This window comes from Apodemus sylvaticus, chromosome X (assembly GCF_947179515.1).
Source record: "Apodemus sylvaticus chromosome X, mApoSyl1.1, whole genome shotgun sequence".
Classification (NCBI taxonomy): Eukaryota; Metazoa; Chordata; class Mammalia; order Rodentia; family Muridae; genus Apodemus; species Apodemus sylvaticus.
Genome location: NC_067495.1, coordinates 117412594 through 117534033, shown reverse-complemented (window position 1 = coordinate 117534033; position 121440 = coordinate 117412594). Strand labels below are relative to the sequence as shown.

The window sequence follows — 121440 nt, the reverse complement described above, 5'->3', positions numbered from 1 at the left end:
GGATTTGCTTATCATTAAGAAGTTTGTGGTTCATACTAGGCTGTGAGACTACCGGTGATAAAAAAAAAAAAGTAAATACCCCATAGGTAACTAGCACATACTAATCTGCTCATGGGGCTGGAGAGATGACTCAGTGGTTAACAGTATATGCTGTTCTTCAAGGGGACCTGCATTCAAGTCCCAGTATTAAAACAAATTGACTCACAACCACCTGTAACTCCACCTCCTTGGGAATCCAATATCTCTGTCACCTTTGGGCACCTGCACTTCTGTGCACACCCACACAGATGCATAATTAAATACGATATTTTTTTTAAAAAAATTAAGTACACTACTCAATAAGTACTAAACTAAATTTAAATTTACCTCCCATCCAAAAATAGAATCAAAGGGAGGAAAAACACAACCAAGTATTGAGTCAATAAATACTCCAGTGGTAAGAACAAAATCTGTGGTCTTTAGCACCTATACCACCAAAATGAATGGATGATATCAGGAGGCAGTACATGAAACTTGAAAATGCTAGAACCTTATGAACACCAGCAAAAGACTGCTCCAAAATTGTGTGTGTGTGCGTGTGTGATTCAGAATACTGTGCATTGCTGCATAGCAACGGCCACGATTTCCCTTTACTCTATTTACCAAAGTTAGCAAGCTAGGCCATATGATTGTTTTTGTTGAGTTGTGGTATTACATGGGTATTAAAAAAAAAAAAACGGAGGCATTCTCTCAATGTAAGAACAATTACCAAATTCAGAAATGAATACTGATACAATAATATTATTAGATGTGTCAAATTCTTATTTAAAATTTGGTTTCATCAGTGTTGAGCTAGTGGCATTTGTAACAAAAGAAAAAAATCTAGTCTAGGATCCAATCCAGGACTATACACAGTATTTAATTACTATAACCTTTTAGATTCCTTTAAATCTTTCACAGTTCCTCACTCTCTGTCTGGATGTGACTTTTTCAACAATTAAAGGTCTCCTATTTTTAGAATGCCTCTTAATTTGGGTTTCTGCTGATTCCTCATTATTAGGTTTAGTTGTTGCACTTGGGGCAGGAGTGTCACAGAGCTGCTGTTCTTTCTGTTTTTAAATACTGATTTATTTATTTTTTTTCTGTGCACAGATGTCTTTTCAGCATGTATGTCTTTGCACTGCTTGCATACCTAGTGCCCGTGGAGGCCAGAGGAGGGGTTGGAACTCCTGACACCGGAGTTACAGATAGCTGTGAATCTTCTTGCAGCTGCCGGGAACTGAACCCGGATCCTTTATAAGAATAGCAAGTGCTTATTACTGCTGAGCCACCTTGCCAACACTGACGTTTCTGTACAGTGTGCATCATACTGAAGACACATAATACTGTGTTGTCCTTTGGTTCATAATTTTAACTTTATTTCCTTCAGATGGTCCCCAACAGGATACTCCTTTCCTTCACTGTAACATTATAAACACATTGCAATCAGTGCATATAATTAAATAAAATAACTATTACATTGAAATAAATACATATTTATGGATTCTTTTAGACTTCTAATGGTACCTATTTCCGCCCCCCCTGTAATTTCACCTGCGGGTTCCAGCAACTATTCATGATTCTTGCCCAAGACAAATATTAATATGGTGGTCACCAAATGGTAATTTTTAAATTTCATCATTTACCTCTTAAATTTATCAACTGATATTTTACAGTATGCAAGTGTTTGTTTATTTCAGTCTGCATTTGTAAACATTTGTTGCATTTGTATTATAGTTTATTACTATTTTCTGTGCTGTTCATGAGTTTGTTACATATTTGGCCCATTGCTATCATTTCAGGTCAGTTTGTGTCCCTTTGACATTTATCTATCATGTTTTCCATATTTCATTATTTTCCAGTAGTACAAGGCATATGCTTTTGTTCTATCCTGGATCCAGCCATTTCTCTAAGTATTCTGTTCCTTTATTTAAGGATGATTATCTTGATATCAAAATGCAGGCATTAGATGTGCTCATTGCTAGAAGGACATTTTCAACCTTTCTTTCTTTGTTTCTTCCTTCCGTCCGTCCTTCCTTCCTTCCTTCCTTCCTTCCTTCCTTCCTTCCTTTCTTTTGTGCTACTGGGCCTTATTAGTTGCACCAGTTGCAAATATCAATAATCATGAATTCACATTAACTATAGTGCTTCAGATCCTAAACAAAGGCTACCTCCTAAGCATCCTTCTATTTTGTGATTCCCCCCTCTGACACCAAGAAACCTGATGTTTATAATTTTCAAGTGCATTTACAGTAACTTCCAGAGCCGCTGAACTGTACCAATGCATAACAATATACTTAGTAAGTACTATTTCTTACAATTCCTTTGTTTTTTAACTGGATGACATTCCATTAAATAGTGTGTTAAAACATTTCTCTGTGTATTTTCTATGTAGAATCCCCCAAATCATTATGTTATATGAAGTATTTCTAGGTCTGTTTGTTTCTGCTTATATCCCATTCTAGGTTCCCATTTCAACCTCTTAACTTTGGAATATATTTAGTGAAACAACATTTTATATTCAGCAAATTTTTGTGCAAATATTGCCTTGTATTTTCATTGTATTGTTTCTGTACAGCACCAAACACACAGTGTTTCTTTAGTTTGCTTTTTCAGGCTCCCTAACACATTCAACAACACTTGTTCACCATTTCTCTTTTACTTTTCAAAGTTTATTTTTATGAATATAATTTTAGGCTTATGTGTTGTGAAAATAATGCAAAGATATATCTCATCTAGAATTGACAACTTTTGAATTGCTGAGGGGACACATTAAAAACATAGCATTCTAACTATATTAATCCTGCCAATCCACGAGCATGGAAGATTTTTTCATTTTCTGAGGTCTTCTTCAATTTTCTTCTTCAGAGACCTGAAGTTCTTGTCCTATAGATCTTTCACTTGTTTGGATAGAGTCACACCAAGATACTTTATATTGTTTGTGGCTATTGTGAAGGGTGTCATTTCCCTAACTTCTTTCTCAGCCTGCTTATCCTTTGAGTATAGGAAGTCTTGAGTTGAACCTGCCACTTTGCTGAAGTTGTTTATCAGCTATAGGAGTTCTCTGGTGGAGTTTTTTGGGTCACTTAAGTATATGATCATGTCACCTGCAAATAGTGATAATTTTACTTCTTCCTTTCCAATTTGTATCCCTTTGACCTCCTTATGTTGTCTAATTGCTCTGGCTAGAAATTCAAGTACTATATTGAAAGGATATGGAGAGAGAGGGCAGCCTTGTCTAGTCCCTGATTTTAGTGGGATTGCTTCAAGTTTCTCTCCATTTAGTTTGATGTTGGCTACCGGTTTGCTGTACATTGCTTTAACTATGTTTAGGTATGGGCCTTGAATTCCTGTTCTTTGCAAGATTTTTAGCATGAAAGGATGCTGAATTTTGTCAAATGCTTTTTCAGCATCTAATGAAATGATCATATGGTTTTTTCTTTGAGTTTGTTTATGTAGTGGATTGCATTGATGGCCAAAAGCAATATACAGATTCAATGCATTCCCCATCAAAATCCCAACTCAGTTCTTCACAGAGTTAGAAAAAGCAATTCTCAAATTCATCTGGAATAACAAAAAACCCAGGATAGCTAAAACTCTTCTCCATATTAAAAGAACTTCTGGGGGAATTAGTATCCCAGACCTCAAGCAATACTACAGAGCAATAGTGTTAAAAACTGCATGGTATTGGCACAGGGACAGGCAAGTGGACCAATGGAATAGAATTGAAAACCCAGAAATGAATCCACACACCTATGGTCACTTGATCTTTGACAAAGGAGCTGAAAACATCCAGTGGAAAAAAGATAGCCTTTTCAACAAATGGTGCTGGCTCAACTGGAGGTCAGCATGCAGGAGAATTCGAATTGATCCATTCTTATCTCCTTGTACTAAGTTCAACTCCAAGTGGATCAAGGACCTCCACATAAAACCAGTCACATTGAAACTAATAGAAAAGAAACTGGGGAAAACCCTTGAGGACATGGGCACAGGGGAAAAGTTCCTGAACAGAACACCAATAGCTTATGCTCTAAGATCAAGAATTGACAAATGGGATCTCATAAAATTACAAAGTTTCTGTAAGGCAAAGGACACCGTCAAAAGGACAAAAAGGCAACCAACAAATTGGGAAAAGATCTTCACCAATCCTACATCTGATAGAGGGCTAATAACTAATATATACAAAGAACTCAAGAAGTTAGACCCCAGGGAACCAAATAACCCTATTAAAAATGGGGTACAGACCTAAACAAAGAATTTTCACCTGAAGAAATTCAGATGGCCGAGAAGCACCTTAAGAAATGCTCAACATCATTAGTCATTAGGGAAATGCAAATTAAAACAACCCTGAGATTTCACCTCACACCAGTCAGAATGGCTAAGGTTAAAAACTCAGGAGACAGCAGGTGTTGGGGAGGATGTGGAGAAAGAGGAACACTCCTTCACTGCTGGTGGGATTGTAAAATGGTACAACCACTCTGGAAATCAGTCTGGTGGTTCCTAAGAAAACTGGACATGACACTTCCGGAGGACCCTGCTATACCTCTCCTGGGCATATACCCAGAGGATTCCCTAGCATGTAATAAGGATATATGCTCCACTATGTTCATAGCAGCCTTATTTATAATAGCCAGAAGCTGGAAAGAAACCAGATATCCCTCAATGGAGGGATGGATGCAGAAAATGTGGTATATATACACAATCGAGTACTATTCAGCAATTAAAAACAATGAATTCATGATTTTTTTAGGCAAATGGATGGAGCTGGAAAATATCATCCTAAGCGAGGTAATGCAATCACAAAAGAAGACACATGGAATGCAATCATTGATAAGTGGATATTAATTAGCCCTGAAGCTCTGAATACTGAAGATACAATTAGCATATCAAATGATTCCCATGAAGAAGGAAGAAGAGGACCCTAATCCTGGAAAGGCTTGATCCAGCATTGTAGGGGAGTACCAGGACAGAGAAAAGGGTGTGGGGGGGGAGATAGGAGAATGGATGGAGAGAAGAGGACTTATGGGACATTTGGGGGGGGGACTGGGAAAGGGGAAAGCTTTTGGATTGTAAACAAAGAATATAGAAAATAAATATTTATATATAAAATAAATAAATATAAATAAATAAAAACATAGCATTCAGGAACAAAGCAAAATATTTTCAATAGATACATATAAATAAAGATATACTGGCAGAAAGATTAAAAAGAGATCCAGGAATCCAGAATTAAGGCTACAGACTGATTCTGTTTTAATTCATGTCAGAAGGCTTCTAAGAGAAGCCTGGATTTGAGCAAGAGTTAAAAAGATATTACTGAAATAGACAAACATTTTTTCTGGTAGATGTAACAGATGCCACGGAGTCTCTATCACTGTATGAAGACTAGAGCAGCCACTAGTCTAGATAAACACATTTGTGATTCCATATCAGCAAGATATTGGTTTGCAAACTATGGATGGCTGTCAACAGCCTAGGTTTTCTTGTTTGTCTTGCCTTTTTGGTCATGCCTTCTTTATCTCCAGTTTCTCTCTAACTTCTAAGTATTTCTGTTCCTTAGAATGCTGTCTTAAGGCCTCCAAATCCTTCTAATTCTACCCGAGTGACCAGTTCACTCAAATGGCATCTTCTACATTTTTTCTTTATACTAAGCTACAAATATTAATGCACAGCTTCATGGAGGTTATACCTGCATATCTGTATGCCTACAGATCCCTGAAATATAAGTTCAAAAATGGTATCAGAGTGATGTCAGACATAATGGTGTGGTAAGGAAGAAAACCGGTTTTATGGAAGGAATAGAGCTGTGGTCATAATAGTAAGAATCAGGATTTCCTGCCTCCCCCCACATCTAGATTGTGATGAGAATAAGAATGGGAAATGAGGAGATGTTCCTGAGGATAAAGAACACTTGTTCCCCTTGTAAGGGACCCAAGTTCAGTCACTAACATGGTGACTCACAACTCTCTATAACTCTAGTTCCAGGAAATCCAACATCCTCTTCTGACTTCTGTAGGCACCAGGCACATCTGTGGTGTAAATACATATATGTAGGCAAAACACTCAGAAAACATACAAGAAAAAAAACGAAAAGAATAGGCTCTTTGTTTTAATGTGTGACATGACCACTTCTATCTCTCCAGTTCTGGAGTTGTTTGAAAATTGACATTCTAGAACCATGCGGAAATACAGGAACTGACAGCCATCAGAGGAGGCAGAATGGAGCTGCAGCCCATCTAAGGCCCTATGCTCTTTTTTTTGCCATTAATTGGCTTGTCTTATCATTTCTTGGAAGATCCAATTCAAAAATCTGTCTTTATTTGTCCTAATTCAGTTTTTCTTTTCACTGAGTTGAAAATAACAAGTGGGAATTGTTTGAAAGCAAGGCCATTTTATAAAGATTGGAACAAACAATGTAGGATGACCACAAAAAAAAATCTCAAAATGAAAAATTTGAAAATAAAGGTCCATAGGGTGCTGGCAAATTCTGACAGAAGCTAGAAAGCCACACACATGAATAGGGCTGTATGTTGGCAAGAGCCACTGCAGAGTCAAAATCTTCTCCTCAAGCTGCTACAGAGGCTCTACAGAAACAGATGTGAAGAATAACACAAAGTCAGAAATTGTGAAGCTGAGTGTTGCACACCTCGGAGTGAATGCAGGGCCCCCAAAGACCACACACAGTCTTAGGATTTCCATTCCTGCACAAAACATCATGACCAAGAAGCAAGTTGGGGAGGAAAGGGTTTATTGAGCTTACACTTCCACGTTGCAGTTCATCACTAAAGGAAGTCAGGACTGGAACTCAAGCAGGTCAGGAAGCAGGAGCTGATGCAGAGGCCATGGAGGGATGTTTCTTACTGGCTTGCTTCCCCTGGCTTGCTCAGCCTGCTCTCTTATAGAACACAAGAGAACCAGCCCAAAGGTGGAACCACCCACAAGGGGCCCTCCCCACTTGATCACTAATTCAGAAAATGCCCCACAGCTGGATCTCATGGAGGCACTTCCCCAACTGAAACTCCTTTCTCTGTGATAATTCCAGCCTGTGTCATATTGACACAAAAAACTGGCAAGTACACATGCAAACTCACTGGTGCCAGCAATTTTTAAAAGAACTATTAAAATCCTTACAGGGCCACCAAAGTAAGCAGAGACTTCAGCGATCACATGTGGAAAGGAGTATAAACATCACAGAATCACTTCAGTAAGCAATACAACAAGCCAGCAGAAATAAAAACAGTGATGAAAGTACAACCTAGGATTAAAAAAGAAACTAATTTCAATTGTTGCCATATTACATAACTTAAAATATCACTAAAAAGGTTAAGGACTAAAAAAGCAAAGAATGAGTGATATATTGATAGAGAAAAATAGTAATAAAGAACTGTCCCTGAGAAATCCCAGGCATAGCACTTATTATGTTAAGTTTAGAAGTGAACGTGCCTGAGTTCCTCCTAATAATAGAACTCAAACCTACAGATGTCTTATATGATTTCGCCAAGCAATCAGTAATGATACAACAATTATAGCAGAGAAAGTATAAAGTTGAGTCAGGTGTGGTAGTATACACCTTAAATCCCAGCATGCAGAAGGCAAAAGCAGATGGATTTCTGTTTGAGGCCAGCCTGGTCTAGAGCAGGGGGTTCCAGGACAGCAAGAGCTGCTTAAAAGAGAGGTTCTGTTTTTTTTTTTTTTTTTAAAAAAGATAAAATGAAGAGAAGAATAAGGAAAAGAAAGTGTTGTAAGAAAAATAAGTAACTGATGCAAGCGAGTCACCATGTTCACATAATGTCATAACGAGCAGAGACTCATAGAGAGCAGAGACTCCAACATGAGCACAATGGGAGGCCAAAAAGGAGAAGGGAAAATGTGGGGAGAAATTTATTTGAGAGAATGTAAACTCACATCCTGAATTTCATTACAACATGAATCTACACATCCAAGAAATGAAATGAACTCCAAATAGTAATAAATTCAGAGTTCCATGCCTTATTCTATAGTAACTAATCCATTGAAAGACAGCAAAGTTTGCAAGCAGAAAGGGAAAAGTAACTCATCGCACATAAGAGATATTCACCAAAATTACAAGTTACAATTCTTATGAAAACTGTAGAGGTTAGAAGGTAGCAAGATGGCATTAAATATATTCAAATAAAAAGATTGTCACCTAAGAGTTCTATATCTATCTTTAAAGAGGTTGTACATCGCTAAAATCCCAGCTACTTGGAGTCTAAAGCAGGAAAGGCACCAGTTCAAGGCCAGTCTTGGCAAAAGATTGAAAATCTGTCTTACAAAATGATTTATACACATATGGTAAGATGATTCATTGAAATGTAAAGGAAGCACCTGAGTGTGGTGGCACTTGAGCTGAGGGTAGAAGAATCACAAAGCTAAGGCCATCCTGAGCTAAAGGATGATATTATCTCAAAGAAAAAAAGGTAAAAGAAATTAAGACATTTCCAGATTGTGTTGGTTTGAATATGCTTGGCCCAGGGAGTGGCACTATTAGGTGTGGACATGCTGAAGGAACTGTGTCACTGTGGAGGTGGGCAATGTTACCCTCCTCCCAACTACATGGGAGCCAGTTTTTTTTAGCAGCCATCAGATGAAGATGTAGAACTCTCAGCTCCTCCAGCTCCATGACTGCCTACAAGCTGCCATATTCCTGCCTTGATGATAATGGACTGAACCTCTGAACCTGTAAACCAGCCCCAATTAAATGTTGTCCTTCTAAGAGTTGCTTTGTTCATGGTGTTTTTTCACAGCGATAAAACCCTAACTAAGACACAGATTAACAAATAGTTGTATTGTTGGTAGATTTGCCTTATAAGAAATGAAAAATGGAAATATTCACGTGAAAATGAAAGGACACTAGTAACTTAGATCCCCATGAAAGGAACCAAAAGCCAATAACTATGTAAGTTGACAGCGCCCGCACTGCCACGGTACTGAGTATCAGGCGTAGGCCTGGGGGATTAACAAAAAACACAGACACCGGTCATTCTGCAAGGAGAATGAGAAAGCTTTACTGAGAGACCAGCAATATATATACTAGAGGCCAGGGAAGGGAACAGGAAAAATCAATTATAGTCATAGGTCAGGCACCTGGGAAGTCCGTACCACACTGGGCAGGAAGGCATGAATCAAGTTAAGCCACGGGATGTTTTGCTCTCAAGAAACCTGTACAAACAGCTCAGCTGGGGGCGTTGAGCCAAGCTCTCTGATTCCCAACAGTAAGTAAATGTAAAGGACCCTGCTTTCCCATTTGAATTTCCTGTTTTGGGTCATATCTTCAGTTCATTGGTGAAGCAAGGTTCCTAATAGGTTTATGGAAATAGTTGAACAGGTAACTCTTGATATTGCTCAGATGAGACTGACAGTCAAAAATACAGTCTTAAAGAGGAGGGCACTTTGTACCATGCAAGATCACAGGAAGTTACACTTGACAATGGAGTGAACAGCAGGGTTTAGTTGTTGTAGGTTTTTATGTGCCCCTTGGTTTCCACGGAAGGTTGTGATTAGCTTCTTTGAATAATTCCATGGGCTCTTCAATAACTGATGCCTCCCACATAGGGATAAGTAAGAAGTATGCTAAGTTTGTATATATATATATTAGAGATTGGGGGTTGGCTAGGGATTTTATCTACAGGAGCTTAGTGGAGAAGTGAATTTATGGTTAAGCTATTTTATGTCCTTCCGATTTTTTTCCAGATGTCAAAGAAGTACTTAATTTTAGGGCTTATGCCATGGTTCACCACAGCAATTTAAACTAGTGACAGTTGAGACTTGTGGAGGAGTAGAAGTGTCTTCCAGTGAGGTGAAGCAGTCACTTAATTAGGAGTATGAGGGTCACATGGTCATAAAAAACCATGATCATTCAGTTGTCCCCATATAATAATAATGGCATTTGAAGGACCTATATGGCCATGATATAGAAGATGCTGGTCCCTATGCATGAATTTAGATTAATCAGTGTCTTTAGCAAAAGTGACATTCAGTGGGGTCCATTTGTCACTTTTCAACTTAAGAGTTCTCTGAAGAGCCCATTAGGCTTACAATTAAAACATCTGTCAATGGGGTGGGAGTTATATTGGATGCCTTCTTTAAGAGCATGGTATTTTGTTTTTGGAAAAGCAAATCGGTACTTTTTCAGGCACTGCTAACAGGGCCCGAAATTGCAAAAGAAGCAAGGCAATTTACTGTTCACTTAGTATATGCAGAGGTATGTTACATTGATTTATAGTTTGAATATCTACAAAAAAGAAATTTCAAGAGTCCTTTATTCTAAAAGAGACAATTTTAAGGCAACAGTTCAAGGATCATTCATTGGCCAGGGCATTCAGTTGACTGTCTAAAATGACCAATTGTGCTAACTCTTGGTCACATTATTTTCAGGGACATTCTGGTAAAGGGAAGCTAAACAATAACATTCTATTGAACTTTGTATTATGGTGAGATACCATCCATAAAGTGGATTAATTCATCCCTACCCAAGGGCCTATGAAAAGTTTAACTTCTCTCAGTATTATGGCATCTAGCAAATGATGGAGGATAGGGAAGTTCAATATCTTTGGTAGATAGGACTCACTAGAAGGCCCAGGCTTTGTTTTGTTGTGAAGACAGGAGGCCTCAGTGGCTTTGCCTGCATAAAGACAAGACCTTGTAAAGGTGTATTATGTTCTTTAGGAGGTGATGGTAAACTACATTGAGAGGTTGTTTAAATAGACATTGAATATAACATCCAAACCTATATTAACATAGTGTTTACTGCTTGCTAATTGGATAGAGCCATCAATTCCAGTAATGTTGGCTATTGGGCATAAGACCCTGAATGGAGGTGATTTATATTGAAGTGCAGTTATCTACTGAGGCATTATTTTTTCAGGTTTAAAACCAAGCACATTTGGAACATTAAGTAGAAAAGCAGTTGGGATAGTTGCCCCCTTTGCTTTTTCATTATCGAAGACCCTGTTATAAGTCACACACTGTGCCATTATTCATTATTTTAATGAAACTATTGCATCTCATTTAACTGAGCCAAGTTTAAAGTGCCAAGCATTTAATTATTTATTACTCAGAGTATCCATGCACATTTAGAGGATTTTTTTCCAGCATAATTTTTTTCAGTACAATAACCATAGGGACTTTAGGGCAAATAATGATTCTGATAGTTGAGTTGAGGTACACATGTGTCCTCCATACCATACCATATTCCTTACCATCATTGGGAGTACTTTGTTTAAAGTTTGTGGGCCTCTCTATATAGCTATAATTTGATCCTCTATACTGATTCAGTCTCTAAAACTTTACTAATTGGTACATTTCAGCAAAGAAATTCAGAATCTATGTTGCAATAGAGAGGCACAAAAGGTACTTTGCCCCATTTTGTGCTTCACTGTATACATTATCTTAATTAGTTGTGGGTTTTCAGTTTTGTCATATTCTGCATCCATGTTTCAATCTCTTTTCTATGCCCCAGAGTCCTTTGTCACAATTACAGCACATGGAACAGAGTGGAGGGCAGGAGAGCGTTAGGCCTACCATTATGCTACAGAACATCTATAGACTCCCTGTTTGCTCCATAAAACTTTTCTCACAATAACTTAGTGATGGTCAATTTTTACACAAATCATACCATATTCTCTTTTTTATGATTTAAGAGACAGGTACAGAAAGCTATCTTAACAAATCTGCATCACTACACATCTAGGGATTTGTAATTTCTATGACAAGCATGAAGAAAGGGAAAATGAATGGAGCTAGACTGACATAAAGTTCTTTTTTCCCATTGTCCTTATGTTTTAGTGTTTAAGTTAGCATACTTTTACTATGAAAGAAAAATGTGTGTTAAAAAATGATCCAAATGATCTTATTCAAGAATGAATGGCTGTGAAGCACCTAAAGAAATGTTCAGCATCTTTAGTTATCAGGGAAATACAAATCAAAACAACCCTGAGATTCCACTCACACTAGTCAGAATGGCTAAGATCAAAGACTCAGGTAACAGCAGATGCTGGAGAGGATGTAGAGAAAGAGAGGAACATTCCTCCATTGTTGGTGGGATTACAATCTGGTCCAGTCACTCCGGAAATCTATGTGGCAGTTCCTTAGAAAATTGGATATAGTACTACCTGAGGACCCAACCACTCGTGAGCATATATACCCAGAAGATGCTCCAACATTTAATAAGGACACATGCTCCATTATGTTCATAGCAGTCTTATTTATAATAGTCAGAAGCTGGAAAGAACCCAGATGCCCCTCAAAGGAGGAATGTATACAGAAAATGGGATACATTTACACAGTGGAGTACTACTCAGCTATTAAAAATAATGAATTCATGAAATTCTTAGGCAAATGGGTGGAACTAGAAAATATCATCCTGAGTGAGGTAACCCAATCACAAAAGAACACACATGCTATGCACTCACTGATAAGTGGATATTAACCCAGAAGCTCAGAATACCCAAGATACAATTCAGAGATCATATGAAGCTCAAGAAGAGTATGGAAACTTTGGTCCTTCTTAAAAGGGGGAGCAAAATACCCATGGGAGGAGATACAGAGATAAGTGTGGAGCAGAGTCTGAAGGAGAGACCATCCAGAGACTGCCCCACCTGTGGCTCCATCCCATATATAGTTACCAAACCCAGACACTATTGTAGATGCCAACAAGTGCTTGCTGAGGAGCCTGATATAGCTGTCTCCTGAGAGGCTCTGCCAGAGCCTGACAAATACAGAGGTGGATGCTCACAGCCAACCATTGAACTGAGCACAGTGTACCCAATGGAGGAGCTAGAGAAAGAACAAAAGGACTGAAGGAGCTTGCAGCCCCATAGGAGGAACAAAAATACGAACCAACCAGTGCCCCCAGAGCTCCCAGGGACTAAACTACCAACCAAAGAGTACACACGAAGGACCCATGCTCCAGCTGCATATGTAGCAGAGCATGGCCTTGTTGGACATCAGTGGGAGGAGAGGCCTTTGGGCCTGAGGGTGTTTGATACCCCTGTGTAGGGGAATGCCAGGGAGGGAAGATGGGAATGGGTGGGTAGGTATGGGAGCACCCTCATAGAGGCAGGGGAGGGGGAGATGGGATAGGGGGTTTTCAAAGGGGAGACCTGGAAAGGGGGAAACATTTGAAATGTAAATAAAGAAAATATCCAATAAAAATAGAATGTATATTTCAGAAGATATGTTTTTGAAGGGATGTGAAAAGGCATCTTCTGGGCAATCATGAGCTCACAGTAGCTTCAGTTACCTGTACTTTACACACTGCTGACTCTGTCAATTAAAAAAATGTGGTCAGTGGAGTTGTAGAGAAAAAGGAGGAATTGACAGGCATGGGAAACAGATAAGAGAGGATGTGGTGAGAGTAATTAGAATGTATTATATACATGTGTGATATTATCAAAGAACAAATTTAATTAACACATTTAAAAAATGATCCAGCTATGTGTTATGTGCAAGAGACAAGGATTTAGATTAAAAGAACACAATTAGGTTACAATAAAAAGAGATCAAAGTCGACTATGCAATCTAACCAAAGGAGAGTTGAAGCAGATACACTGCAGAAAAAAATGAACTTTGAGATAAAAAACTGTTAATAGACACAAGGTGGTACATTTCATTGTTTAAGATGGTCACTAATTCATAATCTATAAGAGTAATCAATGCACTCCTAAAACTACATCAGATTTCCACACTACTGGAATCTCCTGGTTGTTATGTTTCATAGCTACTGTCTCAGCTAGAACCATGAAGGGAAAGGAATGATTCAATAACTGTTCAAGATCTCAATAGCCTGCTTTAATACAATTACATAGAAGTAGATCTTTTTTTAATATTTTTATATTCTATATTCTTTGTTTACATTCCAAATGATTTCCCCTTTCCCGGATCCCCCCTTCCCATATGTCCCATAAACCTTCTTATCTCCATCCATTCTCCAATCACCTCCCTCCTTTTTTTCTCTGTCCTTATATTCCCCTCCAATGCTAAATCAAAAGAAAGAAAGAATCTGAATTATCTAAACCTGTTCATCTTTTTAAAAATTGATTGATTTGTGTGTGTGTGTGTGTGTGTGTGTGTGTAGGCCTGGAGGCTAGAAAAAGAGAATTGGATTGTGTTTCTTGAAGTCAGAGTTACAGGTGTTTGTAGGATGTCCAGCTTTTTATGTGGGTATTGGGATCTGAGTTGGGATGCTCTTGATGGTGTAGCAAGTATTATTATCCACTGAGACATCTCTCTAACCTCTAAACCATATAGTCTTGATGGGAAACTATGTACTCTTCCTCATGGATCTCAAGTGCTTAGCACGTATATGCACGTATATGCACATATATGCACGTATTCATTTGTTCACTGAGCATTTATTGAGCTTCTAGAATATTCCTAGTACTATCCTCAGCTTTAGGCACACAATAAAGAGCAAAGCTAGTCCCTGACTACATTCATCAAGAATAAGGAAATATTTTAATAATTAAGTCACGTGACACTTCCTCTGCACCTGCAGCCTATGGACCTCTCCTTAGTCCTCTCTCAGTAGTCAGAACACATATTTATAACATTAAGTGTGTATCAAAAAAATTGAAATAGAGTCCTGCTATGCATCTCACACTAGCCTCCAACCTGTGGTCCTCCTGCTTTCTGTAGTCCAGGTGCTAGAATTGCAGATATGTGCTGTTAACCCTAGCTGAAATCATGTTTCAAAAATTTGTCTTGCATGCATCTGTCTGTCTACTCCTGGGTAACAGGACATTCATTTTCCTTATTTCTAGTCCCTGGAAAATATCAAGTGCTCACTTGAGGGTCTGTTCCATATTATTTGCAATGTCTTTTACCTAGGATCTTGTTCCATACTATTTACAGTATCTTTTAACTATGACTAACATTTCCTCACATTTCAGTCCTTCCTGTTTCATCTCTATAGCCCTCTTCCATCACAAACACAAGTTAATATGGCTAGGAACACTAATCCAGCTTCTGTTTTTCCTGGATTCCACATTTATTTCAGACACTGGGCCCTCAGGAGATGTGTATGAATCTTGAAGTATTCTTAGTGGCCCACAGGACAATAGACTGTTCATCCTTTGATGTTGGATAAAGCCATGGTTCTATTCACTTTGACCCTTCAAAGCTCTCATCCTACTGTGGACTGTGGGCTTCATGGTTTCAAGTTCTGCACTTATTCTGAATCCCACACTTATGATTCTGGAGGACACTGTGAGATTCAATGAAAAAAAAAAAGCCCAACTAGGGCAACAAGGTCCAGCAAAGAAACTGTGACTAGCACAACTGTCTTATCTCTTTTATTAGGAAAAATATCTCATGGCACAGATCCACACATCTTGGCAAGGAATGTCCCATGTAATTAGCTTGTATGCAGAGTACACCATTTGAGTGATAGGAGATGTCAGGCACGTAAGCCTATGCTGAATTTCCTACATTTTTATAGAGTATAATACTGAGCACAGAATTTCTGCAAGTCAGTGTAATCACCTCTGTGCTTCTGATGGGGAAACAGGGCAAGAAGGGTTAATTAGACCTGAACAGTCCCATCATTTTCTGTGAGTCAAGGCCATTTTTCATTTCATTTAAACCTTGAGAATATCTGGGAGGGGGAGGGGAGGGGGATGCGTTTGTGTGTATGTACACGTGTGTTGTGAGGGAGCTGTCAGTGAAAGCCTTGGAACCACGGTGTGAGGGAGGTGCTGAGAAGGAAGGGTCTGAGGACACACTGGGAATGGATAATGATAGGAGGTGGGTAAAAGAGCTGACAAGGAGGAGCCCAGGGGTGGCAAGGATGCTGACAGCAAAGGTCCTTGGAGTGAGGAGGAACTGACAGTCTGACAGGGATGACCCTATGCAGAGCCATGGAAGGACCAATGGTAGTTGCTGGATTTCCCTACTAGTTGATCTAGTGTCCTAGTTGGGGCCCCTTGGGTTGAACTAATAATGTACGTGCCCTACTACAATGCCAACACATCAAACAAGCCACCATTAGAACAGGATCATTTTCCTCCAGGCAGCTGCTTGCTGCAATCATTCTGCTGATTAAATTTCATTCTGGAAAGTACTGCACAGACATTAATCAGGTGTCACAGCCACTCCATCCTATAGAGCCAAAGCCTCTCTGACCTTTAAAAATACACCAAACAGTTGCTAGAACACATCTCCCCAGGGAAGACAGAGCCTTGGGTCAAGCCATGGAAATCTATGCTATTCTAGCCCCTTCCTACTTTTCTGTCATTTGGTGAGACTAAAGACTAACAGAGATCTTTCTAACAATTCTACTTAGGGATCTCTGGTCAGTTCTTTCCTGATGATAACATCATCTTGCACATACATGTGTTTGAAGGTCTTCAGAAGGAATATTTACATCATATAATCAAAGAGCTCTTGCTTACACCCAATGTAGTTTCATCTTTATATTAACCTCATAAGAAAACATTATGAAATACTGAAAACAGAGAACCACATGGTTCCCATTTCACAGGCATTTAAACAGATTCAGAGAGATTTGCTAATTTGGCCAAATACCCACAGGTGGAAAATGGCCTTCTGACCCCAAGATTTAAGCCATGCCAATACAAATGAATATTAGTAGATGGGCGTTCTAAAAAGAGTAAGTTTTAATGGAGGTGTCACACAATAGCTAAAGACTTCTCCTCCAAGTAGGATGCCAAGATAAAGGCTCGTAGACAGTCAGGGAGCATGTTTGAAATGAGGATTGTTTCAATTTGGGTAAGAGGAGGCAGATAGGGTGGGAGATAGCAGAAAGCAGCAGGCTTCCTTTATTGGTTTAGATGTTCATATAGGCGCTTCTCCCCTTATTTCCTGTCAAACAATAGCTGGCAGATAAATGCCTTATCTGAAATTGGGCCTTGTGCTAGATGCTGGAGAGATGCTGGGTGCCGTTGGAGGAGCAACAATTATGCATCTGTATTTGTGTTACCCTGGGTTGGGCTGCCCTTCGTCATAGGTACCAGCAGCCTCTGGCTGGCCAGACTCTTTAGACAGTGCTCATTCAAGTTCAGGATATTAATATCAAGATAGGACATTATAACAGTATCAATAATGTAAGACAGCTCCATGTCCTTAAAGCACAATGTAATTTAAAATGCAGTGTGTAGTAGACTGCAACTTAATTGGAAAGGATGCCTTGGACTATTCGGGATGCTACAGAACATTTGGCATACCCATTAAAAACTGTTCTCCAGAGCCCAGGAAACTAATTGCAAATGGTTAGGTAATGCATATCTGATGGAAGGAAGAGTTTCTCTTAAATTGATTCTGTGGTGTGCACACAGGCATGTTCACCACATTGCTTACAGGTATAAAAAAAAAAAAACTGCAACTAAATTAAATGTACAATCATGGGGAGTTTTTTTTTTAAGTAAACCCTATGGAGTAATATGCAACAGCTTTAAAAATAATTTATATATAGTGACATAGAAAATATATTCATAAAATGTGTTGGGTTTCTTTGAGTATGTTCACAGTATGGTTCAAATTTTGTTCACTATTACAAATATGTATATACTGATGTGCTTATTGTATATGTAGAGGAAAAGTAGAAATGTCTGGAAATATATACATTGGACTTTCAATAGAGGCTAGCTTTGGAGAGTAAAACTGGGAAAAGGGAAGGCTCATGTTTTAATGCAATTTTTGTTTGATTTGAGATTTCTCTGTATATTTTTACTTCTCTTGTTTAGGAGTTTTTCTTAAAGGAAGATAGCCTTTACTGAACAGTCCCCTCCTGGGTATAAAAAGATTCTGAGTTCCTGACAGAGATGGGAGACTGGTGTGAGTTTAGGTGCATTTCACATCCAATAGGATTCTTTATAAGTTCAGTTCTATTCCCTTAAAACAGTAATACACTAAAACATAGTCTTAGGGACATCCTCCCTAGCAAACATAGTTGCTGCCTGTATTACTCTCTATATTATGTCTTTCCCCCAAATTTCTGTCCCCCTTCCCCAAGTGTCTGCACAAAGTTCCTTTTACCTTCCCAGATAGGCCAGTTTTCTACTAAACTGTTCCCTCCAGGCAATCCACAGAGTAGACAGCCCTCTACTGGTGTATGTTCAGGGTCATAAACAGCTCTACCAGGATAAGTACTTGCCCACTTGCCAGAGCCAACAAGCATTAATCACACCAGTGAGAACTACAAATTCCCTTGAAAGAGGTGTCACATTTTCTGAAATTTGTACAAAGGCGAATAAGACTGAAATAGGTGTGTGTGTGTGTGAGCGGGGGGGGGGGGGGGGGGAGGGGGGGCAGGGGAAATCAAAATCAAATAGTACATGTATATATATCCTGAGTGACTTCAGGCATACACTCACTGCGGGGCTGAGAATATAATTAACACCCACCCATTTATTTAATTGTTTATTGAACAGAATTGGTTGGCTGACACTAATTCTAGTAGGGCAATTTTTAAAATATATTTGAAAAATTCAGGAACATATAGAATGACTTGCCATTTTCCTACTCACATAACTACTGTTTCAATTGTCCTTTGACTCATTTTATCTGCATATGTACAAAATTTTAAACAAAACTGGGATCAACGCATTCATGTAGATATCACCCCTACCCCTTTACTTATTGTTATGTATATTTCTAGGTTCTTAAGTATTTAAAGATACATTTTAATAGGTATATTCCAAATTCTTTATGTGGTTATGGCATCATCTCCGTAATCATTCTCCTAATTTTGAGCATTTTCCCCTACAATTTTTAGGCTGTAAATACCATTGCTATTGCTGTCCTTCCACATAAATCTAAGTCCAGACTTCTCTTTCCCTAGTACAAATTCCCAGAAGTGGAATTATTGGGTCACAGAGTGTAAACATTTTTAAAGGTTCTGCAGAGCAGTTTTAACTGGTAGCAGATCTATTGATTCCCAGAAACTACTGAACACAGAAATCCTCTCCAGGCTAAACCTGAAAGAAGCCAGTTGGACAAACACACACACAGACACACACACACACACACACACACACACACACACGCCTGTGACAACGTACGTGTAATGAGGTGTTTAATGATTTTTTTTTTTATGAAAAAAGGAAAAGGATGTACTGAGCTCAGTAATTAGAGGAAGGAAATAGGGCAGATATGCCTTAACTGAATTCTATTGTATGTACTAATCTCACCAACTACCACCCGCCATCAGGCAAACCAGAGCATTTAAATGACGATATACCCTTGAGAGTTCCCCCCCGAAATAGTTAAAGCCCTCCCTCCATCACCTTCCCCCATTTCCTGATGAAAGAGAAATAAGCACAGCAAAGTTTTCAGTATGGTTATTTTCTTTAATAAGAATTTACTCTACAAAATATTTTCCTCCTTGACTGATCTCATTCTGATTTTGGTCTTTAAAAAAATTATTAGAATCTGTTGCGTTTATTCTCAAACTAAAGCATAAGTTCTGAAATGCAAGCATTGCCTAGCTGTTTTAGTGTCATGCCATATTCAGTGTGTCCATTGTCTTTCACATTATTGTTCTCTACTGCAGACGTGAAATTCTGTGGGAAAACAAATGCTTTGACCTTAAAAAGAAACCATCTCCTTCCTGTAGTAGGAAACAGATTGCTTATTCTTCAGAACATTCCTACCCAGAATTCAGGAGAAGTATGTATCCTTGTATCATTGTGATGTTCTGTTAATGTTTCCAAACAAAGTCATTTGAAATAAAAATGTTTTTCTTCTATTCATTTTCACAGAACTCTCTTGATGCTCATTACCACACATTAGTGATGAGAATGGAGACAGAATTTCTGCTCCCTTCCTGTACCAACTCAATATGTATCATAAAGTTGGAGATCTAATGACCTAAGAATGAACTCCTGTTGGATTTGGTTTGTTGAAGATAGACTGAGATGTAAGACAGTTGTGAACCATTAAATATATCATAATGGTTAGTAAAGGATTTACTATTTTGTTATTTCAAAAGTTTACTTTTAAAAGGGGGAATTTAATTCTCAAAATTAATGAGCAAAAGTAAAAAAATTCACAGAGAAAAATTCTGGAAAAATAAAAACCAATCTATAGATGTGTATTTTTATTGCACAGAATTGTGCAGAGCTTGTAATCTGCTACTGTATAACTCAGCAGCTAAAGAAAGTTTTACAACATCACCATGTATTTTAATTAGGCAGAAAAAATATAACTACAAAGCATTATACATTCAACAAGTATTTAAATGCCAGCTCCATACCAGATATAGCTAAGTGATTAGTGTAGAAAATGGAAAGCCATGTGTAAAGACTTGGTCTGTGCAAAGGAGGACAAAAGAGACTACAACAAGAGGACCTGGGTTCAAGTCCCACCACCCACATGGGGCTCATAACTAACTATAACTCCAGACCCAGGGAATCTGACATCTTGTTCTGACTTCTTTGGGAACCAAACACATAGAGACATACACTTGACAAAACACCAAGCATGTAAAAGATTTTTTTTATTCAATATATTTTTTATTTACATTTCAAATGATTTCCCCTTTTCAGGCTCCCCACTTCTGAAAGTCCCATAAGCCCCCTTTCCTCCCCCTGTTCTCCCACCTACCCCTTCCCACTTCCCTGTTCTGGTATTGCCTTATACTGCTGCACTGAGTCTTTCCAGAACCAGGGGCCAGTCCTCCATTCTTCTTTTACCTCATTTGGTGTGTGGATTATGTTTTGGGTATTCCAGCTTTCTAGGCTAATATCCACTTATTAGTGAGTGCATACCATGATTGATCTTTTGAGACTGGGTTACCTCACTTAGTATGATGTTCTCCAGCTCCATCCATTTGCCTAAGAATTTCATGAATTCATTGTTACTAATGGCTGAATAGTACTCCATTGTGTAGATATGCCACACTTTTTCATCCATTCTTCTGTTGAGGGATACCTGGGTTCTTTCCAGCATCTGGCAATTATAAATAGGGCTGCTATGAACATAGTAGAGCATGTATCCTTATTACATGGTGGGGAATCCTCTGGATATATGCCCACGAGTGGTATAGCAGGATCTTCTGGAAGTGACATGCCCTGTTTTCTGAGGAACCACCAGACTGATTTCCAGAGTGGTTGTACCAATTTGCAACCCCACCAGCAGTGGAGGAGTGTTCCTCTTTCTCCACATCCTCGCCAACACCTGCTGTCTCATGAATTTTTAATCTTAGCCATTCTGACTGGTGTAAGGTGAAATCTCAGGGTTGTTTTGATCTGCATTTCCCTGATGACTAATGAAGTTGAGCATTTTTTAAGATGCTTCTCCGCCATCCGAAGTTCTTCATGTGAAAATTCTTTGTTTAACTCTGTACGCCATTTTTGAATAGGGTTAATAACAAGAATGCAATGATGAAAACATGTGAGTAGTTGGAGGATTCTAAGGTATGTATGCACTGTGACTGTGTTTTCTGTCTGCCGGGGCTGATTTCAGCCTCTGTTTTCTGTATCTGTGGTGTCTGCTGGATTGGATGCCTTTCACTCAGTGGGACCTCAAGTCAGCTTCCTGACACTCTCTGCATATTGATGACTTTATCGTGGTGCATCTTCAGCTAAGTATCTTTTCTATGGCAAGCCCAAAGGGTATTGAAACTAAGACACTTTCCTTGTCTTTTCTACCAGTGTTTTGGAAGGCAATCTGATGATACACACTAAAAACAAAACAAAACAAAACAAAAACAACAACAAAAAAAAAACTTAAAGGAATTTGAGCATCAGGAGTCTTCAACCCTACACAAAGAACTACAGGCAAAGTTGGGGACAGAAGAGGTGATCCTCCCTAGGAACAACCAATTAACTATCCTGTGCCAAATGGTCAGAAAATGTACATACAAGTAACATTATATGAACTTCATAGGTCATACTTAGACATATATGTATAAACAAATGCATATATGCATGCAATGACAATAGAAAGAGAAGCCATGAATTTGAAGAAGATAGAGGAGGGCTATATAGGAGGCTTTAGAGGGAGGAAAGGGAAGGGAAATGTAATTAAAATATACTTGCCAAAATAAACAAAAAAGTATATGGGTTTGATGATACACATCAGAGTACTGGTAACTCTTGGAGGGTAACTGAGAAAGGGAATCCATGTTGGAAAGCTTCATCTGGTCATCTCTTTGGTGTGTGTGTGTGAGAGAGAGAGAGAGAGAGAGAGAGAGAGAGAGAGAGAGAGAGAGAATGTACCAGCATTTGCATTTTATGTATGGGGATAAAAACTCATTTAACAATATACAGTTTGGAACTCTTGAATTGATAATTCCACTGTACAGCTGTAGCCTCTGCTAAAAAAAGAAGATGCAAGATTCAGTTCAAGTTTGAAACGTGGAAACTTCTAAAATGTCTAACAATAGTAGAGTGGTAGATAAATGATGGTCCATCCACTTAAATGCCACATTATGATAAATTTCTTACTGCTGTTGGAAAATGGCCTTTGATAATCAAAGAACATTGTCTTAGTCAGGGTTTCTATTCCTGCACAAACATCATGACCAAGAAGCAAGTTGGGGAGGAAAGGGTTTATTGAGCTTACACTTCCATGTTGCATTTCATCACTAAAGGAAGTCAGAACTGGAACTCAAGCAGGTCAGGAAGCAGGAGCTGATGCAGAGGCCATGGAGGGATGTTTCTTACTGGCTTGCTTCCCCTGGCTTGCTCAGCCTGCTCTCTTATAGAACCCAAGAATACCAGCCCAAAGGTGGAACCACCCACAAGGGGCCCTCCCCACTTGATCAGTAATTGAGAAAATGCCCCACAGCTGGATCTCATGGAGGCACTTCCACAACTGAAGCTCCTTTCTCTGTGATAACTCCAGCCTGTGTCAAGTTGACACACAAAACTAGACAGTACAACCATCATAAAATAGAAAACAACAACAAAGACAAAGGCAACTGCCACTGTTGTTCCCTGGTGCTATAGTTATTTTCCTGGTACCCCACCCCCTAAAAAATGGCCAACTGACATTAGGAACCATTCAAGTTTCATGGATGAAATAAAACCTTGAATTATGGGTCTCTTGAGTGAAGACTCATTTTGTGGTGTAGACACTGACCTATAGTAGTCAGGTAGATACAATGCCTAACCTTAATTAGGAGTGTGTGAACTCTGAGGTGCTCCATTTTTCTGAAGCTCTCTGTGTCTTGGGTCAACAGAAATCCGGAAGCTGAGAAGTAGGTGGTAATGATCAGTGTGTAGTGATAATGATTTAGATGTTCATACACATATGCATATATTTATAAATGTGTGCATATTATGTTTTTGATATGAATATGTATATGACCACCACTTTAAATATACATACTTTGTGTGTGTGTGTGTGTGTGTGTGTGTGTGTGTGTGTGTGTAGACATCATCCTTCTGTTCTACAGTCCCAAATTTGGAATTTGGAAGGTACTACAGTAATTTAACTAAGTCAAATTGATCATCAAAATAAGGTGATTGTTCTGAGTATTCCCAGGGTGAATGTGTTAGAGACAGAGCGCCATCTGGCATTTTTCTAGTCTGAAGGCTTCTGGGAAGAGTCTTCATTATTGGCTTCAAGAAGATAGAGAGAATTAGGCTGCAGATCCATTGGCAAAGTTTCCTGATGCTGTAAAATAGTTTGCAATCCAGGGCAGCACTGTATGCTTGATTAAGCATGCAATGAAAAGGATTCATTTTAAGCTACCTTAATAATTTTTTTTTTAATCAGAAGCTAACCAAGCAATTTTACAGTAGCCTCCATTTGTATGAAATACCTGATCCTTCATCTAGATAGTTTGGCTATTGGTAAAAGTTATTAAGAGTCCATTTATGCATAAAATCTGTACATGTTTTGACAGAAAGAAAATTGGGATGAACTCCATGAAAAATTCCCCTTTGCTTTTTAGTTGTCTAGCTCATTCTGAATTCAGATAAACTTTGGATGAAAAGAAGTTTGGGGGTGGGGCTGGAGAGATGGGTCAGTGGTTAAGAGCACTGACTGCTCTTCCAGAGGTCCTGAGTTCAAATCCCGGCAACCACATGGTGGCTCACAACCATCTGTAATGAGATCTGATGCCCTCTTCTGGTGTGTCTGAAGACACATATAATAAATAAGTAAATATTTTTTAAAAAGTAAAGAAAAGAAGTTGAGGGACCTGAAGTAAGTTCCTCACCATGTCCCCGGACCCCACCAGGTCTATTATAGCCCCTCCCCCAGAGCCAAACAAGAGCACAGTTTTGGGGCAGAAGGCTGCTACTACTCCGTGCCTCACCACAGCCAATGGGGCTGTCTATGCTGCTCATCTTAAAGTCATTTTTAACTTGACTGAGTGTTTGCTGTGTTCCAAGTCCCCAAAGTCTCTGCCTCCCTGCAAGAGACAGTCTGGAAGACCCATCCAGTATGTAAGTCTTTTTAAACAGCTTTAGCTCCTCTAGCTCTGTTAGAAATGATCAATTTTCACAGATACTGCAGAAGGCAAGGCTTTTTCCTCCCTTCACTAAGGAGCCCTCATTGGTTTGTGGCTCTTTTTATAAAGGTCCAGTGCCATATGCTCTCTGCTTCACTGGATGGGTAGTGCATTTCTTCCTAAAATGAAAAGGCTTAGTTGAGTCCACTTAAAGCAGCATGCTACAGCAACAAGTTTGGCTTTGGCACTTTCTGGCTCTCTAGCTGTATGGCTGCTACAGGAGAGCCAGACATCGCTAACAAGGATGATGGCAAAGAGTTTTCTCTAGCCTGTATAAAAACTTCTTTTCCTCGAGGCAACTTTCACAGAAGCGAAATAAGCTAATTATGAAGCACGCCCGAGAAACCAGCTCTGTTCACAGGAGGTCTTCACATTAAATATGTGATATTCAGAGTAGTAGAAGGAAGGGCTAAACAAACAGGACTGAAAAACTATCCTTTCCACAGCAGAAAGACAAGTTTTCCTTTGGCCTTTGTGCAGCTCCTGGAGAATGACCAACACCCCAAGCTTGATTAAGACACACATCTTTACAAGAGTGGCCATCTTGTCTCTATCTAGGACATATGCCACAGATCTTTAGAGCACATCTGTAGTGTAGGACTGCTAATAATACGTGACCAAAACATTCAACCTAGCCCCTGGGGTATCCGAGTTCTTTACAAAAGCCTTCCTTTTAGCCTTCAGGAAGACTCTTTTCTTCCTTTGGAAGGTGAAAAAGGACAAGGGCCTTTGGTTACATTTCCTGGGTAAGGAAACAATGTTTCACAGCAGATTAGCAAGGCAGATCTGGGAGGAACAGAGTACTTTCCTTCACTTGGTTCATGGTCAAGTCAAGAGAGAGAGAGAGAGAGAGGGAGAGAGTCAGTTCGTGCGTGTGTTTGTGCAAGCGTGTGTATGAACATATGTGTGTTTATGGAGACGAGGTAGAGGCCATAGATGATTCTTAACCACTCTCTCCAACTTATTTTGTGAGACAGCAGCTCACACTGTACCTGGAACTGACCAGCAAACCCGGGGATCCTTCTGCCTTTGCCTCCCCAAACCTGGGATTACAGACAAGAACTGTTGCACCTGATTTTTCGCTTGAGTTCTGGGGAATGGAACGCAGACCTCAGGCTTGCCCAGCAGATGCTTTGTATATTGAACCATCTCCCCAGCCTGTCTAGAGAATTTTACACTTAGCTTGGAGTTGTGGAAGCAGGGCTGGAGAGATGGCTCAGCCCTTCAAGGCTACACCTTCACAATCTAAACTATGAGTTGTGGAGCAGGGGCACAGAGGTGGCTTCCTTAGTCAGAGCACTTGAGATCCAGGTTTGCATCTCACCTCTGTAATTTAGTAGCTGTAAAGGCATGGAGATTTTCAACGGGTATTCTCCTTGAACACAAATACAAACTGGAGTACTGATATAATGTTATGTTTTCTTTAGCCGAACCTCCTCATAGCTCTTAGGGGCTGCTGGTCCTCGGATTATCAGTTGTAATGAATGAGGCTGTGTTCTCTGTCTCTAACTGCATAATTTTATACACTCTGGTCACATCCCTTCTCAACCTTCATCGTTCTGGACTAAAGAGTGCACATTTGTTTAATCTATCTTCATAAGGCATTCTGCCCCCCCACCTCCAACCACCACCATCCTTTTGATTATAGAGTGGCCCTTTTCTGGATCATTTCCAGCTCCATTATGTTATTCTGGAAGCCATAAGATCAGACCTGCACAAGTGTATATGTGTGTGTGTGTGTGTGTGTGTGTCCGCGCCCACATGTGCGCGCGCGCTCTCCTGCCTGCCTGTCTGTCTGTCTGCCCGTCTGCCTGTGTCACTGTGTGCATTCTCCAGCTCTGAATCTCTTAACTCTGTCCCCCTCCCCAATTATGAATCTTGTAAAAGAAGATTGCCCAAGACCTTCTGTTCAAACTGCAGAGAAGGCCCCTTGGCCCCAGGCTGAAGCCTTTTTCTCTCTGCGCAGCTTTGGCCCCAAGGGGCGAAACCTTCTCCCTGTCTAGCTTGGGAGGCTGGGAGGTGGATAACTAGGATGGGGAGGCCGAGGGGGAGGAAGAAAGGGGGGTCTTGCGCAAGCGCACGCTGCTACACGGACGCCAATGCTGCTGCCTCCCAGAGCAGAGGGAGGCAGAAGAGGAGGGAGGGAGAAGAGGAGGAGGGAGGGGGAGGCGGCACTTGGGCTGCAGCTCTCAACCAGAGGCAGTCAGTCCCTCTCAGCGCTCGAGAAGATCAAGAGAGACAGCGGCGGAGTAGGATGCTCTGCGGGGCTCCCTGAGCCAGGGGCTCTTGAAGCAGCTTCGGGGACAGGGGCAACTGGACGGCTTTCACCATGCATCAGTCCCTGACTCAGCAGCGGTCCAGCGACATGTCCCTTCCCGATTCCATGGGTAAGTCCCGTCCTCCGGGAGGCAGCAGTAAGGGGGTAAGTGCGTTATCCTCAGGACAGCCAGCTCCTGGCTGCCCCAGTGCCAGAGAGAGGACAACCAGGATGGGGGGTCCACAAACTCGAGTATCTGGGAGGTGGACCAGAGTCCCAAGGGAGCGGCCCAGCTGTGATGTGACAAGTGTGACGCGCTTAAGATTGGAGCGCCAAGCTAGGGTTGGAGTATCCTTACCTAGCCTGGAGTATGTGCGTGTGTGTATGTGCGTGTGTGTATGTGTGTGTGTGTGCGTGCGCGCGCGTAGACTTGCAGCCTGTGGTAAATCTCAGCTGTCTGGGCATCAAAACATTTCCTTCAACCTGTCCCTTTGCTTTCGATTCGACGCTCCTTCTTTGCAAAGTCCACAATCACTTCTAAGATCACGACTAATGATAATTAGAAGAAGCAGGGTCTTACCTCTCCCCCGCCCACCACCACCACCACCACGCACTCTAGGTGATATCTTGAAATTCAGACCTGCAGTGGTCGGGAAGCTGATTTACAGTTTGCAGACCCAGAGTGTGGGGGTGTGCTACCCAAGGGAATGGGGGGTGGGGTAAGAAGAAAGGGTGTGCTGGTGGGACAGGAATTCCTGGGGAATCACTCAAGACATCTCAGCCTGGACATACGCAGTAGCATGATCAGTCCTTGAATTTGATTCCCATTCTACTCCAAATGCATAGAATGGGGGGGGGCGGGGAAGGGGGGAGAGCAGCAGGAAAATAAGATCCAGCGCAAGCCCGCGCATCTTCTGAAGTCGCGCTTTCCTCTTGCGCGGAGTGAAGGGGGAGGGGCAACTTTCACCACCTTCCTAAAAACTAGGGGGCTGCTACCATCTTGCAACAACTTGGAGGCTCCTCGAGAGTGCTTGTCGCTAGCTACAAACGAATTTTAAGAAATAAAAAACACAACCAAAACCAGTTGCCTTTCGCTGTCAGGCACCTTCCGAAGTCTTTCATTGGGAGAAGAAATTAACTTGGAGTCTGGGGTAAAAGGGAGGGGATTGCCGAGCCAAAATTCCACCTAAACTTAAAATTTGCTTTGGATTCACTTTAATCGAGTCCAATTCGTCTTTTCTATCATACTTCAAACTCCTCTGTCCCGAATATCTGCCATTCAGTCTTCTCAGCTTTTCTCCGACGAATTTGCTGGAACATCCACAGGGGAGGGGCGAGGAGAAGAGCCCAGTGTGAGCTCTCCCTCCGCTTCCTGCAAAAGACTCAGTCGCAACAAATTTCGTTCAAGGGCCCCTGGAAAGGGTTATCACCTGGACAGCGGAGGGCTTAGCAGTAGAAGCTCTGCGCTTTTCATTTTTAATCGGAACCGGATGCAAAATGAGGCTAAGGTCTGGGGGGTCCAAATTCAGAACCCAGCAGTACCAGACTTTCCAGTACCTTCCCTGCCTCCCCTTCCCCCCCCCCCCCGCCCCCACGCATACACAGGCACACAGAACTCCAAACGCATTCCTTGCCTTGGCCAGCTGTGGCGCTACCGCCGCTCAGGCTCCCAGACATCTAGCTACAGTGTGAAAGAGCTGGGCGCGAGAGGGCGAAGGTTCTGCAGTGCCCATCCCAACTGCGTGCAACAACCACCTGCGAACCAACCCTCCCCACCCAGAACCTTGTCCGCTACCGGGACTGAGCAGATTGGAGGCCCAGGACTGAAAGGCTTGTGCTACTTGACACTGTTCTATGGGTTTCAGAACGAGATGGAGAGAGTTCTCTCTTGTATTTCCAGCACCCCCTCCCCCTCTTGTCTTGCATTTTTCTAAAGGTCTGCGCAACAAGAAGCCGAGTGCTGCGTTGCAGGGAAGGAAATCATAGATGTCATATAGACAAGGAACAGTCATCACAAATAGCGTTTGGTAAAGAATCCACAGGCAGAAGTCAGTAGATAATTCTTGAGTAGAGTGATAATTTTAGGTTCCCACAGTGGACAAGGGAGCCTCCCGGAGTTCCCTGGCGCAGGTCCCACGGCCTAGGCCTGAATCAGCATCTACCATCCAGGACACTTCCAGTTAACTAAGCTCGGGGTTAGTGTTTCTGTCTCGAAGGGCAGCATTTCTGAGGGGTCCTTTTTATAAGCAAGACACAGCCTTAGTCCCCAAAATAAAATGTAACACACACACACACACACACACACACACACACACACACACACACACAGAGAGAGAGAGAGAGAGAGAGAGAGAGAGAGAGAGAGAGAGAGAGAGAGAGAGAGAGAGACACTACTGCACCAAGGTGACTACTTTTGCGGGCTGCTCTGAAGGAAGCAGATGTTAGGGAATTGTGAAGATAGCAAATTGCGTCCTGCGCACCTCCATCAGATCCAAGCAACCCCCTCCTCCACTTTGGCAACAGCGCCCCCAAGCGCTGATGCACCTCTACTACATCAGGGCATCCTCTTCGCTTCCAACAACATATTCGTAATTTACTGAGCTTTTTTTTTTTTTTTTTTGATATCTTCATGTCCCGAATAATTTACTAAAAAGGTGAAGATAGTAGATTTCTGCACCTTTAGGTAGATGTTTGGGAGACTGGGAGAACATTAAGGTCCTTGGGTGGGCAGCCACCTGTTTCCAGAGATTCTCAAGACTGGGACTTCCTGAGACCCACTCTGCAGCAAAGCTGACTCAGGTAAGTAAATCCAATCCATTCACACATTCAAACCCGAGAGTTAACACGTCACCAACACCGCAGCGTACCGGGCCTCTTTGCTACATCCCAATACACATTCTGCAGCTCTCTTTTAGGAGGGGCTGTCAAGAAATAAGTACAAGGTTACAAGTGTGCAAAGGCAGCATCCTATCTTATAGCCACTCCCAGCTTGGCTCCTGTCAGATATGCAATCCTGGAACTGGTGGACATCATATGGGTTGTTGAAGAAACCTGCTGTCACAGTTTCTATACTTCTTGAGTAAAGCATCTAGGCCATTAGAAACCAAGCTAATGGCTGGTTAGAGTCCCAGGTCTTGAGGGTATTTTTAAGTAGCTCATAATCTATTAAATAAAACCTGAATACGATGGTCCTGTGCTCAGAGAATTGCACCTTGGTAAGAACAGGGTTTTCCTGCCTTCTAAAGTAAAGCAACAAACAGTAGGGCATAAACATGAATCCATACAGTTATCTGAATTTTAGGATACCTGGCCACACCTTCAGAGTACTTTAAGGTATGCCTTATTCCAAGTAGAAATGGATTTTATTAAATCAAACTGAAACTATAGGCAAGTGTGTGTGTGTGTGGGGGTGCCTCTTTCTTTAAAAAAAGAATTTACCCAAGAGTTCTTTAAAATAGTCGACTCTCCAAGTGCAATTAAAAGCATTTGAATTGCAATTAAAGTCTTTGTAATATAGAATAAAGGGTGACTGGCAGAAGAGAGAGTAGATAGTTTATCTAGTGCCCTAAGAGTTTTCTTAGCAATTTGATCCAAAATAAATCTTATCTGGAGACAAGCCTCCTTCCTGTAGGGTGGTAGGATCTTTCAGTTTTTCAACAGACTGAATTTCCATCCAGGTTCTAAAGCAAATGGGGGAAAAAGATTTTCAAATGACACCATGTGGTTTGCTGAGTCACTTTTCTGACCTGGCTCCTGTGCTTTTAAGAGTTAGAGTGATATTTGCAAAGCAGACTCAAGGGCTGTGGAGAAGATTAAAGGTCAGTGGGTAGGAATCAGCAGGTCAGTGAGGCAATAAATTAGAAAGATCATGCCGACATGACATGCCCGCTCCTCCAATTGAGTCTCTAAGGTTACACAGTCTCTATGTGAGCAGGTCCTGGTGTATTCGGGGGCGAGAGAAAGGCTAGAGCTCCTCTGTGCATGACAAACAGGAAGGCAAGAAATGAATGGGAGGCTGTGTTGGTAAATTGATTTTAGAACCCATGGTTAAACCAACTGGGAGACTCACCAAGTATCTATCACGAGATGGAATTAGGAACCCTGGTTTACAGACTCCTTTGGGTGCTCTGAAGGCAACGAGACCCATAAAGGAACCTGCAAGAAGATGAAAGAAATGAATCCTGTCAGTCCTAACTCTACCCTTCTTGTCTCCCCTTCCCAGAACCAGGCAGTCCAAATTGCCAGCCTTTGCCCATTAGTTTACCAACAACCATGCTGTCATTTGCAACCCTCATAGCAACCACAAAGGACCCTGATGTCATAGGTGTCTATGGGCCTTCCTGTCTGTCTGCATGGGAGATGGCTTCCCAGCTCACTGGCCAGCAGACTCATTTGCAGACTCCCCTCACCTCCCCTCCCACGGTGAGACAGGAACTTTAATGCTTGATAGAGGCCTATACCTGCTCGAACCGCTTCTACATTTTGGTGTAAAACAGTCTTAGAATAGCATTGTATTAGACCTGAACCTGATGAGTCATGTCTCTTAGTTTCAAGGATGACGTCAGGGGAGGCCACCAGCCCCTTCCACCCCACCCCCACAGAGCCTTCAGCAAAGATTACAACTGGGAAAGCCAGGGTGGCATTTTTTTGGACAGTGTTCTTCTATATGGAAAGGTTTCTGCAGGAGGCCGTGAGAACAGCCATAGCCCCTGCTCCCCATAAGCTCTCCCTACCAACAAGCCTCGTGGGTCTCTCCACTGGGTCTCACCCCCCTTTCACCTTCCGTTTTCCGTTCCCTCCCTGTCATCCCACAGTAGTGCAGTCTGCTTTTGCTTCTCGGCTCCACAGCTTGCAGAGGGTGCAGTGAGGCCTCCCAGTGTTGCTAAGTCTCATGAACAGTGAGAACCAAAGGTTCTCTTTAGTCCCAGTCATGATATTTAAAGCACGTATCATACCGCTACCTACTGCTTCTTTGTCCCTACCCTCCTTATGGTTTCAAGGGAACTGGATCCTAATAGCCTTGGCCACTTGTTTTGTTTTGTTTTTTTTTTTCCTGAGAACTCCTAGGTGGTTAATTCTTCCATTGTATTTCCTGTGGAGGACCCCTTCCTAGTGTTAGAAATAAAATGCCTACATAGAGTAAGATAGTGCTTAGTTCCTAGTATAGAGCAGTGCTTGCTTCTTTAAAAATTGTAAATTGAAGTGAGCCTAGATACCTTTTTTGTTTTTTGTTTTTTTTGTTTTGTTTTTTGGATTTGGTTTTTCGAGACAGGGTTTCTCTGTGTAGCCCTGGCTGTCCTGGAACTCACTCTGTAGACCAGGCTGGCCTCGAACTCAGAAACCCACCTTCCTCTGCCTCCCAGTGTGCTGGGATTACAGGCGTGCGCCACCACCACCTGGCTCAATACCATTTTTTCTATCTGACTTAATAAGCTTGGTTTTGAAAAAAAATTACTTGGTGCTATCATGTCTGATAAGCCCCGAGCAGGAGCAGGGCTTTCTTACTATTTATTTTAATGTCATCCTCACATAAGCATAAATGTATATAAGTTATATCTTTCTCGTCTACTTCCCCTGATACAAATCTTTGCGGACTAATAGGTTTCAACCATTTACTTTATTACGTACATTTGTTATGTGACACATCTGGCCAATGCACCATTTTTAAGTTTATGCATGAGGCAGCAAATGTCAGAAATAAATGAAAAAATAAGATGCTGGTACCTGGCTCAGTTCTGATATTTACACTAAAAAAAAAATGAAATCTCATATCTATAGCTTCTAAGTAGAAAGGTTCTTACTTACCTTCTGGCTTTACAATATTTTCACTTAATACCCTCGTACAAACACTTCCCATTTGTCAGATGCTTTTATAAGCTGCCCTCAAAAACACTCCACCGAGTGGGTATGACACATCTTTTCTAGAATGTCAAAAACACAAAATCGTCTTGCTGTTATATACTGGTTATTTATTTTCAAAGAAGCAATATTTTTTTTTATTAGGAAAGTGTCACCTAATGACTGCAGAACAGAAGCTCCGTTCTTTCACCATAATTCCACTCCCTAGAGATATCCCGGTTACCAATAGGGGGAAAAAAGAAAAATCTTATGTGTACATTTTCTCTTCTTTTCCCAGATGAAAACGAGCAATTTCAATGTCTCTCTATTCTTGCAGGAGCCTTCAATAGGAGGAAGCGGAACTCAATCTATGTCACCGTTACTTTGCTTATTGTGTCTGTGTTAATTCTCACGGTGGGCCTTGCCGCAACTACCAGGACTCAGAATGTGACTGTCGGAGGTTATTACCCAGGAGTTATTGTAAGTACAGAGAGAGTGGAGGTCAGCCTCTGGGGCTTGTTTGCTACAGCGTCCGTGACTCTTCTGGGATGGTTTTCAATTCTGTTAGAATTTATAGTGTTTGCTCTGATTCCCTCTCTCTGTTTCTTTGTAAGTACACAGAAAGGCAACTCTCCTTGGGAAAAACAGGACTTGCCTGAGACTTAGAAGCATCCCAGTGTCCCCCTCAACTAAGACTGGGATGCTAAGCAAGTCATCTTGTTGTCTAGGGCTTTGGTTTTCTGGTTTTACGAGATGCTTCTTTCTAGTAGCATTAACTTTAGCTCAAGGTTTGTTTTCCTATATGAAGTCACCTGATCTTTCCTGGAATCTGACATCTCTACTTTCTGTGGCCAAGCATTTATACAGGGGTCCTGCCAAGAAAAAGTGTGGAAGACATACTCTTAATACATGCATATTTGTACATTTGTAAATGATATATACACTCACAAAATGTATGTAAAATGGAAATTCACACACTAGATGAAAACGAAATTCCAATTTTAATATCTTTTTATATAAACAGTAAAATGTTGTAGGTTGTTACATACTTAGTGGGAAGTTTGTCATTAAAGATAATGCATAGACACCCTTATTTCAAATGACCAATGAACTATTTGTGAATATGTTTGACTGGCTTCTTATCAGACATGTTTAAGTTGTCATCAGAGCCACTGGTCCTTTTAATATCCTTTAAAATGTGGCTCTCACAGCTTGTCTGACTGAAACTTATGGGAGGCAGAAGGATCAACTCTGTCACTTTTCACTGGCCATTTGTTATCAGGGTCAACTTCAATCTACAATTTCTCAATAGGATTTCCAAATCTCTTGTCTATTTTGCTAATGTTAATTTGATTAAAACTAGACAGTCTATCTGCACATACAGAAAACCCCCTATCGTTAACCCTTCACTGCTTGGCACTTGCCCTCTTCGCAGAAGATAGCCCCTGTGATGGTCTGGCCTTCGTAGCCATAGAGAAATACCAATGACAGTCTATTTATGGAACATCAGTAATAGCTTCTGTTTCTCATTTCAGACAATAACTAAGAATCAAGGCTCTAATGACTTCTTTTCATAGTCCAGTGGATAGTTTACCCTCCCCTGCAGTGCATGCAATCCATTTTTTCAACATGGAATTTGCTACAAAAAAAAAACCCTCATTTACTACCTTGGTAACATAGTGAGAGTCTGCCAAAGCAAACAAACACCCCTCGCTTGGGTCTATGAATAGTGCTGTTTAACCTCAAGTCTAGCGATTGAATCTTATTTTAATAATAATTAAATGATTCCTGAATTGTAATTGCTAGAGAGTAGAAAGATGTTAAGAATGGCTCTTTTTTTTAAAAAAAACAATTAACACAGCAAAGATATCAGACATCGTTTAAGGCTTCTGTCCATTTTTTTCACTCTCACTCAAAAGATGATGCCTTTAACAATCTGTTGCTATGAGTGACCAGCTTGGAGCCTGTTGCCTAGGTCACCGATTCCATTCCACAGTCTTACTACTCAAGAGCTCTTTCAAAGACTGGACCAGATGTGGGGTCTGATGTAAACTGAATCTCCTTCGAGCCTAAGTTCTGCAGTTAGGAGGAAGGTAGAGATCCCAGCCCAGCCCACCGCCAGCATAGGGCAGGTGTCTGTTTCACAGATACCAGTCTGTGCCCAGGGCCCTCTGTTAAACATGTGATAGGAGAACTCACCCTGTCCACTTCCTGTGGTGAGGCAAGAAAATCAAGTGTCAGCAGAATTGGGTTTTATTTTTAAAAGCAAGCAAAGGGGAGGGGAAGAAAGGAGAGGGGGTGAGAGCATTTTTGGTGGCTTGGAAAGGAATTTACAGGGTCTGTGTGACTTTGCGTGCTTCAGGTAGCTGCATTAGTGAACTATTGCCAACTGAAGAGCAAATGCTCAGCCAAGATCCAGAGTGGCTGTGGGTGAAGAGAGGGCATTTTTCACGCTAGTACAAACCTTCTCTGTAGACTATCTGACTGTGGGAGGCTGGGTTGGAATATATTAACAAAGGAATAAGGACTCATGGTGGCTGTTATTCGAGTACTTGATGTTCGGCTAGCACTGGAAATGGAAGCACTGGGGGCATATCTCTCTTTCTTCCCCCCTATCTCCCTCCCCCCCCCCCAGTGTGTGTGTGTGTGTGTGTATTTCACTAAAACTAAGAGAACTACCCTGAGAGAATGATGTATTTCTCCTTCAAACCAACCCCCCAAAACACACACACACACACACACACACACACACACACACACACACACACAGTGGTTTAACTTTTACAAATTTGCTCTCTGAATGTCTGTAGATAATTTCTTTAAAATGGGTTTTAATTATACAGAGCGAAGCAGAGAGGATAGCAGATTGAACAGTTGAAAAATCCATTTACGTTTATAGGTCAGATCGTGTTATAGCAAATACAATTAGGACTCCTACCTCTGCAGGAGTAAATGCCTGAGAATCCAGATTTGGCTGGGAACAGAGTCCTTTTGCTAATTGAACAGTTTGGTTATTAGGGAGTAACTATGTAAACGGACCATTTTTCCACCCAGGAATGAGTAACAATGATGTGAAAAATGCAGATCTCCGCTCAATAGCCCCAGAGATTCTGACTCTGATAGACCCTATGAACATGAATTCTTCTCATAAGCTAATCTTTGATTGAAACAGTAATGCAAGCTAAATATACATTTTACCAGTCACTCCAGGGAAATATAATTTAGGTGGACCAGCAGCCACGTGGAGAACTAAAACACAATATAACATACTTAGGAGTAAAACCAGAAAGTATTCTAAGATTCTGCACTGTCAAACTGGTCACTTTGAATATAAATTATGGTTGTATGAATCTGTGAAAACATTTCAAGTTATCCTGAATTCAGCTAATTTTTCTTGACTCTAATGAAATGTATTAACAATACATGAGAATTTGAATATTTAAAACAGAAAAATTATGGAGAAAGTATTAGGAAAATTGACACACATTTCACTTAAATACTAAGACGTTTGCCATTTCAAATACAGTGAGGTGTTTAATACGCAGGGAGGTATATTATAATAGCACGTTAGATAGTCTACCCGAGCTACAACGTAGTATTATGATTCTAAAATATGTGCATACACATGCCTCTTTAAGGACGAGCTAACCTGTCAGTGCAGGCTGAAAGGTAACGATTTTAAACATTAAGACAGATAAAGACAAACTGGCTTATGGGTTTTTACTGTCTTTGGATGTTTAAAGGCATATTCCATTTCAGAAGTGTTCTAAGGAGCCTTCTACTTGGAAAGCCTAAAATTAATTAATTAATTAATTAATTAATTAAAAATAAATCCACTACTTGTTTTGGTTGTTGAAGAACGCTGAAAAGGGGCCTGCGGTGGTGGGAGGTTGCTCCTTTCCTCTAAATCTTTGCTTACTGAGAGGAGGAGAAGGAAGACTCTAAATGTGTTTCCCAAGCAACCCACAAGATGGAGTTGGTCCTTCAGTGAGGAAAACCTTTCTGGAGCTCTTTGGCCTCGGTGTTATTATATTGTAGGGTTCTGTGTGTTTTCTTTCAGCAGAGAAAGGGAGTACTGTTCCATTTCATGGAGATGGTCAGTGGACGGAAACCATATAGAGTCGCAATGGGATATTAGGAGACAGGGACAATAGGAACATCCACCAGTCTAGAAACCTTCTCCAGGCCCGTATGGCTTTCTTTACCTGCCCATGGAATGACTATGTAAAGAGATGTAAGGGCATGTGAAATCTGACAACATGTTGAATGCCTAGGACACAATCAGGAGCCGTGCAGAGCTGGAGTTTGTGATAATAGTAAATTAAACAGACACCCAGAATGTTCAAGCTTGTTCTGAAACATCAGTTTGAATCCTGATGTACTGAACAAAACTTGTGTAACACCACAAGTGTCTAGCCTCCACTGTCACCTTGTTAACCCCTTAGCACGCCATTCGCAGCTCCCTGAAGCCCCTAGCCTGGCCGCCCCCTGTTTCTGTTTCCCAACACCAACTGTTTATAATTTGGGGTTTTTCTGCCTTGATAGTGCCACTTATGCAATCTTCCAATTTATTTTTCAATTTAAAATTTTTTAATTATCACCACTAAATTCTATCTACTTAATGGGAGCATTTCTCTTTTGTATTTATTTATTTATCTTAAAATGGGTTTTAATTATACAGAGCAAAGCAGAGAAGATAGCAGAATGAACAGTCGAAAAATCCATTTATGTTTATAGGTCAGATCGTGTTATAGCAAATACAATTAGGACTCCTACCTCTGCAGGAGTAAATGCCTGAGAATCCAGATTTGGCTGGGAACAGAGTCCTTTTGCTAATTGAACAGTTTGGTTATTAGGGAGTAACTATGTAAACTCTTAAAATGGCCATTTTTCCCACCCAGGTAAGAGAAACATCCCAAATGCGACTTCCTCTCCCTCCTCTCCTCACAGTCCCTCCCTCTAGCAACCCTTCCTCTTGCCCCCTCTCTTTCTCTTCGGTGTGAGCATTTCTAAGCTGTAGGGGTCCCGAATGTAGACTACCATCTTTGACCTCTCTACTACCTTTGTTTATACGGCTCTGCAATCACTTAGGCAAGATGTACTTTAGGATTTAGACTTTTACTTTGCAGAAACTTAGAGTGATATGCCTTCTAGAATTTCAGTAGGGCTTTGAGAAGCACATACAGTCAAGTTCCTTTATAGCTGTATCATAAAATATGAATTTTAACAGAAAGTAGGGTAAAGATTGTAAAACAATCCTCACATAAGTTCAAGATTAAGCTTTACCACCAAATTGTATATCAGAAAAGTCTTTTAGTTTTCAAAGATTTTCAAATTTCAAGGTTAAAGAATTGGTTTGTGGACTGTTTCAAGCAACTGTAGCACAAATTCCCTGACCCCAAACTCACTGTCCTTGCCACCACATCCCACTGCCAATACCCGACTCCAAATCAAAGATCAAATGCAAGCTATGCCACAAGGTACATACCCAATTGATGTTTATCGAGCCTCTGTCTTGCGTGTCTGGGCAGTAGGTGGGAATACGAATAGGTAATAGGATCCATTCTCTAGAGTTCTTCAGCTGAAGGGTGATGGCCTCATTCCTGTAATCCCAACACACCGGAACATGAGTCAGGATGGATGATACAAGCTTGAGGCCACCTGAGTTATTCAAGGAGACTTTGTCTAAAAAAAAAAAAAAAAACGAACAACAAACCCTTCAAACCATAAAACCAATCTTTAATCTGACTTTGACTTTTAGTGATATGTCTTTTTTCTTGACAAGCGAAGTGCAGCCAAAACAAAGAAAACTAGTTATTCATTCAGGTAGTTGGAGACAGCAGTGGAAGTACAAAGGTCTAGATGTTTGGTTGTGGGAGGTACTGTTAACTTATTTAAAAAAAAAACTTGCCTTTATTTTATGTGTATGGGAGTTTCTTGTGTGTGTGCCTGCGTACCATGCCAGAAGGAGGCCTCAGGTCTTCTGGAATTGGAGGTAGAGGTGGCTATTAGCCACCACACAGGTGCTGGCAACCGAACTCAGATCCTCTGGAAGAGCGGCCAGTGTGCATAACCACTGAGAGGTCTCTCTGGTTCCCTAGGAGCTAGCATTTGATTAGAAGCAGCCACCCATTTTCAGGAAGCTGCTGGTGCCTTTCTTTTTTTTCATTCCAAGCTCTTGGTCAAACAGGACTTCTCCCTCCCCGAAGAGAACATTTTCTATAAACAGTGTCCTGGATGTGGTAGGCCATACTTTTAATTCTAGTACCCTGAAGGCAAAGGCAGGGAGGACCTCTGTGAGTTCAAGGTTAGCTTGGTCTACAGAGTGAGGTCCAGGACAGCCAGGGTCACACAGTGAGATCCTGTGGTAAGAGACAAAACTAACAAAAACCCACAAAAAGCTACTGACTTCTTAGGCCTCACGATGTGGGCGTTGTTCATTAGAGACTGTGAGGGCTAGTCCTGGCTTTGAGAGTAAGGTGCTGTAAGAGGAAATGGGTTCTTACAGTTTTCTAGGCTTCTGCTTTCCATTCTGTCAAACGGGAATGATAGCAACACTACCACATGCTGCATCATTCCCACAAAGCCGGGAGGGGTGGGACATGAGAACACTGGTGAACGGAAGGCTCTTTAAATGTAAGGTCTTTCAACAGTATTGGAGAGTTTATCTCCCTACCATCTGGGTAAGTGATTGCTTTTACTCACCACTCCTTAGACGTAAGTTCCTTTCCCATTGAGCCCTGCCCACCCTATGAGCCCAAATAAAATGCCTCCTCTTCTATGGAAATTTAGAGCTTCCTTTCATTTAGCAGCTTGCTTTGTGCAAATACCACATACTTTATCTCTATCCTTGATCCTTACGATAACACTGTCTCATAAATACTTGTATGATTCTCACTTTTAAAATGCTTTCAGGTTATATTATTTGTTTGTTAATATTTTGTTGGAGAGAGGGTGGGGAACATGAACAGAGCATGTCATAGTGTGTGTGTGTGGGGGGAGTCTGAGGACAACTTGTAGAAATTGGCTCTCTTTTACGGAATATGGACCCCAGAGATGAAACTCAGGTTATCAGTCTTGGCATCAAGGGCCCTTCCCTGCTAAGTTATCTCAATGACCCCACATTATCCCATTTTATAGATGAGAAAGCTGAGACACAGAGTCTTTAACAGACTGGCATGATTAATGAGTAGCAGCGACAGGGATATGGCCCAGAATGAATTCCTCTTAGCTCACATAGTGCTTTGTTTGTATAGCCTGTGCTCCTTAACTGTGTCTTTCACTAGACCGAGAGTTCTTGGGGGTCAGATGTGATGCCTCCTTTTAGATTGGACTAAATGACACGGAGATGAGATGGGATGAGAAGCAATAGGATGGGAGGCATAGGATGGGAAGCATAAATAATGTAATAGATAGGCCCAAGATGTCCGCTTCTGTAGTGTCAGGTCTTTCTAGCCCGTTCAACAACTGTTCAGTCTCTCTCCTCCAGTAATCACTATCAAAGACTTGTTTGAGAATGTCAGGAATAGCCAGTGTCTTTGCTTCTGGTTTCTGCTAATGACTTGTCCTATTGCTACGACAAAATACATGACAACACTAATTTAAGAGAGGTAGGATTTATTACAGCTTACAGTTGCAGGGGACACACATTGTACAGGGAAAGGTATGGCAACAGGTGCAAGAGGCAGCTGCTCACATTGGATTCGGAGGCAGGAAGCAGAGAGTGGTTGATGCTCATGCTCTGCTAGCTCCTCCTTTATACGCAGTCTGTAACCCAGCCCATGAAATGGTCCTGCCCATACTCAATGTGGGTCATCCTCTTCTTAGTCAAACGTCTCTGTAAACATCCACCCAGACATATCCAAAGGTGTATTACCATGATGATTATAAGGTGTTTTGTTGTAGTTGCTTGCTCACTTTATCTATCTGTCTGTCTGTCTGTCTGTCTGCCTGCCTGCCTGCCTGTCTGTCTGTGTATCAGTTCACAACCATCTGTAACTCCAGTTTCAGGGGATCTTGCACCCTCTTCTGGCCACTAAGGGCATTGCACATACATGATGCACAGTGACATAATTTTCCTCTTTAAATTACATTAGAGTGGTTCAAAGGTTAAATGCCCTTTGAGTCAGTGAGATGGCTCAGCAGGTAAAGGCACCTGACACAAAACTGAGCAACCTGAGTTCCACTCCTAGGAGCCAGGTGGCAAAAGGAAAGAACTGATTCTTTCAAGTTGTCTTCTGATTTCCACTCATCCACCATAGCACTTTTATGTGTGAGAGTGTGAATTAATGAATACATAAATAGACATAATAGTCTTAAAAACACAAATGTCTTTTAAAAATGGAATACTGGGGGCAGAATGGCTTAGTGCTTAAGAGCAGTGGCTGCTCTTCTAGGGTTTGATATTCCCAGTACCTATTTGGCAGCTCACAACCATCTGTTAATCCAGTTTTAGGGGATCTCCTGCCCTCTTCTGGCCTCTGATGGCTTTGCACATACATGGTGCATAGACATACATGCAGGGAAAAATTTATATACATAAAATAATACATATTTTTAAATTTAAAAATTATGATTAAAATCTCTAGAACAAAACAGTATTTTCTCAGTATGCACTGAATAGCAGGTGATATGTCAAGCTATTTGAATGTATTATTTCCATTAAAGGTCATTTGAATGTATTGCTTCTGTTAATCTTTACAAAGCTCAGAAAGATAACATGTCTGTGGTCCCTTCTGTTTTATACACAAGGAAAGAGGCTAAGTGGTTAGTCAGTTCAAGATTACACAGACATTAGTAGAAGATCTGTGTTTGCAAGACACGCTAGTGTGATGACTATGTTTACATTGGTATATTTTGCAGCAATACATCTTACTTATACTTTAAAGAAGATTGGGTGGGAGAAAAGTATATGTCATCTCTTCCATGAGGATAATCAATCTCAGTATCCTGGGATGGAGTAGTCTATCCATTCAGACACATAAGCGTTGCTTTCCCAAGAATGGTTGCTGGTCTTGCAGAAGGAATCTTTGCTTCCTTTCAGTCTCTTCCCTTCTTGGGGTCTTGAGGCAAGCAGTTAGTTCCTGGACAGGGGCCCATCAGACCCAGTCCTTGGGTTCATTAGGTTTCCCAGCCTAGATGGAAAACTTGGGAGTCTTGGGTTAAAACAGATGCCTCTGAGAGTCCAGGTGAGGCTGCGGGTGCGAAGCAAGACCATTAGTGAAGCTGAACATGTGTTAAGATTTATTGCTCCATTCTCGCCGCTTTTTACTTCTTCCCTTTCCATCTCTATCAATAGCTATTGGTTGGTGATCATTCTCAGCTGAGACCGGCAGCCTTCAGTCCACTAATGGCAGAACTGAGAGGGCAGTGGGATCTTCTACACTGAGCCATAATCCCGGCCACTTAGACAAGAGAAATTGGTTTTCAGGGTTTTACACTGCCATTTCTGTTCACCCTTTAATGAATGCTTTCTGTCCATAAATGAAGCAGAGATGGAAAAAGAGGCGAGTAAGTGCTAACATAAATTGCAGTAGGTCAACCACAAATACAGGCTTTCAAAAAAAGTTCTTTTCAATTTCTATTTTTTTTTTAGTGTGGGTTAAGGTACTTGCTGATTTCTAAAGTACTTCCTGAGTTTGATTAGTATGCCCAATGCATCAAAAATTGCCTTTGCAAACCTTTATTCTGTAATCTGTGCTTTAGAATAGAAGGTCCTTTTCAATACTAGATAGAGATCTAATGATAATGTGTGCTTTCCGCCATTATATGTCTCCTACTGAATCACCAGTCATATGCTAAGTAATGGATATTAAAATTGAAACAGGCAGGCTCTAAGAAGGTGTAGTTGACCTTTACTTTTAGTTTGGGGGCACATGTGCTTCTTTTTCAGTGTGAGTCATTGCTACAGGAGAAAACTGCAAATAATGGGAGAATACTTTCATTGTGCATAGTGTGTTTGTGTAAGAAACTACAAGTGGCTTTGACATTTACACTCCAGTTTTTTTCCACTGTCCTGACTCACGGCCAAGGACTAGAATGACTGTGTGGGAAGGTTGATTGTCTTCCTAAATGCTATGTTGTCTTACAGCTTGGCTTTGGATCATTCCTTGGAATCATCGGATCAAACCTGATTGAGAACAAGCGGCAGATGGTAAGTTTTCATCCTCTATGTGGATAAGGAACACATCTCTCTCTCTTTTTTTTCTTTCTTATTTATTTATTTCTGAGACAGGGTTTCTCTGTGTAGCCCTAGTTGTCCTGGAACTCACTCTGTCGACCAGGCTGGCCTTGAACTCAGAAATCCACCTGCCTCTGCCTCCCAAGTTCTGGGATTACAGGCATGCGCCACCACTGCCCGGCAGAACACATCTCTTAAGGTTGTGTAAATTTGGCCCCAAGGGAAATTGTTATTTTACCTTTTCCTCTAAGCCTCCAGGAAACTTATCTCACACTGTTTTCAGGCTGGTTTGCATCTCTTTAAGCTTTCTCCCTCATCCTCAAAAGAGTATGTTCTCCCTCATTCTCAAAAGAGGCTGTTAAATCAGGCTGCTGACTTGGCTTACAGTGCTGTGTTTCTCTTAAATACATTAATGTAGCTCTGAATATTACTTACTTTTGTAGCTTCCTTTGGTTACATAATCTTTTGGAAAAGTTTTCACATTTTTAAAAAATATTTGAGGAGATTATAATCTAGGGAACTTCAATTAAGAAAACAAGTGTAAACTGGGCCTGGTGATTCGTGTCTCTAGTCCTGATACTCTGGAGGTTGAAAAGGGGGGACCTGGAGCTCAGCTCATAGTCACCTTTGAGTGATCTTGAGTTCAAGGCCTTCCTGAACTACTTGAGACCTTGTCTTAAAACTAAAACTAAAACTAAAAAGAGGAAGAAAGTAAATGTACTTGAAACATAGATTAAACTAAAATTATGAAGTCAACTTCAAAACAACATCTTTGTGTCTTTGCCATCCATAGTTCAAAGCCAAGTATATAGTAAAGGAGGATCAACATTTGACAGAAGGTGATTCTTAGAAAGTTCACTGTCCTAATATGATCTCCTGGAGGCGAGTTACCGTGTTTACATGGTTTAATTTTGAGAAGGCTTCTTTGAGGGCAAGGCATTGAATGGATAGGCTGAATTGCAGTTGCAATACAGAATTATAGTTCAGGAAGTCTGGTGAATGGTCATACACTGGACTAAAGTTAGACTCCCCTTGGCCAACTCTTAGTGGCATCCAAACTTTGGCAATGGGGTCTGTTTAACATCAAGCTTAATCAAATAATGTAATAGCTCTAGGGACACAGAACTCTAACCATATGCTTCCCCCAGCAATATGGGAATCACTGTCAGGGGACTGCTAATAGTTTCTTCTTCCATTTCACCTGGACTCCATCCCTTGCCAGTTTCGTTTTCACTTCGGGCTTAAATTATTCAAAATAATGGGGGAGTTTTTAATTGTAGAGCTGATCATAGCCTAGCTAATAATGCCAATTTCATGACATCGTTCATCCATTATTTACCGATTATCTGCAGTGCTGTGAAGTAAGATTTATGGAGAGAGGTTTCTGAACAACTCCCAAAGGAGATAAGTATTTCCTCCCAGCCTGCCGAAGTGGGCGAACCCTAGGGTAGCCTTGGCTTTGATTTTTTTCCTCCTCCCTGGGGAATAGCTTGATGCCGAGTTACTTCCTCCTCTTTCTCCCCAAAAGCCTCAAGAAAGAAAAATGCTGATTGCATGTAGCTCAGAAGGTCAACCATAGCAGATTGTGGGCTCATGTATCATATCTCCTTGTCTTTGAAGACATTCTGAAATTGTGATGCTCCCGTACCTTGATATGTAACATCATCTTGGTACTAGAATATGAACTTTAGGAAAATTTATTTTGTCTAGCATGATCAGTCAATTTGGCAATCTGATTTTATTATTTTAAAATGTCTAACTAGGCATAGTGGTAGATGCCTGTATTCCTAATCCTTGGGTGGTTGGATTAGAAGGTTAAGCTGAGACTTAGCCACAAAATAAATTTGACACCAGCCTGGACTACCTGGGGCCATGCCCCTAAAACAAAAGAGTGAGAAAGAAAAAATTTATATAGACCACACAAAATTTACCCATTTCAGAAACATCAATTCTTGCAAAATCTCTCTGGCACTTAACTGGTAGTAAATTGAATATCCAGTTTCTTCAATGATGCATAACATGATGTAGAATTATGTAGGACCCAAGAAGCACTCTTGTTATCATCAGTGTGCACTGTGTCATCAAGCAGCAGAGTTAGGTGTATAGAAATCAAAGGCCAGGAACTGGTGGGCATCAGTTCTTTCATAGACTCACAGTAGAGACACTGGAAACACTGTTCCCCTTACTATGTCTCCATTTCCACATAAATAAAATACAGAGTTGGGTTACATGGTGTCCAAGGTCCAACATTTTTCTGAATCTGAGGATAGAAGGGATATGCAGTCGAATCCCTCCACGGACAGCAGACTGGATACCAGCAAGCTTCTTCATTCGGTGCTCACAGAATGAATTTCTGAGCTTACTCTGAAATACTTTTTAAAAAAATGCTTCAGTTTCCTCCTGTCTTCCTCCCTGCCTAACCCTATACCCACTCACCCTGCATGACTGAAAAACAAAATAAAATAAAACAAAAAAGAAAAGCGTCCTCGTCAGTGACACAGTAGAGTTCTGCTTTGGCTGGCAGTCTCTTGGGGATTACCTAGTCTCCAAAAGCAGCAACAGTGGAAGACTAACAGACATGTTCCTTTTGTTCCCTCCTGCAGCTGGTGGCTTCTATCGTGTTTATCAGCTTTGGTGTGATTGCAGCTTTTTGTTGTGCTATAGTTGATGGGGTCTTTGCTGCCAGACACATTGTGAGTATTATTAACCTTGAGTTGAATCATGCAATGCTATATTATCCTGCCTTGAATGTGCACTGAGTGCTTTGAGGGGCACACGTATACAAGGGAGAAGGAAACTCTTCTTGTGTCTTCAATAGCTGGTAGTCAAGGTGAGACCATCAGTGAGGAATGTAAGCATCTAGAAAAATGGGCCTAAACCAGCAGTACAGACTGCGGGTGCCAAGGTGGTTCATCTTGGGCTCCAGAGAGCAGGGGAGGCTTCCCTTCCCAGTGGCAATAAGGATGGTGTAGCCCTTTGGCCTGTAAAATTTGGAAAGACAAAGGTATCAGGGTAAAAGGATGTCTTGAAGGTAGGGAAAGAGGAGTAGGGTAGTATCATGGCCTTAGACAGCCATGATGGGGTCCTGTGGAGACACAGACCATTTGATTCTGTAGCAGGAAGCCACATGGCCCACCCCTCCCCTCACAGCTACAAGAACAGATCATGAGGATAAAGGTAACTTTCTCATGTACCCAAATACTGCTGTTCTTATGACAGTGGTTGGGATGTAATGATGATGTTGGATGTCTGGAGAAAGTTTAGAGCTAAACCTCCCACCCTGAGTTCGGTCCTTCAGGCCAGGTGTCAAATGTTTCCCACTCTGCAGGAGCTATGCATTGGATAAGGGCTACTTTCACTCGTGAATTCTAGATCTCTGACTAAGAGCACGTCCATTGAGCGCTCTATAAAGGACCTTGCTCCCCACTTTTAAGTTTAGTTCTTTGACAATCCCATGCATGCATATAAATGCATGTTGATTGCTGCCTCCATCCCTCTTCTTTTGTCTCCATCCTACACCTATCAACAGCTCCTCCTCCCTCCTTGTCCCTTTCCCAGAGAAGTAGTTTTTTGCTTTTGTGTATGACTCCTCTAATTTGTTCAAAGACATCTGTGGGACCATTTGATTGGGAATAGCCATTGCAACCTGGTGGCATCACCAGTGGGTCCATAACTGAAGGCAGTGACATCCTCCTCTTACTGAATTTACCAGTAGGAGATCATTCAGCAATATGGGTTAGGGTTTCCTGGGCTCTTCTTGCATTCATGCCTGGCTGCTAATGGGCCCTTTGTTTTACATACCCAAAAAGTGCATTTATAATTGTCAAAAAATGTGTATTTCCCTCTGAAGGTGGCATGTTTTTAGAACCTCTCCATAGTGTCTTGCCCTTGCATTCGTTCTGCCCCATCTTCTACAGTACTTCCTGAGCCTTGAGGGCATGGTATAAATGTTATATTTAGGGCTGAGAACTCAACTGTCAGTGATCCTCCACACTTTTTGCAACTGTAAGTCTCTGCATTTATCACAGTTCACTAGAAAGAAAGGCTCCTGTGATTAAGGCTGAGAGTGATAATTGTCTATTTGTATAAACATATATATTTAGAAGGTGGCTTGATACTGTGTCAATTCAGCTAAACAATGGAATTAAGGTCTCCCTTAGGGCCTGGGACTTCCCTCACCATGCTCTTTGCAGATTTCCAGTACAGATTCCCTCCTATGGGGTGGGATTCAAATCCAATTACAGAGTATTTGATTACCACCCATAATAGTTGTCACAAGTGGGTGCGTTTTGCCTGGAAGGTTGGTATTATAACTCACGGTGTTCAGAGCTGGTGGTAAGACTATATTGATGCCTTCTCCCCACTAGCAGCCTAGGTAGCACCTCATGCCCCTGCCCTTCTTTTACCATGTTCTGTTTCACACTGTTCCAGATTTCTGGCCCAGGAACAACTTTTCCATTAATCACAGTAAGCATAGTGCCTAGAACTCATACTAATTTTAGAGTGCCAAGAAAATGGTCTTATTTCTTCTCAAATAAGAAAAATGGTGAACTTTTAGGTTGAGACAAAAATTTGGCACATAACATAGATGTATTTGTTTTTATACCAATGGTCATACAGCTTATTTAAAAAAAAAATAACCTTTTCAGTGGGAGAAAGGAACAAGAAAAAACGACAACAGAAAGAGCCTTGGACATAGGAAATCACTAAGTAGCCCTGATGTTCTCTTGCATATTACTCTCTGAATATACACATGGTTTTGTATGGTTGGTTACAGTCAATCATAGTGTGCATGCTATTTTTGTATTCAGTAGGAAACATCCTAGTAACACTAATTCTTTGTTTTTATGTATTACATTTAACGTTTCAATGTGCCCCCACATCTATTACCTCATCTGAGATCTACAACAATCCTGTGAGATAAGTAGGGCAGGCATTATTATTCCCATTTGACAAGCAGCACTCACTCCGAGACAGTTTCCATGGCAACAAAGGCCTAGTGGCTCAGAAGCCTGCCATAGATTTTGATGGCATCATGAGCTAAAATGGCTTCCTTTTCTTCTTTTTGCTTCCATTCATGTTTAAATTTTTTTTTTTTTAGTATATTCACAGTTGCATGGAGACAACAGGTTTAGAATTTTTTTATATCAAAAAGAATACTTATATCCTTTGTTATAACCTGTCTCTACATCCTCCCCAACTCTAAGCAACAACTAATATACATTCCTATATTAGACATTTCATACTAAAGGAACTCTATATGTGGACTTTATGATTGGCTCTGTTTACTTAGTATATGGTATCACAAGTCAGTGCTTCATTCCTTTTTATGGTCTACACTATATGGATACACCACATTTTGTTTGTCCATTCACCAGTTAATGGACATTTGGGTTGTTTCTTCCATTTTACAATTAAATACGATGCTGCAGTTCACACTTCTCAGTGGGCATATTTGCATTCTCATTTCCCCTCTGCTTGCGGGCAGAACTGCTGGGACATATGATAACTGTGTTTAATTGTTTGACGAACTGCCCTACTGTTTTCCAAAATGGCTGTGCTGTGTTACATTCACCATCGATGTAATAGGATTCTGATTTTTTCACAGCCTCCCAATTTCCATTATTATCTGAATGTGCTCGTGAGTGTGAGGCAGTACCTCATTATGGTTTTGATTTGTATTTCCCTTATGGGCCCAATATTTTACATCATTGGCTTCAGTGGAAGGCAATGATAAATAAATTTCCAGCCTCTATTTATTGGGAATTTCTCTGTGATGATCACACTTTTAGCTACTTTTCCTGTTGCTGTAGTGATGCTGTGATAATTGCGACTTATGGATGGGTTTAGTTTTGCTCACAGTTGGAGAGCACAAGCAGGGTACATGAAGCAGGGTACATGAAGGAACACCATTGTGGCAGGAACCTGAAGCCATGGTGTCATTGCATCTGCAGTCAGAAAACAGGAAGGAGAAATGCTGTTCTCTGCTCCTTTCCTACTTTTCACTGCAGGACCCCAGCACAGGAAATGTTGCTACTGTCCTTTAGAGCGGGTGTTCTTGCTTCATTTAACCTCATCAAGATCATCACTCACAAGCACGATCATATGCTACCCTAAATGATTTCTCACAAATATGTCTGGAGGCTTGTCTCAGGGATGACCCCAGATCTTGTCAAGTTAGTAATCAGTATTAACTACCTCAACAACCTAGTCACCCCTAAGGCCCTTTGGTTAATTTTATAGTTGGTGAGTTGTACTGTATTATACTTTTTAGATTTTCATGGTATCATGACACCGTTAAATCACAGATCCAATAGCTGTCTTTCTGTCTCAGAGGTCAGGTCACACTTCCCTGCACCTCAGTTTCTCTCTGTCTCTCTGTCTCTGTCTGCTACCCCCGCCCCATCCCCCCACCCCCCACCCCAACAGAGAGTTGATAAGAAGGCATGCTGTGACTTTCCTAAGTTGACACCTCACTTCCTTTCAACTCCTGACAAGTCCTGTTCACCCTAATTTCCACATCTAAGACAACTTGGATTTTAACTTTATAAATTCTAGCCTTATAAATTCTAGCCTATTTCATGTAATGTGGAACTTATGCCCCAACCACCAGCAAACCTGTTAGAGTCATTCTATCCACCGTCCTAAGAACAGCAGTATTTGTGTACCTGAGAAAGGTACCTTTGTCCTCATGATCTGTTCTTGTAGATGTTAAAGGGGAGGTTGGTTTGGATCATGTGGCTTCCTGCTACAGAATCAAATTATCTGTGTCCCCACAGGACCCCATCATGGCTGCCCAAGGCCATGATACTACTAATCAACATTTCTTTAGAAGGATAGTCTTGGCTTCCTTTTTACAAACCTGCCTTCTTTTAGTGACAATGTATGCTATGAGATAAGGCTGGATGCATCTTTAAGAAAATGTTTCTTCTAATATGAAACCTGCCCAAAGATATCTGGATTAGCTAAATGAAAGTCATATTTAGATGCTAGCCCAACTTGGGTGGGTTAAAGCCAGATTGCCCTATTGGTGAGACCCTTTACAATCACCTTGCCATGTTTCTTTGGCTTGAGTGAATCTGAACTTTGCCAAGACCTAATTATTTTTCTATTCCTCTTCTTTCTCCATCTCCCCACCCATGGCCATTCATTAGCTGAAAAGTTCACTTTACTCTGTTGTGTTGTAATTTCTCTCTCTCCCAAGTGTCTACAATAGAAATTACCTTTCAGGGTTAGAAAAAGAGCGACATTAATAGGCAAGAGTATGTCCTAAAAGGGCCCGGCACATAGCACTCATCTAATATATAGCAGTACCCGTTTCCATCCCTTCTTGCCAAGGTTGGCAGTCCTTCAGGCTAAAGAGGTTGCAAACTCAGGTTCAGTGACCTCTTCTCACCCCTGAGTTGCCTGTTCTTGCCCTTCTTCTGGGGATTAAGTGTAGACTAGCAGGCAGACATAGCAAGTGGGTAATCATCCTGCATCCCTGTCTTCATTTAAGGGCGGTAGCCGAATGGCAAAATCAGGTCATATAAAGCTACGGCCAACACTATAGTCAAACCTTTTCTTGAGCACAATAATAACGAATGTACTGTTACTCCAACATAGAAAATAAGTCCTGCCAGTTGTGAGCATGAGAGTCCAATTTCCTTTCTAGTCTGACTCCATATCGAATTAACAGCAATGCACCTTTGTAACACTGAACAGCAAAGAGAATTATGGAGCATGAGCTAATGGAAAGTCCAAGGTCATTGATGGGGTCACAGACTAGAAGGCAAGAGACACTCAATGCCAACTATAGGGGCTCCTAAGTCACAGGAAAATAACCATCAGGATTGGAAATGAGGCAAAAGGGGAAAGGCAAAAGATAAATCCTTTCTGCCTGGGCACTTGGAACTACGCCCCTAAGGCCATTTTGTATAAACCAGTGTCTTAGGCTAATGTGACTTTGTCCAAAGACCCCCTACTACACCGGGATACTTAGAGTCAGTTGTGCAAATGACAGCATTTTCTGGTTACAAGTTACAAGAGTCCAGGCCTTATCTGACTTGTCTCTTCTTTCCAACACTCGTGCCTGAGAGAAGAGAACGTTTCATCAGAAAGCGAGTAGAGTAAATCAACTATCCTTGATCTCCACATGAATTTTCCCTCTTTTTTGCTTTAGAAGTACCTTTTTGAGCTTGTGGGCTTTACCTATCTGTGTAGGAGAGTGAAAATGGCTTGTAGTAGAGTTAAAGTCTACAGCCAACTCAGTAGCTACCCATCCTCCAGCCACTGATTTCTTTGCCTCTTCCTTTTGAAAAGGTGTGGAAATAACAGCAGGGAGCACAAATCAGTCAGCCCTTATCTAGTCCCCAGGTGATAATGAGACTTCATAGTTAAAGCCAAGCTCTCTCTATTTAGAAGTGCAATATTGCAATAACCTGGAGTTTTGAATCTTGCTCCCTAGGGGACTGTTTGCAAGGAGACAAAGCCTAGAAGGAAAAAGAAACCAAGGAGGAAATTTCAAGAGACTCATTTTTCAATCAATCTCCCTGGTTTCTCATTAGCTGAAGTAGTTCAACAGAAAGCAGTTATTAGAATAATCTTGCCTGATCCATACATTCTCAGGCACCCAATAGATTCTTAGAATTTAACCTAACCAACTGCCTCTGTGTGTGTGTGTGTGTGTGTGTTTGTGTGTGTGTGTGTTTTCAAATCATATATTAGCAAGCAGGGCTCTTAACGTTTTACTTTACAAGGCCAAAACCCTTTTGGTTTGGTGTTTCCCTTTATAGGATTTGAAACCACTCTATGCTAACCGGTGCCACTATGTTCCCAAGACATCCCAGAGGGAAGCTGAGGAGGTGAGCGAGCCACAACCATGCTGCATGTCTTTACCTCATGGGAAAGTCCCTTGTTTCATCTGAAACAACATTTCTTTACCGAGAAAAAGTAGATTTATTTATTATTTTAAGCATATGAGTGTCTTACCTGCATGTACGTATGTGCACCACATGTGTACTGGAGTTGCACATAGTTATGAGACACCATGTGGATGCTGGGAATCGAACCCTGCCCTCTGCGAAAGCAACAAGTGCTCTTAACTGCTAAGACTATTCTTAAGCCACGAAACACTCTTTCTATATTATTCCTTCCCACAGACACAAGGTTTACTACTAAATGCTTTGAGCTATTTGTTCAGTGGGTCAAAACACAGTATTAATGGGGACATGTCATAGATTGGAGGAGCCTCATGAGGCCTAATCAGATTCATTTCGTTCTCTGGCCATAGGCTGGCCCTCTGACCCTAGCCAGTAGTCTCTCATTGTGTGTCCCTCCCCCATCTCTACCAATAATGATTCAGTTGCCTGGACTTGGTGTTCCGCTGGAAGAAGATATGAATCCCACCAAGACACTGTGCTAAGAAGCCAGAGCCTGAATGCCACACATGGAATGCTATGGAGTTCAAATCAGGATAACTGAGCAATCTGGTCTATCTCAAGGTTCTAAGGAGGCCCAGCTTGTCAGTCTAAGAGGCCATCCTAGCAATCCTGAGTAGGCTCAGGAGAGTATTTCTTTCTTGCCCCATACATGCCCTGTGTTCCCTGTTGCTTCAGCTAGAGGCAATAACAGTGGCAACATTGGGGGGAGGGGCATGCACTTTCATTTCAGCAAATCAGGAAACCCCTTCCAACCAGTGGATTCCAGCATATGGAATTCTCTGTGGGTTTCTGGGAATGTTGACAATTTGGTACTCTGTTAACTTCAAAATGAAAGCCATTCACCATGAGAATACAACCAAGAGTACATTCGCAGCACAAATCTCGGACTCTACAGAAAGGGAAGGAGACAAACTTGGGTGGGTAGGGAATTGGGGAATGGGCATAGGGTGAATTAGGAAAGGGGACAAATAGAATGCACGTGCATTGTGCGAACTTCCCAAAGAACAAAGAAAAATTACAAAAATAACATTGAAAGATAGCACACCTGTGACTGGAAAGGAAAAAGGAAAGGCAGAGGCAAAATGGCCACTACATCACACAACCTCCTGGGGAGCCACTTTACATAAAATATAACAGGAATGGTATCCTGGAGTTAGACAGAGTCATAGTCTTGCTCCCAAGGCATAATGTTAAATGCTTTTATTATGATAGTACTATCCGGTTCTCACCATTTTCGGTTAGCAACCAAAAAGTTACCATTTTTCTAATTGTTCCTGGGTTAGAAGGAGGAATAAAATGTGTGTGTGTGCTAACAGCATTTCAACAAGCAACAAACTTGTTGGTCGCTTGGATGAAGGACCCAATATGAAGAAAAGTGCCTATTTACCGCAACAAAGCCAAACAAATGTGAAAGTACTTTACTGCACCCTTATTGGGAAGGGAATTTGAAAAACATTCTTGCAAGTAAGAGACGGTAAATGCAGACTGGGCCTCATATTTTTAGTTTTGAAAAATGTTTTTGCCAACTCAAGCCATGGAACCCTATTGCAGCGATTCTCTTGATTTTATTGTGATAGCTTTCCTGTATTAATTTGTCAACTGCACAAATATTAATAACAGTTTCCATATATTTGCTTATGATCCTGTTTCTCTTAACTCGATTTTTCCTGTATAAGGTCATAACTTCTTCATCCAAAATTACTCCTTCTACGAGGGCTTTGAGGAACCTTACACAGGCAGTTAAAGAGGTATTATTGTACTTCAGTGTGCATGTGATGGCTCCTCTATATTTCTTTGTACCAGATCCTCTTTCTTCCTGTGTCCTGATTTTTTTCATTCCTCATATCCTCATTCCCTAATAGCCATTTAATATAACAGATATTGTTCCTTTTGTCTTTCCTCTTCTCTTCCTCTACCATTTATGAGTGGGGGTACTAAGGACTGCGGTTGGAGCTAAACAGAATCCCAATACACAGGTGCTTGCTTTCTGCACAAGCACAGCTGCCTTCCTGCTTAGCCCCATCTTTCCTTTGCATGGGTATGTGCATATCACAGCCATCATTTCTGTCTCCATCAGTCACTAACTCACATTTCAATCCCAGAGGAACAATCCTGTCCAGTGCTAGCTTCTGCCACTGCTGTTTTGTGTCCTCAGGTGAACTGCCCTCAACTTAGCCGTGGACTCTGTACACCTCGCATCCGGGGCAACACCTGCTTCTGCTGTGACCTCTACAACTGTGGCAAGTGAGTCTGGTGTCATGGGCACAGAAGTAATTGTTTGACCATATTGGCTAAGAAAGCCAAGACTGGTGGTGGTGGTGGTGGGGGGGGGGGGTGGGGGTATGACAGGGATTAGAGAAGTACTGACCATTGGTCTGTCATAGATTCCACCTCACAGGCACAACCTGCTTTTTCTGTGCAAGGCATCACACTGGCTACTTCCACAAACATTATCTCATTTAATTTTCCTTGTAGTTCATTCTTATTTATAGAGTCTGGAGTGTTGTCATTATGTGAAAGAAAAGTGAATCTCAGAGGGAAGATACAATTGGCTAAAGGTCATAAAGAACTTGAACATACAAGTAGTAATCGAATCCAGATCTATGTGTACGTTCAACATCATCCAACAAATATTCACGGGCACCTTCTCAGTGCCTGGCCCTGTTCTCTACAACTAAGGATTCAGCAGTGATGAAAGCAAAGGTCTGTGTCCCGTGGAGCTTATATCCTAGCAGAGGAGAGCATATAGGCACATATAATACATAATATGAATAATGTTAGGTGTGAATACAATTTCAAAGAAAAATGAAGCAGGAAGATATCAATGAGGGAGAAACTGTGTACCCAAAGTAGAAAGCTGGAAAGCAAATCAAGAAGTTAAACCAAGAAAAGAGTTTGAAAGCCAAGGGGACAGCAAAATATAAAGGCTCTGAAGCAGGGTGGGTGCCGGTTATACTAAACCATCCAAACTCCTTGCCTTCCAATTAGGATTGCTGCAGTTATTCTTTCAAAATATTAGGTGCTGAGAATACTGATGTCAGGCTAGTAGGAAAGGCAAATAGATAAACAATTGAGATGTGAACATAATAGTGCAGTGAGCATCAGTGGATACAGCAAGGACTCTGGTGGCATAATGAAGGACAAAGGGTAAGGAAGAGTTTAGGATATGAACTAAAAGCACGTGGAGGTGGGAAAGATATGTTCGCAAGTTGTCAGGACTTACAAAGTGGAGGGAACTATAGAAAATATAGTAAGTGGTGAACACAAAGCTGGAGCCAGGGTCAGATGTCAAAGAACCTAAGGTCCACAGGAAAGACTTTGGCCTTGACCATGTAGGTGATTGGGAGCTATGGAGATATATAGCATGGAAAATGACTAGGTAGACACTGCAGATGCCTGGGATGCAATAAAAATAGGAGGTATTTTTTTAAAGGATAAGTTAGGCGAATTATAAGAGAGGTGTGACAATGTGATGCCAATTATGAGAGAATTGCCTTTCATATATTGTTAGCTAATGCTTTCCTATGTGTGACTGTTTTCAAGGGAGGGAGGGAAGAACTAGCCCAGGAGGGCTGGATGGATGTAGACAGAGAGGCCTGGAAGGGAAGCCACACTCTCTTTCTGTTGGTCCCGGACCGGTTTTTCTGGTTTGAGGATTAAAAAGTTGACTAGCCTGTCCTGTTTTTTAACTGGGAAGCAAGGGGGAGAGTTCACCTGGGCCCTTCACGTTCTTTGCTAATACTAATCTCGTTTCCTTGGACTGTCTGACAGTAGAGGAAGAGAAATTCAAAGACTCAAAGGAGGTGTAAGATTATCTAGGTGGAAGGGCGATGCATAATTATTCATGTTGGCCTCCTCCTCGGCTGACTTCCTCCATTCTTCATCCTGTCTCTCTCTTCTCTCTCTCTCTCTCTCTCTCTCTCTCTCTCTCTCTCTCTCTCTCTCTCTCTCTCTCTCTTCCTTTTCCTGTTTACTCCCTTGTCCCTCTTCCCCCCTTTCTTTGCTGCTCTCTTTCCTTCTCTCTCCCTTCCTGCCTGGTTCAAGACCTCAAGGAGTAGGGGCTGGGAGCTGCCATGATTTGAGTAGGATCTGAGATCTGGAAGCTCAGGGAGAGATCTAAGAAGTGATCTATCACACACACACACACACACAGAGAGAGAGAGAGAGAGAGAGAGAGAGACAGAGACAGAGACAGAGACAGAGACAGACAGACAGACAGGCACACAGGCACACAGACACACAGAGAGACACACATACACACATATACACACACACAGAGAGAGAAAGAGAGAGACAGAGACACACACACACACACACAGAGACAGATAGACACACACATATATATACACACAGAGAGACACACACACACACAGAGTCACGCACAGACATACTTTTGCTTCTACAATAGTCATGTTTCAGAAAAAAAGGATTAGAAAAAAAATAAAAGGTGACTTAAATCCCATTTATCTGAGCCACAGGTGAATATTTTCTGCTTTTGCCCTCCATGGAGACTCAAACCCAACTTATCTTTTTTGTTAATCTAAATTTCACAATAACTGACTTTCATAAAGCAACTCTTACCAGTATTATTTTTAAGGAAGGAATTTTTCTACTTTATGAAATACTCATTTTTCTTTCTTTCTTTCTTTCTTTCTTTCTTTCTTTCTTTCTTTCTTTCTTTCTTTCTTTCTTTCTTTCTTTCTTTCTTTCTTTCTTTCTTTCTTTCTTTCTTTCTTTCTTTCTTTCTTTCTTTTTACTCTTACAGGCCCTCCAGTCATTCCCTCTTCCCCTGGGAGGCTCCCAATAGGTACCCACCCACCCCGGTACAGTCAGGTCATAACAGGACTAAGCACAGTCTCTTTTACTGAGGCCAGGCAATGTAGCCAAGCGACACGTGCTGTGTTTAATAAAAGGAAAGAAAGAATGAGAAATGTGTTTGGTGGTGGTATGGTGAGGTGCAAGGGAGTGCCTCTGCAGGCCTATGCTGAAGCATTCCTTCCCCCTGAGGTACCAGCCTTATGATGGATATAGCATAGGGAGAGGCCAGCCATGGATGTGTGGAGAGGGAGGGGGAGAGGAATGGGGAGAGAAGGGACAGAGGAGGAAAAGGGGAAGAGGGTAAAGAGTAAGAGAGAGTGAGGAGGGGGCAAGCAGCTCCTTTTACATTGAGTCAGGCATACCTGGCTGTTGCCAGGCAACTGTGGGGTGGAGCCTAGAAGAAATGCTAACAAGAGAAGTGGTTCTTAAGGCAGGCAACAGTCAGAGTCAGAGAAAGCACTTGCTTCAATTGTTGGGGGACTCACATGAAGACCAAGCTGCACACCTACTACAGATGTGTAAGAGGCATAGGTCCAGCCCCTGCATGCTCTTTGGTTGGTGGTTTAGTCTCTGTGAGATCCCAAGGGCCCAAGTTAGTTGACGGTGAGTTTTCTTGAGATGTCCTTGTCCATGCCAATTTTCCCAGTGCTATCCCCCACTCTCACATAAGACCCTCCAAGCTCCACCTATTGTTTGACTGTGGGTCTCTGCATCTGTTTCTAACACCTCCTGGATGAAGCCTCTTAGCTATGCGAGGCTTCTTCTGTCTGCAAGCATAGCAGAGTATCATTAATAGTGTCAGGGGCTGGCTCTCTCCTATGAGATTGGTCTAGTCGTTGTTTGGACATCTGTCATTTTCTGCTCCATCTTTATCCATGAACAACTTGTAGGCAGGACAAATTTTGGGTGGAAGGTTTAGAGGATAGGTTGGTGACCCCTCCCTCCACTGGTAGTCCTGCCTGGCTTTAGGAGGTGGACACTTTAGTCTCCATATCCACAACTGCTAGGAGTCTCAGTTAGGGTCATCCCCCACAGACTCCCATCAGTCTTCCCTGTCCCAGAGCTGCCCCCTCTCCACTGATTTCTGTTCTCTCACCCAGCACTCCCCCTTTCCCCACACCTGATCCCCCACCCCATTCCCTTCCCCACCCCCTCTCCCATCAACTTCTCCCCCTCCATCCACCTCCAATATCTATTTTATTCTCCCTTCTGAGTGACATTCAAGCATCCTCCCTTGACCCTTCCTCCCTTAGGCCTTCCTTATTATTTGGCTTCCTTGGGTCTGTGGATTATATCCTCGGTATTCTGTACTTTTTTGGCTAATATCCACTTATTAGTGAATACGTACCATGCAAGTCCTTTTGTGTCTGGGTTACCTCGCTAAGGATGATATTTTCTAGTTCCACCCATTTGCCTGCAAAATTCAAGATGTCCTCGTTTTTAATATCTGTGTAGTATTCCACTATGTAAATGAACCACGTAAGAAAAGAATTTGTTAAGAAGTTGTACTAACGTGGGCTTCCACAGGGCAGGGGGCATGATTCCATTTCATCAGCACAGGGCTAGGCGTGACTAAAGGGCTGATGAAAATGGAGGGACTTTTGTCGAAAAGCAAAAACAAAATCTTCCTTTTCACCGGGAAAAGAAAATATTAGACAAGGCAACAGATATGGGCCATGCTGTTTCTAAAGAAGCTCCGGAGTAGCTTTAACCTGCCCTGGACCTAGAAGCCCCAGCATCTGTCAACATTCTTCCCCAAGTCTGGGTGGCCAAGATCCCAAGGGCAAAACCAATAGAAAAGGACTTGCTTACGTTTCTTTCAGGCCAGAAAACAGCCATAAGACTAAGTAGGAGACATACTTGCAGTGAAGGGAAAGCTTTTTCCTTGACCCAGAGGTTTTTGCAGCCAGAGCCAATGGGACTTAAATTGAAGACCTAAATATAGCTAGCAACCAGCATTCTGAGGCTTGGAGACTTTAATTTTGCCGAATGTGTATTTGTTTTCCTCACACGAAGCCTATTTTTAATCAATTGCCAGCTCCTCCAGTCCATTTCCTGGAAAGGAGGCCAAGAAAAAAAAGTAGGAACAAAACCCATCAGACAGTCATTTGTACAGCAGTACAGAAACAGAGTGTCTACTGTCCCCTCGAACCCGCAGACCTTCACTGACGTCATGAGTGGTGAGGATTAATACCAAACATAGATTATTCCATTTAGCCTTGTGCAGGAAGGTGGCTTTCTCTAGGACACAGCTTCTCTCTGTGGCTGCCTTTCAAAGCGTCTCTGCCTTCCATCTAACTCAGTCATCTTTGGAGAGGTCAAGTCAATATCATTGGTTTTTACCGTGTAACCTAAAGGAAATGGTGTGGTTTGTGTATGGCCTCGGCTGGGAACACAATGATACAGGACAGCTTACTTCCATTCCTCACCTTTTCTAACATTATGTTATGACATTCCTTACTATGTGCCAGCGGTTATTGTGTTCTTTAGAAACTCAGTGAACCAGAAAGGGAATTTAAAAAATATGGAAAAATGTGGGTTAAGGGAAAGGAAGGAGGGAGAGAGGGACGGAGGGAAGGAGGAGAGGGAGACACAGAGACAGAGAGACAGACAGTTAGAAGAGGGGGAGGGGGAAGAGAGAAGACAAGAGGAGAATTACTACTCCAAGCTAAGAGGTTGTCTTATCGAAGAGTAGAAAGATGCCTTCCTACTTTCCCCAAATTAATGGACATTTCCTGCGTTAAGTAGTATTTCGAACCCAGATTTTCTGCTTCTTTAGGCCTACCCAGGAAGTGGAGTGCAAGAAGAAACACGCCCACATTTGATGACCTATCTCATGGTCAATGCAATGATGAGGCTTTGTGCTCATTCACTGAGTATTAATCTGTGCTCTTTCATCTTTAGTGCTGTTCTAGGCAGTGAGAGAGACACAAAGAGATGTCCTGTGAGAGATGGCTCTTGCTTTTGCGAGGTTACAAGTTTGACAGAGACATTGTGGTGGCCTTGGGCTTGGCTGTAGCGCAGCACTCAGCATTTAGTAGCCTCTCAGTATATATTAGCTTAAATGAAAAAACTAATAACAACACACTGAAAAGGAAAGTGGAGTCAGAATTGTCCAGAAGCTTGTGGACCAGCTAGCAGAGGCAGAAACAAGAGAGGCCCTGTCTTTAGAAGGTGCATATGTATGGACGATAGAGGACAACTTTCAGGAGCCAATTTTCACCTTCTAAAGACAGGGCCTCTCTTGTTTCTGCCTCTGCTAGCTTCTGGACAATTCTGACTCCACCTTCCATCTTGCTGTAGGAGAGCTGGGATTGTAGCTGCTACCACATCTGGCTTTTTTTTTTCAATTTATTTATTATATGTGAATACACTGTAGCTGTCTTCGGACACCTCAGAAGAGGGCATCAGATCTCATTACAGATGGTTGTGAGCCACCATGTGGTTGCTGGGATTTGAACTCAGGACCTTCAGAAGAGCAGTCAGTGCTCTTAACTGATGAGCCATCTCTCCAGCCCCCACATCTGGCTTTTTAAATGTGCATTCTGAGGATATAATTCAGGTCATCAAGCCGACAAGGGAAGCCTTTTGTACACATTCGTATTAAATCTCCTAGGCTCAGAGAAGTTAAGAATATTTCTGTTAGGCAGCAAATAAGTTATAGTTAGGGTTCTAATGCAGCTTGACTCCGGAGTTTGCTAAGGCATAATGCCTTTCTACGAGTACTATCCACTTACTCGCAGTAGACTAGGAGGTAGGCAAAGATAATTGGAAGGATGTGTCAGAAGGTGACCGCAAGCCACTAATATGTCCCTACAATCCCATACTCACCCTTAGGCACATACCTCATACCTGCCCTTTTCAACCTGTACAGTTGCATCTTTGGGGGTAATAAACATATGTACACTTTCCTTCCCCATCATCAGTGCCAACTCATAGGAGAAACTCAAGGTATGCTTATGAATGGGATCTTCTGATAGATTCAAAAAAAAGTACCAAAGTTCAATTCAATTTCAGAGGACTTGAAATACCCTTAAAATTCTACCATGAGGTCCTGGAGACACTGTTTAATGGTTAACTGGAGTTACAGGCAGTTGTGAGCTGCTTGATATGGTCGCTGGGGGAACCAAGGTCAGTTTTTTTTGTTTGTTTGTTTTTCTCTGTAACTCCAGTTTTCTGGTGTTCTCTGGTGCTTCTATAAGCATGTGTGTGTGTGTGTGTGTGTGTGTGTGTGTGTGTTTGTGTGTGTGTTTGTGTGCACAATCATAACAAAGAATACAATGGACACATATAGACAGATACAGACATTGGTGATTCTGATGTAGTCAGCCCTGTACACTGATTTCAATACCTCAGAGAAATCAGTTTTAAAGAATCCTGTCAAATTTATTGGTAAACTTGAAAAGTCTTTCTTGCATGAATAATCCATCTGTGGTTCATTTTGGAGATTAACCTTTGATTTTTGTTTGTTTGTTTTTCATTCTTAGTATTCCTGTAACAGGGAACTCTCATGTAACAGCCTTTGGATGCTAGGGCATTGCATTGTGTGCTTAATTTTAAGCACCATGTTTCAGGTTCCCTGCTTTGCAGTATCTTAGAGGATAGGGGTTTCCATTGAATTCATTTATTGAATATTTATGCAGCACCAAATGTGTGTCATGCATGGTAGTTGCATGAGCTTTCTTTTCTTTTTATTTTTTATGAGATATGAACAAATGCCTGTTCAGCCCAGAAAGAGCAGAGGTAGACCAAAGAAATTATTGCACCCAAGTTCAGCTTACAAAACTAGTGAATTTATTATCTTGTCATCCATCTCTTGGCCTGAGGGAATGGATTCATTCTAGGTCCTTCTCCTTTACTGATACAAAGGCCTGTAGATGTTGAAGTCCTTTGTATGAAATGGATACTGTTTGCACATAGCTTACACACGCCATCTGTACATTATAAATTGCTTGCAAATTACTTATAATTTCTAGTTGTAAATGTCATGACATGAGGCATTATGCTGTAATATTTATGGAATAGCAACAGAAAATGTTCAGTGTATGCTCAGTACACATCCATGTTTTAAATATCCAATCCACAGCAGATTGAATTGGCCCATGTAGAACCTGCAGGGATTACATTTTAGGTGTTTGTGGAGGGAGGGTACAAATCAGTCAGGATCGAATGATGTGAGTAATTAGGCTGAGTGTAGACATCTTTAGACAGAGTAGCCAGGGAGAACCTCTTCAAGGACATGATGAGTTTTGTGTTACATCTCAGTTTTAGTAGTATATTAGCACACTGGGTTTTTTGGGGTGTGTGTAGAATTATTTGTTTGATTTTAATTGGGGAGATACTGAAGTATTTAAAGCCTGAAACAGATTTCAGCTTTATCATTTATGATTTAGCCAAGGTCCTTACCCTCCCTGTGCTTGAGTTTCATCATTGAAATATAGGAGTCTAACATCATCTGCCTCAGTGTTCTCAACCTTCCTGATGCTGCAACCCTTTAACACAGTTCCTCATGTGATGGTGACCCCCAAACACAACATTATTTTCATGGCTACTTCATAACTAATTTTGCTACCTGACGAATCGTAATGTAAATCTCTGTGATTTCCAATGGTCTTAGGTAACCCTGTGAACGGGTCATTCAACCCCCAAGAGGGAAGTGACCCCCAGGTTGAGAACTGCTGATCTATCTTGTAGAGGACTCTGAAGGTTTGCCGTGTTGACAGGCACTGCTGTTATAATAGAAATGTTTTATAATATGTTTTGTCTCGTCCAATAGCCACTATCTACATACGGCTCTGAAGCACTTGAGACATAAGAAGACTAAATGCTTGAATTTTAAAATATATTTAATTAAAAAAAAGCCACATGTAACTATAGTAGATACCATATTGGACAGGTGAGATTTCCTGAACCGACATATGTGTAACGTTAAGCACTGTGCCTAATAGATGATACGCACCAACAAATGCTATCTAGGATTACTGTTAGCAATGTTTACAAGAGTCTCTCTGACAAGCAACATTTTGTTTTGTTTTGTTTTGTGTTTTACATAAACACCAGCCACACTTCAATTTATTGTTGTGTTTTACTCCAAGCAAACTACAGTGATGCCCTTTACAGCAGCTACCCATCAGCCTAGGGAGTTTTTTTTTTTTTCCCTGAGCTACACAGTAGTCAAATCCCAGTGGTGGGGGCGAGGCAAGAAGGTCTTCTGTTTCTAGGAGACTGACTGCACTACGCTTCTTCCCATGCAGCAGGGTGGAAATCACCGGCGGGTACTATGAATACATCGATGTCAGCAGCTGCCAGGATATCATCCACCTGTACCACCTACTCTGGTCTGCCACCATCCTCAACATTGTTGGCCTGTTCCTGGGTATCATCACTGCTGCCGTCCTTGGTGGATTTAAGGATATGGTAAGAAAGAAAGTAACTTCCAATGGTGAACAAAGGCTAGGATGTTTGGGACAGTGGAGATACATAATTTGAAGGGAGGAATCAGAATGTAGCATTTGCAGTTGCCTTCAAATAGCTTAAGTTGAAGTGAGAAGCGCCATCAATCTGTATATATTCTTTGCAAATGTGAACTTCCTGGTGTCTTGAAGCATAGTTTAGGAGTGAAATAGTGGGAGGGGGTTTTCAGTCTTTCTGTTCACTCTGCCTGTGTAAACAGTTCATCATACTTTCCCTCAACACTTTTAGTAGACACTTTCCTACTTAGTGTTCTCCTTAATGATCTTTGGGAGACAATGAAGGAAAGAGATTTATGTTTAGCTGTAGGTAAGATTAATGCTGGTCTCCCACAGGGATTCCATCACAGAGTTTCTAACTAAATGCATCTAGGCTTTTTTTCCTCTTGTACCTTGAAGACTCAGCCCCAGGCTAAGCTGCTGGGGGTGGGGTCTTGCCTTCAACTTCAGCCTACCCACATTCCTGTTCCTGTCTTTGGAATCTTTTCCATATTTGTGTGCCTAACTGCAAATACACAGCAGCGTCCAGAACACTCAGTAATACATGTTCCCTTGATAACAGTAGGTACCTTCTTTCTTTGCTTTCAAAACATTTCTCGTAATTTATTTGCTATGTTGGTAAAATTTAATCTCCAATTATGGAGCTGTTAGTTTTGAGTCATGGTTAGTAACCCAGCTTTATATTCCCTGGAGTATTAAAATTACCTGGAGTATTAAAAACGAAGCAAAACTAAAATAAATCCAGACACTTGTATCCCTTCCCCAGACATTCTGACTCAGCTGGTCATAATGGAATCCTGTCTAGCAATGGATTCTTGAGATCACTTCAGCTGATTCTGGCCTGTAGGCAGGCTTGAGGACCACTGCTTCACATAGACTTAGAAAATGATTTCGTGCCTAGAAGGGATTTTCTAGAAGTGAGATAAGCAACTCCTAGACCCTTGGTTGTTTATGTCTCCTTTAAGGTCCCCAAGGAACAAGATCCTGGGTAGCAGTCTCTAACACTAGATAGATAGTCAGAAAGGTGGTGATGGTAAAATGAAAGGCCCAAAAGGCAAAGAAAACAATGGAGTTTTGGTTACAAAGTCCCCTGAAGGATTGAGCTGCTTAGGAATATTGGGTGTTCCTGCTGGTGACTCTGTCATGAAAACCCATCGATGTCCACCCCTAGTCTACCAGTTTCTCTTCTCTCCCTTTCCCTTGTCATTTCCCTTCTCATTTCCTCTGTTCTTACTTCAGAAAAGCCAAGCACTAAGGAGTCTGTATGGTAAGCATTGACTTGGTGGTCACCCTAGGAACAAGAAGGATTTCCTGTCATGGTGGGGGGTGGGGGCTGAGGAAGGTTTTAGGAGACATAGGTGTTTCTGGGTTTAGGCTTTTTTGAAGAAAAATACATTGCCATTGTTCTTGGAGGCTTCTCCCAGAAGAGCCCTAGCAGGTGGGGATTTCCTGAATAGGAAGAGCTTTCCGGACCCAGGGGAGGGGCCGCCTTGATGAACCAATGCTGCTTTATAGGATTTACCCTCTAATCTTACCCCATGAAGTCACAGTGCTAAAAATTCCACTGTGCTTCTTCTACTTCTTCCTCTTCCTCTTCCTCCCCCTCTTCTTTTTCTTCCATATTTTAGACTTTGCCTCCTTTTGTCTATTTTCAAAATTAAGATAATTTTTAAAAAGGTAATTTCAAAAGTAGGATGTTATTTATTTTATATTATTATTATTATTCATGTGTACATTTATGTGTGTATGTATGGATGTATGTAGGCATGTGTGTATGTATGACTATGTGCCTGAGATTAGGGTATCTCCTGGAGCTGGAGTTAGAAGTAGTTTACTGTAAGCTTTCTGTTGTGGGTGCTGGGAATTGAACTAGGGTCCTCTGCAAGAACAATACATATTTTTAACCACTGAGCCAACTTCTCTAGCCCCAGATAGTAAACATTTTAAATATGCTGCCTAATATGCCACATAGGTGTTAAACCCTTGTATTATGTAACCTCTCTGAGTTGATTTGATAAGTTTCCATGGTGACAGAAGGAATTGGGATGTGAAGTCAAACTGTGCCTGAGAAAGATGACTTTCTTCAAAGAAAGTTCTGAAAAGTTGGGAAGAAGGAAGGAATGAGATGTTGATGTTCTAAGAAAATACAGACCTTCCAAGGTTTTGGCCTTCTCTTCAAACCAAAGATTTCCCACACCTTAAAAAAAAAAAAAAACCAGGAGGACATCTCAATGGTAACACACACCTATTTGAAATGTCCAAATTCAGTGCCATTCGGGCCATTCAAAATGCCACATGGCTAGCATCTCTACTTACTTCTATGGCCTTCTCATCAAATGAAACCTGTAACCATGAGACAGCTACTCCTGACTCCTTTTGTCCCAAACCATCAGAAACCATTAATGTGCTATCATTATGGATATATCTCCTCTGGATATTTCCTACAAATGGATTAATATAAAACATGAAGTTCTGGGTGACTCCTTTTACTTACCATAATGCTAAGACCTTTAGTCTACCTTAAGCCTACCTCAGTTTATATCAGTGCTTCATTTCTTTTAATGCGTGAATAATATATTATCCTATGAACATGCCACATTTTATTTTAATCTATTAAATAATGTATAATAAATATACATTTAATATATACTATGTTTATTTAAATCTTTTAAAAACTATTGATGGACATTTGTTCCCACCTTTTTCTGCTATGGAGAAATGCTGTTATAAACATTCATATAAATTCCCAATTTTTTCATATAAACTCAAAGTGGAACTTTTTGATTTTATGATGCTTTTATGTTTAACTTCCAGAGAGGGAGTCAATCTATTTTCCTCATCAGATATCATTTTATATTCTTGCCAATAGTATACAAGAATTCCAACTTCTCTATAAACTCATTAGCAAAAGATTCTAGTAGGCACAACATTATGATTTTGACTTGCCTTTCTATACTAGCTAATGATGTCCGGCCTATTTCATGTGCATGTGGACAATTTGTATACTTTCTTTGGAAAGTTGTACATCTTAGCTTTTGACATCTATCTATCTATCTATCTATCTATCTATCTATCTATCTATCTATCATTTACTTATCTGTTTTTTTAGGCGTGGTCTTACTCTGTAGCCCAGGCTAGACCCTAATGTACAATCCTCTTGCCTTAGCCTTCTGATACATAGGATTATAGGCTTGTGCTACCATGCCTGACTTTGCCTGTGTTCTTTTTTCTTCTTTTGAGTGTTTCATCTTTTTGCTGTTGAGTCTAAGCATTCTTCTTTTGTTACAAATACTAGACCTTTATCCAATGTACGATTTATCTATAACACATATGTTTAAGAGACTGATATTTCCCCATTTGGCTCTTAGTTCTCCTGTCAAAAAAAAATCAATGAAGCTCACATGTATAGATTTATCTTTGAATTCTTCATTTTAGTTTTTTTTTTTTTTCATGTACAGAGTATAGGGAATTCTACGGATAGTTCTGATAGTGGCATGTTCTCTTTAAAAAGGGCCTTATTTGTATATTTTTGTTCAATCTTTGTTAGCTAGCTTAGATACTCACCTCAGGTAAATATTAAATACTCAGACCATTTAATATATGAGAAAATAGATCAAACAGGCTCAAGAGATTTTCCCAGAGCTAAATAGCAGAACCTGGACTATAGCCCGGATCAACTCTCGCTCCTTCTATCCCATCCCCCTGGCCTCACACTGACATTTGCCCAGTCTGTTCTGCTTCTTCAAGTTTTGGAACAACACTACCTGCTATTTGCTGTGGAGCTTCCTTAACAGCAATGGTGGAGAGCCAAGGAAATACTTAATATTATTAAAACAAAAGCCTGGGAGCTCTGTCAAACACCCATAGGTGAAAAGACACAACGAAAGCAAAGATCATGGCAAAAAGAGTCACTTCATGGAATAAAAGAATTCTACTGGGGGTAGAACATGAGGCCACAAGGAGTGATGTCATCGAAATGAGAACGCAATGTAGAAAGTTCTAGAATATAAATGTGTAAGCCAAAACAAAACCCTTGGCCTAGGTCCAAAAGGAGTTGGTGCCTGACATGGCTACTCCTTTGTCCCAGTGCTCGCTGTAGTCTGTCAGGGAGGCTCAAGGGCACTGGGTGATGGGGAGACAGGAGCCCAGTGCTGCGAGCTGGCAGCACTTCCATAGAATGGGCGAGGAGCCACTTTTTTTTTTTAAAGAGTTGTTGCAGAGTCCTGAAATGAAAAAGGATGTCTTCACACCTTAACCAGAAGTGCTCAAGACTGGTCCTAAGGAAATGGCTGATGCAGTGTTGCTTGATCAAAGATGTGAGGATTAAGATGAATCCAGCATTTGGTTCCTAAGCGGCATCTCTGGTTTAGGAGAAGATAGAGAAGAAGATAGAGAAGAAGAAAAGCGGCATTCTTTACAAAGTATGGCCATTGTCTCAATAGACCCAGTTTGGTCCAGGCAAGATTGCTTTCACCATTTCCTGGGCCTCCTAGGAACCTTTTGTTTTACTAGAGCTCGGAAAGTTCATGATCAATAATGGGGAGGGGAATCTTACAATTAGAGCTCCAGAATTTCAACAGATATGGGCGTGCATGCACACACACACACACACACACACACACACACACACACACACACAGGCATGCACACACATAAGTACTGAAAAACATGTTTTACAATCCTAGTTATCTATTTGAAACTGAGGCAGATCATCCTTTGGCCATCTAAGCTGCATCATGCCCGCCCATCTCTTTGGTGCCCTGTCCCGCCCCCCTCCTGCCCTGCCCATTTCCCTCTATCTCCTCCAGCTTGGACTCCTCAGAAGCTTTCAGCACTCACTCACTTGGCCTTCCTTTGATGTTTCTTTTGTGTTTCTTTCCCTGTAATAGTTAATTTTCTTTCAGATATAATCCCAGACTTGTGACTAAACCCACAGGAATTTTTTTTTTTTTGATTTGGTTTTTTTGAGACAGGGTTTCTCTGTGTAGCCCTGGCTGTCCTGGAACTCACTCTGTAGACCAGGCTGGACTCGAACTCAGAAATCAGCCTGCCTCTGCCTCCCAGAGTGCTGGGATTACAGGCGTGCACCACCACTGCCCAGATAGGAAATTTCTTTCTTTTTTTTTTTTTTAAAGATACAGTTTACATTGTTGGATTGCTTTCCTGTGGTTAAGCTTGGTTTATTTAGATACATAGTTTTGTTTGGTAACAGCTGGCGGGATATATTCCAGGTGGATAGGAGACCAAAGTATCATACCTTCTGGTATTTACTTCCTCAGGGGCAAAATGTCTTCTTGGAATTTTGGTGGCAAGATTAACGGGACTGCTCAGAGCTCTTTCCTCTGTAAAGTAAGGCAAGATCTCAGGCCTCTCCCATACATGAGGTGTCTGTGAGGTGCATTGTAATGACTGGGGCCTGTAGATCTCTCACCCTTAGGGATCTAAACTGTAATCCACTCCAAGCAAAAGAGCAACGGAACTGTGCAGAAACTTTCTAATGGAGTTTCCCTGCCAACACTCTGATACACGGTCACTCTGATGCTGCTAAAACCGACCCACATGTTCACTGCTGCAGAGGTGGCTCCTGCTCCGTGTTGACGCGGTGTCGATACATACAGGGAGGAAGATATCCATCTTTCAGACAGTTCTTGGCTGTCTCCGCAAATGGAAGAGGGCTCTATGACATGAATGATGGAAAATTGCAGGGCCGCATGTCTGCCTCGCCGATGGAGTGCCCAGAGTGACAACAGAGCATTCAGAGGAGGCACAACACAGTCCCACAGTCCATAATGGGGGTCCTCAGTCTGTGCTTTCCCTAGTAGGAAACAGAGGCCTCTGGGCTGATTACTGTGGTCAGCAGGCTGTGTATCCAGGGGTCACAGGAACGGGTTCCTGGCCCGAGCTTACTCTTAGGGGGTCCACATGCCTGGCAGGAAGGCGAGGGCAGAGCCTCGACAAAGGCAGAACCCAGTTCTGTTTCCAGTGAGTGCCAAGAGTACAGAGAGAGGGACCGGAAGAGAGAAGGCTTTCTCCCTGAGATTTAGGCTTGGCTGGTCACATTGAAGCCTCCCTCTCCCTTGATGAAGAGATGGTCCTTGCTTGTTCAAACTGCTTTATTTGATTGTGAATTGAATGCATATACCTTACTCAGTGCGAACCAGGGACTAAATACTTTTTGGGGGAAGGAATGCCTAGGAAGGGAAGCTCATTGACTGAACACTCTGGAACTATCTAGATACCTCATTAGCACGGAGAACTCCAAGTTTTTAATGCTACTGTGATTGATTGCCATGGTCCTCTCAGTGGTGGGTCGTGGTTATGTGTTCCAGATCACATAGAGTCTGGCAGGGAGCTGGCTCCATTCCTACTGTTCTCAACTTTGTGTTTCATAGGGTTTGGCTTCAGTCACCCTTACCAGTTCTTCTGTCTGGTGACTTGGTCCACTTGCCCCATAAAAAAGGAAAACATTTACCCTGCACTTAGATCCACGTGGTACAAAGCATGGTTCGACTTGGGAACTAATGAGCAGGCCTCTAACCTGGACAACAGGGACATTGAAAGGGCCACACCTACCATCAGGTTATAATGGTGACACAAAATCATTCATACACTGTTTTATTTGCAAGAAGAATGAAAGTGTTACCAAAATGATTTCAATATTTCTGAAGATTTGGATTTTTCAAAATAGAAAGTTGTGGGGTCGCAGAGGGGACAAAGGGCTCAGAGTTTAATGGCACTTACTCTTGCAGAAGATTCAAGCTTAGTTCTTACTACCTATATGAGAGCTCACAACCATCTGTAATTCCAGCTCCAGGAGAACCAGTGCCATCGTCTGAGCTCCACAGACATGTCCTCACATATGCACACATGCACAAATAAATAAATATAAATGTTTTTTAAGGTGGGGGGGGGGGTTGGAGAGATTTCTCATTGGTTAAGAGCACTTGTTGCTCTTGCAGAGGACCAAGGTTGGGTTCCCAGCACCCACATGGTGAGTCACAACCATCTATAAGTCTAGTTCTGGACATGCACCAGGCATACAAATGGATGTGGTACACATGTATACATGCAGGCAAAAACACTCATACAATAACATAAAATACATAAATCTAAAACAAATTTAAGGCTTGAGGAAAATGACACAATATGTATTAATTGCAAAAATATTGGCTTATATATTAAAACATAAGAGTTTCCATTTTCTTCCTAATACCACTTCCCTCGGCACAGGTAACTTCAAATAACAGTTTGCAATGAATCTTTCCAGAGTAATCTCGTTGTATTTACACACATAAATATGTAACTGAGATTTTTTAAAACATGAACTACAGAACACTATATTAATTTATCACAGTAGCCTTTCTTTTTGCAGTACTGGGGATTGACTCCAAGGCCTTTCACATGCCAGGCAAATGTTCTGTGCTGAACTATATCTCTAGCTCCATGGTAGTTAAAATAATAATACGGGCTGGAGCGATGGCTCAGTGCTTAAAAGGACTAGCTTCTCTTCCAGGCGACCTGTAATTTCCAACACCCACGTGGCAGCTCACAATCATCTATAACTCCAGTACCAGGCACACACATGGATGCATAGACATACATACAGGCAAAAGACTCATACACGTAAAAAATAACAGTACACTCTGGAAAGCTTTGTCGCTAAATATAGGTCTGAATATTTGTTTATCGATAGCTATTGTATATCTATGCTTGGCTTATTTAACCATTCATGTAATGATGATGGTGTGTAATATATTGTTTATAACTTGTTTTTCTCCAGAACCCTACTCTTCCAGCACTGAACTGCTCTGTTGAAAATGCCCATCCAACTGTTTCTTACTATGCGCGCCCCCAAGTGGCATCGTACAATACCTACTACCATAGCCCTCCTCATCTGCCACCGTATTCTGCTTATGACTTTCAGGTATGTTTGGAGAGAAAAACAAAAAACAAAAAACAAAAACCACCCTTCTTTATTCCCTGAGCTGTAACCCAGTCCTTTTTATTGTCCATGATTTATTTAGAGAATCTTCCCTTTGCTTTTGGAATTGATAGGAATTAGCCCAGGCTCTCTACCCCTGACAGCCTTTATCAGAGTGTAGAAACCAGTGACTAGATTAAGGACCAGAAGGGATGGAAGACACAGGAAAGTGGGCAGAGCATGAGAGAATAGAAATGGGAGGGAAACAGAGGAGGATAGAAGTAAGGTATCCCAAATTGTATTTAAATACACTAAGGGAAGATACTTTGGCTGGGAGATGGCAGCTTGAATAAGTTACTATGGAGCCCTGTTCAACACTGCCTTTTGTTATAGGGAGAGGCATAGCCCTGAAGCTTGCCGTAAGGGAGCTCTGAGCCACAGAGAGGTCTGAATCAAACCTCCAAAGAGGAAGTCTCTCTGTTTTTTTTCAAGCATCCTAAGTAGAACAACATAGAGAAAATACTTTTATACAACACTCCGTTTTCTATTTTGTTTCATTTGTTTGTTGGTTTGCCTTATCATAAAGGTCAGAATAGCGTTACCACATTTGCACTTTCAACCTTTTTCTTTTGAGCTGTGCCCAAGTGTGGAGAAACAGAAGCATAAAAGGGATTCATTGTGTTCAGAGCACAGGCTGAAGAGGCACTTTAGAAAAACACCATTCATTCGTGCTCATAGCTTTCCTGACAAAAACTATGACATTTTGACTTTTATTTTATTTTATTCTAGTATTTTTTTTTGACTATGACAAAACCCATGAGGTCAAAATAAGCTTCTAAACAGGAGAGAACTACTCTCACTCACAGTTGGTCACTTCAGTCTGTGACCAATGGGTCACACTGCACTTGTAAATATTGCATCACCTCCTCAGAATACTGGGGACCACATCAGCCCCATCAGAACAAAGCTCAGGTCTTTGTTGTAGGAGAACCTCTGAAAACCATTCATCAACTAAGAATCAAGTTACACTAAAATCTGGTCAACCCAAAACTCAGAGACCATAGGAAAATGCTTTTAAAGGAACAAAACTCAAAATGATTTTTGCTTCAATTGATTAAAGCCCATAAACAATGAAAGGGGACATGAATTTTCTGGGGCAATATTTGTAACTAATGTTTGATAAGCAGAAATCTTTGGGGAACCTGATTTCAGCTTTAGTTTACCAAGATAGGTGAAACTTTACAACTGTTAGTTGCATGCAGTTTGGAGAGGTCTACAGCTTTATAGCAGGCTAATATAAACATAGCCGTGCTCACAGTATCACTATCAGGAGAGAGCATTAAGGCTTAGAAAAATTATGTTGGAATTTGCACTAAAGCCTTGTAGCCACAGAAAGACAGCTCTAGTATTTTTTAACCCAGTTAGGTGGTAACTATGTTCAGGAAGAGCACAATGTCACAGACAGAGACAACATGTTTATCTTTTAAGAGAATTCGACTATGTTGATATTTATACAGGGATGGTACCATTCTCCTGGAGCCTACATAGTAAAACAAAGACTCCTCAGATAGAGAGGTTGTAGGCTGCAAACAAGATTCTTTTTTATCTCTTCCTTTCCTTTCTTTTTCCTTGTAAAAAAGTGTGTGTGTGTGTGTGTTGCCTGTGAGGGTATATGCATGTGCCACAGCATGTGTGGAGGTAAGAAAACAACTTGTTCTCTCCTTCCATCATGAATATCCCAGGGATTGAACCATACAGAAAGGCTAGCCTTGAATTTGTAGCAGTCCTTCTGATTCATCCTAACTGCTGGGAATATAGGTGTGAGCCTCCATCATGAGCATTTTCATTTTCATATCCAAGTAAATTGTATTGATTTTAGGAAGTTAGACTTTGTAGTGTACCTTCTAACTAGGGATAATGATATCTAATGTGACAGTTAACACAAACTCTTATTAGGAAACCTCCCTCTAAGATATTCAGACATGTATTTGTCCATTATTTTTTGCTCAAATCCTACACCAGGAGTCAAAATAAGATTGGTTAATAATTCAGTGATGATTTAGATGTTGGTTTCAGCTCAAACAATGCCTGATCAGAAACTGGGGCTGGGGATATGGCCTACAGCAGTTGAGTAAGACAGTCCTTGTATTAAATGACTTACCTAGAGACTTAAGGGATGAGTCAGAGGATAGTAGTCATGACAAAAAAGCAGGTAAGTGGTGTGAGAAAAGGGTAGTTAACCTAAAGAACCCACAGGAGGAATCCCAGTTCAATCACCCAGTCAAAATTTACTCTGGAGAAGTCAAGATAAATGTTTAAGTGTGAAGTTACTCGCTGCCGAGCTGGTGACCTGAGTTCAGTCCCTGGTGCTCACAGAGCGGAAGGAGAGAACCAGCTTCCAAAAGTGGCAGTATCATACCCTTGGCATACCTGTGTGCACACACACATAAAATGTGTATGCATACATGTGTGTAAATATGGACATATATGTATATATTTGAAAATTAAAGAGCATCTGTGTTTTTACCTTCAAAATAAACCACACTCCATTCTGGGTTTGTAACAAGAACATCAAGAATCATAGAATCCTCTATTTTTTTATTTGTTTGTTTGTTTCTTTGAGGCATGGTCTCACCTTCTAGTTAGGCTGGCCTTGAACTCATGACCCTCTTGCCGAAGCCTCCCAAGTGCTGAGATTATTAGCCTGTCTGTCTACTTTTCAATAACAAGTATTATTTTCTGAGCAATTATACATCAATAAAATACTCTTGCCACTGCAATTTCTCAAGTTGTGATAACAAAATAATGGCGAGGTTAAGTGACTTCAAGTTCAGAGAAGTCAGAAGAGGAGGTCAAGCATTTATACCCATAACTGCTGGTTCTAGACAGGAGTTTGGAAAATTCTTTGGATAAGCAAGCTATGAATCTGAGTGCCTGTAGATTCTTTTCCCTGGTTAAATTAAAAAATATCTACATTTATTACTGTTTTTTTTTTTCTCATGGGTTTTCTAAATATGACTTCAGGAAAGTCCTGTTTACTCTTTTTCATTAGATTATCAAGGTGATCTCCCCTGGGGGAAAAAAGCCTCCCTTGCTCCATCCATTTCCCAATTTACAGGCCACTCAGATGCTCGCTTCTTGTACATTTCCAGTTCTTTCTGTAGGTTCAAGTTCTTTTGTATTTCCTATTTGGAGCCTTTAGAGTTTTTTGTTTGTTTGCTTTTATAAAGATTTATTTATTTATTATATGTAAGTACACTGTAGCTGTCTTCAGACTCACCAGAAGAGGGCATCAGATCTCATTACAGATGGTTGTGAGCCACCATGTGGTTGCTGGGATTTGAATTTAGGACCCTCGGAAGAGCAGTCAGTGCTCTTAACCATCTCTCCAGCCCCCAAGCCTTTAGAGTTTTGTGGTATATATCTTGGAGGGAATATTTTTATGATTTTCTAGAACTTAGTATATAAGTTGAGGATTCTTTTATTCCCAAATGTACAATCACTTACAATTTCAAAGAAGGAAATACCAGTCTTCCAATAAAACATCCAACAGGCTGGGTTATTGGGCTGTGTTTGCATATGATCCTAGATAAATACAAAGCAGTCAAAAAATGCATACAAGCTCTGTGAGTCAAACTGCTGGAAGAGTGAGTCTGTGGAAAAAAAAAAAGAGGTCAGAGAATCTTCTTGCTTGTCTCAGGTTGAAAATGACCTTCATTATAGTCAGACTTTGAAAGACTTTCTTCTGAAAGACTACTTCATTTTGTTCATTTCTAAATAGGGTTATCTCTGTGACTCTGATTTGATCATTTCTGTTCCCGTTTTACTTTGAGGTTAACAGAAGATCAAGGGCAAAGATTCAAGGTTTTAATTAGTGAATTAATTTGTGTTTGTGTGTGTGTGTGTGTGTAAATTAAGCTTGCTGGCATCTGACTGCTCCCCTCCCCCCCATCACAGGGTTTCATTTTAGTCCTTTAAAATCATTCCTTTGATATGTAATGATCCAGTTAGGACAGCTGGGAAACCTTTCTTGTGGTCAGAAACGGGCAAGGATTTGTTTGGGCTCAGTTGGCCCTGAGGAAGTTTGTGAGACCTGAGTGTGAGGCGACAGGCTATTTCAGTTTTACATTTCGATGTGTCCCTACAGTTAATGAATTTCCCATAGTTCAAAATAGGGAGGCTCTACGCTGAGGTAGATGGCTTGGACCTCCTCACTCACCTTCCCAGCACCACTTCTCTTGCCTTTTGAAATCATTTCCCCCACGACCACTTCGGTTTCAGCTAAGCCCAAATTCTATAGGGCTTAGCCAGTTCCTATTTTTTCCCTACAGAAATTGAACTCAGTCTAGTTTTGTCTAAAACGTTGAAGGTTCCTAGTCATATGTCCCAGTCTGGAATGTTAGGTTAGCTCCTCTCCTTTCTTCATGAACTTGTCCATTTTCTTGTCCATTTGGTGAATTGCCAAGTTTAAAAGTCTTAGTCTATGAAAAATGCAAATGGAGCTGCTTATATTCTTTATTCAGCATGTGAAAGTACATGATGTTTCACTGAAGCCATTAAAAATGACTCACATAAATTGAGCTCATTTAATAAAAGGATTGCTTCAAGCCCATGGGGGTGGGGGGAGCTGATGGTGCAGGGTGCCTTGGTGCTCAGAAAGCCCTTCCTGCCTTCTCTGTATTTCCTCCTCCCCTTTCAATGTTTCCCACTATTATCCGTTTTTCCCCTATTCCACATTTTCCTTATTTGATGTGCTCTTCTTTTTATATCCTTAGCCTTTTTTTTTATTTTTAGGGCAAAATGCAGGGGAAATATTTTCAAAAAAATAACAAATTCTGGAGTGTTCCCACGATTGAGACACAATTTCTCACTAGTCATTGTCACTAGGCAGTGCCAGGGAACCTTTGGGAGTAAAATGTTCATGGACCTCCTAAAGAGAGATGTGTTTATCTTCCTAGAGATGTGCATAGACATTGAAGGATGTGGACAGATACCTGTGCTCATGAATGGTGGCTTCCCACTTAGTGCCATCAGAGTACATTATGTACCCTCTTAGGTATATTAGAGGGTGGTCTGTAGGTCACCCAGGCCTTAGAGGCATCTCAGAAAGCCAGAGCTGACTAGGCCAGAAGTGGGTTGGCTACCTAGTTGTTCCTTGCGCTTTGTGATGTGCAGAGATTCAAAGCTCACCCAAGAACCAATACACACCAAGCCAGTTCTCTAGCTACAGCAAAGTCAAGTATTTCCCAAGGTGCTTGCCTGTTGCTAGGAAACTATGCACTGGTAACAGTGGGCCTTTTTCTTCGCCAACCCCCAAGGGTATGTGGCCTGTAGCCAGTTAGCTCCCTAGCTCTGCCAGGAACCTTTAAATTTATCCTCCAGATTTCCAATTTTGATCTTGGAGGGAAATGAGGATCACCTCCTGTCTACTGCCCACCCCTCTGATAGATATCAGCATGAAGCCAAGATGTGAGGACCCAGAGGCCATTGGACTAGCATTATCAGTGTACAACTGCCACCCACGGGAGCTGTTGAAGGGCTCTTAGGAAGCAACTGACTTCAGCTCTACTGCAGGGACATGTCCTTCCCTTCTGTGGCCATGAACCCCTAAAACTGTCCTACTGCTTCTTGCCATTTCTATAGTAGGATTTAGGGCAGAGTGGCACATACATGTGACATTCTTGCCTTTGTAGGTTTTACTTTCCTCTCTGATTAAGAGGAAAATTCTTACTAGAAGAAAGCAACAAGAGAAAAGAAAAGGAGGATGTATTACTTACTTTTCTTGTTGCTGTGATAAAGTACCTGACAAAAGTGATATAAGGAAGAAAGGGGTTAGTTAGTTCATTCATTAGTTTTTTTCCGAGAACTGGTCTCACTATGCAGTCTTGACTGGCCTGGGACTCTCTCTATAGACCAGGCTGACAGAGATCCACCTGCCTCTGCCTCCTGGGATTAAAGGCCGTTGTCACTACACACACAGCCTAGGAAGGGGTTATTTTGACTCACATTTCATTTGAGGGCAGGATAGTGACAGGACTGGCACCACAGTCACATTACTTTAAGTGAACAAATTTGCCTGATGATCTAGCAATGTGTTTTTTTTTTAAAGAACATATCTGTTATTAAATAACACAAACTGGACTATTTTAGTAAAGGACATCTTGGAGGGAGGGGGCAGTTTAAGCTTAGGAAGACATCTTGCTTCTCTTGGTCTAGTCTCTGAAGTTGTGTTGCTTTTAAAGATTTTCTAGGTTCTCCGACTCAGTTATTTAAGCATTATTCAGAAAATTAGTAGGGTGAAGGAGGAAGAGGAGGGTGGCGACTCTCTTCACTCCTAACATTATGTGATGCAGATATTTCAGTGTCTCATATAGTACCTAGGAATCTCTAGTCATTCTCTTCCCAAGAGTCTATGACTGGCCTGGGGATGAGACCATCAATCAATCTCATGCTCTGGAAGCCTCATGTCAGGGTTGGCCTAAGATTGCTACAAGCATGGAAAGATGATGTGATCCAAAGTGTGATCCCCTTCCACCTCACCTCCGTGTTGAAATAGTACTGCAACTCTTAAGAAAATTTAGTGTAAGTGGCTCTAAAATAAATACCAGATACTCATGGAGCCCAGATGCACTAGAACACCTGCAGGTCTCCTGTGTGCTGACTAGGAGACCCTGAACTGGTTTCCTGACTCTTACTGCCCTCGGAATTCCCTCCAATCATACTAGAGCGAGGTATGGTGAAGTTTTACTCACAATCTAACTGCCCCCCTCCATTACTTACAGGTTAGTATCCTCATATGAGAGAGAATATGGGGTTTTTGTTTAAGTTAGTATTATATTTTTAGTATCTCAATAGATTGATTTTAAAAATCCATATAGCAGCTCTTTCCCAAAATTAGACAAAAAGTAAAATTGGATTCTTAGTCTCTCTGGCAAACTGCCAAATCATTCCTCATTCTTATTGATTTTCAACCCCCCCCCCCCCTGTGGTTTTCTGATCTATGGTGTGCATGGGTAATGAAAGGAATGACAGTGGAACAGGATTTCATACCCTGGGACCCAAGCAAGCCAACTGATTTGTCTAACCTCAGTTTTACTCTGTGAAATGGGCCCCTGACCCCTAGACATTCCAATGACATATTCTTACAGAGAAGTTGTTTCTAGGGATCAGTTACTTAACCTCATTAACCATTCTTAAGTCCCAGATATTTTGAAAGACTAGTTGTAATGCTTAAAACATAGCTTAGGAGGGACTGGTGGGCTGAATGACACACACGGAAAATGGAGTGATGTCTTCAAGAGGCCACACAGCAGAAGCAACAGGATCCAGTAACTGTCTAGACGTAGAGTTAAAGGGGCAAGGGAGGAGGATTTCCAGTGTTTTCAGCCGGACTGACTTGATGTGGGGCTGTTTTATGTCCTTTACCAATACCATAAGATTTAAGAGCTATTTTCCTAAACAGGAACACATTTGGTGTATATTTATTTAAAATAGTAATGCTATGGAAGGAATTGCAAACTCACTGTCTGAGCCGTTTTCTCTTCATTACACAGCATTCCGGTGTCTTTCCACCCTCCCCTCCCTCTGGACTCTCCGATGAGCAGGAGCCTCAGTCGCCCTCTCCGTCACCCAGCTCCATGTGGTCCTCCAGCGCGCCACCCCCGTTATTCTCCACCCTACTACCCGCCTTTTGAAAAGCCACCACCTTACAGTCCTTAAAGAGGAGTATCTGTCGGCTATTGAGATTATTGTGGCTTTTGTATTTCTGCTCTAGTGGAATTGTGTAGGGTACATCTAAAGTGTGACTCTTCTACATAAAGTTTTACAACAGCTTGCCAAACTAGGGAAAGATAGGGATGACGCTTATTCACTGTCAAGGAAGGGCAGGATTGGCTAGGTAAGTTCACTAAGCCAGGTTGGGGAGCCAGTCCTCAAGTTGCGTGGCTTCTTCAGATATGCATTTCCTGATGGTCCACCTCTATACAGTACAAGTGTGGTTGCCATCTGCTTTACTTTATATAAAAAGGACTGTTGTGCTCAGGCCTTGGCTGGTGGCTATGAAAGCCCCTTGGTTGAATCACGTGGTCTATAGGCTCTATCTTTCCCTACGATTACTAGTGTAAGAAAATTTCCTAGCTGATTGGGCTACACAGTAGTTCCAATACAGAAAGTTCTGGCTTTTTGTTTGCTCGTGTCTGGATATTGAACAAAGCTGCCAATATCTTTCCTCTGTTCTCCGAGTCTTGTAAAAATGGCTGTTGTGATCATTCAGCTCAGCTTTTGTGACTGGTCCCTCCTAGGGGATAAGTGCAATAGTCGCTTATCCTGAGTGGTGAGAGATCAGGACTGGCTGATGGAGATGCACTGAAATACACAGCAACATGTGTGTTCTTTTCAGTAGATCTCAGTGTACATCTGGCAATTTAGGAGACAGTGTTCCTACTATACATTGCATTATTACAAAACACATTTGCTACTGGAGATATACATCTCACAGTTGAAATTCAGAGTTTAAAAATGCTAGATTAGATTGGGACATGGTATAAATGTTACTTATCTTTGTGACTATTTAATCTTCAGCTATTGTGCTTTAATCCTAGCAAACCGCACGACCCTGCACCCCACCAATGAAAACCCAGCTGTATTTTAATGGCACTGCTCTTACTGGTCCTATTTTTTTCTGTTGAGATCAATTGTGACAGCATTCAATTCAAGATTATGAAAATGTTACAATGCCATTTCAAGTCTTCAAGACCTCAAATATAGCCAACTTGACAAATTCTTAAGTGTTATGCATTTAAAATCCATCTGGCATATTATGTAGCTACACAGTTGTTTTAATTATACAGAGCTCTAAGCCATCAAGCTGTAGAGTTAAAAACACTCTAGCACCCATGCCCTCACTCCAGCATGAACACGTTCACTGGGATTTTATTTTAACCCGAGAAATGGTTTAAAAGATTGATAATCCTACACTTGTATTATGTAAAAGTACAGGAGCTACAGAGGATGCCTAATTAGACAGTTCTGCAAACACAAGAACACACTGGAACCATTTCCAGCCCATTTCGCTGCCTCCCTTCTTCGATGGTTGGAGGTAGCAGACCAATGCTGGTGCTCCCATCTACCTTGTAGACACCTGGTCATCAAGAATCACCAAGGCACAACAAGTGCACTCACTGTTACAGTAAATGTTTGCAAAACATTCAGTTTAACTTTTAATGTCATATTCTCTTATCCCGACTTCAAATCCAAAAGACTACAATCTTTTTATGTTACACAAATTATTGTTATTTTAAAAGTTCTGAACATATTAAAATTCTATTGGATTTCAGGAAGGACTAATAATCAACTGACTTACACAAATACCTAAGGGTTTTTTTTGTCATTTACACTTTACCCCTTGCTTTAGTGAATGTGTATATTTTAAAGGCACCATTACAAAGTATATCTTTAATGATCACATTTCTTAAAGTGTTAAGATTCTATGACTCATTTCTATGTATTTTTTTTTACTTTACAAAGTAACTTGAAACAGTATAGATTTTGTAACACTTAATTTGAGCAGCTTTTTTTTATTACATTGAATTATATCAAGTGCATGCTATCTTAGGAAAAATTAATATTTGCTGCTTCACTCTTCTGCAAAACATTTGCTGTAATGAAGGAATTTGTATTTCCAATGTATCTTGATGGCATTTTATAACATTTACTGCTTTCTTCCTAATTCTGCTCTAAAGTATTGAACTGGGCATGGGAATTAAAATATTAATTCAAAACCTGTATAAACTAGATATTGCTTAAAATCTGTATCACTGCCATGTTGGAAACCCAAACAGCTTTTGTGATGTTTCAAATTAATAAAATTATCCTCCTTATCCACTTACAGGTATTCCCGTGGTGTGTACAAAAGTACAGCAGGTACACTCTAAAACAACTGGCAATGCCAGCTTACTTTTAACTGTGATGGTTTAAGAAACAATGGGACCTGCTTAACCAAACCACAACACATAATGACAATTTCTCCCATGCTGTCATTAAAAAATAAGGCTTCTCTCCTGCTATGGAAAAAAAAAACCCCATAAAACAATAGGATTGAAAGTCTATTGAAAGTCTATACAATTCATTCACCACAATCTTGCAAAAATTCACTCAGAAATTAGAATGGATATGTTTTATTATAAACTCTATGAATATCAGGTAATGGTTAATAGAAAGCAGAACTTATGTCATGATAAGGAGGATTGTACAAATATGAAAACTACAGTAACTGGGGAGATGAACAAGGTTTCATATGACTAACAGAGGTAAAGAAGCCAGTGCTAGTGAATTTACATTTAATTTCTCAAAATACACACACTATAACATTTTAAATGCCTACAGCAGGGTTCATTTGTTTTTACCATTTTGTCCAACTGAACAAATTCTTCAGTGACTCTGTGTGGAGGATAGTGACCATCAAAATGATAAGAAAATGTCTCCATTTAATCTTGCAAGAATGCTAGAACCTTTTAAAAATGTCAGCTTGTTTTTTTTAAACAAATTTACTATTTCAAATAGATTCTACCAAGAATAACTACAGATAATTTAGCTGTTGAGCAAAATTGAAGCCAACTTGAAAGAAAAATAGAAAAATCAGTAGTCAGAAAGCTAAGTAAGAAAAATAAAAAATATTCACAGTAGATTTTAAATAGCATTTTGCTACAAAATTCCAATCTAATAATGGCTAGGAGTAAAGAGTTATTGTCCAGAGGAGTATTCCACAAGAAAACTCTGAACTTTGGATATATAAAGTTACTTAAAAAAAAATCCCCAAACACATATAAGAGTCTTCCTAGCACAATTACAATTTCACTTTCTAGTTCTTCTCCCTGCAAACTCTAAAAGCTGCTTCTCAGTAGGCACAAAGTGAAAAGTTCTTATTAGACAAAGCACAGTAGCAGTAGTGAATCATTTTACCAGGGTTATTCAGAACAGATAGTTTTTCATTATAGAATTCCCTGTTTGTTGTAACAGGCTTGTAGGAATTAGCAAGTTTTATTATGAGAAACTGATTTTACCTAGCAGCTGACACCAAAACATCATCATCACTGACACTGGTACAAGTAACTACGGCTAACTGCTGAGACTGCATTCATGAAACTCTTATTTCAACTGAGAACCTTTTTTGAGCAGACCCTGTCTATACTCAAAAGGGAGTGCCATCAATAGCTACAGAGAAAGGAAACAGATATTGTGATCAGACATCAGAGCCTTGAGTTACAAAGTGATCTTAAATTTTCTAAGAGTTAGCTTACGATGGTAGGCCTAAGCTTACCAAAAAGAAAATGTAAAGGTACAGCACTCTACTTCTCAGTAAGCTGGGACTATCCTTTTCCTTTGTATTACTGCAAATACTGATTCTTGATATCCTCAGCTACCAACTTAAGATACACTTAAACTTTATCTTCATACCTAGTTTACCCAGAAGAATGGCCTATATATAAAAAAGCATGATTAAAGCTTTAAGTTCAATATCAAGAAATAGACAAAAATACACCGAGAATGAAAATACCTATGCTGAATTAAGAAATACATAAACAAGATCACAAATGACTAACAACTATCCAACAACAACAACCATTTTTAGCATCTATTATTTTTCCATTGCAAAACATTGTTATTTTTTTTACAGAATTGTATTAAATCTGTTATAAATGCTAAACTATATCTCTGTTCCAACCTGCTTTCTTTTATTACTAGCTTTTGGGTACATTTTAAATTCTTCTAACTGGTTGAATATGTGCCACCTTAAAAGGAGGAAAGCTGGTATTACTGTCAAAACAAACAAGAAGCAATGTGCCTGCAGTATTCCAGTTATGGTTTCTGCTATAATACAGCAGCAGTTTACACATGGTTTGGAACTTACTTTAAGGGGTTAAAAAAACTCAAAAGACCTTGTTGATATGACAATTCTAGATTGCTACTTAAACTACTTCAAATGAAACCTTCCCACTGGAGATTCTAACATGAGCATTTAAAAAGCTGTGCCAGCAGCCTCCTACCCCTCATCTATGGAATCTCAACAGTTACTAGCATTACGTATAAAGACACATTTGGTGGCTTTCAGATAATAAATTCACAGCATTTTGTGGGAACATATTTAAATCATAATTAACAAAAGGAGCTCTCCATTCAGCTTGACTGTTGCTATCATGTGAAGGCAGACGAGCAGAGAATAAGCACAAAAGAACCTCCTGCTGCACTACATGCATGTCTGCTAGCTCCCCCTAACCCCGGGACCATATTTTAAAGGTATACAGGGGCCTTGCCATCAAAATCAGAGTACGGCAATAAAAGCAATGGTTAATTCTAGTTAGCTAAAGCTAACTCAGTCTTCAATGGAGAGACTTGCTTGCATGGCTATTTCACGGGGAGGGGGGGAGGCAGAAGGCTGATCTCCATTTGGACTGACAGAATAAACCAAGTGAGGACTTACTCTGACATCTACTAGCACAACTTTTGGACACTGTTTACTTCTTATGCCATATAAAATACAACACACTTACTCTTAACATTAAGAAAATCGAAAAACCAGCAGTAGAGTGGTAACCTGGAAGGGGAACGTTATAAGCTGTACTAGGGTATATTAGCAACTCCAGTAATTCTCAAAGAATATTTAGATTTCTTCAGTCTATTCAGAAAACTATGTCCCTGCACCTTTAAAATTTTACCTTTTTAAATGAGCTGAAAGCTAAACTGTACAGATACTTCAGGGGTGTTCAATCTCTACTCAAACTTTTAAGGAAAACTGTTTCTAAAAATTAACAATGCAACTAGTCTACTTTTAGAGGACATGGTAGATCAAATTAACATGTTTCCACCTTGACTTGTTTTACAGGTCTTCTGAAATTCCTGCCCCTTAATTCAACCCAAACTTCCTGATATACCAAGAGTTCAGTAAGATTCTGGTATTATAAATTCAAACTCAGTACTGCCATCGGTTACATTCTGTTTAAAAATGGAATCATTTTCTTGCTGAATAAAAATATCTTCCCAGAATGTTGACTTGTTCTGAGGAGGAGTAGATGTGGTCCCTACTGGAGGCTCTTTTCCAGCATCAACCTTATAGCCAATAGCATCATCCTTTGCGACAGGCATAGCACTTGACTTATTAGAAAGGTATGCATACTGTCTGATCTGTAAAGACTTGCATGGATGTAAGCGATAAAGCTTTGAGTCCCCAGAAGGATCTTGACTATGAACTGACTTCATGTGTGAAGACATAAACTGATAGTTGATGAAAGATTTGCCACACGTTAAACACTGATACCTTCGCTCCCCTGTGTGATGAATTTCATGCTTTGTGCGATATTCTGCAAGAGGAAATACCTTATCACAGTAACGGCACTGATACTTCTTCTCCCAAGAATGAATGTTAAAATGTCTTCGCAAGCTTGTAAGACATACATATGACCTTTTGCATACAATGCAAATATAATAGACCCTTCCATCTACTATTAACTCATAGTGATCATCATGTTTTACTTTCATTCGCTTGTTTGATGGCTCACTGCCAGATGTTTTTGGTAGCTCATTGTCAAGTTTGCCCTCCCCTCCATCAGGGTCATCTTTAACAGGGATCACTATATCATAAGTATCTTCACCAATATTTGCATAAACCTTGCAACCAGTTGATAAGCCTTCAATTTCAGTAGCTGTATCTAATGTAATGATCTTCTGACCCTCCGTTACATGTTTTGACCTTAAACCTGGATCATTAGTGTTTCTAGTAATTACATCTGAAATTTTTAAAGAATTGGAAGGTGGCTCTTGAGGAAGTACAGGAATCTGCATCTTCTGTGTCAATGATCCATCAAAAGTGGTAGTTTTGGAGGTATCAGCCTGTGGGACCAAAGATGTATTACTGACTGCTGAGTCTGGACTGGAGCTAATGATGTCATCGTCATCATCTATAATTTCTTCCTCTTCCTCAGCCTTGTTTCCTGTTAAGACAGCACTGTTAGGCGTCTGCTGATTCTGTACAAGTAAATTGACTGAAGAGGACATATGATCTGGGAGTGAAGAACTGACACTTGGTGGTGCAGTAAGTGGAGCCTGATTTAACAAAATAATGTTAGGAGTCAGATGTGTTGAAGCTGAAGACACTAGCAATTCTTCACTTTCTTGTGTTTGGCTTAGAGTTGCCTGATTCACAGAAGTGGGCAGCTGAGTAGGTGTGATGTTTGTTACAGGGGGAGAGTTATTGCTAGCGCAAGGTGTCACTTCCGAAACAGCAACAGAGGCTGGGTTAGACTGGACCTGTGTCGCTGTGTTGTTACTTGGCAAATTGTCCTTGGCAGGCAAAATTTCAGAGCAGAAAATGACATCATCGTCATCATCATCATCATCATCATCTGAATCAGTAACAATGATCCTTTTCATTTCATAATCTTCAGCAGATAGTGAAAAAGACTCAGTTATAATGGGCATTACTGTAGCCCCATTATCTTGGGCTTCATCTTTTGATTTTTCTAGGTCAAGGCTTTTGTCACTAGAACTAGAAGGTAAGGTCTCAGCAGTACCATCCTGTGCTGTACCTGATATGCTTTTAACCTGTGATAGCGGGACACCAAGCTCTGCTATAAATTTCACTCCTAGTAACTGCCCTGATTTAATTAACTCGTCAAGTAAATCTGCTCTGACACGGACAATTTTGGAACTGTAGATATAGTTCAGAATTTCTGCAAAAATCTCAGCCCTTATAAAGCTCAGTTCAACAACCTGCCCAGCAACTGAGAAGAGCTGATGGAAGTATGTACTCGAAGCTGAAAGGATGTTCCTATGGGCCCGGAATTTGCGGTCTTCCACAATAACAGTAACATCACAGAAGAGTCCATGACCACGCTGTTCATTCAAGGAGTTCAGCAGACTGGCAGAGTACTGAATGTCTGTAGCAGAAATCAGTTTTCTACTCTCCATGCCTATAAGAGAAAGAGAAGAGGGAAAGGGGAGGATGAGGGAGGACAAAACCCCCAAAGTACCTGACTATTCCGAATGTGAGGCATAGACGTGGGAAACAGTTTAAATTTTAATCAAATTTTGGTCTAAATCATGACTTATATGCCACTTATGTACACTAGCTTTTTGACTGTGTGTCAAATCTTAGGACTTAGTCTGAGAAAAGTGAAAAAAGTTTTAACTTGCCATGCAGATCTGAAAAATCACTTCCTTGGTCACCTTCCTTTGAAATTCAGGAAAACACATTTCCATTAATCACCCTTTTAAAATTAGAATTCACTCCCCTAAGTCCCAATTTCATTTCATTTTTCCTCAAGAGATAAGAATTTTTGATTTTAAGAAAAACCTTCATCATTAAGCATACAAATTTCTTCTGCAAATGAATGGTTTAAATGCCAGAACAGTTTAGTGTGTTTAATATTAAGTCTGAAATTTATACTCTCTTCAATTTCACCTATAATCTTACTAGTTACATCTTATTCAAAAGTTCACCCTCACAGTCAAGGACAATTACAGATATTGACAATTTCCACGCCAAAATTTCCCATTAGTTGTACCTACCCCTTACCTTTCTATTCTGCCTTGTATGCTTTCCGGAGGTGCAGTGTTAAACAGCGCACCGAGTGAAGTCAGCACATACTCTATTGAAGACACAAGAAATAGAAAGGGAAAGCGGTCCACCTCAGTGTTTATTTACATAAAAACTGCAAACATAGTTTTTTTTTTTTTTTTTTTTTTAGCAAAAAATGGTGTTCACTAGTGTAAAAACCTATTTCTTTAAATGAGTTAGTGAAAACAAGAACAGTAACTTAATGGAACAGAAGCAGTATTACTACAGAGAAGATAGCAAGTGTCTGTGTTGTGTGACACTCCAAACATTTTCTTTTTGCATTTCACAGAAGCTATTCAGTTAACCGTACATCCAGAGTGCAAAGGCCCCATATGCATATTAAAATATTTATAAGCACAAAACACATTATATACGAATATTAACCATTCCTTGCTAAGTACATATGGTAAAGAATTACTTTAGTAATAAGTTTCTAAAGAATGTCACTGTCACCTGGTACTTATTCACATACACACACACACACACCACACACTCACACATAAACTCACAAGGAAGGCAAGAATATCTCTGGATTTAAAACATCACGAGAACAAACTATGGGCAAACGTCTAAAACGTCAAACATTTAAGACATGTTAGCTATTCCATTTTAACATCACCAAGGAATTACAGGCAATCCTAAAGGCATTCATCAGAAAGTGTGACCTTTAGACAACCTGCCAACAATCCAAAATATGAAGGTTTCAAGAGAAACAAACCACTTTGAAGTGGAGAGGTTTCTGTATATGGCCACATGATTTTTATAATTGGAAAATCTTTTTTTTTTCCAAGGTGGGAATGATTCAAAGGTAGGCGTCTAGGTGATACTGGGATCTGGTTTCATTTTGTTTAGGTATCCAGCCAGGATCAATCCAAGTGGGTCTCAAACCTTTCCTCCCCAGAGATTTGCGACCTGACTATGGAAAAGACATCTCACAGCATTGTGTAACCAATCTTTGGTTGGTTGGTGGTTGGTTTAGAGGGCTGGCGACAGTAGGGAAGAGATAAAAGCCATGGACGTGCCAGAGGGTGAAGCAAACCAACAACCCAGGGCGCCCTGCAGCTGCTCAACATCTCTCTTCCACCATCTCCCTCTTCTTCGTTTGAATTTAGATGCAATTGAGTTTTTAAACGTCAATTCACGTGAAAAAGCTGGGCTCTAGCAAAGAGAGATGGAGGGGCAAACAGCAGAGGGAAGGCGGGAGGATTGAGGGGGTGTTGATGAAAAGTAGGCCTAGCCCTTACGGGTTCTCTGTTGGGGGTGGCGAGGCCCTGTGAGGCAGGAAGCATTGTGTCCGAAGGAGGGTCTAAAGAGGAGGATGGGCCCCGTAGTGATGCTCAATTAAACTAGCAGAGAGGTGGAAAAAGAGTCCCCCTCCCCGCCCCCCAAAGCGGCAGAATGGAGAGGGAGAAAGCCAAGTGGGTGTCCCCCACGCCCTAAGGCCTATCCATGGGTACCGGGTGCCTCTGGCCCTGGGCAGTGAAGGGGACCACGCCGCACCTTACCGGTTCTTCTGGTAATGCTCCCGGACCCACACAAAGAAAGAGCAGAGGAGCCGGGGCCTCGGGCTCCGCAGCTTCCTGGTTCAAGTGAGGCGGCCGCAGCGTAGGCGCGGCCAGGGCATGGAAGGCGCAGGCGGGCTCGTGTCCCCGGCCTGGTGCCCAGCCCACTCCTCACCTGCTCCGCGGCGGCCGCTTTTTCCTCCTCGGCCCGAGGAAGGGTTAGAGTCCTCCCCCCAAGCAGCCGGACTCCGCAGTGCTCCGGCTACCTCTTTAAATGTCGCTCCAGTTTCCGCCGACGTCAAAGCGGCTTCCACGGACACCGCTCCCGACGCCTGGCTCAGCCGACAGAGGGCGCAGCGTAGGGGGCGTGGCTTCTTCGCCTTCCTCTTCCGAGAGCAGCCCGGGGTTGTCCGGAAGAGCCCGAGGCTGGCCTTCGGCTCTTTCCGTGACTGTGAAGCTCTTTTGAAGTGTTCTGCGATTTTCTTAGAGCTTGGCTCCGTGGGAAAGACAAAGATCTGATGACACTGTTTGGAGTGGAAGGGAAGCTAGTCTCCTTTGTTCAAATTCTATGTAAGGCCCTAGGGCTTAAAAAAACGTTCAAGGGTTGTATAAATTTCTTTTTCATGTTTGAAATTTGCCGTGTTAGCCTGTTGCTTGGATGATAAGCCACCTTGAATACAATCTGCACATTAAACAATTTTTTTTGTCTTTTTTTGTTTGTTTGTTTTTTTGTTTTTTTCGAGACAGGGTTTCGCTGTGTAGCCCTGGCTGTCCTGGAACTCACTCTGTAGACCAGGCTGGCCTCGAACTCAGAAATCCGCCTGCCTCTGCTTCCCACGTGCTAGAATTACAGGCATGCACCACTACCGCCTTGCTTAAAATTTAACTCATAATAATTCAAATTGTAGGATAGCGAGATAACCAAATTACACTGTCTACTTTTAAGAAGAAACCTCTGTTTCTGATAACTCTTGTTAATCGAATGGTAAATGGTACATGCACTACCTTGTTAACTCCATATCTATGAACACAGAGATCACATTTGATCTGCAGCAAATATACACCAGGCCCCGAGGGATTGAAAAGCAGATAAGACAAGTTTCTCTCTTTTTAAGACAGCTCAGCAGGTACTTCTGCACGAATAAAAGTATTTTAAAGGTATAGAACCACAGAGAAGGAACAACAAACCAAAGAGTGTCAAATGAGCCCTATCTCGAGAGGCAATAATATTTGTGTTGTTTATCATTATTATTTCCATAACATTTCCTCCTCAGAAGCACTTAAGAGTCTACATATAACTGTTGGTGATTGGTTAATGAATAGGTTATATAGCTGAGTAAAATCCCATTGTGTGTAGTTAACACATTTGCATTGCCCATTCATGAATTGACAGACATCTAGGCTTGTTTCCACATCCTAGCTATTGTGAACATAGCTGTAAACATGGGTGAGCATGTATCTTTATAGTGAGAAATATTGCCCTTTGGGTATATGTCCAGGAGTGGTAGAGTTGAGTCATATGATAGATTTAGCTCTAGTTTCCTGAGGCACCTCCACACTGATTTCCACAGTGCCTGCACCAATTTGCTGAAACTCCAGTGTATTCTTACTTTTCCATTGTTGTCATAAACACCTCGACCTAGGCAACTTGTAGAAGAAATAATTGATCTGGGCTTACAGCTCCAGTAGAGTCCACAATACCTAAGTTGAGGGAGCAGGTACAGCAGCTGGAACAAGTTGAGAGCCCACATTTTTGAAAAGAAAGCAAGAAATAGAGCACATTTAAAAATGGCACCAAGTCTTAAACTCTCAAAACCCATCTCCAGTGTGGCATACTTCTTTGAATAAGACCAGTACCTCCTAATCTTTCCGAAACAGTTCTACTACGAGGAACCAAACATTCAAATACTTGAGCCTATGGGGTGGGGGAGGGGGGTCATTGTTATTCAAACTACCACAGGCACCCAGGTAAAAGCCAGTTTGGAAGGTTTGTAACCCTGAAGTTCTCTGGCCAGCTAGTCTAGCTGTCTTAAAAGACAAGGTGTAGAGCAATAATGGAAGACATGCACGTCAATATCTAACCTCAACAGGCATGTACACACTTATGCATGTACACCTTCAGGTATACATGCACATACAGTACACATGTATACATATTGCATACAAATACACACAAAAAGAGAGAAAGGAGAGAGAGAGAGAGAGAGAGAGAGAGAGAGAGAGAGAGAGAGAGAGAGAGAATATATGGATATTTAAGCGGTATGGCTGTGTTGGAGGAAGTAGATCACTGGGGGCTAACTCTGAGATTTCCAAAGAACCAATGCTATTCCCAATCTTCTTTCTCTGCCTCCTGCTTTTAGATCAGGATGTGAACTCTCAGCTGTTCTACTACCATAACCTTCAAACAAAGACCATATACATGATCAATAGGTTATGTCTTTTGTTTTTCTTTCAGGGAAAGAAAAGACATACTCCAGGAAATGGTGCGGTGTCACAGTATCAGGATGTTAGAAAGAACCTGTTTGAGCTAGGCTTCTGACATAGGCCTGTGAGCCTAGATCCTTAGGAGGCTGAGCACACAAGGTCAAAGCTTTGAGGCCTCCCAGAGCTACAAAGCCAGTTCAAGGTCAGCCCTGGCAAAAGAGGCCTCCTCTCAAAAAGGAAATGAGAAAATAGCTTGGGTGGTAACTCAGCAACAGAGCACTTGCTTTGGGTTTAATCTTCAGTACCAAGAAAAAAAGATAAGAGGAGTTTGGCAATTTGAAGAGCTGGGCAATTTGAAAGCGGGCCTCTTATTTATAGCGGGTACACACTTAAGTGAGAGTAACACTGTAATTGGGAAAATACAGTCTCCTATGTTATGTAATAGGGGACGTGCATTGTTTCCTGGGTGGTGCACTGACCTTGTTTTGTTTTGTGTGCTTAGACAAAATCATTTCATTTACTTGATCATTTTCCTGTGGCCTAGCTTGGTGTCTTGTGGTTTTATGTCTAACAAGAGAAAAACCTGCCAAGTTGTAAATGATATCAGAGGCTGGTCAAATGCCACTTTCTCAAGACAACCACTGACAAGCCTAAGGATCCAATGAACAACTCTTAGAAATGTTGAAAGAAACAGAAAAGAAACAAGAGTGGCTGTCACCTCTTCATTAGAAAGTAGTCATTGTGGCTAGTTATGTAACTCATTGGTGAAAGAACTTGCTTAGCATATAAAGGCCATGTATAATGGACAGCAACATACACACACACACACCAAGCAAGCAAGCAACCAAACAACAACCAAATAAAATTTACACAATTCATGAATATCTCTAATGTGATGACCGTGGTGGTGCATGCCTATAATACCAGGTATTATTGGTAGGCTGAATCAGGAATATTTTGAGTTAGAGGCCACTCTGGGTTCTAAATTTTGAACTCAGGTTATGAGAGGCTTTTCAATCTTTATCTACTGAGCTATCTTGCCACACTCAGAGTTATTATGAAACATACTTATATTAAAACAGTATTTGTTCTTTATTTGAAATTCAAATATATTTTATTTTAACAAATCAAACAGAACAAAAATAAACACACAGTGAGTTAATAGAACCCTCTGAATCTGTGTGAGAAATATTTTGAATACTTTCTCCCTTTTGTAACACCTAAATATCTATGGCTGGGTGCGATGGTTCACATGTTTACTCTTAGCACTTGGAAGACAGAAGCAGGCAGATATCTATGAGTTTGAGACCAGCCTGGCCTACACATTGAGCATTGTGCCAGCCAAAGCTATAGTAAGACCATGTCTTTTGAAATAATAAAAATTACATTAATTTCAACCTGTTACTCATAGCTGTGATATTTTGTTTTAATTTTAAAATAAATAGCATATATAAGGTATTTAGTATAGTAACTGACACACAAATATTCTGTATGACTAATTAGGAATAATTACTTTGAGATAGAATCTCCCTCTGTAGTTATGACTGTTATTTCATATAGTTATTATCACATATGATATATATATACATATATGTATATATATACACTAAAAATTATTTGTTCTTTATTTGAAATACTCTATTTCATTTGTTTGATTTTGTGAATTTGAACTACTATATTTCCTTTTTTGGAAACCTATAAAATCAAAATAAACACACTGTTGGTTACAAAGTTTCTTCTGAATTTGTGTAGGAAATATTTTTTATTATTTTGTCCTTTTTCCCTATTATTAGAATTTTCCTTTTCGAATTCATTGTTTCTAATTGCTGAGTAGTATTCCATTGTGTAGATATACCACATTTTCTGTATCCATTCCTCCTTTGAGGGATATCTGGGTTCTTTCCAGCTTGTGGCTATTATAAATAAGGCTGCTATGAACATAATGGAGCATGTGTCTTTATTGCATGCTGGGGAATCCTTTAGGTATATGCCCAGTAGAGGTATAGCAGGGTCCTCCGGAAGTGTCATGTTCAGTTTTCTGAGGAACCTCTAGACTGATTTCCACAGTGGTTGTACCATCTTACAGCCCCACCAGCAGTGGAGGAGTGTTCCTCTTTCTCCACATCCTCACCAGCACCTGCTGTCTCCTGAGTTTTTGACCTTAGCCATTCTGACTGGTGTAAGGTGAAATCTCAGGCTTGTTTTGATTTGCATTTCCCTAACGACTAATGATATTGAGCACTTCTTAAGGTGCCTCTCGGCCATCCAAATTTCTTCAGATAAAAATTCTTTGTTTATAGGTAACCCAATCACAAAAGAATACACATGGAATGCAATCTCTGATAAGTGGATATTAATTAGCCCAGAAGCTCTGAATACCGAAGGTACAAATCGCATAACAAATGACTCCTATGAAGAAGTATGGAGAGGGTCCTGATCCTGGAAAGGATTGATCTAGCATTGGCGGGGAATATAAGGACAGAGAAAAAGGAGGGAGGTGATTGGAGAATGGGTGGAGAGAAGAAGGTTTATGGGACATATGGGGAGGGGGTATCTGGGAAAGGGGAAATCATTTGGATGTAAATAAAGAATATAGAAAATAAAAATATTAAAAAAAAGAAAAAAAGAATTTTCCTTTTCGTTCAGATAAAGTATGTGACTTTATGTGTGCTATTGCTATATAGTATATATGCTCACACAACTGTGCATATTATATGAATGTGCATGTGACACAGTATGAGCCCAGTAAGTGTCCACGGTAGGCATCCACAAAGTATGAGACAGCAATCATCCAATATTACAAAATAAATAATATACACTCACAGAAAATGCCTGCAACATAAGTAGAACTGATACAGCCACTGTGTGAAGTGTTCACTTCACATATGATCCAGCCTCTTGTCCTTCGGGTATTATAAGCATTAGAGGCTGAACAAAATGTGGTCTCCTATTCAGCTTAGACCTAGCAAGCTAAATGGGAGAATGAAAATCTGAGTGGATTGGTTGCAATGGCAGCTTATTTAAACATATGCACATATACCTTTGCCCTGGCTGGAGGGCTCAGGGACCTGGGTAAGACTTACCAAAGTACATATAGTGTTTTTCGTAACTTTGTGTGGTTCTACAAGATGCTTGAGCCACCATAACAGCACCTGGTGAGTGTGTGCCCTGCTTGAGTGACTTCTATTTCTCCAATGTATTGTTCCAAAGTTCCCTGTTGGAAGAACTCCAGCAAACTCTGCTAACATTCCCCGGGCAGGGATAACTGCTCTGGCTTGTGATCATGGTTGGGTTTTAGAATGCTAATGGCCTCAACTATCAGTGAGTCTGAAAACTAGTTCTACTGCTTCTGTGTTTGGCACCCTTAGCAGCTTCTCTCTGCCTCCTCCCCTTCAGCTTCTTCTGCTTATCACGTGCTACAAGCCCAGACAAAACCATTTGGACAAAGAGATTGAGTTCAGTATGGCATACTTGAGTAAGTTATTTGTATTCCTGAGAACACTTTGGCTTTTCACATTTCTATTCCACTTCCGTTGCATGCATTTCATTCCTATTTTCAATGTATCCACAAAAATCCCTTCCTTTACTTATTGACCTCTTTTTCTGCCTTAGATTTCCACTCATTTTTTCGTCCTTTTCTTAGGCAAAGATCCCCACTCCTCTTGCCCCAGATATTAAATGGGATTTAGGAGAGAAAAATCTAAATATAGCATTGTTTTGCATTACCACAATTTTTTTTTAAAATTTAGATTTCTTTGTTTCCATTTTTTGTTTGTAAGGGTCTGTGATTGACCAAAGAATGATACTCCAGATTCAAATAGTAGGCAAAGCTTCTGCAGAAATTCCCAGCATGCAGGGATCTCCATCCACCAAAATGGAGAGGCTGAGTGAGCTTACAGGCCTACATTTAAAGCCTGTTGGGGGAATTCCAGGGAGGAGTGTGTGACCTCTATCCTGATGTGTCAAAACAGAAACTTAGGCCTAGTCCCTAAACTACCACGTTGGAGCCTGTCTTGGAGTCTGCTTGGCTTAGCCCCTGGCTTGGCCCTCTCATTGCCCTCTCATTCCTTGGTCTGATTTGTAACTGAATCAAATCAAACTGATTCATCATTTCTTTTTCCCAAGGTCCGAATTATTGGCCAAGGGGTCAATTGGAACCTAAGAATCAGAAGTTACTGCCAGAAATAGGGTTTTTTTTTTTTTTTGACGTAGTATTTCAGCCTATAAAGTGGGGTGATGAACATCGTATTTTTCTTCTGTAACTGCTTCCTGTTGGCATTAGGATGTTGTCAAAAGGGCCCAGGAAGGTGGAAATGCTAGTCAAGGGCAATGGGGGCATTTATCAGAAGCATCTGATCAGGTGATCCAGGTGAAAGACAGGGAACCATTATATCAATTGGACTGGTTAATCATCAGCTTTCAGAATTCAGCAGTTTGCAGTCCTCAGATGAAAATCTACTAAGACAATATAAACTAGGGACAGAAGTTAAAATTTGTCTAGTAATTGGGGAAGGTAAACCCTAAGACCAAGGGGAAAATTCCTATTTTTAAGAACAGGCAGACATACTTATCTAACGTCTATTTGGTCTGTGGTAAGTAGATCCAAATCTTATGATTTTTTTTTTTGATTCCCTGATGCTTATGTGAACTTTACAAGACTATTGATCATTGTATTGAAATACATATTTTAGAAAAAGCAGTTAATAGGTGTCTTTAAGATGACAGGAGTAGACGCATGCCTTTAAGATCAGTCAAAGCTATAGGTTTGGGTTAATAGAAATGGAACATTTTTTCATCAGTCCAGAGGGCTAGTAACTACCTAGCATATCTGAGTTAGATAATCTTTGTCTGTTCTTGGCTATCTGCTCTAAACTGTACACTGCAAACATAAAACAAGAGACTAAATAAAGCTTTAGCTTATACATAACTGCATCAGTTTTATCCTGACTTTAAATATATTTCAGAATATGGGATTTGATTATTTACAAAAATATGGACTATAAATCTTTGTTAACTTCAAGCCTTCTAAGTCATTTTTGACTTTTCCAGCCTGCACTTTCAGCTACGTCAGATCATCAGCTTCTCTGCCCCTCTGAAGACCCCACAGTTTAATGGCCTCCCAGGAGATCTGCTGCACCAGGGCAACAGATCATCAGCTTGTCTGCCCCTCTGAACATCCCACAGTCTGAAGGCCTGGGAGATCTCCGCTGCAGCCAAGGTAATAGATCATCAGTGTGAATGCCTCACTGAAGACCCCACACTTTGAAGGCTTCCCAGGAGATCGGCTACAGGCAGGGCCACAGGTATCTCAGGAGACCTGCAGTAACCCAGGGACACAGGAGGTAGGCTCCAGACAGAAACAACCAAGTCAGTTAACACCAGAGATAACTAGATGACAAGAAGCAACCACAAGAACATAAGCAACAGAAACAAATACTATTTGGCAATAGCAGAACCCAGTTATCCCACCACAGCAAGCCCTGTATACCCCAACACACCTGAAAACTAGGAAGCTGACCTAAAATCCTATCTCATGAAGATAATAGAATCCTTTAAGAAGGATATAAATATTTCATGGAAAGAAATACAGGAAAACACGGGTAAATGAGTAGAAACCCTTAAAGAGGAAACAAATAAATCCCTTAAAGAAATACAGGAAAACACAACCAAACAGATGAAGGAATTGAACAAAGTGGTCCAAGACCTTAAAATGGAAGAAAAACAATAAAGAAAATATAAATGGAGGCAACCCTGGAAATGGAAAGCCTAGGAAAGAGGTTAGGAGCTGCAGATGCAAGCATCAACAACAGAACACAAGAGAACATAAATACCAGCCCATGATACTCTATACCCTGCAAAACTCTTAATCATCATAGATGGAGAAACCAAAATATTTAATGATGAAACCAAATTTAAACATCTACCAATCTAGCCTTACAGAGGATTCTAGACGGAATACTCCAACATAAAGAGGGTACCTACACCAAAACAAACAAACAAACAAAACAATACAAAACAAAAATCCCAAGAAATTAACCATCCCAAAACAAAACCATAAGGAGAGAATCACATGCACATAATGTCATCTACAACAACCAACATAACAGTAACTAACAGTCATCCATCTTTAACATTTCTTAGTATCAACAGACTCAATTCCCCAATAAAAAGACAAAAGCTAACAGACTGGATATACAAACAGGATCCAACATTTTTCTGCATACAAGAAACACACATCAAACACTACCTCAGAGTAAAAGGCTGGAAAAAAGTCTTCCAAGAAAATGGTCCCAAGAAACTAGCAGGAGTTGCCATTTTAGTAGCCCATAAAATAGACTTTCAACCAAAAGTTATCAATCAAGATGGGAAAGAACACTTCATATTTATCAAGTAAAAATCCACCGAGAGAAAGTCTCAATTCTGGACATCTATGCCCCAAATGCAAGGGCACCCACATTCATACAAGAAACTACTAAAGCTCAAAATACACACTGAAGCTGTCTTAGTCAGGGTTTCTATTCCTGCACAAACATCATGACCCAGAAGCAAGTTGGGGAGGAAAGGGTTTATTCAGCTTACATTTCCACGTTGCTGTTCATCACCAAAGGAAGTCAGGACTGGAACTCAAGCAGGTCAGGAAGCAGGAGCTGATACAGAGTCCATGAAGGGATGTTTCTTACTGGCTTGCTTCTCCTGGCCTCCTCAGCCTGTTCTCTTATAGAACCCAAGATTACCAGCCCAGGGATGGCACCACCCACAATGGGCCCTCCCCACTTGATCACTAATTGAGAAAATGCCTTACAGCTGGATCTCATGGAGGCACTTCCTCAAGGGAGGCTCCTTTTTCTATGATAACTCCAATCTGTGTTAAGTTCACACACAAAACCAGCCAGTACAGAACCCCACAAAATAATAGTGAGAGACTTCAACACCCCACTCTTACCAATGGACAGGTCATTGAAACCGAAACTAAACAGAGACACAGTGAAACCAATAGAAGTTATGAATGAAATGGATTTAACAGATATATACAGAACATTTCACCCCAAAACAAAAGTTTATACCATCTTCTCAGCACCTCATGGTACCTTCTCCAAAATCGACCATATAATCAGTCACAAAACAAGCCTCAACAGATACAAGAAGATTGAAATAATCACATGCATCCTATCAGATCACCACAGACTAATCTAAATTTCAATAACAACAAAAATGACAGAAAACTCACATATTCATGAAAACTGAACAACTCTCTACTCAATGGTAACTTGATCATGGAAGAGATAAAGAACGAAATTAAGGATGTTCTGGAATTCAATGAAAATGATGATACAGTATACCCAAACTTATGGGACACAATGAAAGCAGTACTAAGAGGAAAATTCATAGCACTAAGTGCCCTGGTAAAGAAATTGGAGAGATCCTACACTAGCAACTTAACAGCACACCTGAAAGCCCTAGAACAAAAAGAAGCAAACACATATCAATGAGAGTAGGAGCCAGGAAATAGTCAAACACTGGGCAGAAATCAAACAAATCGAAAGAAAGAGATAGAATCAACAAAACTGGTTCTTTGAGAAAATCAACAATACAGATAACCCCCTAGCCCAACTAAAGGGCACAGAGACAGTACCCAAATTAACAAAATCAGAAATAAATAGGGAGACAGACATAACAACAGAAACTGAAGAAATTAATAAAATTCACCAGATCCTAATACAAAGCCTCTACTCAACAAATCTGGAAAATCTAGTTGAAATGGATGATTTTCTTGACAGATTCCAGGTACCAAAGTTAAATCAGGATCAGATAGACCAGATAGGACCAGCCAGTACAGAGCCTCACAAAATAATAGTGGGAGACTTCAACATCCCACTCTTACCAATGGACAGGTCATTGAAACCAAAACTAAACAGACACACAGTGAAACCAATAGAGGTTATGAATAAATCCAAGAGTTCCAAAACCCTGAAGGGAATAGAAGAAATTATTAAAAAGCTCCAAACCAGAAAAAGTCCAGGGCCAGATGGCTTTACTGCAGAATTCTATCAGACTTTCAAAGAAGAGCTAATATCAATACTTCTCAAAATATTCCACAAAATAGAAACAGAAGGAACACTACCTAATTCATTCTATGAAGCTACAATTATGCTGATACCTAAACCACACAAAGACCCAACAAAGAAAGAGAACTTCAGAGCAATTTCACTATGAGTATCAATGCAAAAATAATAAAAGTTTAGTAAACCAAATCCAAGAACACATAAAAACGATCATTCACCATGAGGCTTCATCTAGGGAATGCAGGGATGGTTCAATATATGAAAATACATTAACATAATCCACTATATAAACAAACTAAAATACAAAAATCACATGATCATCTCATTAGATGCTGAAAAAGCATTTGATAAAATACAACACCACTTCATGTTAAAAGTATTGGAGACATCAGGAATTCAAGGCCCATACCTAAACATAATAAAAACAATATACAGCAAACCAACAGCCAAAGTCAAATTAAATGGAGAGATACTTGAAGCAATCCCACAAAAATCAGGGACAAGACAAGGCTGCCCATTCTCTCTCCATCTATTCAATACAGTACTCAAAATTCTAGCTAGAGCAATAACATAACAAAAGGAGATCAAGGGGATACAAATTGGCAAAGAAGAAGTCACTATCACTATTTGCAGATGATATGATAGTATATATAAAGGATCCCCAAAATTCTACCAGAGAATATCTACAGTTGATAAACAGCTTCAGCAAAATGGCTGGATATAAAATTAACTCATACAAATCAGTAGCTTTCCTTTATATAAATGATAAATAATCTGAGAAAGAAATTAGAGAAACAACACCCTTCACAATAGTCACAAATAGTATAAAATATCTTGGGGTAACTCTAACTAAACAAGTGAATGATCTGTATGACAAGAACTTCAAGTCTCTCAAGAAAAAATCAAAGAAGACCTCAGAAAATGGAGAGATCTCCCATGTTGATGGATTGGTAGGATTAACAGAGTAAAAAGGCCATCTATGGATTCAGTGCAATTCCCCTCAAAATTCCAACACAATTCTTCACAGATATGGAAAGACCAATTCTCAATTTCATATGAAAAAACAAAAACCCAGGACAGTGAAAACAATTCTTAACAATAAAGGAACTTCTGGGGGAATCACCATCCCTGACCTCAAGCTATACTACAGAGCAATAGAGATTAAAAAAACTGCATAGTATTGGTACAGAGACAGACAGGTAGATCAGTGGAATAGAATTGAAGACCCCAAAATAAAACCACATATCTATGCACACTTGATCTTTGACAAAGAAGCCAAAATATACAATGGGAAAAAGAAAGCATCTTCAATAAATGGTGCTGGTCTAACTGGAAGTTGGTATGTAGAAAAATAAAAATAGATCCATATTTGTCACCTTGCACAAAGCTCAAGTCCAAGTGAATCAAGGACCTCAATATAAAATCAGATACACTGAATCTAATAGAAGAAAAAATGGGAAAGAGCCTTAAACTCATTTGCCCAGGGGAAAATTTCCTAAACAGAACTCTAATGGCTCAGACTCTAAGATCAAGAATTGATAAATGGGACCTCATGAAACTGAAATGCTTCTGTAGGGCAAAGGACTCTGTCAATAGGAAATATCGACAACCTACATACAGATTGGGAAAAAAGTCTTGACTAACCCCACATCTTATAGAGGGCTAATATCCAAAATATATAAAGAACTCAAGAAGCTAACCTCAAAAAAAAAAAAAAAGCAACCCAATGAAAAAATGGGGTATAGAGCTGAACAGCAAATTCACAACCAAGGAATCTCAAATGGCCAGGGAAAACTTAAGAAATGTTCAAAGTCATTAGTGATCAGGGAAATGCAAATCAAAACAGTTCTGAGATTCCATCTTATACCAATGGCTAAGATGGCTTACACAAATGGCTTACAGAATGGCTAAAATTAAAAAACTCAGGTGACAGCACATGTTGGTGAGGATGTGGAGAAAGAAGAATAGTCCTCCATTGTTGGTGAAATTGCAAGCTGTTACAACCACTTTGGAAATGAATCTAACATTTTCTCAGAAAATTGGAATAGTTCTACCTGAAGATCCAGCTATACTACTCTTGGGCATATATCCAAATATGCCTCCACCATACCACAAGGACATGTGCTCCACTATGATCATAGCAGCCTTATTTGTAATAGACAGAAGCTGGAAACAACCCAGATGTCCCTCAAGGGAAGAATGGATTCAGAAAATGTGGTTCATTTACACAATGGAATACTAAGAATGAGGACATCATGGGTTTTGCAGGCAAATGGATGGAACTAGAAAATATCATCCTGAGTGAGGTAACTCAAACCCAAAAGGACATGCATGGTATGTTCTCACTAATAAGTGGATATTAGCCAAAAAAAAGTACAGAATACTCAAGATGCAGTCCACAGAACTCAAAAAGGTCAACAAGCTGAAGGGCCCAAGTGAGGACTCCTCAGTCCCACTTGGGAGGGAGAAGAAAGCAATCACAAGTGGGGAGGGAGGGAGGGACCTGGGAGAGAAAGTGGAGGGGGGTGTTGGGGGGGGGGAAGTGGGGGAGAGAAGGGAACCTGATCTACTATTGGGCAGAGGGAAAAGGACTGAAGCCCTGAGGACCAGCAGAAAGAATGGAAACAGGAAACCTCAGGAGGTAGAAGGTTATCAGGACCCTCTAGAATGCACCAGAGACCTGGGAGGTGAAAGACTCTCAAGACTCCAAGGGAGGAACATTAGATGAAATGTCCAACAGTGGGGAGAGGGAACTCGTAGAGCCCACCTCCAGCAGGAAGACAGGGCATCAAGTGGAGGAATGGGGTTGCCATCCTACAGTTAAAAAGTCTGACCCAGAATTATTCCTGTCTAAAAGAACTGCAGGGAGAAAAATGGAGAAGAGCCTGAGGGAAAGGAGGTCCAGTGACAGGCTTAATTTGGGATCCATCTCAAGGGGAGACTCCAAGGCCTGACACTAAACAGACAGAAGGCTAGCATGACCACACTCTAGAAGACCCAACAAGCAGCTGAAAGAGTCAGATGCAGATGCTTACACCCAACCAATGGACAGAAGCTGCTGATCCCTGTGGCCGAACTAGGGAAAAGGTGGAAGAAGCTAAGGAGGAGGAGGGCGACCCTGTAGGAAGAACAGCAGTCTCAACTAACCTCGACCCCTGAGATCTCTCAGACACTGAGCCACCAACCAGACAGCATACACCAGTTGATATGAGGCCCTCAACACATATACAGCAGAGGACTACCTGGACTGGCCTCAGTGAGAGATTTGCCTCAAGAGACTTGATTGAGGTCCCAGGGAGTAGGAAGGCCTGGGGGTGGGGGTGGGGTGGGGACATCCTCTTGGAGACAGGGGGAGGAGTAATGGGACGGGTGAACGGGGGTAAAGGATAACAACTGGACTGTAAAAAGAGATTAAAGTGATATATACATGTATATGTATATATATGTGTATATATGTATGTATGTATATATATATATATATATATATATATATATAAGTTTTGAATTGAAGACCTTCTAGTATTAAAATAAAACTTTTTAACTCAAAAAATACTCCATAGAGAGACTAGGAAATACTCCATAGAGAGACTCTTTTGACCTTGGCTGAGAGAGCTATGATCTCTCTTTGGGCTACTTTAGCCTTGCTAGAGCAAACTGAAAGGAGGGGGTGGATTTTCAGAGCCAGTGATTTTTAACCTTTTTAATGTAAACCTTTAAATTTTTTAAATTAAAAATTCTTTAATCTTTATTCCTGGTATCATTAGAGTAACAAATCTGATGTAATGAAAAAAAATAAAAAGAAAGACAAAGACAAAAAAGCTTCCCTTTTGAGTACTGGGCCATCTTGAATCCTTGAGATAGTTCTAGGGGCTGGTATTACTCTTTGAGAACTATCAATTGAATAGTAGAAGTCCGTTCTTTAATAAACTTGACTAAAGTATTAATTATAGAGGGCCCAAAAGCAGGGCCGGTATCAGAAGGATGAGTGGACCAATCAAAGCCGCAACCAAGGGGACCAGCTAAAAAAAGACTCACACCAGTCCTGGGACTGTTCTCTTTCTAATTTCCTGCCATTTAATTTTTATAAGCTGAGCCATATTTTCTTTGACTACTCCCAAGCAATCAGCACAAACACAGAATTCCTTTCCAAGAGCTACACATAAGCCACTCTGATGAAAAAAAAATTATAACTCCAAGACTCTTCTATTTTGCAAAACTACTTTAGCCAGAGAGGAGAGAGGATCTTATAGAGCATTAATAGATTCTTCAATTTCTCTTACATCATTATCTATTGCAACACCTAAGGTTCTGTAGTTTTAATCTTGCTGAATTAGTGTGGAAGCTCCTGTGCCAGCTGTTCCAGCTACTCCTAGACCAAGCAGTATGGATAGCACTGCAGCAGTTACAGCAAATCTTTTGAGCTCAGGAGTCTAATTGATTGAGAATGGTCTCCCCTGTATAGTAAGTTATTTGGGGAACTAGCTGTACCAGGGCACAGAAATAAGATGATATATTTAGATCTAGGGTGTAAATGCAAGGGTTGAGTCTTGATGCACAGACCTATCAAGCATCCTCTGGAGTCAATAAGTACCCATATTCTATATTGACAGGAGTCACAATGGAATTGCAGAGGTGTGAATGTTCTGAGGGTGTCTGATTGCCATTACAATGGCCTTCTTCTGTTGTTGACTGTAGAGTCTTCTTACCTCTTTCTGATCGCTGCCATCTATACTGGGTACTATCTATGGTCTGTAAATAGTTTCCAAGGATGGCCATTCCAAAATAGTACGGGTGGGCATTTAAGCATAACCAACAGTCCTGTATCAAATCTGGACAGGAGGAGTTAAGAATCTGGAAAGAGGCTTCCGAGGATTGCAATCTAGGCAGTGTAGTGGAATTCCATTGGGGCAGGAAGCTCCTGAAGTTAGTGACTCTAGGGGTGGGGACAGGCAGAGGCAAGGGCCAGGGCTCTGGCACTGTCAGGACGTTATTGGGCCCAGTGTGTAACCCTGGAACCTGTTTAACAACTTGTCAGACAAAGAACAGAATATTTCCAATGGTCACTCCTGGAATCTGTCCAGTATAAGCACCCTCCTTTTCGTGTCTATCCTCTCAGTCCCTAAACATAACCTGCATCCCATCCTGTGGCCTGCTCTCCTCTTTTTACGAAGCTGAGTGTCAGGGGTCTGCAAGGGGAGTATGGGTAAGAAAGACCCAGGAGTTCTCCATTTCTAACTGGCTTGATAAAGTCAGATTTTAGTGAGTGTTTCCGGTAGATGGAGCCTGTGCTTTCACAACCCCAGTGTGAGCAGTACTCGTGTGACTCTCCTCCACAGCCGCTCTGGCAGGCTTGATGCTCTGGGCATACATAAAATATTGTCCTTGAAGGTATTTTTTTCCCACAGAGGTCTAACTGATGATATAGTAAATCTTCTAGGTCATAGTGTAAGCCTGGGAACCAAGGTCCCTAGGGGAACAGCAAAGCTGACCTGCTGAACAGCTAATCATCCAAGTGACACTGAGGGTCTGATGGGAACAGGCAGTGATGGTTGTAAGATGCAGACATCAAATTAGCAGAATTAGCAACATTGAAGTTGCAGCTTTGGCAGAACGATGGGATACAGGGTTGCCTTCCATTGCCCTAGTGACTGGCCATCTGGCAGTTGCCCTTGGCTTGATGTGGGAGTGGTGGACCCGAGTTTGGATCACATCCACCTTCAAAGCTGTTGGCATGGTCAGAATCATAGTGTGATGTCCTTTTCAGTGAGGCTCTACTTTTTTTGTGGTTATGCCTCTTAATCTAGACTTTGACACCTGGTTCAAAGCAATGGGGGATAGAGGAAAGAGCAGACTCAGAAATTTGACAGATGGCAAGCCAGAGTTGCTTCTGGACTTCTATGGAAAATTATTAGGAATTTCAAGAACTTATGTTGGTTGTATTCAGTAGAATGTCAGGCTGGGAGTTAGGCAGCAGGGGAGGGAAATCTCCTATATAGTTTCTCAAAGGAGGTAAGACCTAAGGTGTAAAGGGTATTCCTGGCTTTATACAAGGCATGAGGTAGGAGAGACACTCAGTTACCACCAGTTTTAACGGTTAATTTGGTCAAGACTGTCTTCAGGGTCTGATTCGTCCTCTCTACTTGCCCTGAATTCTGGGGTCTTTATGCACAATGTCATTTTCAATTGTTCCCCAGAACCTGTCCTAGAGATTGAATTACCTGAGAGATGAAGGCTGGTCCACTGTCAGACCCAAGCAGAATAGGCAAACCATACTTGTATGTAATGTCTTTCAGAAACGTTTTGCCACTATGTTGGTAGTGCCCATCTTTGTTGGATAGGCCTCTAGACATCCTTAAAAGGTATCTATAAAAACTAGCAGATATTTATATCCATATATGCCTAGTTTTATTTCTGTGTAGTCTATTTTCTAATTGGTTCCTGGCTGTTGACTTCTGATCCTGGTTCCCGAAGTTCTTGGATTGGTGCTAGAGGGGTCCATGGTGTTGTGATCATAAAAAGAGAAAGTGGTATAAGAATATGTTCTATGGGTGTGTGGGGGAAGGGCGTGCCTCAGAGGGCCCATGGCAAGGCATCCCTTCCCCCTGAGGAACCAGACACACGATGGTATAGCATAGAATAGAGTTTATTTAAGGCATTGGGAGGGGAATTAAGAGGGTAGTGAAGGCAGAGAAAGGCAGAGAGAGAGAGAGGGAGAGAGTAGAGAAGTAGAGGCCGGCCATGACCACGTGGAGAGAGGGGGAGGGGGGAGAGCCCAAGAGCAGGTAAGAGAACAAGAGGATAAGAGGCTAAGAGAAAGAGGAGGGGCTGAGCAGTCCCTTTATAGCAGGCCAGGCCTACCTGGCTGTTGCCAGGTAACTGTGGGGAGGGGCATACCTGGCTGTTGCCAGGTGACTGTGGGGAGGGGCATACTTGACTGTTGCCAGGTGACTGTGGGGGTGGGGTTTAGACAGAATCCTGACATGTGGCCCAACAGGTAGGACAATTTGAGTTTACAAGGTCTACTAATTGTCCCATGTTAAATAATTGTATCTTGCCTCTTGGAGCAGTTCCTCAATTTTTCAGAGGACTAAAAGTGTTGCCTGATGCATCTGGTGGATGGTGGTTTTTTTTGTTTGGTTTTTTTTTAAGCGAACCACTTAGGGTAAGATGGAGCAGCCCTCTGTGGTGTGTAGCCATCCGTTCCTCTTATAAATGCCTTGACATTTGGCCTGATCCTGTTTATCCTCTGTAGTATATTTGGGGATGGCTGGGAATGCTGGGGGTGGGAAGGCTATCAGGATGTTGGTGGTGAACTGGTGAATGCTTGAGCAGCCTTCCATGTGGCTGTATCACCTAGTCTGTTTTCTCGAGCTATTCTTGTTCTTTTTGATGCCCAGGGCAATAAATTATGGCCACATAATACCTCTAGCAAAGCAAATTTTTTTTTCTTATTTTTGAAGGTCTTTCCTTTAGCAGTCAATAATCCTTTTTCTTTATATATGAACCCATGTATATGAGCCAGGGCAAAAATATATCTGCTGCCAGTATAAATGTTGGCTATAGTCCCCTCTTCCAACTTTAAAGCCTGAGTTAGAGCTGTCGACTCAGCCTTTTGAGCTGATGTTCCTGGTGGCAAAGCAGTTGGTCGAATAACAGAGTCCATGTCCACCACTGCCACCCCACACACCTGGTTCTGTTCTAGACCTATCTGCTCTCATCTGTGAAGTAGATATGCTCTGCATCTGGCCAGGCTCTGTTGGTCAGATCCAACCTAATATTTTGAACATGTCCCAAGACTATGGTGCAGCCATGCTATATGTCTGAGGGCAGGTCAGGTAGTAGAGTGGCAAGGTTTAGGGCAGATGATGGGTTATACTTTATACAAGGAGGATTCCGGAGCAAGGCTTGGTAATGTGCCAGCTGAGCATTAGCTAACCATTGGCTGGGTGGGTTCTTGAGGGTCCACACAACAGCATAGGGAGTAGTGACAATAATCTCCTGGCTCATTGTTATCTTGTCAGTGTTCTTTACCAGCAAGGCAGTGGACTGATCCAGAGACAAGATGGCCATTCTTGGGCTTCTTAGATAAATAGGCCAATGCTCTCTTTCATGGGCCCAAAGTTTTGGGTGAGCACTCCTTTATTTATCAATTTTTCCTCATCTGCATACAGGTGGAATGGTTTGTGAGTGTCCAGGAGGGCCAGATCTGGTACCTCCATCAAGGCTTAAAAACAATTAAAAGCCATGTCCATTTCAGGGGTCCCCTTTGGTTTGTTTGCCTTTCTGTTCCCTTGTGGCCTCATATAATGACTGGGCTGTTTCAGTAAATCCTGGTACCCAGAGTCTACAAAACATGGCCGATCCCCAAACTTCTCATACTTGCCTTTAAGTAGATGTGACTGGGATGCTGAGGATGGTCTGACAACATGCACTGGTCCCCCCTTGAGTATGTACCTTACATAGACAACTTCCAGTTGTCAGAACTGGGCCTTTTTGGCAGACACTTGGTAGCCTAGTTGACTCAGCTCCTGCAGCATGTCTTCCATTGCTTCTTAGCACGTCTTTAGATGAGGGGCCAAGATCAGGAGGTCATGTACATGTTGGAGTAAAGTTATTTGAAAGTGGGCATGCTGGTAATCACCCAAATCCTCATTCAGTGCTTCATTAAAAATAGTGGGTGAATTCTTGAATCCTTGAGGCAGATGTGCCCAAGAAAGTTGTCCACTGAAGCTTTTCTCCAAATCTTGCCATTAAAAAGCAAACAGAGGTTGGCTTTTGGGTACCAGAGGCAAGCCGAAGAAAGCATTCTTTAGGTTGAGCATGGTGTACATAATGTTCTTGGGAGGAAGGCTGCTTCAGAGTGTATAGTGTTTGAAACATGGGATAGATGTCTTCCATTCGCTTGTTTACTTCCCTCAAGTCCAGTACAGGTCGCTAGTCAGAGGAATAGGGCTTCTTGGCCGGGAAGAGAGGAGTGTTCCATGTTGATTGGCAAGGAATCAGAATTTTTGCCTCCCAGAGCTGGTTGATGTGTGGGGTAATCCTCATTCTGACCTCTCTGGGCATTGGGTATTGCTTGATTTGGGCTGGGGTGCTCCACCTTTCAATTTCACTAGAACTGGGGCTTGATGATGGGCGAGTCCTATTGGATTTTTTTCTGCCCAAACATTAGGGACTTTTGCCAAGAACGGCCAGAGTAACAGGCTCAGAGATGGAGCTGGCTGAGGGAACAATTTGTGTTTTTCTCCTAGGGCCAACGTCAGAACACGGATGGAGCTATTTTTATCCAGCACTTTCACTTTCTCTGGGTCAAAATGGATTTGGGCTCCCATTTTGGTGAGGAGGTCTCTTCCCAGCAGAGTGTATGGGCATACAGGGATGACTATGAATGAGTAGGTTATCTGTTCCATTCCCAAGTCCACCTTTCTTCAGGTAGTTTGTGGATGGAGAGGGCTTGGTGCCCTTTTGCTCCATGATTTGCAATTTGACAATGGCTCCAGTGGTTATTTTAAAACTGAATGTTGTACTCTCATGTCTACTAGAAAGTCTTCCCCTCCACTTTTAGGGTTACCCAGGGCTCATGGAGGGAGGGTGATCCCCGATATCCTTATTCATCTAGTTTTTCTAATTCCATGATTCATTCTCTCTCTCTCTCTCTCTCTCTCTCTCTCTCTCTCTCTCTCTCTCTCTCTCTCTCTCTCCCCTGTTGAGAAGAGGACCTGGAGTAGTTGCTGACAATCACTTCAGGTGGGTTGGTGAGTCAGCATGGTTGAATCTAAAAGACCTATAACAGCTGAGGGTCTTTCTGAAAATGATTTTGTTGCAATTTTCAATTATAAAGGTCATTACTAGCAAATGGTACAAAGGTCATAAATGATCTCCTCTGAGTATCTTGGAGTCCTGCAGCCCAGAGGGGTAGAGCTGTAGTAGAGTTGGCTCTTTTGGCAGTACAGGTCAGAGTATGGCGTGGACTCCAAGTGGAATCAAGGGAATCGGGGGCTATTCTTCCCTTTGCCTGTGCCGGCTGGGCAGGGGCAAGGGCAGCAGAAGCAGAGACATGAGGAGGAGGGAACAAGGTGGGCAGGGGCAAGGCTGATCCTCCTTTAGAGGAAGGAGGGTTGGGAGTGGCATGACAGATGACAAAAAGGGTTTCAATCAAGCTGGGGGCTTCTTAAACAAGCATTGCCATGAAGTAATGTATGTTACTTGGTCCAGGTGGCCCTCAGCCTCATAAAAGCCTTCACCTTGTAGATTGTGAGATGAAAAGTTCCCTCCTCAGTCTATCCTACTTTATAAGTGGGCCATTCATTTCTGCAAAAGATGGTTAGTTTGTTAGGACGAAGAATTAGACCTTCTGTGACTCAGCAAAATCCCATGAAACAACTCAGGACCAAACCCTGAGTCATTTAAGATGCCTGTCTCATCTTAGGGATCTTAAAAACTCATGCACAGGAACAAAAAACACAGAAAACATATACATGGACAGATAGAGTACACACAGACAGACACAGAATGACATTCGTGGGGAAGCAAAACCAAAAGGAAAAGGATGTCTCAGAAGTGCACACAGAAGGCCCAGAGATACACAGACAATTTAGAAATCAGATGAGAACTAGAAAATTCTCTGAGATGGAAGTTCAGGAGTATGCTCTGTAGACCCAGGCTGGGTGATAGAATACAATTCTGCTCTGTCCTTCACAGCCTCCAGATTGAACTGGAACCAGAAAACATAGAATCAAAAACTGACAAGACAAGAAACAGACATGAGAGGCTAGGACTTACCAATTGGAAATGAAAAACAGCAGCAGCAGCAGCAACAACAACAACAAAAACACCCACCACCAACAACAAAAAAGAAAAACAAGCAAGCAAGCAAACAAACAATAAAACCAAACCACTCCACTATTTGGGTCAGGGGTCTCCAGTGAATTCCTGACATGCCCCCAAATGTAAGGGTCTGTGATTGACCAAAGAATGATACCCCAGACTCAAATAGTATGCAAAGGCAAAGAGCGTTTCTTCTGCAGAAATTCCCAGCATGCAGGGATCTCCATTCACCAAAATGGAGAGGCAGAGTGAGCTTACAGGCCTACATTTAAAGCCTGTTGGGGGAATTCCAGGGAGGAGTGGGTGACCTCTATCCTGATGTGTCAAAACAGAAACTTAGGCCTAGTCCCTAAACTACCACTTTGGAGCCTGTTATGGAGTCTGCTTGGCTTAGCCCCTGGCTTGGCCCTCTCATTGCCCTCTCATGTTGTTTTGAGATAAGGCATCTTTATGTAACTCAGGCACATTGAAGATGTTGTCTAGGTTAGTCTCCAACTCTTGATCACTCTGCCTTTGCTGGAATTATAGGCATCATGCCTAGCAGTGAGCATACATTTGTTACTAGACAGAGCTCCTAAAAGCAGACTTTTCAGTAGCAGTGCATTTTCAACCACTGTGTGTTACACCTGGCTTGTTTGAGATGGTACCAAGTTGTACCAATAAAAATTCCTTGTGGACTTGAGAGATCAAAGGCTTAAGTTGGAAAGAAAAACAACACTGCCCCGAGACAAGATAATTGTGTGCTAAATGTCACATCAGACTATCTTGAGACACGTTTTGTTTGTATTTGCAATATTAACCTTGAAGAATAGGAGATGAACATTTTCCTTTGGTGAGAATGAACAGTGGAATAGAAAAATAGATGGGGGAGGAGAAGGTATATACTTGTAATTATTGCTCTGTAAGTAATTATTTATAAGTATTTATGCCTAATCAGATAAAATCTTAAGTGCACTATGCGATAAAATATTAAAAACAAAACAGGCATTGAGGGACATGTTGAGATTCATATACAAGTGTTCTTATTTCTGTGTTCCATACAGATGCTATAATCTCCTACCTAGTCTTGTTTTTGTTTTTGTTGTTTATGTCCTGTGAAGGTGACTGGATATTTGTTCAAACTCAGGCTTCTTCAAATGTATGAACAATAAAATTCTATCTTGCTGTCTTGATGACATAACTTATGTTTTTCCAGACTGCCATTCTCACCTGGCTAATCACTTTCCTTGATCTGTTCCATTTTTGATACTATCACTAGAACATTAAAATTGTAGTTTGCATTTACACTAAATTTTTATTAAAAATTTTAACTGTAGGGGCTGGAGAAATGGGTCAGAGGTTGACAGTGCTTGCTGCTTTTCCAGAGGACCTGAGGTGAGTTTCCAGAACTCATGTCAAGTGGCTCACAATCATCTATAAGTCAAAGAGATCTCCCAAGGTACCCTAACAATCCTGACATTCACTCACACAGACTGTCTTACATAGTCAGGGTTTTTATTCTGCACAAACAACATGACCAAGAAGCAAGTTGGGGAGGAAAGGGTTTACTTAGCTTACACTTCCACACTGCTGTTCATTGCCAAAGGAGGTCAGGACTGGAACTCAAGAAGGTCAGGAGGCAGGAGCTGATGCAGAGGCCATGGAGGGATGTTTCTTACTAGCTTGTTTCCTCTGGCTTGCTCAGCTTGTTTTCATATAGAACCCAGCCCAGGGATGGCACCACCCACAAGGGGCCCTCCCCCTTGATCACTAATTGAGAAAATGCCTTACAGCTGGAGGCATTTCCTTACCTGAAGCTCCTCTCTCTGTGATAACTCCAGCCTGTGTCAAGTTGACACACAAAACCAGCCAGTACATAGACACAGATACTTATAAATAAAAGTAAATCTTTTTAAATGTTACTATTATCTGGACCTGTTGGAATTTATTTTATATAAATTTTATTTTACATAAGTCATGGTTATATAACTATATATATATATATATATATAACTATATATATAACTATATATATATATATAAAACAACGAATGCTATAAAATTTTATACAATCTTGTTTTAAGCATATATATGCTTAAATATATTTATGATTTTATATATTTATAAACAAAATTCTGACTGAGTTATAAGTCATATGCTTATATCTTTGAGGAGATTAAACAAAGAGATTTAGAGAATTTGGAGTTCTTGAAAGATGGGGAATTTCTTCAAAGAATATTACTTACAGATTAAATTATGTCCCACCTTATCAAATTTGTATGTTGAATATCTATGTGGTGATAGGACCTCAAAGAAGGAAATAAAGGCTAAATGAAGTCATGAAGGTGTGAGCCCTAGTCTAATAGAGTTGCTGTTGTCTTAAGGAGAGGAAGGCACGGTAGAGATTTCTTTCTTTCTGTGCACAGAAGAAAGGCTATGCGCAGATACAGGGTGAAGACAGCTGTTTACACAGCTAGGAAAAGGACATATATTGAGAGCCAATCCAAAATGGTATCTTGATCTTGTACTTATAATCTCCAGAATGGTGAAAAATAAATTTCTAGTTATTTCTAGTTAGGCTATCCTACCTGTAGTATTTTGTTATAGCAGCTCTGCTTGACTAATTTATATCTGGATGAGAGTAAGCTGTTGAAAAGTGTATTTCTAAAGTATGTTAGAAATTTTATTAAATGTAGAATATATTGCCAAAAATTTATTTAAAATATTACAAAAATTTTTGTATAAGTGCTGGTGAGATCGCTTATCAGGTAAAGGTACTTGTTACCAAGACTGATGACTTAAGTTTGATTTCTAGACTCACATGGTGGAAGGAGAGGACTGAATTCTGCTCATTTTTCTAGTTTACACAAGTAAGATCATGCACATGCCCCATACTCCCTCACAGATTTTCATATAAATATAATGCATATATTTTGAACCAAATGTATTCCCTAGCACTGTCCTTTATCCACCCTTTCCCCAAATTTGTACCCCTTACTGCCATAGAGAACTTCACTTCTGCCTTCATTTTATACACACACACACACACACACACACACACACACATACATACATACACACATACATATGGCTATATAGAAATTTAGAATCACAAATGACAAAAAAACCCATGTGTTTGTCTTTCTGAAACTGGCCCCCTTCACTTAATACAGTTTTCTCTAATTGAACACATTTCTCTTAAATGACATGAGTTTGTTATACTTTCTGGCTGGAAAATACATCATATTTTCCTTATCTGTTCTTTTGTTATTGGACTCCCAGGTTAGTTCCATAATTTAGCTATCATGCATAGAGATGCAATAAACATTAATGTGTGTCTGTGGTCTGTCGACTCAGAGTTTTTTGGGTGAATCGTCAGGAGTGGTGCAGCTGAGTCATATAGTAGAAGTACTTCTTTTGAAGCCCCATACTAATAGAGACTTAGAGGTCACAGGAGTTCATGTACCCACTAGCAATGTATGCTGTTGTCTTTCATGCACATCACACTAGACGTGGGTTGCTTGTTTTCTTACTGACTGACATTCTAGCTGAATTCGGAAGGAATCTCAAATGTAGCATTCATTTGAATTTCTCTGCTATCTAGTGAGATTAAACATTTTTCATGGTTATTGGTTGTCTTTTTTGAACATTCCTTTATGAATTGATCCATCCCTTTTCTTGTTTTACATTTTAGTATATATATATATATATATATATATATATATATAGTATTTTATACATGTATTTATACCCATGTGTATATTATATACTACATATAGTATACAGTATGTATACATATATATGTATATGTATATATATGTATATGCGTATATATATGTGTATATATATATTTCTATATACTAATCCTCTGTCAAATGGATAACTGGCAAAGTTCTTCTCCATCCTACACATTATTTACTCATTGGACTCTTTCCTTAGCTGCATAGAAGCTTTAGAATTTCTTCAGATCCCAATGGGTCAATTATCTTAATTCCTAAATGTCCTGTCGAGAAAGTCCTTGCCTATGCCTCTATCTTGAAGTCTTTTCTTTATTTTTTCCACTAACAGTTTTAGAGTTTCTCTTGGGTTAAGGTCTTTGATCCATTGGGGTTGATTTTTTTTGTAGGGTCAGAAAAGAATCTAGTTTCATTCTTCTATACCTGGAGACCTGACTTTTCTATCTGTAGTTGATTAAAAAGCTGCCTTTCCCCCAGTGTGTGTGTTTCAACATCTTTGTCAACAATCAGCTGGTGGTTGCTGTATGGGTTTGTACCTGGATCTACTATTCTGTTCCATTGATTTGCAGGTCTGTTTTTGTGCTAGCAGCACACTATTTTATTACTATAGCTCTGTTTGAAATCAGGTATAGTGATTAATCCAGCATTAGTCTACTTGTTCAGGCTTGCTTTATCTGTCCAAAGACTTTTGTGCTTGCAAACACATGTGAAGTTTCTGTTTCTATTTCTGTTAGTAGTAGTGGCATTGGGATTTTAATTAAGATTTCATTGAATCCCCATCTGTGGGGAAAGAGCCTCAATTGAGAAAATGCCTCCATGAGATCCAGCTGTAAAGCAATTTCTCAATTGATGATCAATGAGGGAGGGCCTAGGCCATGGTGGGTAGTGCCATCCCTGTGCTCTGAGCTGGTGATTCTGGGTTCTATAAGAAAGCAAATGGTGCTGATTCAACTGGAGGTCAGCTTGCAGAAGAATGCGAATTGATCCTTCCTTATCTCCTTGTACTAAGCTCGACTCCAAGTGGTTCAAGGACCTCCACATAAAACCAGACACACTGAAACTAATAGAAAAGAAACTGGGGAAGACCCTTGAGGACATGGGTACAGGGGGAAAGTTCCTGAACAGAACAACAATAGCTTATGCTCTAAGATCAAGAATTGACAAATGGAACCTCATAAATTTACAAAGTTTCTGTAAGACATAGGACACTGTAAAAAGGACAAAATGGCAACCAACAAATTGGGAAAGGATATTCACCAATCCGACATCCGACAGAGGGCTAATATTCAATATATACAAAGAACTTAAGAAGTTAGACTCCAGAGAGCCAAATAACCCTATTAAAAATGGGGTACAGATAATCAGTATGGTGGTTCCTCTGAAAACTGGGCACCTCACTTCCAGAAGATCCTGCTATACCACTCCTGGGCATATACCCAGAGGATTCCCCAGCATGTAATAAGGATACATGTTCTACTGTGTTCATAGCAGCCCTATTTATAATTGCCAGAAGTTGGAAAGAAGCCAGGTATCCCTCAACAGAAGAGTGGATGCAAAAAATGTGGTATATATACACAATGGAGTACTATTCAGCCATTAGAAACAATGAATTCATGAAATTCTTAGGCAAATGGATGGAGCTGGAGAACATCATACTAAGTGAGGTAACCCAGTCTCAAAAGATCAATCATGGTATGCACTCACTAATAAGTGGATATTAGCCTGGAAAACAGGAATACCCAAAACATAATCCATATATCAAATGATGTACAAGAAGAACGGAGGAGTGGCCCCTTGTTCTGGAAAGACTCAGTGAAGAGTATAGAACAAAATCAGAACAGGGAAGTGGGAAGGGTTGTGTGGGAAAACAGGGGGAGGTAAGGGGACTGATGGGACTTTCGGGGAGTGGGGGTCCAGAAAAGGGGAAATCATTTGAAATGTAAATAAATATATCAATAAATTAAAAAAAATAAAAAAATGGGGTACATAACTAAACAAAGAATTTTCACCTGAAGAACTTCGAATGGTTGAGAAGCACCTTAAGAATTGTTCAGCATCATTAGTGACTAGGAAATTGCAAATCAAAACAACCCTGAGATTTCACCGCACACCAGTCAGAATAGCTAAGATTAAAAACTCAAGAGACAGCAGGTGTTGGCGAGGATGTGGAGAAAGAGGAACATTTCTCCACTGCTGGTGGGAATGCAAGCTGGTACAACCACTCTGGAAATCAGTCTGGCGGTTCCTCAGAAAACTGGACACGACACTTCCTGAGGACCCTGCTATACCACTCCTGGGCATATACATAGAGGATTCCCCGGCATGCAATAAGGACACATGCTCCATTATGTTCATAGCAGCCTTATTTATAATAGCCAGAAGCTGGAAAGAACCTAGATGTCCCTCAATGGAGGAATGGATACAGAAAATGTGGTATATTTACACAATGGAATACTACTCAGCAATTAAAAACAATGAATTCTTGAAGTTCTTAGCAAATGGATGGAACTGGAAAATATCATCCTAAGTGAGGTAACCCAATCACAAAAGAATACACATGGGATGCAATCTCTGATAAGTGGATATTAATTAGCCCAGAAGCCCTGAATACCCAAGGCACAATTCGTATATCAAATCATTCCCAAGAAGAAGGAAGGAGAAGGCCCTGGTCCTGGAAAGGCTTGATGCAGCATTGTAGGGGAGTACCAGGACAGAGAAGTGGGAGGGGGTTGATTGGCGAATGGGCAGAAGGACGAGGGCTTATGGGACTTATGGGGAGGGGAAACTGGGAAAAGGAAAATCATTTGGAATGTAAACAAAGAATATAGAAAAAAAAGAAAAAGAAAAAAAAAGAAAGCAAGCTGAGCAAGCCATGAGAAGCAAGCCAGTAAGCAGCACCCTCCATGGTCTGTACATCAGCTCCTGCCTCCAGGTTCCTGCCCTGCTTATGTTCCTGCCATAACTTGATTTTTGTTCATGATGTTTTCATTGCAGCAATATAAAGCCAAACTAAAACAGGTAGCCATTTTTACAATACTAATCCTTCCAATCTGTGAGTATGGGATCATTTTTCATTTTTAGACTCCTCAATTTCTATCTTGAATGTTTAAAGTTTTCATTGTAGAGGTATTTAATTTCCTTGATTATGCCAAGGTATCCTTTTCTTTTTATCAATTTATTATCTGATATTTTTACTGTAGCACTGAAGATCTATAATAAGAGTACTGTATGCCTGTGCACAATACACTAAATTTATAGGTATATATAATACATTTATATGTAATTATTTATAAATAATATAGTTAGGAATTCATGGTAGATGAAAAAGTATCCTGATAAAGGTACTAATATAAGATACTAAAGTAAAATCACCTCTATTTGGAAAGTAAAGATGTTTTCCAGGATGACTTGATTTTAAATCATTTAATTTAATATTTATTGACCATGTAAGCTTTGATTTTGCAAAAAGTATGTTAACAGAGAGCTATGCCTATATCAGAGACATAAATGCATTGCAACTGAACATGAAAATGACTGCTTATGAAACTATTTTATGAAGTTGGCATAAGATTAGCCTGATTTTTACTAAATTTTATTTATTTAGGAGATATCTGATAGTAGAAATAATTAAATGAATATAATTGAAGTTGCTGCCCCATGTTAAGAGTACAGTTTAAAATTGTAAAGATAACCAAGGTACTTCTAAGGCAACAGTGAAAGGAACTATTGCCATAATTTCTTCCTTAGCATGTTTGATATTGCTATATAGGAAGGTTACTGATTTTTTATTGGTTATTTTATTTATTTACATTTCAAATGTTATTCCCCTTCGTGGTTTCCACTCTGCAAACCCCCTGTCCCATCCCCTTTCTCCCCTGCCTCTATGAGGGAGCTCCCCCATCCACCCACCTATTCCCACCTTAAGCATTCCCCTACACTGGGACATCAATCCTGCACATAACCAAGGGCCTCTCCTCCCACTGATGCCCAGCAAGGCCATCCTCTGCTACACATGTAGATGGAGCCATGGGTCCCTCCATGTGTACTCTTTGGTTGGCAGTTTAGTCCCTGGGAGTTCTTGAGGGTCTGATTGGTTCATATTGTTGTTATTCCTATAGGATTCCAAACCCCTTCAGCTCCTTCAGTCCTTCTCCTTGCTCAGTCCGATGGTTGGCTAACAGCACCCACATCTGTATTTGTAATGCTTTGGCAGAGCCTCTCAGGTAACAGCTATACCAGGCTCATGTCAGCACGCACTTTTTGGCACCAGCAATAGTGTCTGAGTTTGATGTCTACATATGAGATGGTTCCCCAGGTGAGGCAGTTTCTGGATGGCCTTTCCTTCCGTCTCTGTTCCACTCATTGTCTCTGAATTTCCTTTAGTCGGGAGCAAATCTGCATTATAATTTTTGAGATGGGTGGGTGGCCCCATCCCTCAACCCTCTCTCCTTTGTTGTATTTCAGCTAATGTCAGTCCCCTTGGGTCCTGGGAACCTATTGCTTCTCTGGCTTTTAGGACTTTCTAGTGGCCTTTCCAGTTCCCTATCCCCCACTGCTACACACCTCCATTCAATTTCCTGACCCTCTCTGTAAGTCTCCCCCATCTCCTCCCACATCTGATCCTGCCTCCCTTTTCCTCCCCCTACTATCTCTCTCCTAGGTCCCTCCCTTCCTCTATCTTTTGGGATTATTTTGTTCCCCCTTCTTATTTTTTATTTTTATTAGATATTTGCTTTATTTACATTTCAAATGGTATCCCCTTTCCACATTACCCCTCCAAATCCCCTATCCCATCCCCCTCCCCTTACTTAACCCCCCTCCAATTTCCTAACTTGAATTCCCCTATTCTGGGGAATCGAGCCTTCACAGAATCAGTGGCCTCTCCTCTCACTGATGTCTGAAATGGTCATCCTCTGCTACATATGTCGCTGGAGCCATGGGTCCCTTCATGTGTACTCTTTGGTAGGTGGTTTAGTCCCTGGGTACACTGGTGCTACTGGTTGGTACAGATTATTGTTCCTCCTTCAGGGATGAAAACCTCTTCAGCTCCTTGTGTCTTTTCTCTAGCTGCTCCATTGGGGACCCTATGTTCGTTCTATTAGTTGGCTGTGAGCCATGGGTATTTTGATCCACTTTCCAATAAGGAAATAAGTATCCATACTTTGATCCTCCTTCTTCTTGAGCTTCATGTGGTCTGTGAGTTGTATCTTGGGTGTTCCAAGCTTTTGGGCTGATATCTACTTATCATCAAGTACATACCATATGTATTCTTTTGTGATTGGGTTACCTCACTCAGGATGATATTTTCTAGCTCCATTCATTTGCCTAAGAATCTGTCTGGCAGTTCCTTAGAAAATTGGACCTGAGGACCCAGCTATACCACTCCTTGGCATATGCCCAGAAGATGCTCCAACATTGTAATGAGGACACATGCTCCATTATGTTCATAGCAGCCTTATTTTTAATAGCCAGAATCTGGAAAGAACCCACATGTCCCTCAACAGAGGAATGGATACAGAAAATGTGATACATTTACACAGTTGAGTACTACTCAGCCATTAAAAACATTGAATTCATGAAATTTGTTCTTCCTTCTAAGTAGGACTGAAGCATCCACACTTTGGTCTTCCTTTTTCAGCTTCACCATAAGAGCTAATATCCAATATATATAAAGAACTCAAGAAGTTAGACTCCAGAAACCAAGTAACCCTATTAAAAGTGGGGTACAGAGCTAGACAAAGAATGCTCACCTGAGGAATCTTAAACGGCTGAGAAGCACCTAAAAAATGTTCAACATCCTTAGTCATCATGAAAATGCATATCAAAACAACCCTGAGATTCCACCTCACACCAATCAGAATGGCTAAGATCAAAAACTCAGGTGGCAGCAGATGCTGGTGAGGATGTGGAGAAAGAGGAACACTCCTTCATTGCTGGTGGGATTGCAAGCTGTTAAAACCACTCTGGAAATCAGTGTGGCAATTTCTCAGAAAATTGGACATATTTCTGCCTGAGGATCCAGTTATGCCACTCCTGGGCAACCGAGTAGCTGCTTCTTGTAAGCAGGGTCTCTCTATGAGACTCAGAGCTTCCTATAAGATGATCTCACTGCCTAGGAATGCTGTCTGTTTCCCAGAGCTGGAGTTGGAGATGGTGGCTTTGACCACTAGGGGATCCAAACTCCAGTATGCTTGAAGAGCAGTGTAGCAACATGCTTTTGTTTAGTCTCCTATGGCTATACTACCAAAAGACTAGTGCACTTTCTTCTGCTTATTTATTTTCAGTGTTATTCATAATTTTCTTCTCTATTTCTGTGGTGTCTATATGAGGTTGAAGGATACAATGTGCTCATTAGGTGAACTTGTAATTTATGACAGGGTTATGAAATCTTAAAATCTAAAACTTAGAAAACATGGACCATATCAGAACCATCCTTTAATAAATGTTTTATTTTCCCCTATGGTGGTTTGTATATGCTTGGCCCAGGGAGTGGGACTATCAGGAGGTGTGGCCTCACTGGAGTAGGTGTGGCCTTGTTGGAGAAAGTGTCTCACTGTAAGGGTGGGCTTTGAGACCCTCCTCCTAGCTGTCCTTATAAAAGTTGCCTTGGCCTTGGTGTCTCTTCTCAACAGTAAAACCTGAGACAGATGTCGAATCATATTTTAATTTAAAATGTTTGAGATGCTGAGCTCTATCCCAGGTCCTTATGCCCTTTGGGTGGATGTCCTAATACTGAGCTACTTGCCTGCCCCTCTAATTTTATTTACCCAACCTATCTTTAAAGGTGTTAAAACATGACCGAGTATGGAATTGTTTTTCTAATGTTCATGTATTTCCTAATTTTATATCTCTACATGCAGAAAAGTGACCTTTCTATCCACTATCCTGGCTGATAATTTTGTCTCTTCCTCTGATGTCATCCAGGTGTTCTGGCTCCTGTTGCTGCTTCCGCATTGCTGGAGGACTGATCTCAATCTTAGCTGTGTCCTGTTTAAAATCGTTCCTGAGTTCCTTTAACCTTTACCACAGCTGTGAAACCTAGCCGCCTGATCAGTCTCTCCTCCTTTCTCTCCCTTGCAGCATCCTTCCTAATCTCAAGGGGGAGGAAAAGCAGACAGGAAATACCTCTTCACTACCACCCTGGGCAGCCTGAGGCATTCACCTCAGCTTTTAGAAGCCTGACTCAGGCCAAATGGGGACTCACGGCTTGCATGCTGAAAAGAATTCCCGGTCTAGCCTGTACAATAAAGCAGAGTTGGTTATTTTCTTAAAGATTTTTAATATAAGCTTGAACAGGAGGTAAAAAGAAAGGTACTTAGAGGGTGTATCAAGTCGGGGTACATGTTTCCCAAGAGAGGAGATAAGATGTTCTGGACTGTGTCTACAAGCTTCTCCAAGAAAAAGCAATTAGTTGTCTCCGCCTTACTCATATCCATCCCTTTGATGGCTCTTGACTTATATCTCAGGATGTTGCTAAGAAACCTCTCATATTCATTTCTTCCCTATTTGACAAGAGAGCTACAGGAGATGGCTCCAGAGATGTACGGGTGGAATTAGAATCTGATAAGGTAAACTCAGAAGCTGCTAGGGTTACACAAAGAGTTTAGTACATGTCCTTCCTCTTCTTTAAAATTCACTTTACCCAAAACATAATCCACACATCAAATGAGGTACAAGAAGAACGGAGGAGTGGACCCTTGTTCTGGAAAGACTCAGTGACGCAGTATAGAGCAAAATCAGAACAGGGAAGTGGGAAGGGTTTGGTGGGAAAACAGGGGGAGGGAAGGGGACTGATGGGACTTTCGGGGAGTGGGGGTCCAGAAAAAGGGAAATCATTTGAAATGTAAATAAATATATCAATAAAAAAAATTCACTTTCCATCCCCATCACAGCCCCCTCCCTCCTCTCTTCCCAGTCCTGTCCTTATAAATCCTTCCCCCATTGGCCCCTCACCTTCTCACAGAAGGGGAGCCCCCCCTTTGAGTACTACCCCACTCTGCCCTGGGACATCTAGTCCCAGCAGGACTAGGCACTGAGGCCCAACCAGGCACTTTAGGTAGAGGCAAGGGGATCCAAAGGCAGGCAACAGTCAGAGACAGCTTCTGCGCCACCAGTTAGGGGACGCACATGAAGACCAAGCTGTATATTTGCATAGCATTCCAGCTCCTGCATGCTCGCTAGTTGGTGGCCCAGGTTCTGTGAACCCCATGGTCCCAGGTTAGTTATCTCTGTGGATCTTCTTGCGGTGTCTTTGAGTCCTCCAGTTTGCTCACTTCTATCCCCCACTATTCCACAAGACTCCCTGGGCTCTGCTTGATGCCTGGCTGTGGGTCTCTGCATCGTCCTCCATCTGCTACTAGGTGAAACCTCTCAGGAGACAGTTATCCTAGGGAATTCTTTTTTTTCTGCAGCATGGCAGAGTATTACTACTAGTGT

At 41.0% G+C, this 121440-nt stretch overlaps 2 protein-coding genes across 7 annotated transcripts; one reads left to right on the top strand and one right to left on the bottom strand.

Annotated features, from left to right (window-relative positions):
- The first annotated feature begins 26625 nt into the window (after window positions 1–26625).
- Tmem255a (transmembrane protein 255A) lies at window positions 26626–80745 on the top strand. 2 transcript variants are annotated; one of them, XM_052170682.1, is made up of 10 exons: window positions 26626–26844; window positions 32890–33032; window positions 42643–42705; window positions 45336–45425; window positions 51507–51575; window positions 53330–53401; window positions 53809–53897; window positions 62726–62888; window positions 70722–70865; window positions 78416–80745. In XM_052170682.1, exons 1-10 carry the CDS (start codon window positions 26787–26789, stop codon window positions 78554–78556), a joined length of 1032 nt encoding a protein of 343 aa, XP_052026642.1. In that variant the 5' UTR covers window positions 26626–26786; the 3' UTR covers window positions 78557–80745. The 2 variants fall into 2 exon arrangements, with proteins under 2 accessions (XP_052026642.1, XP_052026644.1); XM_052170684.1 differs by lacking the exon at window positions 51507–51575.
- Window positions 80746–81021: 276 nt separating this feature from the next.
- Window positions 81022–88327, bottom strand: Zbtb33 (zinc finger and BTB domain containing 33). Of its 5 annotated transcripts, none has more exons than XM_052170679.1 (3): window positions 87973–88327; window positions 86431–86503; window positions 81022–85825 (listed from the first exon to the last, which is right to left on the bottom strand). In XM_052170679.1, the coding sequence occupies exon 3, from the start codon at window positions 85821–85823 to the stop codon at window positions 83799–83801; it is 2025 nt and encodes a 674-aa protein (XP_052026639.1). In that variant the 5' UTR covers window positions 85824–85825; window positions 86431–86503; window positions 87973–88327; the 3' UTR covers window positions 81022–83798. The 5 variants fall into 5 exon arrangements, with proteins under 5 accessions (XP_052026639.1, XP_052026637.1, XP_052026638.1 ...); XM_052170677.1 differs by having other exon boundaries at window positions 87978–88327; XM_052170678.1 differs by having other exon boundaries at window positions 88150–88327.
- Between the last annotated feature and the right edge of the window lie 33113 nt (window positions 88328–121440).

What these genes read in the sequence shown, in the direction of transcription:
- Zbtb33 (XM_052170679.1), bottom strand. Translation starts at nt 85,823, where the DNA reads ATGGAGAGTAGAAAACTGATTTCTGCTACAGACATTCAGTACTCTGCC.
- Tmem255a (XM_052170682.1), top strand. Translation starts at nt 26,787, where the DNA reads ATGCATCAGTCCCTGACTCAGCAGCGGTCCAGCGACATGTCCCTTCCC. An exon ending in TTGAGAACAAGCGGCAGATG is followed by an intron (nt 42,706 to 45,335) that starts GTAAGTTTTCAT and finishes TCCCTCCTGCAG; the next exon opens with CTGGTGGCTTCTATCGTGTT. An exon ending in CCCAGAGGGAAGCTGAGGAG is followed by an intron (nt 51,576 to 53,329) that starts GTGAGCGAGCCA and finishes TTCCTGTATAAG; the next exon opens with GTCATAACTTCTTCATCCAA.